The sequence below is a fragment of the Echiichthys vipera genome (genome assembly GCF_963691815.1).
Source record: "Echiichthys vipera genome assembly, chromosome: 15".
NCBI classification, from domain to species: domain Eukaryota; kingdom Metazoa; phylum Chordata; class Actinopteri; order Perciformes; family Trachinidae; genus Echiichthys; species Echiichthys vipera.
This window is the reverse complement of record NC_139840.1, coordinates 26,847,480-26,966,030: the sequence shown is the minus strand read 5'-3', so window position 1 is coordinate 26,966,030 and position 118,551 is coordinate 26,847,480. Positions and strand designations below refer to the sequence as shown.

Below are 118,551 nucleotides of genomic sequence, written 5' to 3'. Positions count from 1 at the left end.
TGATGAGTATGTTATCATAACTGAAAGATAAAAACTACTGAAATAAGACCATGTGGTTAAAAACAAATAAAATATTGCATGAGGGAGGAGGTACAGGTTCCCCCTACTGCCCTTCAGTCCTGCAAAGGCTGTACCTTTGAAGCCCACTGAAGGAGGTGGCCCCTGAAGTCAGTTTGTACCGCTCTTCAGCGCGTATTCATGTTTGATGACTGGATGGAGATGTGTGTGTCTGCGTGTGTCTGTATGGCTTGTTTTGCATGGCTGCTGAATGTATTGTGAAGGTAGTATAAGAGTGTCCTCTAGAGGCATTCTTAAGGCACTTCAATGAAATGACCAGATGCCTCTTTAGTACTATGTTATCTAATTATATTGAAATGCTATAATTTTATTAGATCAGCTGTGCATTAATTTGAATGCATGGTGACGCATTCAAATGCACATTTAATTGTGTGCACAATGGATTACTCACACAGTGAAGAGTGAGTGTGTAGTGATGGGACCAGTCACAATGTGAAACATGAATGAGAAACTGGGAGCTATGTTGTCGTTAACATCTCAGTGTATTAAAAAAAATGGGTGCCTTTTCATAAATAGACAATTTATGAGAAGGTGAAAAAAAACAGTACAATATAGCAAGATTTCTTTTTGTTTTTGTTCTGATTTTCTCTCGTTTATCTCTGTTTAGTGGATACGTTGATGTGCAAATCCTCAGGTTTTCAAGTTTTGCATACTTTTACAGCTTTATGTTCACTAATCAACTCGTCAGCCATCTAGTTTTCATGCAGCATACAGTCCTCAACCTCACTGTGCCACAATGTCATTTATTTCAGGGAAGACAACTTCTTGTGGAAAGCAGTGGCTTCAGTTATGCTCAGTAGTGACTTCAGCTTGGATCCATTTGGTGCGGCAGCAGTACTGTATACTGTATATTTTAGCACTGTACTAAATGGACAGTGACATTCAGTAGGTGTTGGTTAACCACAACAAAGAAAGTTGCCACACCACCATGTGTAAATGGTTACAATAGGTACATGTGACGACCACATTGACTTCTGTACAGTAGCTGTAAAGAGCAGTGTGAGATTAAAACAGGACTCCCTTTTTATAGATCATGTAAGTGCAAATGTTGGAGAGGGCTCATTTCTAATTGTATTCACATGTTTCTTGGAGCCAATATACCGAGCAGACCAGACCAGGCTGTCGATTAGATAAGGGTTCATTATTGAGCGCAGCGGGATCTCACTGGAAATTCCTTGTTATGATAATGGGGAATACTGTGAACACTGCAGTTGAGGTTGAGAAACATGCCCCCTTGTCAATTCACAAAACCATTGCAAATGACCAGGAATTAAGCTTCCAAAATGATTGCACATGGTCATGGCATACTTCATGCTAGCCCAGGCGTGCTCTGCTCAGATGACATTTGGTTCACCTCCATCCTTGGTGGAAGGAATGCTCTCTCCTCCAGAACAGGAACAGCTTGGCCTGCTTTGTTTTGATCCGGTGTGGCTCTGTGGTGACTGCTGCAGGTCTGGACCATATGAACACGGTTGTGGCTCTTCCATGCACAACTTCATACCATCGCAATCATCTGAACATTTTCACAAAATCTCCATGTCTTTTTGTTGTTGTTATCATTTGGGTTTTGTACAGTTAGAGAAACATGAAATCATACAGACCAGACCTGCTTCTAAGTCTCTCCTGCCTGCTCTCCTTCTTTTATTGTTTCTTTAATACCCCACTCTTCCATCCTCATCTACTTTTTTTGTTTAACTCTAGCCTGTGTGATGATTAGTCAGTTTCATTCTTTGTAAGTCAACATAATGATAGTGATTGATAGGGACTTTTGATTCAGTTACCAATATGCAAAACAAATAAATGTGTTCATGTGAACTTGTTTTTCGTGTGTTTTGTGTCTGTTTTCTGTGTGTGAGTGTGTTTGTGTGTGTGTGTGTGTGTGTGTCTGTGTGTGTGGTGCAGTGTCACTGCATGTCAGATGGTGGTCATTTATTCTTTACAAATGAGTTACATTTGCACTACTAAATTATATGCACAATGATATAAAACAAGATATGCCAATTTTTAATTCATACGTTATACTCCACTGCATTTATCTGACAGCTATACCTGTTAGTTACTTTTCAGGTTTAGATTTTACTAAGACAACAAATGATGAGTTTAGAAAATGACACATTGTTAAAGCTTAAACTACAACAACAGTAGGAAGAAGTTAATGATAGGACAACTATGACCTGCTGCACCACATTGACTTTGGATAGCTGGAAACTATTTATTTATTTTTACCATGAGGTCACTTGGGGGATCTGGACTCACTGGTTTCAGCTATGCATGGTAACGGAACTGTGGTGTCCAATCTACTCTATTAATATTAATTCAAGTATGTATAGGCTGTATATTAACAAAGGCTATATACCGGTAGCTTAAAGGTTGAATATGGAGACTGAGCAGAACACCTCCATCTAGTGCCTCAAGATCATAGTCGCAACAACAAAAAATAATTCCAGCAGTCGGGTTGCCAGGTTTGCCGAGTGTATCAAGTGAGGAGACCAGAGTCGGTTTGAGCCTGTTTGAACCCGTCCCCTCCAGCAAATAACACCATAACAACAAGGATTAGAGGAGTTTGACTGACAGTTACTGTTAGCTGTTAGCGTTAGCCGTTCCAGCTAAGTAAAGATGAAAGTGATGTTAGCGATCAAGGAGAACAGTAGCCATCTGGGCGTGCGTTTGAATGGCGTTTCTCTCCTTTCTCTCAGTCCATGGAGTGAATGCTTGGCCTATATTGATTCTGGTTTTTGCCCGTCTCCGCTCACTCAGCTGCTGGGACAAAGAACGCCCCCTTCACTGAGGCTCCGAAGCAGCTGCAGGATTGGCAAACTCCATTTCACCCAGTGCCAGCCTACAGTAGCTGCACCCAACAACAGACAACCCTGGCAACCAGCAACGCCCAACGCTATTGGCTGCTACCATAGAAACACAACAGGACAGAAAGTGACTGTCAAACCCGTTTTAAATATTAATCCTGACTAAATATATTTTTTATGGAAAAGAAATACTTTCATTCTGTACGCCTCAAAACGCCCTGTGGGTGTAATATTATTTTTTTGAAATATAGATTTTGATAAAGATTCTACACATTCAACCTTTAATGAAGAACTGTAAGATAATTACTACAGATCACACATTTGCGGTTTAACTAAGCTACATGAATGACAAGTCTATGTAGTTGAAATCTGATAAATGACGAGTGAGTGACGTCACATACACCACATTACGTTTTGCTCCAGCTCGAGAAGAGAGGGAGGGCCCGGTGTGTTTCATCGTGTATGGTTTCCAGTGGGATTATAGGCAACAGCGAGTTATTCACTGCCGGGTGTGTGCTCACAGAATTATGTCTACGGTCTATGGTGGTTTTCCCCATAGACATAAAGAGTAGACGCCTCATCGAACGTTGGGCCTATTGGCGCTGACGAGCGGTGGAGCCGCCATCTTGGCCCGGTCGCCCGCTCCACTCAGTGTAAGGACAGGACACGGTTCAGCGTATTTTAATATTCACAGTGGGATTAGCAGTAATAGAATATTCTGATATATGATATATGTGATGTATGATAGGTGTTTTGCAAACACTATAAATATAAACACAACAAGAGAAATCATTTATAGAGTATTAATAGGCTGTATTTCATACATGAATACATAAATCTCTCTCTCACTCACTCTCTCTCTTTCTCTCTCTCACACACACACACACACACACACACACACACACACACACACACACACACACACACACACACACACACACACACACACACACACACACACACACAACACACGCAAGCACACACACACACACACACACACACTCAGAGAAAATTAAAATACATATAAATCAAGAGTATCAATACAATTAGGTCAGAGAGAGAGATGACATTTTGGACACATCTAAATACAAGTCAAACAGACACACTTTCATTTAAAGCACTAAAAAAAAGCAAGAGCCGAACCCTATATGTTTATAAATATTTAGAAATGATCCATGCTCTGCCAGTCGCATAGTCGTGGTAGTGGAGAGGAGAGGGAGGGTCCACATTTGAGCGAGTGTGTGTGGTATAAAAATATATATAAAATTTTGTTAAATCGATCATTTTCACACTGTTTTGTTCTTGCCCAGTTACCAATTTGAGTGTAGCTCTAATTGGTAAAGAAAGTGATGTTGTAGGAGTACTTTGTATAGTATCTAAAATGACTGTGTCCTTTGTTTTTAGGCAAGGTCTAATTATGTGAATGTCTTCTTTATTACATATTTTAATTATGTAGTAATTGTATTTAATGTGCAAACAAAAACACGGGGCATAGTTCAGTAATATCCATTTTAAATTATACAAACCATTTAAGATTTTTCCTTAGTTAAATAAATGTATGATTTTTTCTTTTCATACTGTTTCAACTTCTGTGGTAAAACTGAACTAAAAAAGCCTGGACTCATCAGCTCTGGTTTACAAACATGTGACGTTCGTCCTGCTTTAAGTGGAGATGTGGAGAACCAAGTAAAAATGTATGGAACATTTTGTTCAGCTGTGAGAATATCGGGCACAGAGTGGAAATACATGTTCACGCTTGCCTCGTAAATCTCTAATTCATTCTTTATAATAAACCCCACATCATGTTGCTCCTGTTTGATGAAACAGTTTAACAGCAAAGGATATTGGTCAGATTCTGTCACTTCTCCTTTGATAGTCTAAACTTAAAAAAAAAAAGTGACATGACATGAAAAATTATCTCATAATTCATGTCAATGTCATGTTCAATATTTAAAAAAACAAAACTGAGAATATCTGAGGTGACCTGAGATTAACTGTCTCTGAAGTGTCTTCCTCTCATGAAACCACAGCACATCCTCCGCTGACCTACTGCTGGAAATGTGCAATCCATTTACACTAGACCACATGTACGACAACCCCTCTCCTCCCTGCTTCTCCTTTCATATCTACACAGGCACACACACACACACACACACACACACACACACAGGCTTGCACACACACATCTGGCCGGGGGTAAATTAACTAACATTCCCACAGAGGCTAATCTCCACGCCTCTACTGTGACAAGATAATAATAATAAAATAAGGGACAGCAGCTCCTCTGGCAGCTAAATATGTATCTACCTGCCACAGCCTGAGGGAGTCACTATAACATTCAAAAATGCATGGATTTATGTATAATTGTTTAAAATTGTACTGTACCGTACTGATTATGAATTGTAATATTGTAATATTAGATTAGAGCAGGAATACGCTGCACAGGGCTCTGGCATCTTGTTCCTTCTGCTGCTCAACTCAGAGGCTCAACGAGTCACTCATAGAACTGATCTGGGAGAAGGACCGATCCAAGATGGCGGCCGCATTTCTCGCGGCCCAACGTTCGATGCGGCATCTACTCTTTATATCTATGGTTTTCCCACCTCACATTACGTATCTTGAATGTAACCCTACATTTGCGGAAACAGGAAAACTCTCGCGATACACGCCGATCACCTTACCTCAACCATCTCGCGAGGCTTTCACAAAAATTGGGTTACCATGTAGACACAACCGTGATCTAGGATACCAAGCTCCCAGTACGTTAGCTGGGCGCGAGGGAAGCCAGCCAGCGTGCTGAAGGAGGACCGTGAAGAGCAGCACCGAGGCTTTACCGTTCCAGCCATCCAGAGGTAGGCGACCACACCAGCATTTACGGATCGCTGCCCCGCTGTCACGTCCAACCTCACACCGCAGACAGCACCGGTGTCCAGCGAGCATACATGTATGATAGGCAAGACGTTTTGGTTTTCTCCTCTAACGTTACATTTGGTGACTATCGTTTCTGTGTAAGCTAGGTTCCATGTTCACAGGATTTGGCAGTTCCATCGTGTCTCTGGTCATCTGAGCTGCTGCACAGTGACAGTGACAGCCACGTAGTGATGGCAGCAGTGCCCTGAAACAAGTCCAGCATTGCAGATCTGACTGAGGTCAAATGTGTCTTAAATATCTCAACCTAAAGATTGCATTAAAGAAAAAATGGTCCCTCACATGGTCCAGATGGGCACATTACCTGGAGCTCTATAGCCTGTTATACAAAGCAACGGGTTTTATGGGCTCTTCATATGTTTTGTTTATGTTTATCTGCAATTAAAGGAATACAGCTAATGATGGGTGGTGTGGCCATAATCTTCTATTCCAATATGTCATTTCATATCTTGATAACAATATGTATCCCAATATAGCGTGCATTCTATATTAAAGAACCACATGGTAAAGACTATTTTTGTATAGACTACTGCGTGAATTAAATATTTGACAAATGAAAAGTACTGAGTATTTTTTTCTTAATTTATGAAGAACTTAAGTGCAAAATAAACATCATGTGCTAAGAGTTATCCAGATTACTAAGGCTGAATATTGCTGTAACGCAGTTTGGCTGCTGCTTTCTCTGCAGTAGAAACCATATACTAGAATACTAGAGACAGTTAACTCATCACCCGGCTCCCTGAAATAACCCAAGAATCACGGATCTTTAGTGACCATTCACTCCAGTCAGTTGAATCCTGACAAATTTTCTGATATTAAATGAGAAATTGCATCAAACACAAACATCTTGAAATGTTTACAACCCAACAACATAGAACTCTATATATGCTGCTATAACTTGCAACAACGAGTTTATTTGTATCATCAAACGTTAACTGAGGAACTGAGTGAGCTACAGTCAAGCTGTTTCTCAATACCAAGTATTCCAAGTTCGGACTTGTGGGCTTAGTAGTTCAGATTTTGCAAGCTTGACTCAGGAGTCCACACTCCAGAGGACGGGAGGATGCAGTACGGCCGTTAATGTGAAATGCATTCTGGGATACCTGGCCGTCTGAAGTCCACACAAGTCACCTCGGATGCATCCTTGATAAAATGGGCGGAGCAAGTCACATTCGGGCATTTGGACCGTACTTGGCGAGATGGAAACTATTGAATTGGAACAGTTCTTGGGCTGCGACTGATGACGTTTCACAAGTCCGATCAGATCAGATCTGAAAAACTTTAATAATCCCAGAGGGGAATTGTTCAAAGTCCATGAGAACGCAAATACAGAGAAGGACGCAGATTGTGAAACGGCTTCGGTCTGAGATCACGGTTTAGGATACATCCAGGTTCATGCAGAATCATGGCGAATCATCCGGAAGGCGGTGAATCGGCCGATTGACGGACAGTCTGAGTCGCTTTTGCACCCGCACACATGTCCTCACGTTATTAGCCCACCAATCACATAACAGATTTATAGCAATATTTGACTACGCTTTGGGTAGAAGCAGGGCTGGGGACCGGTAGATGAAAGAATCTACCGTCCGAGGAAAGTTTTTTTACCAGCCAAATAATAAATTGCCTCTTTTTGTTGCTTATACATCTGTTTCAGTACTTTTTATTGAGATGACAGTACTATTTAGCAATGCATGCTTAGAAAAGTGGCCAAAGTGTTATTTAGTAATTTCAAAACATTGCAAATTGAAAAAACTCTAACAGTGCAAAACTTTAAAAAAGGAAACACTCATTAATGACTCATCAGAACTACAGATGGAACCAATCCGATCCAGTCTGCATCTCTAATCAGAACTCCTCATCACTGTCTTCAGCAAACACCCTCTCAGACACCCTTCTACCTCTTAATCTTAACACCATTCCAAAATACGGTTTCTGGGTCCAAACGCACTGTTGAAATAAAATAGATAACAATGGCCGAACATGTGCACATGAGGTAAAATGACAATTACGTTGTTATAGACAGTTATAAAATAGTAGATAATAATTAGGGGTGGAACGGTTCACAAACTCCACTGTTGGGTTCATATCACGGTTTTGTGGTCACGGTTTTCGGTCTGTTGTTTTTTTCTATTTGTTTTAGATTCTAAAAATACCATGTATCAGATCTGTAGCCTAATAATTAGATTATTTTATTAATCAGATATTCTTAAGGACATGTTAAGCAATCATGCAAAAACTGAAATAATGAGGCAGCTTGTTTAGGGATTACTGAAACAATCTTAAATGAAAGTGTAGTGAGATTTTGAAACAGTAGCAGAGACATTGCTGCATTTACGCGTTTATATATTTATTTGGCAAAAAGGTAAACAATTGTTTGCCTTCTAGGTAAGAATATAAACACTTTTACATTATCAAATCTTAGAAAAAATGAAGAAAATAGGTTTTCTTTCACTAAAATACGCACAAACAGCAAGCACTGAACTGACTGAAATAGGCTACATCAGGGTTATTCAATTCATTTGGAATTAAGGCCGGTTGACGAAAGTGATCCAAAAGTAGGGGCTGTAAAAATATGAGCATCACATTAATGGATATTGTAAAACAATGGGGTGACATAGGAGTGCATACAGTATATTGTCTTTATTTTATCAATGTTAATATTAGTCATAGGCCTCAAAGTGCAACAAGCTTGTCAAAAACAATCCTTGTTAAATGAACAAACCTGTTAACCAGAGGTTTTCACTCAATTTTTGAACTAAAGTTAAGTTTGAGTCATTCTTGGTTCAGAGGCGTAAAAGCCTTCAAAACATGCAGTGTTTTTGTCTTTGAAAAACTAAACCATGGGGACACTGCCCTTGCCATTCATAGAGCAGTTTCTCTCACCCTATTCTTCCTAAACTGCAAAGGAATTGATTAACAATGAGTTTTCATCCTCTGATCAAAGGCAGCACCACAGAGCCGCTTTCTCTGTCTATTCAGATAAAGTAACAAGATATGTAGAATATTGACTTACTGTAGATGCATTCAAATGTTTTTTGTCATTGACACTGTGTGTGTGTGTGTGTGTGTGTGTGTGTGTGTGTGTGTGTGTGTGTGTGTGTGTGTGTGTGTGTGTGTGTGTGTGAGTGTGTGTGTGTGAGTGTGTGTGTGAGTGTGTGTGTGTGTGAGTGTGTGTGTGTGTGTAAGCACGTGTGTGTGCGCGCGTGCTCGTGTGCGTGCATGTGTGTGTGTGTGTAGAATGCCATCTCTGTCTGAGCAGCTGCAGGAGGTACGGAGTCTGGCTGAAGTCTGTCTGTACTCTGGTGGCAGGGTGGTGGAGGTGCGGGTGGGGGTGATGACTATGGCTAATCTGCCTTTACCACCCTGCTCCAAATACTGCCACATCGCCGCAGAGACCATGGTAATAGAAAACAGCTTTGGCAGCAACAGGAAGGAGGTGAGAGACACAAGTGCACATACAATATCCCCACCTGCAAATACCTGTTTAATAATATATAACAAACAATACATCCAGAAAGAGACCAGGGTTGGGATCAGGATTGGGGGTTACATCTGGCTAACACTGTGACATTGGCAGCAATGCTGATCAATGTGCATTGTCTTGTTACAAAAATACATATTGTATCTGTTATGCTATAACTACCATCACTGACAACAGCATTGGTTTGTTGTGATAAGTTTATCTCTGTTACAGCTCTGCAGTAAGTCCTGAAAAAAAATCAACTCTTAATTTTCTGTTGAAGGCTTGGAAAAGGGAGACCAGTCAATTATAATGTACCTTTAATGATGATGACCTTATACAGTTAGTTTCACTAAACTAACTCCCAGCTTTGCAGTATACTAAAACGTCTGTGTCCCCGGACCACTGCAGCCATGGACCCTGATTAAAGACTGCAAATGCCAGACGTCTGATATGAGCAACTCTCTGCTGCTGACACACTGCTGACGGTGAAATCACAGAGCTTAGAAATGCAGAGAAATTCAGTGCCTCGTGACCCCAAATGTGTTGCACATTTAACCCTTATGCCTCCCTCGGCAAAAAAGGCCATTTTTCTTTTTTGTGATCATTTTGGCTGCATTACAGCTTGTTGCATAAATGATGGTAAGACTTTTATTTTTAGGCATATTTGTGAAATTCCATGTTTTTTACTCTGACATGTCTTTCCTACTCCTGTGATGCATTTTGCTCCCTTTGGTGCCCCATCGTGGCTGAAAACGTCAACGCACAAAAACACTGCTGTAAAATCATCATATATCCATATTTTTATCTGATTTTTTTTTCATAAATCTCTTAAACAACTTCAAACCTGCTCATAGCAACCAAACATTCTATCATTTCAGGATTCTAACTTTGTGAATGACACTTTATTATTTTAAATTTTAATAATATATATATATATATATATATATATGTCATGTTGATCAAGGGATTCAAGCAAGACAAATCTTAAAAAAATAGTGATGTATAGGGATTTATAGCAGTTTTTGTGCATGGACATTTTCAGCCACGAGGGGAACCAGCATTAGTAAATTTGAAGGAGGCAAGAGGGTTAAAGGAATAGTTTGACGTTCTGGGAAAGGATTTGCTTTCTTGCCAATAATTAGTTGAGAAGATAAAGGAAGGATAGACGAAAGAAAACAGGAATCATTTCATTTTACATTTACATTTGGATAATGTTCTACATTTGTCCGTCTATTCAGACCAATAGAAAAGCAACTCAATTGAAGTTAACAGCTCTACAGAGCCAAAACAACTGTGGGTTCATTTCAGATTAAATGCATTTTTCCCTTTCAGATTGATCTTCACACTATTTAACTTGTGGCTACATGTTCTGTTCTCTGTGTTTCTTCTTCAGACCCTTGCATCTCTCCAGCGCTTGTCAACAGCATTGAACATTCTGGAAAAGTATGGCTGTAATTTGACGAATCCCAACAGGCCTAAGTACTGGAGGACCGTGAAACACAACAACCCAGTGTTCAGGGCCACTGTTGATGCTATTCAGGTAACAAAAACAATATTATATAGCAGAGTATGGTCATTATTTTTTATTTTTCATTATTTTTCTCGTTCTGGATCTGAGCTCACACTGAGACGTGTTGCTACAGGCCTGTCCGCTTCAAAAACATCTTTGTGTGTCCGAAGATTTGATAACCGGAGTGATTTTGCACACCGTTGAGCCACATCCAGGCCTGGAATGTGTCTTACAGCGTTTTAAATTGGTTTCACTGGTTTCGTGTGGACGCAGATATTTCTTGAGTAAAGGCCATGTGGACAGAAATATTTTTTAAGAATAACAGGGAAAAAAAGGATGTTTTCGATCGTGTGGACTTCATGGCGGTACAAGTCTTCATGGCGTATTGATGGCATGGTAAGTCAGTCACTCATTGCCTCTAAGTCCAGAATAGTTTAGAAAGTAGTTAGAAGAGATATGAGCAGATTCAGATTCATTCTTTATTGTACTCCTTAGATGATATTTGCTTTCACAGTCTGTACACAATCAAACATTCATAAACAAGTGACACATAGGAACAAGGTATTACGACAACACAACACAACACATGTCTATCACAGTGTGCCCAGGCTGTCAAAGGCAGTAATGACTGAAGGCAGAGTAGTTGTCCGTTTTTGTAATCGAGTCTTTTACTGATTATTCCATCGATTAATCAAGTAAAAAAAAAAAGTAATTTTTTTCATTTTCTGTTATTATTCACGCATACTAACAAAAAATATACTATGTCTGGGGTAGGCCTATTTGGTGTGGTAACCTAACGGATGGGTGTGTGTCTGTTTGTGTTTACCATGCAACGGTTCAAACGATTCAAAGTGGTGCATAAAATTCTATGACACACGTATTTACCATTTAGCAGGTTAAAGAGGCAAAAAGAGTTATTTAGAAAATTAATTACAGATAGATATTATCATGTTGAGCAAGTCGCTCTCTTCCTGTTTACAGTAACAACAAACAACGAACAAAACTCACCTGACACATCTACCTTAAACAAAACTATAAAGACTGATCAGGGAGGTGACGTTCTGTTTAACATTGTAATGAAAAACTAAACATAGAGGCATTCAAAAGGACAGCTATGCATTCTCTTCCTGTTTTTAACATCTGTAGTCACTACGGCAACCACACGCGTTAAAATGAAACAGTGGCGCTCAGTAAAGTGGCGTTAACAACAGGCTGCTTTCGGCTCAGATGCTAAATCATCTGTTGTGGTAGAATAGTTCTAGTTAACAGTGGACACATTGCACCGTTTTGGCTTCTATTTAAAGTGTGAAATGATCCTATACCTTTTCCAGTAGTGGTGTGTATCTGCAAAAACGGTCCGTGTGAAACAATGACCCCTGCACCGAACAGGCCGCATAACGCACAAATCGGGTAACTCGAGTTACTCACGTAATTGTTTTTGCCCTAGGTGAAACATGGGTTGTGTGCTGTGATCTGTGCTCTGTGAGTGAGGAAAATGGTGGCGAGGGCTAGCAGATTGGGAGTGGGTTGGCCGATTACTTTGGAAGATATTTTTGCCATTTTTCAGGAGCTATTTGGGTGAGGGTGAGTATGGTGAGATAGCAGGTGGTGCAGGACCAGAGCATGTTCATTCCTCCATTTGGCACAGAGTAGTAATTGTTCAGTTGGTGTGCAGCCCTGAATATGTTACCTTGTCGTCCCCTAGACCTGCCCCGAACATGTCCCGGTCCTCTCCCAAAACTGAGCTGAAACCTGGTCCAATCTTGTCCTTACCCTGTCCCACTCTTATCCTAATCTGTCCTGATCTTGTCCCAAATGTGTCTTTATCCTGAAACGGAACTGCCACACTTTTCTCTCAATCCAGTCACTTTTACTCTCCATCCCAATGAATTATTTTTATTTCTAGGATGGCGAAGTCACGACCAGCTCTACTCTGCTTCTGATTAGCTACTGTAGTACTTGTTTCCTTCGTTGGTTGGGTTGATCAGACATAAGGAGTGAGACGTGTGAGGGTTACAGTAAGAACATCAAATTAAGCCAATCAGAGTAGGGCGGGCCATGCCTTTACCATCCTAGGAAAACAATTATACTTAAGTTCACATTTCCTCCTGTCTGTTCTTTACGCTCTCAGGGAGGACGAGCAGTACTCTGTCTCTATGGTTACTCCAATCAGCAGCCAGACGGGCTCAGCTTCCCTGATGATGTCACAGATCCTGATGTTGGCCGAGTTGCTGCAGTAACACTAGAAGTGATGAGTCTGAGGATGGAACTAGAAATGCTTATTAAGGTGTGTGTGTGTGTGTGTGTGTGTGTGTGTGTGTGTGTGTGTGTGTGTGTGTGTGTGTGTGTGTGTGTGTGTGTGTGTGTGTGTGTGTGTGTGTGTGTGTGTGTGTGTGTGTGTGTGTGTGTGTGTGTGTGTACTACAAAAACTGCACTGCATCAGCTGAACTGCATAAACGCAGCATCAGCTGTGCTATTCCACCCATGCACCGATGCACCGATCCAATCACACTGATACCTGGGCTGAGCGTATTGGCTGATACCAATCTGATGGTACTGTTGAAAGAATGAAGGGTAAACCTGTCCATGTGAGTGAAGGCATCAGGCTTGACATAAACATGTCATAATCCATGTAAAGTGCACTGCAAACACATATTTTAAAATGTAATATAAAACCCTAACCGCTGTTGCAAACATAAAAGAAGTGACTAGATCGCTGTAACTGTATTGCTGTGTATGATTTTGTTAAAAAACGATATGACTGTATTGGAATGCTGGATCAGCTGATTAGTCAATATGGGAGCCGATATCTGATCTGGGTATCGGATATCATCCGGTTAGTAATAACGAGGTCATTATTGTGGTAGGCATTGTAGGAGAATGTTTTAGAAGCTTTTATTGTGATTCTGTGGTCATAAGCTGCTTGATTCCAAAACACTGCTGTGGTATCCACATGTGTAAGCAAAGTGCATTGTACCTTTTGCTTGACATGAAATAAAAAGCTATTTTGTTTCATCCTAGGATGCTCATCCACACCCAGAGTTCTATGAGAGGATCATTCCTACATTAAGACACAAGGTATGCAAGTCCATCATCCTACAGTCATGTCTGTCATCTTTCATGTTTACTTTGGAGATCCACTGACTCTATCACTGACTAGCACAGGCAGAAAACTGCCTATGTGAAAAAACTGCTGCACTGAAACCAGGAAGGATTCTCCAGCTCATACCACAGATTTTTCTGACGTGTTGTCCCGTTCTTCAAGTCAGCTTCAACCCACTCCTCTCTCCTCTCAGGATGTGGGTCTCAACACTGACACCGTGGTCTGTCACTTCTCTTCCACTTCATGCCATTCAGACGGTCAGACCAAGTCTCTAGCCTTCCCCCTTCACCACCACTCTTCCAAGGAGAGCAGTCATGGCCAGCTCCTGTCCTCCAAACACCAAAGTCTCCGGTCCATTCAGGTCTTTTCCACATCCTCAAACAAACACCCAGGTGAGGAGAGAAAGCACTATTTTACTGTGTAGATTACTTGGTTAGCTATGTATTAGGCATGAGCACGATTAGTCGAATACCCACTCTCGTTGTTGACGTCGCTAACTGTTCGATATTCACGTTGCATAGGCTCAAATAGAGTTAGGTCCCCTATTCATGCTATGCAGGAAAAAACAGTTCCATTGTTTGAATCCATTCTCTCCACAGCGGTGAGGAGCTGCTGTTGCCTTTCCCTGCATGTTCCAAATCAGCCCTCAGTGTTGCCGCTCTGTCATGATACATTTTCTCCACCCTTGTTACCGTTGTTTGCCGTGTCGGTGGCTTGTACTCAGGTTCAATAAAAGAACCGGCTCGCTGAAGCCTTCGCCCTACACAAAAGTTAACAATGAAAGCAAAAAACAGGAGGTTAATTCGTGGCTGTAGAGTGTCCTCTCTCTCATCTTTGCACAGACGCGCTGTGAGAGATTGTGTTGCTCCTCTCCGCTCGCTCCCCGCAACGCTCCTGAAATCACTTTAAAAGCACAAAACAGAATCAATGCATATTTGGAAACACGAGCCCATCCAAGTGTTCAGCGGGAAGATGAGAGTCATAATAATCTCTCAGCTGAGGAGGATGAGGAAAAGAGAGAGAGCGTGAGGTGCTCCTGTCTGCAGGGGTCTCGATATGAGTCAACTGGACAGGAACCTGTCTTAAATTAATATTTGGACGTAAATATATAATTTTCATGACGCTCTTTAGTCAGAAAGTGACAGAATCATAACGTTGCTGTGAGCCACACAAGTAAAAAACAGAACAGACCTCACGTTTTTCTTTTTTTTCTAAGAGTACTCAAGTACTCGTTCGTCACGTATTTTGAGTATTCAAATATTGAAATTACTTAAAACGCCCATCCTTACCATGTATGTATTTTTGCTTGTTTATGTGTCAATTTCTAGACAGACACTGTTAATGATCACTAAGTTTTCACACAACACAGTTTAACCTTGCTACTTAAAGCCACAGGGCGGCTGTGGCTTGGTGGCAGAGTGGGTCGTCCTCTGTTCGAGAGATTGGTGGTTCCATCCCCATCTCCCCCCGGTCCACATGTCGAAGTGTCCTTGGGCAAGACACTGAACCCCGAATTGCTCCCCGTGCTGCGCATGGGTGTGTAAATGTGGTGTGAATGATTAGACCAGATTAGATGGTATGTAGATGTCCACTGCCATCAGTGTGAATGTCTGTGTGAATGGGTGAATGTGACAGACACTGTGAAGCGCCTTGAGTAGTCAGATGACTAGAAAGGCGCTATATAAGTACAAGTCCATTTACCATTTAAAATAAGTGGTTTTGTTTTAACACACCTAAACATCACGTCTATGCAATAAAAACATGTCTGATGTGTCATGCGTCTTACATTGTGTTTATGCACAGTGTTCTAGTAAAGTATCTTGATTTCGAGATAATATAATCTCCGAAATGCCACCGATTACGGTATGAAATAATGTGAGAGTATTTGGTAAAGTAAATAGTAACCTCTGTTTCAGAGAACTGTGCTATCTGTGGAATATTCCGTATCTCTGCCCACTGCCTCACCTGCCTCCAGGGGCTCTGCTCAGAATGTGACAGACTGTTCCACTCCTGCCCTGAGAGGGCAAACCACCGTCGAACAGCTGTGTCATCATCCTCATCATCGTCGTCATCGTCATCATCCCAAAACAGGAGCAGTCAAAGGTCAGGCTCTATGAGATGGGAATACAGTGATGCCCCTGGTCCACAGCCTCTTCTGGCTCTGATTACTTGTCAGTCAATATAAGAAATAACAGTTTGCACAAGGCTTGGGCGATATTACGAGATTATTGGTTGGCCACGATAACGATGTTCAATCATGCAGCCATATTCATTCTTCAGCAGTGCACCGCTGTGAGTCCATGGACAAGCCAACTGTCTGTGATTAGTTCAAGTATCTATAATAACTGCAGGGAGCTTTGAGCGTCTGTTATCTGTACTATAAGTCGGCTGAATAGGTGAAGTGAAGATAATGTTGTTAGCCTATCAGTTACAAACAGCCCTGGTAGTGAACGACATACTAAGGTACTGATGGATTTGTTTTTGTGTTGACCAGATAATATTTTGATCTTAAAACAGATGAGTGAAGCTGTTTCGCCCTCGTAGTTCTCCGTGAAGTTTGCTAGAAGTGATGTACATTAATGTAACTGCGGTGTGTTTTGTGTGGAGTGAGCAGAGCACCACACTGGACTTCATTAGCTAGCCGCTTTATGAGTAAAACCTAGGGTGCGTTTTACTCGCTGTAAACTATAAATTCACCAAGTCACCAAAGTTATAGGTTGTGGATAAAATGTAGTTCTGTGTTTTCCTCATTGCATAAATCAGTAAGGAGGGGGTGATATGAACTTCTATATGGTCAAAATACTACAAAATAATTACCCAGTCTGGGATCATTAAAGTAATTCTATTCTATTCTATTCTATTCTATTCTATTCTATGGTCCAACCCTAGTTCACTCCAGGATTCAACAACCTAAACTAGACCTTAAAGGCCTCCACAGATGCATATGACACTGGCTTGATGAGTCACTTTATGCCAACATAATTATGCAGTGTAATACATATAGGATTTCCAAACTATTTTAAATTGCTTTAAAGTTATGAAATCTATGGTCCATTAGTGAAAAACATGGTATGGACAACAGCAGACTAACTGCACATAACTCTTACGACAGACCTGGATGACTCTCAAATTGTGTTCATAATATAGAGAAAATTATAATTGATGAGATAATTGTTGCCTTAATCACTCAAACAAGCCATTTTTTCTTTATTGTTTATTTGGATCCCCCTTAGCTTCCCCAAAGTAGTCGCTAGTCTTTCTGGGGTTCACACAGGAAGCGACAACAACTAAAACAAACAGTAATACAATCAAACTATATCATTTAAACAACACAACTATATGAGTAAAACAAAAACAAGGTAGCTATAATCACAAAACAAAAACCTCCAGCAAAAACAAAACAAACAACAAAGAGCAAACAAAAAAACAACCAACGCAGCCTCATTAATAAACAGTGAAAAAGTGAAAACACACCACGGTAAATAAACAATAATAACTGATAGTAATCAACAAGCACAATTTCTATAGATGTAAAAGGGATTATTTAAGTTATGTTTGGGTAACGTTTTAAAAGAAAGTCTGCTTTTCGTGTGTCCGATGCTGACAGGGAGCTTATTCCAGAATACACCCTTTAAAGAACAGTTCTCATCATTAAACTTGTTCGTGGACTTGGCACCACCAGATGACCAGTACTCACTCGATGTGTGATATGTCCATGACAAAATCTGTGTAAACAAGCTCTTCACAAAGGACACATAAATGTAATTTATCCTCCACTGACAGCAATGATAATCGTTCATGCATCACACTCACATTAGCACGGAAAGGACAATGACAAACTAATCTGGCTGCTCTGTTCCGTGCAATTTGAAATTTTTTCAGATGTTTCTCAGCAGCATTGGACCAAATCACAGGACAGTTCTCCAGGTGTGATAAAACAAGTGAAAGGACAACATGACTCATTACAGAAGTTGGAACATATGCACAGCACTTCCTTGTCAATGCAATGCACCTAAGGACGAATCTGTTCATACGAGTGGTTCTTGCACTGTTCAGGCCCAATGTGTGTGAATGTATATTCAGTCTATACAAACACAGTATAACAGTCCCTTTTCCTGTTTCAGTTCTTCCACCTGGCGTTGCCTCCACTGTACCAAAGTGAACTCAGTCCAGGACGTGCTGTGTGAGGAGTGTGAGCGCCCTCGCTTGGAACTGATCAGCTCTAAAGCAGAAGAAGCTCAGCCTACCACCATCACTGGTCTGTGTGGTCTCTTTTTTTTCAAGTACAAGGAAAAAAGTATGACAGTTGTACAGTGCGTCTGCTTTAAGGTGGAAAAACACAGACAAGAACAGAAATATCCCAACATGCATCCCGCTATCCCTCCAAACAACCCACGGTCACAATAACCAACCAGGTAACCGAATAACATGTAACATTAGTAGATAGGTAAAGTAAAAAAGTTAGATAAAGAAAACGTAATTTAAAAAAAGAGAAAAACAACAAAGATAAATAAATAAATAAAAAAAGAGCAGCTGTTGTCGCTAGCACCAACGGCGCTAATGCGGGAGAGGCCTGAAATCCCCACAGAACTGAGGAGAAAGTACAGGGGATGTAAGGCTGGACGTAAACAACGGGAAAAGAAGAGGAGATATAAACCATCTCTACCTTCCATCACCATGGGGAACGTGAGGTCGCTGGCTAATAAGATGGACGAGCTGGCGGGTCTGGTGAAGACTCAGTGGATGTATCGTGTGAGCAGTGTGCTGTGTTTCACGGAGACGTGGCTCCACGAGGACATCCCGGACTCGAACGTAACTGTCGACGGCTTTCAGACTGTTCGGGCGGACAGGAGTCACCGTGAGAGTGGCAAGAGGAAAGGTGGGGGACTTGCTATTCTTATTAACAACAAGTGGTGTCATCCTGGACACATTACTGTAAAGGAGCGTGTGTGTAGCCCTGACATTGAGCTGCTTGCCGTGAGTCTTCGTCCTTACTACCTGCCGAGGGAGTTTTCACACGTGATCGTTCTGGTTGTTTACGTTCCTCCGACTGCAAACGCGCCGCGCGCGAGTGACGTCATCCACACCGTCGTCGCGGGCCTTCAGACACGGCACCCAGGCGCATTCGTTGCAATATCTGGGGACTTCAACCACATCACTCTGGCTGCAACTCTGCCCACTTTCAAGCAGTTTGTGGACTGTCCCACCAGGGAAAACAAGACACTGGACCTGCTGTATGCTAACGTTAAGGAGGCTTACAGCTCCACTGCCCTTCCTCCTCTTGGAAGATCAGACCACAACCTCATCCACCTGCAGCCCCTGTATAAGCTCCAAGTCCAGCGGCTTCCTGTGACCACCAGGACTGTGAGGAGATGGTCACAGGAGACTGACGAAGCTTTACAGGGTTGCTTTGAACTCACAGACTGGGATTTGCTCTGTAATTCACATGGGGAGGACCTTGATGATCTCACGGACTGCATAACAGGATACATCAATTTCTGTGTGGACAGCGTTGTTCCTACAGTGACTGTACGCTGTTTCCCTAATAACAAGCCGTGGGTCACCAGAGACATCAAGGTCCTGCTGAATGCGAAGAAGAGGGCCTTCAGAGAAGGGGACAGAGAGCAGATGAGGCAGGTCCAGAGGGAGCTTAAGGAGAGGATCCAACAGGGCAAACACACCTACAGGAGGAAGCTGGAGCACAAACTCCAGCAGAACAATTTAAAAGACGTGTGGAGCAGCATTAGGAGCATCACTGGCTACAAACCATCTGGTAGCCAGACAGTAGGAGGTGGTAGTGAACATGCCAATGAGCTGAATCTGTTCTTCAACAGATTTGATGAAAGGGCTCTGGACCACACCCCCCTACGGCTCCTCCACAACCATCCACCTCCAAACCTCCAACCCTGCTGGCACCTCCCCCTCAATTCCTTCCTGATTTTGCTCAACCTGTCCCCTCCCCCCCGCCATCACCTCTCTCCACCCCCACCAACACACACAGCAGACAGACCTTCACTGTCACTGCAGAGCAGGTGAGGAAGGAGCTGTGCAGACTCCGCCCAGGCAAGGCAGCAGGTCCCGACGGTGTCAGCCCGAGGGTCCTCAAAACATTCGTGATCCAGCTGTGTGGAGTCCTGCAGTACATCTATAACCTCAGCCTGAGTCTTGAGAAGGTCCCTGTGCTGTGGAAGACATCCTGCCTGGTACCAGTACCAAAGAAGGTGCGTCTCAGCACCTCCGAAGACTACAGACTGGTGGCGCTGACGTCGCACCTGATGAAGTCCCTGGAGAGGCTGGTCCTTTCACTTCTTCGGCCCCTGGTCAGCTCATCACTGGACCCTCTACAGTTTGCCTACCAGCCGAGACTAGGTGTGTAGGACGCTATCATCTTCCTGCTCAACCGTGCCTTCGCACACCTGGACAGACTGGGGACCACAGTGAGAATCTTGTTCATGGACTTCTCCAGTGCGTTTAATACAATCCAGCCTGCTCTGCTGGGACGTAAGCTGACGGCGATGCAGGTGGACCCTCCCCTGGTTTCCTGGATTACGGATTACTTGACGGGTCGACCACAGTATGTCAGACTGCAGGACGGAGTGTCTGACACTGTGGTCAGCAGCACTGGAGCTCCACAGGGTACTGTTCTTTCCCCATTTCTGTTCACCCTGTACACCTCAGACTTTCAGTTCCTCTCTGAGTCCTGCCACCAGCAGAAGTTTGCTGACGATTCTGCAATTGTTGGCTGTGTCAGTGAGGGGAAGGAGGAGGAATACAGGGGCGTTGTGGACTCCTTCGTCGACTGGTGTGCAGCTAATCACCTGATTCTAAACGCCACCAAGACTAAGGAGCTAGTGGTGGATTTCCGCAGGAGTAAATCTGCCCCCACACCCATCTCCATCAACGGTGTGACTGTGGATGTTGTCCAGGATTACAAATATCTTGGAGTATACCTGGATAACAAACTGGACTGGTCCAAGAACACTGAGGCTGTTTACAAGAAGGGCCAGAGTCGTCTCTATTTCCTGAGGAGGCTCCGGTCATTCAATGTTTGTAACACCATGCTGAGGATGTTCTATCAGTCGGTGGTAGCCAGTGCCATCTTCTTTGCTGTTGTGTGCTGGGGCAGCAGACTGAGGGCAGCAGACGCCAAGAGGATCGGTAAGATCGTCAGGAAGGCTGGCTCCGTCCTGGGGGTCAAACTGGACTCTTTGGTGGCGGTGTCTGAGAGGCGGATGCTGTCTAAACTGCACAGCATCCTGGACAACAACTCTCACCCTCTCCACCATCTGCTGACTTCCAGCAGAAGCACCTTCAGCCATAGACTTATTCTCATCCGGTGTAATACTGAACGCCGGAGGAATTCTTTTCTTCCGGTGGCCATCAAACTTTATAATTCATCTCCCCCTGGTCAGGTAAGGAACAGTGGAGCCACTGTATCCTGAAAATGTCACTTTGTCACTTTATACCATCACTGCACCACTTTATTCAGCTGTACTGTCACTTACTTCAGTAAGAAATGCTGCTATACTACACTGTCACTTTATACTTTATACCACCACTACATCACTTATTTTGTGGTACTGTAACTTACTGCTGCTACACTTTACACTGTCTCTTTATACCACCACTACTTCACTTTATTTATTTATTTAATGGTACTGTAACTATCTGCTGATACACTTACTGTGCTTTAGGACATGCTGCTACATTTCACTGTGGTTTACTGTAACTGACTTAAGTACGAAATGCTGCTACACTCCACTGTGCCATACGGTCACTTAGTTCTGTAGGAAATTATGCTACATTTTTAACATTTTTAACACTTATAACTTATCGCTCCGTCTCACTTATTTAGTTTGTACTTATTTCATTTCAATCTGCTGCTAAACTGAACAGTGCGTATTGTTGTATATTGTATATACCTACGCTTAACCACGATGTCTGTTGCACTCTGTCACACTTAGTTCATTGCTTGATTTATTTTTCGTTAGCTTTATTTTGATTTGATTTATGTTTATGCTTATTGTCACTCTGACCCTTTCCCACCTTTGTATTGAAACTGTTGCAAAATAATTTCCCTCGGGATAAATAAAGCTTCTTGAATCTTGAATCTTGAATCTACTGCTTCCTGAACTGGATCCAGATTTTAATGGCATTAACAACAACAGGATTAGGTGAGACCTTGTGGGCAGTTATGGGGAGCTGTGAGTAGGAGGAAAATGTTATCTCAGTGAGCCATGAGCCCAGAGCGGGCAGACGTCTGCGACTCCACCCGGAGCCAATATAAAAGTTTATTAATGTTGGAGGCCCATAAGTAGTTGCAAAAATTAGGGAGTGCTAGTCCCCCTTCAGGTTTAGGGAGTCAAAGAATTTGTTTTTTGATTCAGACAGGTTTATTTTACCAGATAAAGGTGTTAAGCTGTTGGTCTAGATTAGTAAAAAAACGATTTGTTAAGACAAATTGGGAGGTGTTGAAAAAGATACAGAAACTTTGATAAAATGACCATCTTAATGAGATTAACCTGGCCTGCAAGGGACAGGGGGAGGCCCGTCCATCTTAACAAGTCTGACTTGCATTTATCTAATAGCGGCTGGAAGTTCTTTTGAAAAAGGTCCCTGAAGGAGCTGGTGATAAACACGCCCAAATACTTAAACCCCTTGTAAGCTGTTTTAAAGGGGAATATGGATTGTGGGAGTGATCTCGCCAAGTTGTTGACAAAAAACAACTCACTCTTCTGTATATCCAACTTATACCCTGATAGGTGCCCAAACTGATCCAGAATCGATAAAACTGGGGGGAGGGAGGTTGTGGGGTTTGAAATAAATAAGAGAAGTTAATCGGCATATAATGAAAGTTTGTGGACCAGGCCAAAACGAACGATGCCTTCAAATTCATTCTGGTTTCTAAGCCAGATGGCTAACGGCTCGATGGCTATGTTGAACAACAAGGGTGAGAGCGGACAGCCCCGCCGGGTCCCACGTCTGTGAGGGAAATATGCTGAGCAGACACTGTTAGTGTTTACAGATGCAGAGGGGGTTACATACAGGAGCTTAACCCAAGAAATATATAAGAATCAAAGACAAATTTCTCCAATATGAAAAATAGAAAGCCCCACTCTACCTGGTCGAAGGCTTTCTCTGCATCCAGAGCCACTATGTCCTTGGAATTGTCCGACCCAGGTGAGAATGTGATGTTGAGCAGCCTTCTGGTGTTGAAGAATGGATGTCTCCCTAATATGAAGCCTGTCTGGTCCAGCGAAATTATTGATGACATCACACTTTGGAGGCGGAGGGTAAGAACCTTAGCAGGGATCTTGCAATCTACAGTGTCAGTAGGCGTGTCAATTAAAAGATAGAGCAACACAGCCTTCTTCTCCGGGGACGTGACCTTTATAAAGATATGTGTGAAGAAATCAAGTGAATGTAGAGCAGCTACAGTTTTAAGTTTGAGAAAAAATAAAGACCCTCTGGGGAGTCCCGATGGAGGTTAGCTCCAGAGACTCTGACCAGAGGACAAAATAAAAGTCTCTCCTCCTGTGATTTCTGACCAGGAACTGCCAACACTGAGCAACTGCAAGCTATTTTATTGAGTTTCCCTTTTAGTGAAATGCGCTGAATTAATCTGAGTTCCCTCTGATAAACAGTTAACTTCGTAGTGTGGGTCTCAAGCTTTTATTGTGAAAGGTAAGAAAGAAGAAGTGAAGCTATCGCCGCAGCTTTTGTCGAGGTTGAAGTAGTGAAACAGTTTTCCGTCTGCACACAGCAGACCTCTGTTGTTCTCTTACAATCCTCCGAAGTAAACCGCACAATGTGATTGGTTGATGAAAGGGAAATCATCCAACATTCAAAATAGGAACTTTCACATGGAATGAAATAACTCCACAATAATGCTGCTGCATTATGGCACATTCAGGTTATCTATGCACCCAAATAGTGCAACGCCCTCAGTTTCTGACATATCCTTGATTACAATAGTTCTTCACAAAACTGCCTGGTTCACTAGATGTAACCAAGGTTCTAATAATTCTGAACGGAACCGTACGAACTTAAGAGTACGCTCAAAACTTTCCTCTTTGATAAAGCTTAGAGCTAGGGCTTACGAGCCCCTAGCTATGTTGTTATTTTTAAGATGATTTTGTCAGGACAGATGTCTGTCCTCCGTGGAGCTGGGTCTGTCTGACGTTCCTGCCTTTTATGCGGAAGGTTTTCAACACCACCGTACTCTACGGGGGAATTGTTGGGTCTATATAAATCATAAATAAGTCATAGAGTGTGGTCTATACCTACTCTGTAAAGTGTCCTGAGATAACTATTGTTATGATTTGATACTATAAATAAAATTGAATTAAACCGGTTCAAGAACCTGATCAAGTTCAGGCTCCATGGGGCTTCATATCTTCACTCTCAAGGCTTTTACTGTGTACTTTCATTAACAGCAACTATGGGACTCGATGGGAATTTCTTTTTCTGCTCTGTTTTAACAGCCTGTATATTTTCATAAAGACGACACACATCACTATCCCTGGATACTAGGGCATTATTTAAGTACCTTATTATTTAAGTATTTTTACATTTGACCTTTAATCTCTGTGAAAGAAATTCTCTGGAGTCCTCAGTGTTTCTCAAATCATGTCTTTACTAAATACTGCATGCATAACAGGAGAGACGCTACCACAACCGCCGGGTCTCCAACCATCTCTGCCTGTCTCCAAGTCACTTCAACATTTATACAGTAACATCAAAGCTCCTTACAGACACAAGGACATCACAGTAACAAAAACACACTACCCAATGTTTATGACCCCATTGGATGTTATCAGTGTTTTACGACCCCCAAATGTCACCATTTGCAACCCATGTGACTCCTATCCATAATCCCCCCCAGCAGTCATTCACAGCTGGAATGTTATGTTAATCAACAGACAGGGATTTACATCATAGATAAATAAAGAGTTACAAAGAAGGTAGGAAAAACTCTGGTTAATTCTCACATCTCTTCAATCCTTTCATTGTCACTTGATGGTGGCCAAAAGCTTATTTACTTCTAAGGGAATCCAGAAATGCTCCATACTTTTAGCATGGTATATTCACATAAAGTAACATGAACTGACATGTTTTGATGTGTTCTTCTCAGAGTGGCAGTGTAAAAGCTGTACCATGGTGAATGCAGCCAGCAGTATTCTGTGTCAAGTATGTGAAAGACCTCGTTTGGCCACACGACCTCCAGTGACCCCATCACATCCACCCATCACCCCTCCCAGACCACCAGCACCAGTACTGGGCATGCCTGGTGACCCTGACAGCCAGGTCAGTTAACGGTTTGTGTATGATGCTTATCCAGCTTGGTTTTAGCCATACTAGCAGGATATGACACAGTGCTCCTCTGGGATTGAGTGACGTGTGACGCGTTTCACCCACTTGAAATGTGAGAATGGTTGGAATCATACCCTTTCTCCTGATTAGCCACTCAAATCTGTCATTGTGAACATGTTAGCAGGCTAATGTTGCCGTAGATGCTGATTGTTTGTTTTGACGTGTACTCAAGCAATAAACCAACGAAAACTTCCTTTGCGTTTGAAATAATAATCGTCATTTAATTTCTTAATGAAGCCACAAACACACTGGTTCACATGAAAAATTAACGGAAAAAACGCTCAAGCACAATCGAAAACTGTTTGCTCCTCCATATATCCTCCAACACCTGAGTAACCTCGAGCCTATGAATATTCTCATTTGTCCAGGTCATTGTTATCCTCAAAGCAATTTCAGTCAAAAGCAACTGGACTTGGTTGTTTGTCTAAGAAGACGTTTTAACTCTCATCCAAGAGGCTTCATCAGTTCATGTACGCATCTGACCAGACTGATAAGACCTTTTTTTTAATTTAATAACCCCTTTCCTAGAAAGAGCCTGCACATATGCCCTAGAGAAAAGGCAATTGCCATTGACGCAAACTGAAGGGACGCAATCTTTTGTGATCCCCAAAGACCTAAACGACCCCACAGTAGGGAGGCAGTTATCACAACTCTAATCCAGCCAGATCAGACAGGCTTCATAACCAGTTGAAACTCACCTGACAATATATGTAGACTTTTAACCACCACAGATCACATTAAGAATTGCCTATTTTACATTTTCTCTTAATTCGATGTCGTTTATGATCAAAACATTTATTTAAGGTCATTTTTGTTGGTAAGAAAACTATAATACTATAGTATAATGTATAATAATTATTATTAAAAGGTCCAAATAATGTTCTACAACAGAAACAGTCAAAGTTAAATCAAAAATCACTTTATGGTTTCAAGCACAACAAAATAAAGGAAGAATTTCAGTTTGTTTAATTCTGTTTTAGTTGTTTTTTGTAGGAGTGAATCATCTTCTCAAACTAAATAATATAGGATCTCTGATAAGTTTCAGTTTTGTTTTCCCCGTTAGGAGTGGAGCCTTTTCCCAAACAGATTAACAAACGATCTTTGAACAATTGAATCTCCAACGCTGTCAGAGTTTTCTGAGTTTTCTGAGAATTGGAAACACGTGACCATGTAGAGACAGAATTTACATGCTGTCGTGTAAATAAGATCAATAACATAAGGCTGTTTAGTTGTTTACTGAAAGGACAAAGTATAGAGCTGTTCTATAGGAAAGGGATCCTTAAATGTATTCTGTTGGGATCTGACGCTATTCAGAAAATACAATTACATAAAATTTACTTGCCGTTCAAGGGGGGCGGGGGGGCGCCGGTAATGTAATGGTAGGGGAAACGCTGGAATAACTTCTTTAATGTCACAGCACAGTATATCCTAACTAGCTTTTCTCCATGTGTTGGACATATATTAGAAATAATACACTAATAAAATCTGCTTATTTAAGGAAGCTGAAACATAATATCATAATGGAATCAGAAAGCTTTCTTTCCGAGAACAGGACTTTTTAAATCAATTTCTAACCTAGCCCTCAGAGTGAATGCGACACAGACTGATACTGTTCTCTGCAGCAACAGCCCAGAAAATGAATGTTCTCTTCACCCGATCTGTTTTCAAGGCTGCTACAGGATAAACACATCGATCCCTGAATAAAGCTTTCTGCTGACCAGCGTCTCCAAAGGTTCATTGAAGGACAAAGGTCTCTACACCGCCTTGGTGGTTTTTTTTCAAGTATCTGCTCATTTTAGATTACTTAAAGGTTGAATATGGGGAATGAGCAGCACACCGCCATCTAGTTTCCCAAGATCGTAGTCGCAACAACAAAAAATAATTCCAGCAGTCGGGTTGCCAAATTGGTCAGACCCTGCCCAGTAGCTACAGGAGACCGGAGTCTGTTTGAGCCTGTTTGAACCCATCCCCTCCAGCAAATCACACCATAAAAACAAGGATTAGAAGAGTTTGACTGACAGTTACTGTTAGCTGTTAGCGTTAGCCGTTCCAGCTAAGTAAAGATGAAAGTGATGTTAGCGATCAAGGAGAACAGTAGACATCTGGGCGTGCGTTTGAATGGCGTTTCTCTCCTTTCTCTCAGTCCATGGAGTGAATGCTCGGCCTATATTGACTCTGGTTTTTGCCCGTCTCCGCTCACTCAGTTGCTGGGACAAATAACGCCCCCTTCACTGAGGCTCCGAAGCAGCTGCAGGATCGGCAAACTCCATTTCACCAAGTGCCAGCCTACAGTAGCTGCACCTAACAACAGACAACCCTGGCAACCAGCAACGCCCAACGCTATTGGATGCTACCATGGCAACACAATAGGACAGAAACTCATTGTCAAACCCGTCAAAATAAAATTTTTAAATATTAATTCTGACTAAATTTATATTTAATACTTTCATTCTGTACCCCTCAAAACACCCAAGGGTGTATTTTTTTTTTTTTTAAATATAGCTTTAAAAAAAGATTCTACATATTCTGATCGTCTGCTGCCAAATCCTGGCGTAGACTTCTCCACTGCTCAAAGGAATCCCTGATATTGACCTCTCTTTGGTTCCTGTGGAGGTCACATTTCCTCTTCTGCGTTTTCCTCAGTCGACTTACATCTTCTCTAACCTTCTCCGTTGAGGCGAGCAGAGGCCGCTTGCTGGTATCGGTCTTTTCCTTCTCCATGGTAACAGAAGCTCCGGTAACTGAGCTGCTAAGCTAATCACTAGCTGCCTAGTAACTAGAGTTTACAGAGAGGGAGGGGGAGTGGGAGGGGACGAGGCGGGATGATGAGGAGCAGGGGAGACGGGGGATTGGATAGAGGGCATGAGCCAATGGGAGCATCCCGAACCGGGTGACTCGCTTTCGTCAATTTATATCCAGGCCTACCACTAATAGACTGAATGGATTTTTTTTTTTTTTTGCTGTTAATATTGTGTAGATCAGACTACAGGACCATAATCGCCGTATAAACAATGTTAATAATAATTACCACTATTCCAAATGAGAGACCATAGCTTTAAGCCACATCACCATGTAGAAAGTTCCTGTTGGTAGAATACCACTATAGGTCTAACATGACTATGCTGTGACAGTAAAGCCGTTTGAAGTGTTTAAAAGAGAGTGTGGGGTTTGGAGGTTTCTTTTGGCTTTGGCACATACTGGATTTATCTCCAGGATATTTCCTAGGAAATGATCAACATGTTTTGGGGCCTAAAATAATGTGTTTCCATCTGTGTCTCTCAGCCAACTCAACCCATCTTAAAGTCTAAATTCAATAATAGTTTGGGATTAGGTGTTCTCATTTTTTATTACATTGAATTATCTCATAAATGAAAATAAAAAACATGATAAATAGGTATGGAAGAAGATCTGCGTCATCGGGTTTTGAAATTAAAAAGCTAGGTAAGCCCGACCCCCCCGCCTCACAGCCATGCAGGACAGCCAATCATAAGGTGTGTGTGCCGTGACATCTGCCTCGAGCAGAAGACTGTCGGTGTTCCTACTCATCAGTGGGACGGGAGAAGCGAGCCGCTTCGGGGGGAGGAGGAAAACACACCGCCACCTTCAACTGCAGTCGCAGACCCCTAAGTGACTAAGTGCTCCTGACAGGAGCAGGTCTGCTTCTCCGGTCCGTGCTTATGAGTAGAGCGCCAAAGCCGACAGCAGCCACAGACGCTCGCACATCCTTGTGTTGGACCCCTACTGTGGTTTCCCTGTTGTTTCTCTGACAGCAGAAGCTGTGCTCAGCCTCTCTCGTCACATTCACAAACATCTTACCGATGATTTTCAAGCCACATCTCACATCTACTGTGGCGGATATTTAAGAGAAAATAAAGAGTAAAACATTCAGATACATCATTCACATGCATAAATATTCAGTGCTAGAAATTCAATGGCTTTTTAATTTCAAAATCACACACAGATTTACTCCCATTTTTCTTACATTTTTCATAATATAACTTTGACTTTGACTGGCAAAGCAGCATATACTTCCTAGCTTCCAAGCTGAGAAGGCTTGAATAATTCAAACCTTCGGAATGTGGCAGTGTGCAGTCAACACAAAAACATTTGCAGATAAAGTTTTGACTTTTGTATAGTTAGTGACTGTCTGTATCTGTGTCTCTCTGTGTCTCTCTCCCCAGTGGGTGTGTCAGTTCTGTACGTACCTGAACTACTCGCCTGCTACAGTGTGTGAGATGTGTGACCTGGCTCGTCCCGCACCCCTCCCTGTGAAGCTCCGCCCTCCCTCTCCTGTCAGACGGGTCCCCGCCCTGCCAATCAAACCCAAAGAGCCTGCCCCTGAAGACCTGGATTCCTTAAGGCAGAGGCTGATGAAGGAGGAGGGCCTGAAGCTTATTCAACTGATTAGAGCAAGTCACCTCCATCACCTGCCATTGTCCTTGGTTCTCGCCTACATTTAGTGTCTGTATTCTACCGTATCTTTTCTTTGGTGTGCCAGGATGGGGAGAAGAAAGGAGTGAGTCCAGAGGAGGTGTACACAAGCATGAGGGTAGCAGGGGACACCAGCATCCTGCCATGCAAGTGGTTAAAGACAGAGCTTCCTCTGCTGTTAGACCAGATCAAGATGTTGGTGGCAGCATCTTCCCTTCAGTCTGTTTCTGTAACAGAGCGCACGGTTAGTATGCTTCTGTCAGTACTATTTTGGTCTGTTACATCCTGACAAATCACATCTTACGCCGTAAACACACCACGCAGTGACAAATTGCAGCTCGCCACAATAATTACATATTTCTGCGGCCGAGAAGTGTGTTCATGTGTTTCGAGCGGGAAGACATTCTTTGTAAACATAGGTCAACATGTATCAGGTGTCACAGGACTCTGTTATTGATTGGCTGCGGGCATTATCTCGCATTTGCTGCTGAAAGTTAAAACTAGTATCCCCAACTTTTAGTTTGGCCGTACTTCAGCACAGAGGCTGTTTGGTGTGTTTACGGCAGGAAGAAGAGCTGTTTCTAAAATCTGTCCTGAGTGTTCTGATCACATTTGGAGGTAGTCTGAGCCGTAGGTGGCCACATTTATTTAGTACTGTGTACACTAATACATCCTGGGCTACATTGAAGGAAACGCCAACTCAGCTGTAAGCAAACTACATACTCATTCACTGCCTTTGTCCAACACGTCTAAACTACAGGTAGCACTGTGTATTTTGGCCATTATAATCTTTTCAAACATAACTATTTTGAAATTAAGGATTGAAAGTCAATCCTGTGATTTGGATATTAATATCAGACTTTCAGCAATGTGTCAGTGTATGTTTCCCTGCTCGTATCTACGGCTCTTAAACCTTTTATATATGAAGCAGCAAAATCATTAAATGTTGGGTCTTCATTAACTTAACACAAGGGTATAATACAGCAGAGAGCTGAACACTGACACTTTTGAAATGTCTCTCCACAAGTAGACATCTGTATTTTTAGGTTCATGAAATACACTTGAAATTCAGAAACGTATTACACACATAACAAACTTTAGGCAGTGCTTTTTCAATAGTCGTTTCATGTTTGTGTAATAATGATTTACGTTAGAGTAACAACTGAAATTCAAACGCAACACAATAACAAAAGCGAGTTTTCATTCATACGTATGCTGCTGCAGGTGTGAACAGACATACTGAGAGCTGTTCAGTTGTGATCTGATTACTCAGCACAGATGTTGATACCAGCTGCGAACCCAGCCTTTATGTTCCTCTGACTGTCAGCAGTGGGTTTTTTTGTTAGTGATCGACATTCATCTAACACAGAGCAGGTCATGTGAAGCTCCTGCTGAGGATGCTGGGAAAGAGGTGGACCCCGCAGAAACAGAAAGTGTGGTCCGGTTGTCCAGAGTAGAGGCCAAGCAGGCCTGGCTGACAGCAGGGGGGGACACTGAGAGAGCTGCCAGGCAAGCTCTGAGAGACCGGCTCGCCAAGGTAAGAAATACTGTATGTCTCCATAATGTTTAGAGATGCACAATAACATTCCTCCTTTTGTCTAGAGATGTTATTATTTTTTTCCTTCACCCCACCCTCTCAGGTAAAGGAGCTGTGTGTGCTGGGCTTCAGCGATGAGGCTCGCTGTCATGAGGTTTTGAGGCAGAGTGGTGGTGAGGTGAGAGGGGCCCTGGCCCTGCTGCAGCGACCCCTTCTGGAGCCCTTCCACAAGCACATTTGGAGTGACAAGCCCGAGCCTCCTGTGGATATCCATTACCCTGACAAACAGGTAAGACGAGGCTGCTGCTTTGCCTGTTTTACCAACACACACACAGACAGACAGACAACAGTGCTAACCACCACACCACCATACCCCCTTGCTAAGCTAGCAATGGTTGATAATATTTTATTTATTAATACATGTCAGCTACATTTACATGATATTGCATAGTGATGCAACATTCTTATTTGTATATTTCTGTCCTTTGTCTTCAGTTTCACACTTCCCTGATTCAACTTCCAAAAATGTGTTTTTCTGTCTGTATAGCTGAGTTTATGTCAATGGGGGCAACACATAGTGAGGACAGAACAAGGGTTGTGTGGAGGTGTGTGTCTTTATTTGGGCTTTAAATAAACCTGTTTTATAGGCACACAAGTCCCAATTCACATGAATTATTGGGTTTGCATATAGGAAAAATATTGTCCAGTGCGGTACTTAATAATGTCACAGGGTGTCACTGTAGAGCTATGCTTCTATGAAAGTAGATCAAACTATAAAACAAGGAATCTGAGTGAGTGAGTGAGTGAGTGAGTGAGTGAGTGAGTGAGTGAGTGAGTGAGTGAGTGAGTGAGTGAGTGAGTGAGTGAGTGAGTGAGTGAGTGAGTGAGTGTGTCTGTCTGTCTGTCTGTCTGTCTGTCTGTCTGTAATTTACATGTCTCGAGAACCGTCCACCCTATCTGTTTCATACTTGGCAGTTTTATTGTTGGGGACCCAGAGGAATGCAGTGTCACATTTAGTGCAATATAAGCAGATAGTTCAAAAACAGCAGGTTATACAATTAGTCCTGTAACTTTTAAACCTTAAATCACCAGAACAAAATTTTGTTGTGTCTAAATCTGTTTTCCCCTGCTAAACTTACAACATTTGTTCCATCATCACCAGATTTGGTACAGAACATGTCTGGACAAAGAGCTTGATTTTTCTGATTGTTGATGTTGCATACAGTTTTGCTATATCTGGCCCTCAAAGCAACTTCATGATAATATGTAAATGTTGTGTTCTCATATTAAATGTTCTGCAGCCCCACTTGGCCATAAATCCATGAATGCAGCTTTAAATAGTACACTTGAAGAGCATCACAATAAGCTGGAGTAGCTGGTAGGACATATGGAGTCTGACCTTGTTGTGTTCTTCTATATAATTCCTTTTTTTCTCTTCCAGCGCATATGTCGGAGGTTACTTGCAGTGTACGATCTTCCCAGCTGGGGTCGCTGTGAGCTGGCACTTTCCTTGCTTCTGGAGCACAGCGCCACCTACTCACTGGAAGATGTAGTGCAGGCTGTGCGAGAGTCCCACGACAGAGAGTTTATCAAGAGAGTGCTGGCTAAAGAGTGTCCCATTTGCCTCTCTGTATTCCCCCACAGCAAGGTACTGAGACGCTGAATGTTTATGTTTTGCAGCGTTGAAGTGCACCTAAAGTCATGTCCTACTTTCTGCTCCTCTCTTCTCTCGCAGATGCAGTCCCTGACGTCGTGTCAGTGTTCGGTGTGTTGTGGTTGTTTCCAGCAGCACTTCACCATTGCTGTAAGGGACAAGCACATAAGAGACATGGTGTGTCCAGTCTGCTGGGAGCCTGACATCAATGACCCTGAACATCTCAACAGCTACTTCTCCACCCTGGACATCCAGGTAGGACGTGGTGAAAAGTGCCAGTACTTCGTTACAGGACTTAAAGGCTCAGTAAGCAGCTTATTTTTGTCAGTATTAGGCAAAAACATCCATAACAACCTTTGGGGCACTGGCGATTGCTCCAAGACTGCAAGGGAATCTCAGCTTCCCCTGAAATGTCACCAAAAAAAAAAGTATTGTCCCAGTGTCCCAGACTGAGATAACCCTGATGACATCACTATGACATAATCAGGGTCCTTTTCTCAGACTTGACAAAGTTCCTCCAGAGACACAGAAGACATTATACAGCTGTCTTCACAGACTGAGCAGTGCTAACCTTGCTGAGTAAACAGATCTGCTTTTGTCTTATCCTGTCTCAGCTCATCTATTACAAATAACATTTACTGTAAATGTCTATGCTGACTGGGTTCTGACTACCTTTCTTGATTTCTCTGTTGTATTATTGTATCATGTGCGTCAGCTGCGAGAGTGTCTGGAGCCAGAAGTCTATGAGCTGTTCCATAAGAAGCTGACAGAGCAGGCTCTGATCAAGGACCCCAAGTTCCTCTGGTGCTGTCATGTGAGTACAAAAATAATAGTAAACAAATTATTACATTTCTATTTTCATGGCAGCACAGTGACCAACACAGGCAGCGCTCAAACAGTTTGATATACCTACCAGTGCAGTGCCTCCTCAAAGCTTCCTGTTCAGGGCAGGCCCGTTGCTCGGCCTCCAGTGTTGCTGCTTGCAGCTTTCTGGAGAAATGCTAATCCAAACAACTACAAACAACTTCACACTGGACACTGTGCTTCCACACTGGCCATAGTTGTCATTTGCCAACAGCTAGCTGTTTGGGACCAGGCTATATCAATGAACAAAAAGGTTCGTTCTGAAAGTGACATTACTGATGCTTGAAATGTTTGAGTTTGCTACAATGAAACATCATCAAGGGCGGCTGTGGATCAGTGTGAGAGTGGGTCGTCCTCCTTTCGAGAGATCAGCGGCTCGATCCCCCGGTCCACATGTCTTTGGGCAAGACACTGAACCCTGAATTGCTCCGCGTGCTGCACATGGGTGTGTAAATGTGGTGTGAATGATTAGATTAGATGGTATGTTGATGTCCACTGCCATCAGTGTGCATGTCTGTGTGAATGGGTGAATGTGACAAGTAGTGTGAAAGTGCCTTGAGTAGTCAGAAGACTAGAAAGGCGCTATAGAAGTACAAGTCCATTTACCATTTACCTTCATTTGTTCTTGAATGTACTGTTGTGGAAATTCCAATTGCCTTAAGAAATTAGCAAATAAATCAATTTGTATACAACAGAGTCAACAGCTCAACTCCTCAGCACCCGCCAAGTATAAAGTCGATCAGATGACCTGTTGGACAGACAGAGACTCCTTCCATTTTAGTGACATTATTCTTTTTAATGTAACATCTCCAACCAGTAGATGCATTTTATTCTCGAAAGTCATAACTATAAACACTGCTGTACAATATTGTAAGGATAGGATGTGACAACTTTTAATAGAACCCAGGTACATTCAATGACACTGGACATGTTTACATGTGTACAATCAGTTTAGTAAAGGGGTTTTATTTATATCATAATGATTAGCTTTAATGATTAAGTGTTTAACCAATATAGAATCTATTCTATTGTCTTTAAATCCCTACAAACAAATACAGGGAACAATTATCCAGGCCCCAGAGAATGTTAACATTACTTAAAATAAAGTTATCAATCTCATTTCATATGTTTAAGTTTCCTTTCTGGATAATTAAATGTAGCTAAGGCGCCTTTGGCCAGTGCAGCGGACATCTCTAAAGCAGCGAGTGCCGCTGAGACCGCACACGCGACAGGGGCACTGAGCGACGCCAAAGCAGCGGGTGGGGAAGGGAGTGCTTGAAAGTTTTGGGCCTGTTTTGGGGGACTGAGGGCTTTCAAGCAAAGAACTGGGAGGGAGTAAAGGAAAAAGTATGCGCTCGGTTTTCTAAGTGGAAATGGTTGCTGCCGCAGCTGTCCTATGAGGGAAGAGTTCTGGTTACCAATAACTTGGTTGCCTGGACTCTTTGGTGTGGACTTTTTGCATTGACGCCACCTCAAGGCCTGATGAAGGTGGCCATTTGATGAGAACAACTTTTGTGGATAACAAAAGAGCCCACTGCAACATCTCCTCTCTCATGCTGGTCACCGGAGTGTTGGGAGAGGTTCGTTCCGACCTGCCACGGTCCCTGAGGGCTTTTGTTGAGGATGGCACCCTGTGTGACCAGTGGACACCAACACCAGTGCCCCCTCTTTGGCCATCTTACCAGCTGTGGGGGACTGGCAGGAACGAAGAGGCCAGCTGCTTTCTTTTAAAAATCCTCGCCTCAACAAGTTCCTTGATGCAGGGAAGACAGAAATCTATCAACTCCTTGTGAAGCTGCTGAACTTTGTCTCCTTGGAAGGAGTAAAGGAGTTGACATGGACTGAGTTCTTTGGTCCAGACTCTTCCCCAAAAGGGATATTGTGGATATTTTCTGGTCGGGTCGGCATTGGGTCCGGGCAGCAGTCCTTTACTTGCCTGTAGCTGAGGGTGGACAGGCACTTGTAAATATCCAGGCGAAGATTGCTGCTTTTAGACTGCAGAAAGCAAAAAAATAACTTCTTTATGCCTGTGGCCCAGGCTGAATGGATACAGCCAAGATTCTGCTAAGGCGAGCTGGCAGGTTGGGCTACGACAAACAGCTGTTTCTTCTGCAGCTCAGCAAGGTGGACCTGACCGCTCTGACACCTTTTTACTCCTCAGTCTTGCAGGCTTGGCAGGTGGTAAAGACTGCAAGTTCCTTGGATGGAGTTCCAGAAATGTGGGTTTTTGAGGAACCGCTGTTTTACAACCACCGCCTAAGATCACAAATGCTGGACTCTGCCAGCCTGCAGAACAGTCTGAGGGAGGCTGGTCTTACAAAGGTGGGCTATTTGATGCGAACATCAAAGCTGAGTCACTGGAACATTTGTTTCTTGAATGTCCACGTCTCTCAGCCTTGTTTCAGCTTTTGAATAGTTGGTTTGAGGGTTTGGGGTAAGTTTTCTTTTGGTTTATTTATTTAAAGTCCTAAGTACACTGTTCAGAAAAAGGCTGTGCACCTCCTGTTAAACTTTTTGTCCGGTGCTGCAATTTGGCCATCTGGCTGTGTGGAGCAGGTGCCTGTTCTGGCAGGATTGGTGAAAGCCAGACTGAGGGTGGAACACACCTGTTATACAATGATGGACGATGTGCAGGCCTTCAGCCATATATGGGATGTTGGGGAGGTGCTGTGCTCTGTGAGGAGGGATGGGGAGCTGATCATCTGTTTAGTGATGGTTTACTGACTGTGATGGTTGTATTTGTTTAGTTTGAGGTGAAAATCATCTGGTGTATCCCTAAAATACTGCAATAAAGGGATTTTGAAAACCAAAAACCTCTCCTCTCCTCTCCTCAGTGTTCATATGGGTTCATCTACGATGGAGATCAGCTCAAAGTCACCTGTTTTCAGTGCCGCAACAGTTTCTGTGCTCAGTGTAAGAAGCCTGTAAGTATTACGTGTCCCTCTCTGTTGTTCATTTTCCTATATTTATATTTTGTACCTGCTGTGTTCCATCTCTCACAAATCATTTGGTGTTTGCCCTTTTTGTTGTCTTTTCTTCTCCCCTTGCTCATTAAAGTTCCATCAGACACAATGTATTAAATGTTACAAAAAAAGAAAATATAAATGTCAGGGACACGCCAGAAGGCTTAGACCTTACACTCAATCTTTCTGATTCAAGCTGCCAGCGTTCTGTAGCATGTTCAGCAGTTGAAGGAGTGTACACTAAGGATATGGTAATATGTTAGAAAGGTTATTTAGAAAAGCCACAGTCAGAGTTGTATAAGACCGTGTTTGGTGAAGCTTTCTTCTACAGATTTATAAACTCAGTCAGGATCAACACTCAGATGCCAGTTTATGTTTTTATGCCAGTCCACCTACCTGGAGCTGCACTGTCTATACAGAGATGTGTTTTGTTATTTAGCCTAAAGTCATAGATCTAAATGGGTTGTCCGGACGATGGGCGGGTCTTGGTATTGGCCCCACTTCTCATTTTGCAGCTAAACAGTACACTAAAATGTGTTTCTGAAATGAATGTGAGATAAAACATAAAATACAGTAAAATAATCTTGATTCATATTTGAGTTCATGAAGAGTTATTGACACTGTGTCAGAGACTCCTCTGCTCTGATTGGTTGTTTTCCTTTGGGTTTGGTGGAATCTTGCAGATGCCATTAGGAGCAGCACACATTATCCCTTTCCACAAATTATTTTAGACAAATTATCCCTCTTATTGTGCTAGTTTCTGCTTTAAATTATTTGGCGAGCTACTTCTCATTTTGGTTTATTATTTTAGATTATCAATGCATTTTAATTAGTCCATTATACTAATGATTATTAAAAAAATGTATTTATGCTACCCCTGTTTGCTAACAAGATGTTATCGGGGGCACTTACCCACTGGAATTTGTGACTAAATCTAATGCAATGTTTTTTGCTTCACATAACCCGCAGATTTACATCAAATACATCCCAACCTGTCTGTGTGCACTCAACTGATTACTCACTCATTTGCTTTCAGGGCTTTAGATTCACTCTTTCAGTCTGTCCCTCGATCTGAACTCATCTTAGTTATGTTAATAAGAGATTACAAAAGTCAGAGTCTAATGTTTTTTTTTTTCCTTCTATACAATTGTATCTTAGTGAATGTAACATTAAAGCCATGTGTCTGTGTATGTTCAGCACCTTTATCATCATGGACAGCACTGTATATAGAAGAGAGTAACACATGAGGCCACGCCCCCATTCCGGTGAAAACAAACTGCTGGCTTTGACTGGCGGTAAACACAAATCCCACCTTAATCTATTTTACGTTAACCGGCCTGGAAACATCCTTCAATGACTAACATTAGTCAGGCAGACAGATATATTACATCGTTGCAGAGCGATGATCGGTTTATGTAAAACATCAAAGAGGTGGTGAATGTTTGTCCAGTTGAGTGGAGGAGAAGTGGGTAAAGGAGCCACTCAGTGTCCAGAGGTGACATCCCCACACATTTATTCTACCTCACTGAATCAGCAGGTAATGCAGAACTATGACAACCATCCCTTTCTCTGTCCTTAACATTCTGTGGTTTTAGTTTAGCTCTGTGAAAGAAAACAAACAGCCAAGGCTTTGTCCACCTGAGGTTAAATGATCTCTCTCTCTCTGACACACACACACTCACACTCACACTGCATCTTTTTGAAAGCATTCTAACAATAAACATGGAAATATTACTTGTATTTCCTCAAATGTGATCAAATGTATTTTTATAAACTGAGGACTCACTCCTGTTTTTCATATTAGCGCACTGAGGTCTTCTTCTTCTTCTATGTTTTCACAGGCAAGGGGGCGTGGCCTTTTACGTGATGGAGGGTTGTTTTTTTATAGTCCTGAATAGTTTGTTGGTATAGTGATACATCTAAAGAAAACAGTTCCCTTTAGTTCCTTTTCAGACCATTTAAAGCGTTGTTTTTTGCAGAAAAAGAACAGGTGGTCATCATTGGAATTGGAACATGAAGTGCAGTTCCCCAGCACATGGAATATTTCTGTTTTGTCCCGGCAGTGGGAGTCTCAGCATGCAGGTCTGTCCTGTGAACAGTACCAGTCATGGAAGAGAGAGAACGATCCAGAGTATCAGAGACAGGGCCTGGCTGGATACCTCAGAGACAACGGCATCAGTAAGAACACACACACACACACACACACACACACACACACACACACACACACACACACACACACACACAAACACACATTTCTACAGTTTACAGTATTATTTTCTAGCAGCAGAAGTTGTCGAAGGTAACATGTTGCACTAATAATAGATTTTTGTGATCTATGGCTCCGTTCACCCTGCAGTTCTAAATGACCTGAATCGGATTTCTCCGCTCATATGTGACCCATGTGTGACTTGCTCTGTGAACAGTGTGAACAGCACAAGTCCCATTCAATCTGACATTTTGAATCAGAATTCAGACACTTTTAAATGTGCTACTGAATCAGATACATATCAGACTTTTTTGAATGCAACCTCAATCTGAACAGCCAGGTAGCATTTAATGTGACTTTGACGTTATTCTGACCCTCGCTGCACTGTTTTGGAAATGAATTACAAATAAAGTTGATTGAAAAAAAAGTGTGCTACAGGAGGACAGCAGTGAAGCAGGCGGCCAGTGGCTCACACACTGTTTTTTAGCATTAATCCATAAAGTCCTACTATACCGGCGATTGTTTCCATGTTGGCTTCCGTTACACCGTTGTGGTGTGATGTCATCAATGATCAACTCAGGTTCACTTGAGGAGCGTGAGCTTTTCACACAGCAATCTGTAGACAGGCCACATTTAAGGACGTAATGTGAACAGACAAACAAAAAAACGGATTTGTGCATAAGACCTGCAGAGTGAACGGAGCCTAAGTTATATAAAACAAACCAACATGTAAGCAGCTTGCTGGGCCCACTTCTAATACAACATAACTACAACAACTGGTAACCTCTCTATGAAACCCTAATATTTTCTCTTCTAAAATACTGTGAAATAGAAGTTGGTGGGTTATACTTCTGTCATTCTTATGAATCAGGGATTTTTTGGCTTCACTCTCACTTTTGTACTCATCTATTCATATAAAATTATGAATTGATGACATTCATAGTTCAAGGTCAAAGTTCAGCTTCCCTGTGATATCATAATGTGTCATAACTTCAGGAACAGAAGAGGAAACATTTGGTCAGATACTGAATTGGTGACAATAATCTTCAAACTTTGAAGATTGTTTGGATCTGAAGATTTGTGTGAAGAATCAACATTTCACCAAAAATACACTTAATAACTTTTATTAAATTATTTACATTATGTCTGCAGTTTGGGTGTAAACTAGGAATACAACCACAAGGTGGAATTTCTGAATGAAGTTTTAGATTATCATTTTGAATGAAAGGCAGGTGGTGTTCTGGTGAAAAGTAATGGAGCTTGTCTTCAGTCTGACCTTCACTGGAGTCCCAGGGGTGAAATACCTGCTTATTCTTACACTAGATGTGAAGAATTGTTCCTGTGTGTACTGACACTGCCTCCCTCCTCTCTGTTTTCCCTCTTCCTCTTCCTCACTCTTCACATCCTGACTGTCACTCATCCACTCCTGCTTCCCTCTAGCCTGTCCTAACTGTCGCTTTCAGTATGCGCTGTCTAAAGGAGGCTGTATGCATTTCTGCTGCTCACAGTGTCGTTACCAGTTCTGCAGTGGCTGCAACAACCCCTTCCACACTGTAAGTCATCCTAGTCAACATAGTAATGGAGACAGCTGTTTTTTTATTAGACACAAATCGCTGGTTTTTTACTAAACAGTAGGGATTAACCGATATGGATTTTATAGGGCAGATTCTATTTATTTTTTTTCATCAGACTTAGCCGATGACCGGTACAGACCGCCAATTTTCTCGAGACGATTTTTGCTCCCTCAATTTACAGTCTTAATTTTAAAAAGAGGAATGTATATTGAACTTAAAAAAGGCGTCTCCAGCAACTCAGAGCTGCCTGTGGACGCCCGTCTGTAAATAATGCAGGGTAAAACTATCGGCTAACGCAGCAGCCTGCATCGGCCGATACCAAAAAAACGCAACTATCGGCTGATGTATCGGTCTCTCACTACTAAACAGTAAATATTATTACACTTTAAATGGGGTGTTTTCAGGCATCAGTTATTAGTGTGCGCTAATAATCTGCAGTAAATCACCCAGTGTAGAGGAAGTAGTCCATTTTTAATTTTATTTGATCAACAGCTTGTTGGAGGGATTACCATGAAGTATCAAATAAAATTCAGTCTTCAAGTAATGTTGAACTCTCAAATAACAGTCAAATTAACTCCAAAAGATAAAACCATAGTACTGATGGACTGATGTGCTGATGGAATTAGCGCTGTGGAAATGTACATAAAAAAGAAGGTAAATGTGGAAGAAGTGTCGACTTTGCAGTATAAAACAGGAGCAGATCAGAGACTCTGATAAAAATATACTTAGGAGAAATGAGGGCCTGACTCTTAAATAAAGGCCTTTTTGCAGTTTGCACTGCTGCAAATACCTGATGGGGACACCCTCAGAGTCTGTGAGCCACTTAGCCCACTAGTTGTTGCACTTGAGCTGTTCTATAGGGCCCTGAGCATGACAGTAATGCAGATCTGTAGGAGGTAATATATTTACCGTGGTTAGCTTCTTAGGCTGAAGTAGTAGCATGCAAGGGTGCCAGAGGATTACCAAACTGATTACAGTTCAGTTGGAGGGTCTCTTCAAAATGTCATGGGAACCCCGCAAATCGTCGAGATATTTCCGTTTAGACCAAAGTAGCAGACAGACTAACAGGCCAGCATCTCTAGAAGCACACAGCTAACGTTGCTAAAACTCCAACCTATTCAATGATTTTGCAAGCTAAATCAAGTTGTTGTATTCCAGAGTGGCTGTCCAAAATCTGTAGACCAGGACAAATCTCTCTACTCATCAGTCATTTAGAAGCTAAATAACTGATCGTTGAAAAGATTTGTCTGAGCCTTTCAGTGGCAAAAACTTTAGGTGACATATATTGTGGGTGTCCTGTTTGATTAAACTGCAGCCTGGTTCAGTTGTTACCGTCACTTACACAGAAATACATTGGGAAATAGGGTCCAAGTTGAAAGTACTAAAATTCTCTCTAGTATTCCCCTAGTAATTGAATGTTCTTATCTGTTGTTTTACTTGTTTTAAAAATAGCACTTAAAATGTACACAAATACATTAAGTTCTTAAAGTTCAGGTCTCAAAGAAAAGTGACGTGCTGGTATAAATAATTCCAGCTTCATTCTGATGTTGATGCCTCCGCACCAGTAAAGCCGTGGCTGGAGGATGTTTTCGGGTTGTCTGCCCCGTACATATCGTAAAAACTTGATACCTCAGGAATATTCTTCAACTTTGGCACAAATGCCCACTGTGAAAAGAATAATAATTCCTACGTTAATTCTGACAACATTTCACACAAATGTTTAACAGGATAAAATGTTGGTGACACGTTCTATCCAAAAGGTCAAAGGTGACATCATAATGTTTCATAACTCAGGAACAGAAGGGGAGGTGTCTGGTCAGACACTGAACTGCTGTCGGGTTAAAGACGCGTGTGAAACATCCATGTTACACCAAAAAAAAACCTTACAGCTTTTACTAAATTCCTTCAGTCTTCACTACACACAGTGCTGTGAAAAAGTATTTTTTCCCCTTACAGATTTCTTCTGTTCTTGCTTTTTTGTCACACTGGCATGCTTCAGATCATGAAACACATCTATGTATATATGCAATTCCTTTTTCACGTAGGGCCAGGTTGGTTTGATAGCTTTTTTCCCTTAATAATCATCATTTAAAAAACTGCATGTTGTATTTACTCAGGTTATATTTGTTTGATATTAAAATGTGTTTGATGATCTGAAGCATGTCAGTGTGACAAAAAAGCAAGAACAGAAGAAATCTGTAAGGGGAAAAAATACCTTTTCACAGCACTGTATATGATGTCAATCTGTATGTCAACTGCAACTGACTGGTTAATGGAGGTATACAACCACAGTGCACTTTTTATAGTTTTCTTTTCAAACTATGTTTATATTGTCGGAGTACACTTCTCTGAACTCTCTAAACATTAGTTCTTAAGTGTTTTAAGTGCTTAAGTGTGTTTGGTGTCTCCAGTGTTAGAATGAAATACTTCAAACTATTTTTTTGTTGTGAACATATCTTAAGGTTACCATAGAGTAGATTAACATTTGACAAACCTGAACAAGCGTCTCTTCTACTTCTGTCTTTCTATTAGACCTGTGCAGTGGACGAGTGCAGTGTGTCTGGATTACATGCCCATCATCCCAGAGACTGCCTCTTTTATCTGAGGGACTGGGAACCTTCCAGACTGCAGGCTTTACTGCAGGTACACACACACACACACACACACAAGAGTTCCGCCTCCACCCCAGTATAATGGATGAGATTGGAATTTAGTTTTGTGTTGTTCACAGAAAATGTTAAACTTTGCAGACCTCAGTATGAACTTCCTACTGAAAAAGTCAACTCGAGATCAAAATTAGAGAACAAATCATCATAAGTACTTGATTTTATATCTGCATTTTATTTCTCCAGTGTAGTTCAAATTAATTCTCTTTTTAAGATGCTTAAAAATTGAGTCTTAACAAATGTCTTCCAGTGGCAAAACTACGGTGGCCCTGAGGTGGAAAACACAACAACGCTGGAAAAAACATTTTAGAAATGCTGTTATAGTTACTATATTTATTTTACCACTTAATGCCTAGTAGGGTTATCAAAACAATCGATACCCGGAAAACATAATCAATACTAAAAATTGGTATTGGAATAGATACTAACTTATCTTAGGCATATCTTAGGCATCAACAGTGCAGCCGCCGCCTCCTCCAGTTGATGCGTAACGTCACTCAGCAGCTCTGCAGACAAAACAAGACAGAAGCTCCAGCTCCTGTCTCTGAGCTCATGAACACTGGTTTATCATGTTAACAACACTCAGCTGAATGAACACAGGTAGAGCTGCTGCTGGAGGACCCTTGAGACCAGTTGTAGTAGAAAAAGCAAAAGTACCGTTTGGACACATTAGCATACGAGGCTAACGACCAGGGAAAGGCTAAGGATGTAAACAAGTAGCACAACAAAGTCTCTTAAAGACCCATACTCCAGTATTTGAGTCAGTAAAGTTTCTGTTTTAACAACATTGAAGTATTAAACAGTTCAGTTGTTATCACTAAGCTAGAGACTAGCAATAAACAATAAAAAATAACTATATTTTATGTATCAATCAAGTATTAATTCGTTGTTCTGTAATTTTGATCTCCAGTGTATATAAAAATGGCAAAAGCATTTTACACCCGGGTGCAAATATAACTGTATGCTTTTTGTATTATTAAAAGTGGATGCTATTCGTACCCTGGTCTATATAGCAATGTGTGCTATTTTCATTCTGGTGTACTTAATAAGGCTAAGGCAAAGTCTATTTTCATCGTCATTTTTTTTTTTGCCTTACCCTAAACATGTAGCTTTGTTGCCTAAACCTAACCGATCTGTGAAAATATTAAGTCCTTAAAAATGTTTAATTATATCACAGGCTGGAACCATCATCTCCTAGGTGAGAGTCAGATGCTTAAACCACAGTTAGGTAACACATTACTACACGTTTTTGCTCTTTGACGAGATGAATCAATCTAATCAACAACAAAATATATTGATGGGCTATAATAAATAAATAATATAATAAAATATTATGATTCGTGGTGTTTATTTGTCTTAAAAACACAAAACCACCAAACCGCTGGTCCCGACCACCTGGTGACTGGTCCAGCACCACCGGGCGGCGGGTACCGACCACTTGGCGTCTGGCCTAACTGGTCCGTACCACTGGTCTGTGGACAGACTGGACAGACCAATGAATTGGCTCCAACCTCTTTTCCTGTTCTTTGTGACTCACAGAATAATGGAGTGGCCTTCAACACTGAACCACCTCCTGGAACACAGACAGGTAGGTTTCCTTTGCTTCAGCTGGCTCGACTAGGCTTACAACTCTGAATATAACCTCCGCAGGAGCAGGTTAGGTGTGCGGTATAAGTTGCCATGCCAATCTAGTCAGGTTAAAAGAGAGCCATCTTTGTGACATTGAAAACTCTGGCTTAAGTAATGGGTTACCTCACTAACCACTCAGGGCGCACTCACACTGTCCATCCGTACCGTGCCCAAACAGGTTTCACGGCCAAAGCCTAGTTCGTTTGACCAGTGTGAGAGCAACCGTACCGCGTCTGGAAAGGGGCGCGCTTGCCGTCCACGGCCCGTTTGGGAGAGTTGGGCTTTTGTAAAGCACGTTTGTACATGTACGAGCACAAGCGTGCACACGTGTACGAGCACGAGGCCTAAGGCGGTTCTGACGTCATTTTATATGCGCCTGTTGGGACATAGAAAAAAGAAGGAGGGACCATGCGCAGACATTTAAAACAATGGCGGTGAAAGGTTCACGTTGGTGTGGTGCGGAGGTGGAGTGTTTACTGCAGATTTGGCCGATGAAAATATTCAAAAACAGTCGACAAGACGCACAAAAACTCTGAGGTCTACGGAAAGATTTGTAAACAAAGCGACACATCGCGATGATGTCAATCAATGCGTGTGACCCCCTCTTTGTTTCTCATTTTTTATTTTTCTTCATCCTTCATTTTTCAGGTCTGTGTGGAGTGATAGAGCAGAAGGATGAGGGAGGGCAGCAGCCAGATTCAGCTTGTGGAGCTCAGACCCAACCTGGACATGCTGGACTCTGCGAGTATGATGGCTTTATTGAGAATAATTTGCTTTTATCTCCAGCCGAGGCCTGTTATATGTGATACAGTGTATGTAAGTGCCTAGGCACAGCACACTTTGCGGCCCTGGCCCGGTTGAGAAAGGCGGGCTTCGGCACGGCACAATTGCACATGTACAAGCACAAGCACGAGCATAGAAAGTGTATATATACGTGTGTTAGCAAAAAGCAATTGTTCCTTGGCCCATATCTTTTGAAGCAGTGTGAGTGCAGGCTGGGCTCGGCCAGTGGGGGAGGAGGGAGGGAGAGGGGGGGGGGCAGTCGTGGCTAAGCACTGATCAACCAGGCCAAGCTTGAGCACACCCTGTGTCTCCACAGGCTTCAATCATGCAGAGCTCAACCCAGGAATCCATACAAAGAAGGGACAAAATGAAAAAAGCCAGCCTATGAAGGCCAAAAAGAGGGTTACTGTAATATTCAAATAAATAAAATGCACTTCTAAATGTAAATAAATGCAGCAAAGAGAAAAGCTTTGCTCTCTGCGCTGACGATAAAAATAACTTACACTTGGAATATCTGGCTCTCTTGCACAAAAGCAGTAATATCTATAGCAAGAGTTTAGCATGCAGCCACCTCAAGACGGTTCGGCAGAAAGAGAGAGGAAAAAAAACAACACAATGTCACGTACACCCTGACAGTGTCTCCCTGGTTACGCTACAGAGAGGCCTATGTTCCCAACAGCACGCTTAGTTTTGGTTTACACTCGTCTCACAGTGAACAGCATGAGGCTGCCGAGCTTAACAGTGAAAAAGTAATGTCAACTAAGCTAACACTGCTTAGCTAGCTCACGTTAGACCTCTGTCAAGGCTGCCGTGGTCACACACAGTAAAGAAACTCACTGTGGTGTTATTGTGAAATATAACACAAGTTGCTCTAACTAGGGCAACCTAATGTCCACAATGTAAACGTCAAGTAGCTGAGTTAATCAGTGATGGAGGTAAATAATCACAAGCTCTCTTCATGAGCTAAAGGTTTGTGCAGTTTGCATTTTGTTTTTTTCCAAAGTTGAAGTTTCCCACTGCTGTTGGAGCAGCAGAGAATTGCACAGCTTCTTCCCAACTTCCTAGACATCGTTGTCAAAAGTAATGCTGCATAAAAAGAACAGGTAAAAGTAGAAAATGTACACTAATGACAGCTCCCATTCAAGCGCACACACACTGGAGGAGACGCCACCACAGCAATGACTTCGCCGGATTCGTCTATAAACTGTATTTCCCCAAAAAGTCAGGAGGCAGCACTAAAAAACAGCTAAAGAATCTCAAAGCCCAAGGCAGTTGTCGTGTTCACACCCAGCTCCAGCAGTATGTAACTAGAAAATATACTTGCACCCATCTGTGGGTATGTTGGTCTTAAAATTAGGTGTGGTCAGGCGCAGTGTTGGCACATTGCTATCTTGAGGCAGCAGAGAGCGATTGTTCCACTGACCAGCAAAAACTTGGTCTAAAGTTAATAGAGCAGGAACAGGTGCCTTATTCAGATGTAATAGTGATCCTTTCCTTAGTAGAAAACCACTGGATCCTCCAATTTCCCAAATCTGCCTTTTAAATCGCTATCCACAACTTCTCCATTAACATCCACCACTCTGTGGTTCAGACTGCTAGAAACCTGGTGTGACATTGGAGGACCAGCTATCCTCCGCTGCCAACATCATTACGATGACCCACTGCTGCAGAATAATCCTGGACAGTGGCCAACAGCCAGACATTGCTAACACTTGTAGCTCGGGGCGAACCGCTGAACCATTCAAAACGTCTTTTTTAACCACTAATAGTGCTGAAAATAACACCAAACCTCTGCAGTAGCATGAGAAGAGTCCCTACACATAAAACAAAGCACCAATAACATAGTTAGGGAACCCAAAGTTTAACAAAAAAAGACTGTTTTACAATGCTACAAGTCTCAGCAGCCAGCTACATTCTCATTGGGAGGTGTACTTTGTCCCGCCTTAACAGGTGAAACAAAGCTAACAGGAGACTCAGGAAGCTGTCAATCAATTACAGTAGACACACCCACAGTCCTGAGAAGAGGTCTAATCAACTAGTTAACTGAAAACACCTGTGTGGGTGTTCAGGGGCTTTAAAACACATTCCATTCAAGCTGGACAGAAACAAAGTAAACCTGTCACCAAGCCTGTCTGTTTTTCCATTGTTGCAACAATCGCCAACTCTGGTTTGGTCGAATGAAATCCTTAATTGTCAGAGTAAGATGTGAAAAGATAAAGATGTTATGTAATCTCCTCAAAGCCACTAGACTCCATTGACAACAACAGTAATTTTTGTAAAAAAAAAAAAAAAAACACACCTCATTCAAACTGACAAAATAACAGTCCAAATCTGCTGGTAGTCTTTCCACTGTTTCAACAATCACCAACTCTGGTCTGGTCAAAATAAATCCGAAACCCACAGAGATGTGCAAAATATGCCAGACATAGCTCCACAGGGCTGTGTCAGAGTATGGTCATCATTCTGGGATAGGGGAGAAACGTTTGTATTTCTTTAAACCAATCATAATCATAATAATCATCTGTGACTAGTTATTTTTAAAATAAAATCTAAAATTAATATATAAACAACACTGAAGGGAAGTTATAAACAAACAATTGGCAGATTAAGCACCAAAGTTACGAGTTACCTTGGCAGTAAAACCAATCACTACATGCCACAGGGCGCTGAACAATGATGAAGACACAGAAACAAACATTCTACTGAAGGAAACAAAACTACTTCAAACTAAGGTGGATCACATTGAACGATAGTTCAACAGCAAGGTGGAGAGCATGCATGGATCACTGGAAGAAAAAACGAAAATAGAAATAAAGGAAAGAATTGACTTGGAGATCGGCATTATTACATTGCGACTGCTTGAAGAAAAGATAATGGTCAGCCTTAAACACTCAAACACATTTGATCTGGACATGTCAATTGTTGTAATGGGCCTGCCTTATACTGATGGCAAAGAAAGAAAGAAACTACTACTGGAACTGGTCCGGGATGTGTTCCCATACCAAAAATCATTTGTGTTTTGAGGCTGCGAGCAAGAGGTCCAGGCCCAGGAGTGATGAATGCTGAATTCCGTAAGGTGGAGGATAAGGATGCTGTGCTAAGATTCAAACAGAAGTTGTAGGGCAACGACTGGTTCAAAAAAGTGTACATACTGATACCCATACTGATCGAATCGCTCAACTTTAAGACAATCCTTCAAGAGATGCCAGCGGTTGTTAAGGATTTTGACATCTCCGGGAGCGGTCGTCTGATAAAGCAGACCCACACACAAGCAGACCCACTTCTGCTGAAGGTGGGAGACGCTGAGGAGGATTTGCCCAACTCATTAGCATAGTCTATCCTTTTGATTTATCCCTAGCACACTGGAATGGTAATAGCTGGACTAGTTTGAACTGTAAATGAAAAATTGTATTACTGCAAACGCAGATATAATTTCATTAAAGGAAACACATCTATCACATGATGACCAGATTGATTTCCCAGGATGCGCATGTTTTGTTAACAACAGAAAGGCCCATGTAAGAGCCGGAAAAGCTTCAGGAGGATGGCATCCTGGTAAAAAAACAATCTGTTGGAACATTTTAGAATAAATGTGATGGATGAAAGCATGGACAATATAATTGGAGTGCATAGAGAGTTGCAGTTTAGTTTAGTAATCTTCTGTTATTTACCAAAAGAAGGACACAGATTCAGTTAAGTCCCTCAAAAAGGCCGGCCGTCCACGTAAAACAAGTGCACGGGAGGACAGGATTATGAGAAGACTCTCAGTGGGGAATCAGTTCAACACTACAGCTGGAGTTGGTCTCCAGTTCGGTGCTGAACAGGAAAAGGATCTGTCTCTGCACAGTGTCTCATTGTTTAAGACAATTTGGAGTGAAAGCCCACTCTGCAGTGACCAAACCTCTCATCAGCAGAAAGAATGAAAACACTAGACTTGCCTGTTGATCTGCTTTGTGATCATGCTAACATGATGTTTTCCACGTATCCAGGAAGCATTACCGAGAGTACCTGGTCAGCCTGATCAACAGCCATTCCATCGACCCCGCCCCACTCTACAGCTCCAACGAGCTGCTGCTGGCCTGCAGGAGGTACAAGGTGGACGACACCCGCAGAGACGGAGAGGACTGCTTCACTTACTACAGCAGACTGCTTGAGGTGAGTGTGTGTGCATATGTTTGTTAAAAAAAAGTGGCAATTTTTAGCCATGCCATCATCATGGCTCAACGGTTGGTAATGTGGGTCTGTCGGTCCACCATGGTGGTCCACACATAAATATCTGAACAACCTGATCCCAAGATTTTGGCCACCGGTACCATCTGGGGGAATAATTCCAATCGGGATTTTTGTCAAGGTACACACGCCTAGTGCCAGAAAAGATGTGATAACATTACTCTTTCATTTCTGTCTGGATAGTTAAAATTAGCATCCCTACAAATTGTATTTGTTGTTTTTAGTTTTTAACACAGTGACTATGGATTACATAAGATGTATTGCCTAGCATTGCTAAAGTAGTTCATTTTAGATGCAATAAGATAAAGTTACAACCAAACAGAGCGACTAAACGTTGCAGCAGGCAGTGCGTTCACATGCACATCAGTAACCCAAAAATGGTCTTTCCCTGGTTAAGGGAATAATCAGATTATTGAAGTGCCCCTAGTATAGATAAGAGGGGGTAGAATGGTTAAATGACTTAATAACTCCGGTACAGAAGCCGGTCGAAATAAGGCTTTATTTTCCTGTTCCCCTTTGTCAAAATCACAAGCGAAGGGAAAATGGCCGACTTCTGGACAGAATAACGTCAGAAACAGGTCTTCTTGGTAGTGATGTCAGTTGCTATAGCGAAGTCCTCCCTCGGTTTAAAGGTAACGCTTTATATTGTTGTTTTTTTCACGTTGTTCTTGGCCAGGCACTCTCATTGTATGCCACCACAGGCTAGTACTGCAGCACTCGCCTGTTTGTGTTGTGTCCGATGACCAGGAAGCACATTCGCCCATTCACTCCCATACATGCAGGAAAGAGATAACCTCTAAAAAAAAATTCTGGATACCAATCGAAAGGCTCATATAATTATTTTCTAAAAAAAATTATGGAAAATGGAGTTTTGGGCAGGATTAGGAGGGTACGCGGATAAAGAAAACCCGTACTGAAACACCTCCAGCAGCTTAGGTCCTGTCTCCGTAGAGCCCAGTGCACGGCTCGGGCAGCAGCACAACTCTTCTGCTCAAACTTTTTGTGCATTGTGTCCGAGATTTTTCGTGTTGCTTCAGACTTGACGCTCAGGCATGTACTCAGGAACGCAAAGATTTCTACATCCGGTAAGTCCTCCGTGTTCACAAGAAGGAAAAAATGGCGGCTTAGGGGAGCCTGCACCACTGAGCAGCTTTGCATAGGAATGAATGGGTGCCATTTTTGGGTCTGCTGTCCGTTCTATGTCCATGTTTTCGGCACCGTTGCTTCCTGTTTTTTTTTTCTGAAAAGTATGCCCTTAACCCAAATATAATCAGTTTTTTAAACTGCATGTAAACGCACTGACTGAGTGACACAAGTTGAGGCGGGGCTTGGTCTGAAAATTACGGCCGGGTCACAAACTTTGTCGAATTATAGCTACAGGAAATAGACAGGAAATAGACAACACAGTTACAGAATTCATTTTTGATCAATTGCCACTTTGACACTTTGAATCAAGTATCGTGATCCCGGTGCACTCGCCTTCTCGAACATAGCACAGCAATATATACCAAAGAACACTCACATCACATTATTCCCCTTAGATGGTAACTGTTGTGGCTCACGGAGAATGAAGAAGATGGATCCTAAAGACTGGAGATCTTCTGACTTTTCCTCTAGCGTCACCATGAGGTCCACATGTCTGAACAGATATTCTTATTACCCTCAGGACGAATTGTACGCACTTTGGTGATCATTTTAAGACTAACTCTACTGTACATGTTCAAATGGTGGAATTCATTGCAGGGGTTCTCAAAGTCGGACACTGTAAGCCCCACAATGGATATACACACAGCTATTATTTTGACATTACTTTGATACTAAAGAAAAGTTAAAAATATGATTATTCTCAGGCATGTTCCAAAGTTAATCACGATAATCGCTTGCTTTCATCATATCTTGTTCTTACATGGTAATATATTGTTCTGACCAGATAAAACAATACCATATTTGTGGATTTTAAGACCTAACACTTTTAATTAATAGGCTCTATACATTTTGTGTAATCTACGATATTTCATTTTGATACGGTGACACTGACATTCCTTTATTGTCTTTCTGCAGAAACTGATGGATGAAGTACCGCTTGGTGACAAGGTGCCTCGCAAGAAATAATGAATCACTTCCTGTTTCCTGCAGCGGTCACGTTGACCTTTCAACTTAACACTCAGCTAAAAAAGACAAGATGGCAACAGTTTCCTTTAGGCTTTGGAGTGTCTGGAGTGCCATCTTTATAAAGACATACTTCTTGACTTCTTTGAAAGTGAAGCCAAAACATGTGGATCGCCCCCTGGTTGCTGGCTGCAGTATAGATCCCGAACCCCGCCCCTCCCATGTTAGCAGATGGGACATGGAAACTAAAAGATTAATTTTTCTGCCATTTTAGCTAGTTCTGATCACGCTGATTCATTTTTCTGATGAGTGTGGTTTGAATTACAGGGTGAAGAGGTTTAATCTAACTTTAAATACACGACAAAATGTGATAGAAATGGTACTCCTCACCATCTCAAGCCTTTGTCAACACAGCCTGACTTTGTGAGTCATCTATCTTCCTAGTCCAACATCAGTGATTCTGATAACTGGCAGTGCATCAGGAATCTGGTTATTATTTGGCTCAGTCAACTCTAGTTTACTACTCCAGCTTTGAGTACATTTACTTTAGTTGTGTTTTCATTTAAGTAAAATGTGGCTGCTGGGAATGTTTCGGGGCATGCCCTTTCAAAAGTCCTCTCACTCGGCGTGTCTCCATTACAAAAAAAGGACCCCAGAGGGGTTTACGAGACTCCAAAGGTGACATATCACTCTGAATGGGTTTTGATTGTGAGACACGCCAAGTGTAAACAAGGAAGACGCTGAGATGGAAGGAGCAGAGCTTTCTCATCGCTGTACTAACTACGAGTTCTACCTACGTCACATCCCGCTTAGAGTTATATCCAATCAGCAACCAGGCTTTTTTTCCGGGGAGATAAAAGTAATTGCTCTTCAGCAGGGCCAACAAAAGCCTGGTCAAACGGCCTTTAGAGGGTCCTCCATAGACTGTAAAAAAAATGGATGTAGCATCTCCGTTGAGGTCTTTTCTCTCAACTTGATCCAATTGTACTCACCTCTGGGAGTCGCCATCTTGTCAGACTTTCACTCCTCCTCATTTCCTCTTACCAAATAAGGGCATTGATGTGACATTTGGGGGAAGGAGATTAGGCCGCCTAGCTGACGTTTACAGAATTAGCCAAATTAGCACCACCGCCCAGGAGCTAGGCTAACAACACATATTACTAGATACAGTAAATGGGTTTATTATTCAGTGTTGAGATTTTTTCCTGAACCAGGAGGGAATAGGCGTCTTTTTTATAATTTTACAGGACAGGATTTTTTAAAGGGTAGAGACTGACACGGCACTCCGTCTCCAACAGAGATTACACTGGCTCTAGGAGTAAAGTGTAGGTAGCCATCATTTATGAGCTATGATTTAAACTGATATTTTACACAGTCCCATGCTCATAGACTGTAAAACACCAACCCCCACGGCCCGAATCCTCCAAGTGCTCCAGATTAGCAGTAAGTGTAGGTGTCATAGATGCAGGATGTACTTCATGGTGCAGGTGCGGCTATTAATTAGCATAACAGTGCTAACGTTAACACTCTGTGGTCCTAAATCCTCTGTTTGAATAGAATAGAATTACTTTAATGATCCCAGACTGGGAAATTATTTACAGTTGATCGAGGAGCAAACCATCTTCGTTTGCTTCTTGGTGGTAACACCACCACACGAATGAATGCAGTCCAGGTTGAGATGATGGAGTTAGCATGTTAATCCTGACAACTAGCCTCCCATGAGAAGTGTGGGCCAGTGGCTAACTGTCACTCAAGAGGCGGTACCCCTAATTATTCATAAACTTTAACCTACTTATTGATTTTTTAACTAGTTTAATTATGCTGTAAAAACATCCTATGCTGTAAAACGGCTTATTTAACATGAGGGTCAATGAGAAATTGCTTTATTGTGCAAACTACTCTCAGTGGACACAGTGGAGGGCCTCGCATTCAAATTAGGGCGTTTCGGCGAGAGAGCCCCGCCTTATACCAGGTGTTCAACTGTATATCAAAACAAAATTAATGAGGCAGACTGAACAAGATGGAACTCCAGGAATTATGCAACTGCAGGCAAAATACTGACGGAATAATCACACAGCTAGAATAAATCAAGGAGAAATACTAAACACATGTAGAAAACATATGCTGCTATTAAGGCTAACAATGATTTTGAGGGTTGTTGATTTTTACATAATGGAAAAGTTTTTGCAACTAAATGAATACACTTCCAAACTGCTACAAGTTAGCAGCTAAACATAAAGATGAATAAGACAATTCATTTAAAGTCTTAATCTGTAAGATTTGAAATATCTCATTTCTAGCGTCCTCTGTGTCAGTAAGATGTAACTGCAGGTGAGCGTGTTCTTTCAGAGCCTCCATCTTGTCACGTTCATGGTCACTATGTGTGTTGACTATACTACTACTATTTTTTTGCTCCTTAGTATACTTTATTGAAACACATTCACCTCTCTTCTTCCAGTCAGTCCCCTTTATGTTCCCCTCTTAAATACATACGCGCATGTTCCTATTACACTTCTGCCTTTACTACAAGCCTGACTGTTGGAAGTTCACGATTTCTGATTACAAGTAAACGCAGCTTAACCATTAGTAGCGATCTCCGCCAGTTTGTCAGAGCTGTAAACTGATCACCATCTGGTGATGAGTTGGGTCAGAGGTTGAGGGAACATTCTGGACGGAACGGGTAAGCCCAAATGGGTAGTGCGGGTGAACTGGGAGTGTCTGGAGGAGGCCCCTGTTCAAAAGACCTTCAACTCACTGAGCGTTTCTGGCATCCCTGTGGAGGTTGGGGGAATTGAACCGGAGTGGGCAATGTTCAAAGCTATGTTGCTGAAGCTGCAGAGGTGAGCTGTGGCCTCAAGGTCACCGTGTTGGACACCGGTGGTCAGGGAAGCTGTCCGACTGAAGGAGTCCTTCCGGAATATGTTATCCCGGAAGACTCTGGAGGCAATTGCAAGGTATCGACAGGCCCAAAGGGCTGCAGCCTCTGCAGTGTCAGAGGCAAAACAGCGGGTGTGGGAAAAGTTCAGAGAAGGCATGGAGAAGGGCAGCACCAAAGTGCTTCTGGGAAACCATTCAGCACCTCAGGAGGGGGAAATGGGGAACCCTCCAAGTTGTTTACAGTAAGGACCGAACTCTATTGACCTCAACTGATGAGGTAATCAGGTGGTGAAAGGAGCACTTTGAGAAACTCCTTAATCCGACTAATACGCCATACGCCCTCTTTTGTAGAGGCAGAGCTGGAGGCTGATAGGGGATCATTGTCAATATCTCTGGCGGAAGTCACTGAGGTAGTCAAACAACTCCACAGTGGCAAAGCCGCAGGGATTGATGAGATTCGTCCAGAAGTGCTGAAAGCTTTGGGTTGGGAGGGACTGTCTTGGTTGACACGTCTCTTCAACATTGTGTGGAAGTCTGGGACACACGCCCAGGGAGTCGCAGACCGGGGTGGTGGTTCCCCTATTTAAAAAGGGGGACCAGAGGGTGTGTGCCAATTACAGGGGTATCACACTACTCAGCCTCCCTGGTAAAGTCTACTCCAAGGTGCTGGAAAGGAGGGTTTGTCCTATAGTCGAACCTCAGATTGAAGAGGCACAATGTGGATTCCTTCCTGGATGTAGAACAACGGACTAGCTCTTCACTCTCGCAAGGATCCTGGAGGGGGCCTGGGAGTGTGCCCATTCAGTCTACATGTGCTTTGTGGATCTGGAGAAGGCATATGACCGGGTCCCCCAGGAGATACTGTGGGAGGTGCTACGGGAGTATGGGGTGAGGGGATCACTTCTGAGGTCCATCCAATCCCTGTACACTCAAAGCGAGAGCTGTGTCCAGATCCTCGGCAGTAAGTCGGATTCGTTCCCGGTGGGGGTTGGCCTCCGCCAGGGGTGCGCTTTGTCACCAATCCTGTTTGTGATTTTCATGGACAGGATATCGAGGCGTAGTCGTGGTGGGGAAGGGCTGCAGTTCGGTGGGCTGAGGATCTCATCTCTGCTTTTTGCAGATGATGTGGTCCTGATTGTATGATGAAGCAAAATGTCTCTGTTGCTCGTTATTACTTGTAACTTTATTGTAAACCCAGCATATTTGTCCCTGTCAGGATCATCTAGACAGTGATCTGATTGGTCAATAGTTGGGCTGTTGGCAGGTTTTGATCTGTTCCATTGACCTGGATCTTCACTTGAGCAGTTAGTCATGCAGCATAGGTTGCTATGGGGATTTCCCCCAGTTATACATGAACCAGCTTTGTGATTCTAGAAAGCATGTGTTAAGCCCAAAGATAGTTGGCTAACCCACTGAACTCACTCCATGATACAGGGCCAAGGTCTCAAAGAACATTGTCATACCATGAAATCCTGTATTTACTACATATTTTGTCTTGTGTTTTATTTGTGTGTAAAATTAAATAGTATAATTGTGCATGTTTAAAACTGACATGAGTATTGTATTGTTATCAGCATAGATATATTATCAGTATTTCCTGAAGATTTATCTTGCATTCATTGTTGCCGATGGGGTACTGCAGACAAACCCTTGCAAGGCAGAGTCTCTCAATTAAACGTGTTTTATTGGGTGCTGTAAATGTGATTACTATACAGCAGTATGTCCAACCAGGTGATCTGGAACTCATGTTGATCAGGTTTTTCATTTGCTGATAATGTAAAAACTACTGTGTTTATTATCTGCTTTGTTTCATGAGTGTAAAGTGTAAATCCCAGCCAGAGTGCATGCTGTGGTCTGTACTCAAAATAAATGGTTATAATGAATATGATCACCATTATAGATCTTTCAGACTGTTTGACTTGAGTCTGACACATCATTGTTGAGGTTATAATTTGTGGTGTTCCTTATCAATCAAATTTTGTAAAATCACCATTAGACATGGTCTCAATGCACTTTACAATTAAAAGAACACATAAATGACAAACTGCAATAATACGGTTAAACAACATATAAATAGTAATAGTAAAACAATAAAAAAACACAAAACATGAAAGAAGTTATACGGTTTATGTTTAATTGTCCTGTGTTGTTGAGTTTTAATAACAATGACTAAATATTCAAAAGTCAAGAAATCTCCAAAAGTGCATTAAGTGCAGGAGAATAAGTTATCCTTATGTGACGAGTAGGGAATGTTCAATACACAAACAGTTTTTCAAGTTATTGAAAGCTTTCTCACTTTCGTCAGTCCACCCAACCCTTACGTCATCCCTCGGGACTAACACCAATGGGCTGCACCACTCACTGCAGAAAGGCTTGATGATCCTGGTAGCAAGCATCCCCTCCACTCCCTGCTTCAACTCAAGACTATGGAAGGACACGTGGACACCATGGTGATGCGGTGCTTTCGGGGTATGACACATGCGCTTGGAGCTGGAGCTGTCCTGTTCTCTTTGTATGATAGTGCGCCACCTATTGAGCATCAGATTTTACTGCGCATGTGTCATACCCCCAAAGCACCGCCATCTTTGATTGGTGATTTTAGCTTCCTTGTGCTGGTCTTGCTTCAACTCCGGAACAAGTCTTTCTGGAATGCAGCAGTTGGTATCCCTAATTGGCTGCTGTTCAGGGGAATGCAGACGGATCTGATGTTGAATAAGGTATGCCTGACCTGGTGAATAGTGAACTGAATAGTTATTTTGCCATGTTTGCCTTCAGCTCCTGAAGCTCTTCCACATCAACCACTGTGCATCAACCAGTGCAGTGCGTCAACCATATAGTTGAAGACTGTTCTGGTAGCAGTGTGGTGTGATTTTGCCACCTACAAAACACGCTCTGTCTCATCAGGACCTTAAGCCCCCCTCCAAAAAAGCCCAGTCTGCTCTGATTGGTCAGCCTTTCTGGGTCTTTCGCATCTTTGCTCCAGACCGTCATTCCCAGGGCTTAAAATACGACTGTATTGTCACGGCCAATATCATGTTATACAGAGCCTTGTTTGCTGAATGAAACACTGGGCTTTCAATGGTAAACCCGTTTTTTGAAGCTCAGAGCAAATGCTCCAGGATTAAGGCTGACAAAGTCCATGTAGCGATGTGGTTGGTGATGTGGAGGAGTCAAACAAACACATGACTTTCAACCAGGAGACTGTGGTTCATGTCCTGTCCATGTGCCGTGTGTCTTTGTAAATGCTTTCATTTTAACCCCACGCACAATCTTTTTCAAACCCTAACCAAGTGGTTCTGTTTTACTAAATTTAAACATACTTTGTTTGCAGTTATAACATTAACCATGTGTTCCCCATGTATACAACAGTGACCGTGGTTGAGTGTTACCCCTTTACGAGCAGGGCTATCCAATGCATTGACAAGTGATGTCAAAGTGTTCTGAAAACGGCAGTATGTGACAGGTTGGATATAGCTACTGCTAATAAGGACATAATGTTAGCTAAGTAACATTATTTAAAGTCCCCAAAAATGTGTTTTCCTTCTGTTTGTTTCCTCTAAAATCTCTCACACTGACTACTTGTATCTGTCTAGTTTGTCACTAGAGGTGTTTTCACGTTCCTCTCCTGAACAAGGAGATGTCTGTGCACTTCTCTGAGATCTGACATTCAAACGTATTAAGGCAGCTTTAGTTGGAACGTCACTAGTAAATGAACCAATCGCAGTCTGATACATGAAACACTATGTGACGTGGGAACACCTTCAACACAACAAAGAAACCTCCGGCTCAGAGCGGACTGTCAGTACAGAGAGAAAACACACTGTCGTCATGGCTGTCAGCATCTGATAGTTACAAGCTAACAACACCTGCCATACCGCAAGTCAGCGATCCGCCGAAGAGTCTCCCCTGCCCTGCTGACTCTTGTCTGAAGCTCAAACATGTAGGCCGATGGCTGATTTTCTCCAATATGTTTAGTCATCTTGATGAGTTGTTCGCTTAGTTCAGTTTAAACCTCCGAGCCTCTTCATAAACATCCGGTGGAAGCTACAAGTAGTTACTGAATATCTCAACCTAACGGAGCCCATGCGGGCATGGGCAAGAGCAGCGGGACAGGGTCAGATCCAGAATTCCTCAATAGGGAGAAACAGTAAATGTGCTTTCCAGCTCCGTATCTGAGGTGGGTTTTTTTTAACTTTCTATGTGGGAAATCCATATTAAACAAAATGTTAAGCCTATCAGAGTAGTTTTAAAATACTTTAACACGGGTCTGGAGTAGAATATATCAGCTCTGTAAGACATAAACATACACTCTGCTTTATATTTGTCTCTACAGGTACATCTGTGAGACCAACAGAGCCCAGTGAAGAAGAAAGCATTTACTGTGAAGAGATGCAGAGCTAACATAGTAGCATGTAGCTACATGTAGCAGTGTATAGAACACAGAAGGTAACTGAGGCTGTGCTGGTGGAAACTATGATATGAAACATAAGAAGATGTGAGACAGTAGCCAGGAAATTATTTCTGGTCTAACACTATTACAATGACACCTAATAAATGTACAAAAGCAATCCAAGTAAGTATTAGTGCAGCAAGTGATGCTGGATTGCTGTTGAATGTCCAACCTTTTCCCCCATTGCAGCTCTACGTCACTGTGACACCAAATTCCATTCTTATTGCATGATTTATCTTTCAGTGCTAGGGGTTCTGTAGCAATCAAAAGCTCATATTCAAAAACATAAATCCATACATTTTAGTTTCTACTTCAAACTGCAGGAAGAACCATACACCACAGACAGCATTCCATCCATGTTTCTAATAATTGATACATGAGGCTCTTCATGTGGACTCACCCATACCCTGATGCGAATGACAGAGACTGACAGAGGAAAGCTTTAAGCTGTGATTCGTTTCCCCTTTCCTCATGTACAGAGCACAGCTGTGAATAGTAACAGAGAGCTCAGGGCATCGTTGCATCACCCTTTCTGCTGTGAAGCATTCAGTAGTGTTGGCTAATCTTGTGTAATATAATAGGTTTAGTATAGGACCATTTTGATTTGTTATACCACCATTTAACACACAGACACACACACACACACAAATAACCTCGAGCAACTCTGAAACTGAAGACACTAAATATATGTTACTGGGATAAACAGCAAACAACAAAGTATTTCAGAAAAAGTGCTCCAGTATAGGTGGTCTGTTATGAATATGTGGAGATGGGGCTGTGCTGCTGATGCCCTGCCTGAATTATTATTCCTGTTCTGCCTTGTCTGCAGGTATTCTAGCATGCAGGGGCAATCAGATACGTTATTAGATAAAGGCGATTCATCTGACAGCCTGAAAGATGAACTATGGTATTTCCAAAACATCTTTATTCAGACCACTCATTCAAAAACTTTATTTATAAACAATACAGAGCAACACATTTCACTCATGACCAAAACAAGCAAACAAAGTCCATCCATCCAATGTCCCTATCGGGGTCGTGGGGGCTGGAGCCGATCCCAGCTGAGTATTTTTTAATATTTCCAAGCCCTACTGGACCTCAGAGATACAGTACACTTCCATGACTTCCAGTTAAGCATGGAGACAAATCAGGAGGTCAGGAGCAAAGTGGCTCCCAAACATCGTCATTTCATAAGTTACAGCTTATGCTCTTGATCAACCTATTTGAGAAAAAGGCATATAGTACATCACTACACTTCATAATGGCAGGAAAAACTAGAAAGAACAAGAAAAGGCTAACTACAGCACCAGCTAGCAACGTAGCTAATACATCTGCTGTCCAACTATGGAGGTCATCTCATCGCATCTTCAACCGCTTATCCGGGGTCGGGTCGCGGGGGCAGCAGCTTTAGCAGGGGACCCCAAACCCTTTCCCGGGCCACATTAACCAGCTCTAACTGGGGGATCCCGAGGCGTTCCCAGGCCAGTGTGGAGATATAATCTCTCCACCTAGTCCTGCTAGTCCTGGGTCTTCCCCGAGGCCTCCTCCCAGCTGGACGTGCCTGGAACACCTCCCTAGGGAGGCGCCCAGGGGGCATCCTTACTAGGTGCCCGAACCATCTCAACTGGCTCCTTTCAACGCAAAGGAGCAGCGGCTCTACTCTGAGTTCCTCAAGGATGGCTGAATTTCTCACCCTATCTCTAAGGGAGACTCCAGCCACCCTCCTGAGAAAACCCATTTCGTCCGCTTATACCCGCGTCCTCGTTCTTTTGGTCATGGCCCAGCTTTCATGACCATAGGTGAGGGTAAGAAAGAAGATTGACCGGTGGATCGAGAGCTTTGCCTTCCAGCTCAGCTCTCTTTTCGTCACAACGGTGCGGTAGAGTGACTGCAACACCGCTCCCGCTGCTCCGATTCTCCGGCCAAACTCACGCTCCATCGTCCCCTCACTTGTGAACATGATCCCGAGGTACTTGAACTCCTTCACTCGGGGTAAGGACTCATTCTCTACCTGGAGTAAGCAATCCACCGGTTTCCTGCTGAGAGCCATGGCCTCAGATTTAGAGGTGCTGATCCTCATCCTAGCCGTTTCACCGGCTGAGAACCGATCCAGTGAGTGCTGAAGGTCACTGACCGACGATGCCATCAAGACCACATCATCTGCAAAAAGCAGAGACGAGATCCTCAGCCCACCGAACTGCAACCCCTCCCCACCACAACTACGCCTCAAAATCCTGTCCATGAAAATCACGAACAGGATTGGTGACAAAGCGCACCCCTGGCGGAGGCCAACCCCCACCAGGAACGAATACGACTTACTGCCGAGGATCCGGACACAGCTCTCGCTTTGGGTGTACAGAGATTGGATGGCCCACAGAAGTGACCCCCTCACCCCATACTCCCGCAGCACCTCCCAAAGTATCTCCCGAGGGACCCGGTCATATGCCTTCTCCAGATCCACAAAGCACATGTAGACTGGATAGGCATACTCCCAGGCCCCCTCCAGGATCCTTGCAAGAGTGAAGAGCTGGTCCGTTGTTCCACATCCAGGACGGAATCCGCATTGTTCCTCTTCAATCTGAGGTTCGATTATAGGACGAACCCTCCTTTCCAGCACCTTGGAGTAGACTTTACCAGGGAGGCTGAGTAGTGCGATACCCCTGAAATCCACAAACACCCTCTGGTCCCCCTTTTTAAACAGAGGAACCACCACCCCAGTATGTTACTCCCTTGGCACTGTCCCAGACTTCCATGCAATGTTGAGACGTGTCAACCAAGACAGCCCCTCCAAACCCAAAGCTTTCAGCATTTCTGGACGAATGTCATCAATCCCTGGGGCTTTGCCACTGTGGAGTTGTTTGACTACCTCAGTGACTTCCGCCAGGGATATTGATTGAATGATTCCCCATCAGCCTCCAGCTCTGCCTCTACAAAAGAGGGCATGTAAGTCAGATTAAGGAGTTCCTCAAAGTGCTCCTTCCACCGCCCGACTACCTCATCAGCCGAGGTCACCAGCATCCCGTCCTTACTGTAAACAGCTTGGACAATTCCCTGTTTCCCCCTCCTGAGATGTCGAATGGTTTTCCAGAAGCACCTTGGTGCTGCCCGAAAGTCCTTCTCCATGACTTCTCCGAACTGCTCCCACACCCGCTGCTTTGCCTCTGACACAGCAGACGCTTCAGCCCTTCTGGCCTGTCGGTACCTTGCAACTGCCTCCGGAGTCCTCTGGGATAATATATCCCGGAAGGCCTCCTTCTTCAGTCGGACAGCTTCCCTGACCACCAGTATCCACCATGGTGTTCGAGGGTTATCGCCCCTTGAGGCACCTAAGACCTTGAGGCCACAGCTCACCGCTGCAGCTTCAGCAATGGAAGCTTTGAACATTGCCCACTCGGGTTCAATGCCCCCAACCTCCACAGGGATGCCAGAAAAGCTCCGCTGGAGGTGTGAGTTGAAGATCTCTCGGGCAGGGGCCTCCTCCAGACGTTCCCAATTCACCCGCACTACTCGTTTGGGCTTACCCGGTCTGTCTAGAATCTTCCCCCCGTCCTCTGACCCAACTCATCACCAGATGGTGATCAGTTGACAGCTCTGCCCCTCTCTTCACTTGAGTGTCCAAAACATACGGCCTCAGATCAGATGATTCGATCACAAAATCTCCCAGCAGAACTATGGAGTCCCCTACTGGAGCCCCATGCAGGACTCCATTCAGGGTCTCCAAGAAGGCCGAATACTCTGAACTGCTGTTCGGTGCATATGCACAAACAGCCGTCAGGGTTTTCCCCCTTACCACCCGTAGGCGTAAGGAGGCGACCCTTTCGTCCACCAGGGTGAACTCCAACACCGCGGCGCTCAGCCGGGGGTTTGTGAGTATCCCCACACTCGCCCGGCACCTCACACCCTGGGCAACTCCAGAGAAGAATAGGGTCCAACCCCTATCCAGGAGTACGGTTCCAGAACCGAGACTGTGTGTGGAGGTAAGCCCCACCAGATCTAACTGGTAGCGCTCCACCTCCCGCACAAGCTCCGGCTCCTTCCCCGACAGAGAGGTGACATTCCACGTCCCCAGAGCCAGCTTCTGCTGCCCGTGTCTGGTCTGTCGAGGCCCCTCACCTTCACTGCCACCCGTGCAGCAGCGCACCCGTCCCAAGTGGTTCCTCCTGCGAGTGGTAGGCACACAGGATGGAGAGGAGGCAGGTGCCACGTTGCTTTTTTCGGGGTGTGCCCGGCCGGGCTCCGTGGCAAACCCAGCCACCAGGCGCTCGCCGGCGAGCTCCCAGCGGGCTTCCTCCAGGCAGGGTCTCTCTTCCTCTTCCTCGTTTGTCCATTGAGTCTTTGTGAACAATTCTTAGTCCGGCCCCTCGCCTGAGACCACTCTGCCATCGGAGACCCTACCAGGAGCACTAGGCTCCAGACAACACAGCCCTCAGGTTCACAGGGACACACAGACCTCTCCACCACGATAAGGTGATGGTTCCCGGAGAGGAACTATGGAGGTGCATTCCTCAAAGCTTCCGACAGACCTGGAAAATCTCTGCTCTGTTTTTCTCACCGACCTCAAATGAGCAGAACAAGGAGCAATTCAGGGTTCACCGTCTTGGCCAAGGACACTTCGACATGCGAACCGGAAGGTCAGGGGATCGAAATCACAGCTGCACCTTCATCACCTTCATCACTCCCTATTCAAAAGAGACGTCACCCCGTCCGTGTGAGTTCAGGGCGGTTTCCCTCAGGTTGGGGTTGGGGAGGTGGAGGTAAGGGTGCTTGATAATGAAAGAGTTCAATCAGAGACGCTCTCTGGGTACAGATTTTAATCTGTATTTGTGGTTATTCCAAGGAGGGTGAGGACTTGCCATCTTTAAAGTTGTTGGGTCTATGTAAATCATAAATAAGTCATAGAGTGTGGTCTAAACCTACTCTGTAAAATGTCCTGAGATAACTTTTGTTATGATTTGGCTCTATACATAAAATTTAATTGAATTCAAAGTGCTTGCTCCAGTTTTCATCATACTGCTCTTGTTTGTTATCTTGATGTGCTGTATTGTCCCGTTTCAAGATTCTCTCTGTGATCAGTGAGGGGCGAGCAAACGGCTAGGCTAGGATATCCAATCTCACTTTTCTCAGTTAAAATGATGATTATAGCCCTATGACACTAGTGAAGACAGTGTTGGACTTTAAACAGTTTAAGAGAAACATATATTCACACGTGTATTTTAAAATGTTATTCTAAAACATATTTTCAAATGTTAAAGAGCAATAACCATATTGATATCATGCATTTTAACCTGTTTATGGTCTATTTTTCCAGTATCAAAATACAAGTTTATCCAAAGTAGAAAGAGGAGGGAATGATCCAAGAATTCAGAACACTAATGTGTGAACTCTGGCTGTGTAAGTTGCTTTGTCGTCGACTGTGGGAAAGGAGGAATCGAGTCGACTGCTGAGGAGTTGCTTTCAGAATTCTATACAGATAACTACTTGTGTTTTCTAAATATGTAACCATGACAACGGTTTCTTTTTCACCTGACTGTTAAAAGACTTGGTTCATGAAGACTGACTTCAGAACATGCTGGCAAACACTGATTGGAAGTGTACTGTCTGTTCTCTTCTTGTGCAAGAATAAATGTCACTTTATTAGACTTTAGTATTCGATTGACAGCCATGTGTAGTGGGTTGTGTTATTTAGTAGGCAGACACACACTCCTGGATGGTTTCAACAATGTTTATTCCTGCATTATGGAGAAGAAATCACCACAGATGTCCACATGTTTTCTCATAAACGCCCTGTGCTCTTTCTGGGACAATCACGGACGAAAGAAGGCGTTATGCACAAAAGCATAAACACAAATAAATCAAATACAATTTCTAATAAAATAAATAAAAATTATATTAACTTATATTAGCAGAAACATTCACAAATGTTCACAGGTTTTCGCATATATGCTCTCTGTGCTCTGTAATCCCGGGAGAGAAAATCACTACGTCTCCTGTTAACAACCAGCCTCAACAGTGCACTCTAGCGCGACAAGCTACGTAGCAGTCTTGCATCACACACAGGCTGCGACAACTTCTCCACTTATTAGCGAATTTATGCATGAAATTAAATAACACAATAGTTCTACAAGAGGATCAGCACCTCTAAATCTGAGGCCATGGCTCTCAGCAGGAAACCGGTGGATTGCTCACTCCAGGTAGGGAATGAGCCCTTACCCCAAGTGAAGGAGTTCAAGTACCTCGGGATCAAGTTCACGAGTGAGGGGACAATGGAGCGTGAGTTTGGCCGGAGAATCGGAGCAGCGGGGGCGGTGTTGCAACCATTCTACCGCACCGTTGTGACGAAAAGAGAGCTGAGCTGGAAGGCAGAGCTCTCGATCTACCGGTCAATCTTCGTTCCTACCCTCACCTGTGGTCATGAAAGCTGGGTCATGACCGAAAGAGCGAGGTCGCGGGTACAAGCGGCCGAAATGGGTTTTCTCAGTAGGGTGGCTGGAGTCTCCCTTAGAGATAGGGTGAGAAGTTCAGCCATCCATGCGGAACTCGGAGTAGAGCCGCTGCTCCTTTGCGTCGAAAGGAGCCAGTTGAGGTGGTTCGGGCATCTAGTAAGGATGTCCCCTGGGCGCCTCCCTAGGGAGGTGTTCCAGGCACGTCCAGCTGGGAGGAGGCCTCGGGGAAGACCCAGGACCAGGTGGAGAGATTAGATCTCCACACTGGCCTGGAAACGCCTCGGGATCCCCCAGTTAGAGCTGGTTAATGTGGCCCGGGAAAGGGAAGTTTGGGGTCCCCTGCTGAAGCTGCTGCCCCTGCGACCCGACCCCGGATAAGAGGCTGAAGATGAGATGAGATGAGATGAGATGAACAGTTCTACAAGTTAACACTGTGACTGACCCAGCTTTAAAATTATCTTTTATTAAGCAACCTACATTCACTTTTAGAACAAAAAATGAAAATACGAAGAGCAGCAGAACTACGTACCTTTCTGGGACAATTACGGACGAAAGAGGAAGTTGCAACCCAACAGAACCCAGTGAGTGCAGGTTTAGAAAATAAAACATTGCTTTACTTCCGGTAATAATCTGACATTTTCCCTGGTATACACTACTGTTCAAAACATTAACATGAACATTTTACAATAACACAATTTCCTCTCATAGTAATAAAACTCAACGGAATAAAAAACATGACATCACAAAACGCTCCCCTCAAAATAAAAGTCTGTGTTTCACTGCCTTGTTCATAATATGGCGCAACAACATCACCCCACTACACATGGACCTGCATGTCTGAGGTACACTTCAGACTCATTTCATAGAGTGTTCAATCAGTGAAGGATCCAGTCAAACCCTCCATTTTTACTCCCCTTGAAAACTTGAAGGCCTATCTTATGTTCCTACAGGAAACCCATTTAGAAACAGCAGATGAGATCAGACGACACAGACCTTGGATCAGTCAGGTGAATCATTGACTGTTTACCTTTCTTATTTATTTGTCTTAAACAGCCAACAGAGCATCACTGTTTGATGAACTGTTATATTAGTAAATCATCATTTTAACTGTTATATTAGTAAATCATCATTTTATGAACTGTTATATTAGTAAATCATCATTTTACTGAACTGTTATATTAGTAAATCATCATTTTAACTGTTATATTAGTAAATCATCATTTACTGAACTGTTATATTAGTAAATCATCATTTTACTGAACTGTTATATTAGTAAATCATCATTTTAACTGTTATATTAGTAAATCATCATTTTACTGAACTGTTATATTAGTAAATCATCATTTTACTGAACTGTTATATTAGTAAATCATCATTTTAACTGTTATATTAGTAAATCATCATTTTAACTGTTATATTAGTAAATCATCATTTTAACTGTTATATTAGTAAATCATCATTTTACTGAACTGTTATATTAGTAAATCATCATTTTAACTGTTATATTAGTAAATCATCATTTTACTGAGCTGTTATATTAGTAAATCATCATTTAACTGTTATATTAGTAAATCATCATTTAACTGTTATATTAGTAAATCATCATATTAACTGTTATATATTAGTAAATCATCATTTTAACTGTTATATTAGTAAAGCATCATTTTACTGAACTGTTATATTAGTAAATCATCAATTTAACTGTTATATTAGTAAATCATCATTTTACTGAACTGTTATATTAGTAAATCATCATTTAACTGTTATATTAGTAAATCATCATTTAACTGTTATATTAGTAAATCATCATTTTACTGAACTGTTATATTAGTAAATCATCATTTAACTGTTATATTAGTAAATCATCATTTAACTGTTATATTAGTAAATCATCATATTAACTGTTATATATTAGTAAATCATCATTTTAACTGTTATATTAGTAAAGCATCATTTTACTGAACTGTTATATTAGTAAATCATCATTTTAACTGTTATATTAGTAAATCATCATTTTAACTGTTATATTAGTAAAGCATCATTTTACTGAACTGTTATATTAGTAAATCATCAATTTAACTGTTATATTAGTAAATCATCATTTTACTGAACTGTTATATTAGTAAATCATCATTTTAACTGTTATATTAGTAAATCATCATTTTAACTGTTATATTAGTAAAGCATCATTTTACTGAACTGTTATATTAGTAAATCGTTTTACTGAACTGTTATATTATTAAATCATCATTTTAACTGTTATATTAGTAAATCATCATTTAACTGTTATATTAGTAAATCATCATTTTAACTGTTATATTAGTAAATCATCATTTTACTGAACTGTTATATTAGTAAATCATCATTTTAACGGTTATATTAGTGAATCATCATTTTAACTGTTATATTAGTAAATCATCATTTTAACTGTTATATTAGTAAATCATCATTTTAACTGTTATATTAGTAAATCATCATTTTAACTGTTATATTAGTAAATCATCATTTAACTGTTATATTAGTAAATCATCATTTTAACTGTTATATTAGTAAATCATCATTTTAACTGTTATATATTAGTAAATCATCATTTAAACTGTTATATTAGTGAATCATCATTTTAACTGTTATATTAGTAAAGCATCATTTTACTGAACTGTTATATTAGTAAATCGTTTTACTGAACTGTTATATTAGTAAATCATCATTTTAACTGTTATATTAGTAAATCATCATTTTAACGGTTATATTAGTGAATCATCATTTTAACTGTTATATATTAGTAAATCATCATTTAACTGTTATATTAGTAAATCATCATTTTAACTGTTATATTAGTAAATCATCATTTTAACGGTTATATTAGTGAATCATCATTTTAACTGTTATATATTAGTAAATCATCATTTTACCGAACTGTTATATTAGTAAATCATCATTTTAACTGTTATATTAGTAAATCATCATTTAACTGTTATATTAGTAAATCATCATTTTAACTGTTATATTAGTAAATCATCAATTTAACTGTTATATTAGTAAATCATCATTTTAACTGTTATATTAATAAATCATCATTTACTGAACTGTTATATTAGTAAATCATCATTTTAACTGTTATATTAGTAAATCATCATTTTAACTGTTATATTAGTAAATCATCATTTTAACTGTTATATTAGTAAATCATCATTTTAACTGTTATATTAGTAAATTATCATTTTAACTGTTATATTAGTAAATCATCATTTTAAGGGTCTTCATGTAAAGTCTCCTCAGCCCCAGTTCTTCTCTCCATCTCCCTTTTCTCCGATTGTGGGGGACTACTTTATGCATGATTCACTGATGTGGATGAATATGAAAATATGAAGCCTTTTTTTAAAGCCTGCTGATCGTCAGTGTCTGTGTAAGAAACTCCCCGTTCATTTGTGATGTAGTGGAGGAGAGCAGAGATGGATGTGGAGTCAGAAAAAGATTTGTTTAATTTTAATAATTTAGGGTCTTTTTAATGGGGGGGGGGGGGGGGGGCAATACCACACTGCATCACTCCCAAAGAGACTATTATTTTATTGACAGCTCTAATTGACTCTCCCATACAGTTGGATGTTTCCTTTAGCACAAAACGGAATAACCTCTGGAAACATGTTACTTTGTGACTCACTAATACACCCGACAAAATGTGTCATTTGGGAGACATTTAAAGCTGTTGTGTGAGGCAAAATAATCTCTTATCTTCTCACTAGAATAGCCACCAGAAAAATATCTTACCAACTCTGTTCTCATGCTGAATATACTGTACGCTCAGGACCCTTCTCGAAATCTGTATAAAGAGACATTACATCTACAGTCTGGATTTGAAGTGTGATCCACCAAAATGGTAAAACACTTGCTTTTGCACTACCACGCTTTATCATTATATGGAGAGAAGAGTAGTTGGTTACTGGCACAGCGGTTAAAGGGCCACACAGCTTCTCGGTTGATATCTCTGATTAGGAATGGGTCACAAAGATGTAAAAAATGGCTTTTTACACCTCCCTTTATAAATTTGAACCTCCCTCTGACAGAAGCGGTACAGAGAATTTTCTTAGTGATTCAGAGCCCCCCACTACTGACCCGGGGTTGGCCAGGGAACTGGGCAGGCCTTTGCAAATAGGCGAGATTAAAGAGGCTATTAAACCCATGCAACGAGGTGAGGAGCCACCCCAGATGGCTACGGGGCAGAGTTTTATTAGACGCTTTGTGACAAACCTGTACCAATTCTATTAAATATGTTTAATGTGTCATTGAAGAATGGATCTCCGCCCCATACACTCCCTCGAGTAGCCATTTCACTACTACTTAAACAGTAAATGGACCCCACAGAATGAGGGTCATATCATCCAATTTCATTGCTTAATACAGAAAGTAAAGTCAGGGCTGAGGTGAAAGCCGGACGCTTCAAAGCGATCCCATCATTTCCTATTGGCTTCATCAGGGGTAAGCACTCATTTTCGCAGGACTCTTAGATATTATCAATACTTCTAGCTTCTGAGGTCATTGTCTCCTTGGATGCAGAGAAAGCATTCAACCGTATAGAGAGGGAGTGTATCTCATTTCATGGATAAGGCTGCTCTATTCCTCCCCCTTAGCCTGCATCACTACCAACTCCATACACTCCCCATCCTTTCCTCTATCTCAGAGAACACACCAGGGGTTCCCACTCTCCCTGCTACTTCTGGCCATAGCAATTGATCCACTCTCTATAGCACTGAAGGCCTCATTGTCATTGTCAAGGTGTCACATAATATAGTGTTGTGTGTAGGGTATCTCTCTATGGTGATCGTTCGCTCTATATTACAAACGTGGTCTCTCCCATTTCCAATCCTTTTCAGGTTACAAACACAAAAGTTTTTTTCCCAAATCAAAAAGAAATCTTGGTAATCAAGATTACCTGCGCACTACACTCCATTTTTTAGGCCAACTTTGTAGACAACATGAAATCAGACTTTCAGCATTGGAGCGATCTACCGCTTTGCATTCTCATTGTCAGCCATTAAGATGAACATCATGTCTGTGTGTTTTTCAGTGCCTTCCTCTATTTCTTTCCAAGTCTTATTTCCGCGCACTGGATCAGACAATCACCACATTTTCTTTTTCCTGACCATCGACTTACCCAAAAGGAAGAGGGAAGATGTAGGGACATGTCCCTACACCGTGCTTCATTCCATAGGTCCTGAAATAAACCTTGAAGTAAGAGAAAACCTGCTTGTTTGATCGCATATCAATTAATGTAGGAAATAACTGTGAATGAACATTTCTGATCTGATGATATACTAAGTGTGAACTAATCACATAAAGTCACAGTTACTGCAACAGAAATCCATGACACATTCTGCATTCATTCTTTCAGCATTATTCATGTATGATTTGTTCCCTTACCATAGAGTGTTACAGGCTTTTAACCGTTTCTTCCATAATACCATAAGGAGTTGATCTGGGGTCACTAATCCCAGGATTTGGTTGTAGAAACGTGTTATTAAGCAACAATAAGAGAAGGTTGGAAATAGACAGCCCATTAGAATGAACTCATTTCCCATTAAAACTACTTGTCTTTCACTGAAAGAGTTTCATGTAATGTTTAATTATAACTCCATGGTTCTAACACAGTTCCACACACTCAGTAGTTTGTTTTTAGTATTCAGGTGAGAAATGAATAGAAAAGATAAAAGTAATGACAGTGGACCTTCTATCAACAAACTGAAGTGTACCTATAAAATACTGTTGTAGACAAGATGTGTGAGATTTTGTTAGACAAATTAAGTGCTGTGTTTCACAGTATGAAATAGATCTGCAACTAAAAATTATTTTCATTGTCAATTAATCCGTCAGTTATTTTCTTGAATAATGGATTAGTAGTTTGGTCGATAGAATGTGATAAAATGGTAAAATGTGGATCGATGTTTCCCAAGCCACAAGATGACGTCTTCAAAAGTCTAATTATGCTGCTATAGACCCAGTCTGTAATCCTGTTCCTGATCCTCTGAGATTAATAATGTATATAACAACTATAATAATTATTACTACTTTTATTTCAGATGGGGGAAGTGTTGGGTCTCTGTAAATCATAAATAAGTCATAGAGTGTGGTCTTTACCTACTCTATATGTAAAGTGCCCTGAGATAACTTTTGTTATGATTTGGCACTATAAATAAAATTGAATTGAATTGAAATAGTTTAAATAGTTCTCAAAGAGATTTAGTTCCCTGAGTCAGGGAGGAGGAAAGAAACTAGAACATATTCACATTTAAGAAGCTGATATTAGAGAAATATCAGTTATTAAAATAACTGGCTATTCATTTAATCAGACAACTTGCAGCTCTATTATAACCTGATGTGGGGATGGCTGTGAATGTTTTGAGCGCTTGATGAAAAACAGCATGAAGTTCAAGCTTCAGCAGCAGCTGAGTAACAGTAACTGTCCATGGTGCTGGGAACCAGCCTGGAGCCCACTCTGCAGTCTTTTCTGTCCCCACTCACACGACAGGCTGCACGCTCACAGGCACACAGAGGCACAGGGGTTGGACTTTGGCGGGAGGACTCTTTACTTTGCGCTGTAACGGAGCTCAAACTGTACTGTAGAGAGAGAGAGAGAGAGAGAGAGAGAGAGAGAGAGAGAGAGAGAGAGAGAGAGAGAGAGAGAGAGAGAGAGAGAGAGGGAGAGAGAGAGAGGGGGAGAGAGAGAGAGAGAGAGAGAGAGAGAGAGAGAGAGAGAGAGAGAGAGGGGTGGGTGATGTCATAGTTTTAGTCTGTGCCATAGAAGAAGCAGATGGATGCAGCCTCCCTCCTTCTCCTTCGCTCCACTTTCCATCTCCATCCCCAAACATCAGCCTCAACATCCGGACTCTTCGAGGACAAAGAGCGGCGGACCGCAGCAGCAGAACCCGTCCGGGTAAGGCTGTCTGCAGGCGGAGGACACAAAGCGGAAAAAGCCCTCCGTCGGCTGGGTGTGAGCGGATCATCAACCGAAGAAGTCCAATGAAGACGTGACATGGACCCAAATATCCGAGCTAGCACCGGGTCAGTCCACCTTTTTGTCTGTATTCTGTATTATGAGGAGCAGGCGGCAGTGTAGAGGAGCGGGTTCTGCCCAGAGAGGAGGAGGAGGGGAGACACTCAGAAGGGTGTCGACGGGCCGAGGCAGGGGCGAGGAGAGGAGCAGAGGAGGGGGGGAACGAATTTAAAAGAATAGAGTAATATTACAAGCTTCCGATAATGGCGGCGAAGTCGGACGGGGTCCTGAAGATGAAGAAGAGCGACGTGGCCTTCACCCCGCTTCAGAACTCGGAAAACTCCGGCTCGGTGCAGGGGCTCCACCCGGGCGCCCAGCCCGACTCTGCGGTCACCGGGGACGGGGACTTTGCCAACGGGGAGTCGCGGTGCTGCGGCGGGGGAGGCTCAAACTCGACGTGCCTTCGCCTGGGCAGGGAGCAGCAGAAATACACGGTGTGGGACTGCCTGTGGATCGTAGCCGCGCTGGCCGTGTATCTGGCCGATGTGGGCACCGACGTGTGGCTGTCGGTCGACTACTACCTCCGCCGCGACTACTGGTGGTTCGGCCTGACGCTCTTCTTCGTGGTGCTGGGCTCCTTCTCGGTCCAGCTCTTTAGCTTTAGGTGGTTCGTCCACGACTTCGGCACAGACGACGGAGCGGAATCCGCCGCCGATTGTTCCCACCTGGACGGAAATAAGCTGCTGAGCGGCTCGGCCTCACACGGCGACGTTACGGCTCAGCACCACCCGGCCACGCCGCAGAGACAGGCGTCGACCGCCAGCAAGAACACCACCACCAACAGCACCGCCAGCACCGCGGTGGGCAGCAGGAGCAGGAAACGCTCGGCCTACTTCTCCTTCTGCGTGTGGTTCGGCCAGTCCGTCATCCACATCCTCCAGCTGGGCCAGATATGGAGGTAGGACGGAGGCCTTGGGATGGGTAACAATGATAGTGTGTGTGTGTGTGTGTGTGTGTTTGAATACATGAATGAAACCAGGGTGCTCTGACATCAGTTAACACTGACTGATGCCAACTGTACCGTAAAGCGTGGTTACCATCTTCAGCCTGCTCCCCTGTGCAGGGCCAAGGCTTCCAGGTCACGTAGCTTCTACATCTCTATGACACAATGGAACATCTTTTATTAGAAACACGTGGAGCCTGTCACTCACACCTGGTGTCTTTGAAAACTGCTGCTGAGGCTGTGGACAGGCTACTTCACCCTTTAGGTGCCACTGGAAAGAACTTCAGCTCCTGGATGGAGTCATGAATGTCATCCCATGGTCTTTTTCTACGCATGCACTCATCAAATAAGTCATTGAGACAGTTGTTTTTTCGTTTATCATTATTAACGGAGAAATCCGGTGGAGTGGCTAAGAGCCGGACGTGGCTAACAGTGATTAGCTCAGGGCATGATGAAGGCATTCAAATGTCTTTTTTAACCACTAATACTGCTGAAAATAACATCAAACCTCTGCAGCAGCATGATAAGAGTCCATACACAGAAAACAAAGTAGCAACCGCCAGAGTTTATTAAAGAGTGTTTTAAAGACTTACCTACTGGCCCCTGTACCAGCTCCTCTCATAGTAAAGTCCATTCAAGTGGATTACCAAAGTCAATCCCAAAGGAAGGAGCCCATTGGTGCTTTGTTTTGTGTGTAGGGACTCTTCTCATGCTGCTGCAGAGGTTTGCTGTTATTTTCAGCAGTATTAGTACTGCCCCGAGCTAATCACTGTTAGCCACGTCCGACTGTTAGCGACTTCTCCGTTGATAGTTGTTACACAAAAAAAAAACTGTCTCGATGGAATATTTGATGAGTGTCTCAAACGACCATGGGATGATTTTACGTCAGAATTACACTTTAAAGTAATAAGTGCATGATACAATATTTTTTTACAAGATATTATTGGATTGTTAAACAGGATCCTTAATGTGTAAGCAGCATTAGATTGAGATAATTCAATCTATTGTTAGGTGATTTAATCTATAACAGAGCATCATGTTTTATAAGATTAGCATGTGCTCTGTCCGATACATACACTGTGAGACGGTAATGTGGTGAGTTAACTAGGTTCACTGCTAAAGGTTGGCTACTTTGAAAACTTTGCCTGACAATGTGGACTGTGAACACTTACTGAAATATTCAAAAATAGTTCAATATTCGCTCCACTAATATGATCAAACTTAGAAATGAAAGCCTGTCAGACAGTACAATAGTGTTGGCAGTGTGGGCTTGTGCATGCAGAGGGTTGTCTGTGATGCTGCAAATGATCTGTACATGTGTTGGAAGACCTGGTATTGCTTATTTATGTGTATTTCCTTGCACATATGTTAACTATTAAAAGGTACGATTTTAATAGTTTCTGCTAGAGATGCAGAGATGTTTTGTGGTCTGAGCGTATCGGCCGATACCTGATACTGATCCGATCCTACTGTTGAATAAATGAAGCGTAAACCTGTCTGTGTGAGTGAAGGCATCAGGCTGGACATAAACATTTAGCCTTAAAAAGGTAACAAATTAACACAGATATAAATTTACTTAATATTATTTAATAACCAATGACAAAGTGTCCATTAGCAGCAAAGAGAAACAAATAACACTTCCATGTAAAGTGCACTGCAAACATATATTTTAAAATGTAATATAAAATATAGCAGCTGCCTGAAACCCAACAAACAATGGCTTAGTTGACTTGCTGATATTAATAAGAAAAGAAATGACTGGATCAGCCTCATTCATCCGATATCCCAGCCAGCTAATTAGTCAATATCAGAGCTGATATCTGATCTGGGTATGAGATCGGTGCATCTCTAGTTTCTGCAAATGTTTATTGCATCTTTTATGATGATTTAAAGGTGCGATGTGTGGTTCTTGGCCACATGCTCCAAGAAACTAGGGGACAGCATTTCACCTTATTCAAGCCCTATGATACTGATACTGTGTACAATTAGATGCAATAAACCTGCAACGACCTTAAAAAAGAGTAATTGAGATTCTGCCTGATGGAGAGTCTAGCTCCATCCCGACAGAAATGACCAACAGTCGACAGGGAGGAGGCACAGGCGGTTGGTTAACTAGCGGTTAACCTTGACGATACTGTGATAATTCTGATAACATTATCATTTTGGTCGCTGTAATCATATGACATTTTTTTTAACCGTTTTATCTCCTATTGGGAATTACCAAGTCCTTTCCTACCTACTGGAAACAGCAAAAGACGCGTTATAAGGATTGTGTTTTGTACACTTTTTTGAGCATGTTAATTAGGGCTGCTCAAGTAATTGCAGTTGTATCTAAATCACAATATGGACTATGTGTGTGTAATCTGCATACCGCAAGAGCCATTCATCCAGCCTACTTCATACCTGGCACATGTATTGCTGGGCACCGGTAGATGCTAGTTAATAACCACTAGACGTGTTGATAGCATCACTACTACACAGGCAACACTATGCCATTCAACAGCTTCAAAAGAAAGCGAGAATGTAGTATAGCAACAATTTTTAACACGGGAAAAGGCCTGTAAATATGATATAAAACAATAACTACACACAATCAAATCTGTTCTGGCATCAGGTGTTACAGCAGTGTTTACATTTTATATAAACTGCTAAATGTAGCTAGCTACATGCTATTATGGAAGGGAAAGCTCTTTCCTGGTTGCAGATGTTGTTATTTTCCCCCCATTTTCGGATAACACTTGTTCCATTGTGTGGTTTTAGGTCTTTACTGGTCATTTTTGACAGTAGAAACTGCTGGCGTAATTTTACTCCACGGTTATTGCACTGCTAAGGAAAGAAGTAATCTTTTCTGTCAATGTTGTTCATTTTTTCCCTACTTCAAATGTTACTCCTGCTGGAAAACCCCAGAGCAATTTCAGTTAAAAAGACATTTCTGTTTTTGCAAATGATCGAGTAATTCATTAATCGATAGTTGTTTCATCTTATGGATCGATGATCGATTAATTGATAAGCAGCAATTCTTCTAAGAAGCTGAATTTCCCTCTGAATACGTATAATATAACTATATAGATCTTTCTAATGGAATTTCATTACTAGGCAACAGCCTTGGTCCTTGTTAACTTCCTGTCAGCTGATGTCGTTCACATTCACTGCAACAGGAATCAAACTTGGACACATTTAGAATGTTTATGTTTACAACTTTGATAAGGTCTAAACGTAACCTATCTTCCTTATGTTATAAAGAAAAAATGCAAATCATATTCCTTTATCACTCACTTGAGGGCAGGAAACACCATTTTGGAAGCATATCAAACATGTTCTGAATAGAAAATATCAAAATATTACACAGGCTACTTAACATGAAAATAAATGGGGCATTCTCTCATCTGCGACATTGGAAACATTAATAACAGCAGCATTAAAAAATCATTCCTGAATAGAAGAATACTATGCCTCAGTGAGAACGTATGCCTCAGTGACATGCTCTCTGTGAGTAGGACTGCTGACATTACCTGCCAGTCCGGTTCAATGTAGTGGCATGGAACTGTGATGATGCTTTCTGTAGTCAAGGAAGTCCAACAGTCTGTTGTGAGGGCCACATTTGCGGTTGCAAGTTGTGTTTTCACCTCGGCCTTCTTCCTCACGTTGCTTGCTTCCACACGGGTGGTTCTGGTTGTTCTAGAGGGATATTGTACCCTGGCTCCGTGTACTTTATTACCTCTCAAAGTCCCTGTCCATCAACAACATTTATGGGCAGCATGTCTGTAGTAACCCTGTTACATACCCGCGGGGTAATGCCCTCTGCTCTCGTGGAGTCACATACCCTTCGTCCCAGTGCTGTGGTCATTGTAGGCTGACAACCACTCGCTGCTTGTAGCATGCATGTGACATATTTAGGTGGTAATTCAACAAAGTTGTGGAGCAGCTGTTCTTTAAAATACTTCCACATATTGTGCATTTGCCATCTTTGTCGTCATCAACCAACTTAAAGTGGCCCTATAGTGCGCTCCGTTTTGCCCTCTTCATCCTGTCAGTGTACCGCTTCACTTGTGTTCCCACGTGTGCGTCAAGTACGCCTGGTGTCAAGCACGCCCTCACGTGGACTGGCGGGGAATTACAGGTTCAAAACGCAATTAACTGCAATGAATTTATTTTAATCAAGTAATTTCTTATCGACAATTAATCAATAATCGATTAATTGTTTGCATCCCTAGTTCAATTGTGTAATTTTTTGGTTTCAGTAAAAAAAATTGTAAAAGGCTGCGCAGTAGTGTTTACATCAACATCTCTAGCGGGTACTAACTAGCATCTATCCTGGGGACCTAGAAGGGCCCTGGAAAGTGCGTCAGGTTTTGAAGCCAATTGAAACGGTGAAAGTACAACTTCTGTTTTGGTCATGTTATTCCATGGGGCCCAAAAAGACTTTTTATCATTGACTTACGTAAAGAGACGTTGGTATATCTGTGGATACATTTTTTTGAGCCTCACAACCCCCCGCAAAATGATCTGTTGATATGTTAATATCAGAATTTTCTTAATTTGGTCCAATAGCCTTTAGCAAGTCTAGAAGAGCTGCATGATTAAATCATTTAATCCCCATTCAAGTTAGCGGAGAGCTAAACGGCTTGGCCTTGCTCGGCTGGGAAAAGCCTGTAGTGTCCCTGCTCTATGGGCCCAACAGTGCAGAAGTGTGACAGAAGCAGTGCTGATCATCCAGGTATTTATACACGCAGAAATATATTTTTTTCTCATAAGGTCCTGTTCTCATTGCTAATACATGCATTATAATGATTTTTGTACAAGTGCTTATAAATGTCTTATAATCTAAAAATAAACATGTTTATGTTGCTATTATCATAACTTAAATATCACTACACAATAAGACTTATTTACACATACTGATGTTAATAAGTATCTTATAAGGCATGTCTAGCTCCACTGGTCCAGTCCAGCAGATGACAAAAAAGAGCAGTAAATAGTAAGATAGCATGGTAGCCTGCGGCTGTTGACACTTTATTTCACTTCTATTGCATATTAGCATTGGTGTAAGTATCACAGAAGCAGTAGGCGTTTAAAGGTATTATATGAAACATTTTCATAATTAAATGACTAAAAACATCAATACCTATGTTATTTCTTTAGTTGTGTACTTACATTATCTCAAATGTTTCCATCAATGCAAACCCAGAGACTTTTGTAATTTCATTCAACAACACAGAGCGTGTTGGTTCTTTCATCACCTGTCAGTGTCGTCATATAGCCCTTAACCCCTCTTGTTGCTCTAACCTTGGCATAACTAACACTCTGGAGAGTTGAGCCTTCAGGGTCTCAGTCTGAAAGCCAGAGGGGAAACAGGAAACACAGCTGATATGTTGTGTGAGTGATTATAAATCATAATGTCACAGAATTGAACTCAGTAAAAGAAAAACTTGTTTTTTACTGCCATAGCTTTGTTTTTGCATTAACTGCATACTACTTTGCAACATGGTGACATTAATCCAGTAGAGACCTCATTTATTGATTTGATATTTCATCCAGTTTACTTTTAGCCTATCCATGATAGGCTAAATGCTAATGCTTGATGGCTAAACCGTACAGCTGTTACAACAGCGATCAACACGCTCATTAATTTATTTTCAGCTGCAGCGCTAACAATTCTAACAGAAAGTTGTTGATCCAGAGTGGAGGGGACATGGTCTAGGATCGGATCCTAGAACCTGGGTCTTGTGTCTGTATTTGAGGTGCTACCCATGGCTAAATAAAGCTGTCTGGTCTGTCTCCAGAGCTGCTCTCTGCCTGACTTTATATACACTCTATGGGCCTAATTTATCAATCTTGCGTGGAAACGGGTGCAGATCTGAGCGCATAATTGGTCGTAGGAAAGGACCCACGTGTGATTTATGAAACATTCGTATCGGACCAATCTCAGCGTACGAATGAGTGGGCCTTGATAAATGCGGCGGCTGTATTTGATCGTCATTAACATGTTACGCCGTTAAATATTCCTGGTTCGGAGGCCTCGCCCACTGAGGTCAAACACGGAGAGAAGGAACGCAGGTTAGAAAATAAACTTTTCCGACACACAGATCGGCATCCTGACATCCGAGATGGAGCAAAATAAGGACGTGCTTTTTGGCAGTCTTAAGAGTGGAATAAAAGGGGCCCATAAAAACGCTGTATGGAAAAGAATAACGGAGGGAGTCAAACCGAAGCAGCGCTCCACTGTGACCCGAGTGCACACTGTTGGACAGGTGTGCCGTTTTCAGCACCCCTGCCGTGAAATGCACCCCCTCGCATTATTGCTGATATTCAAAAGATCCATTTAATTAATTTTATAATTATGGCTGCAGTTTATTTCCACAGAACATAAAAAGGGGTTGTTTTGTGTCCGCTATTATCCAAGTTTGTGATTTTAAACTCTTTAAAATAGTTTAAAGACTGTAAGTAACCAATGATCTGACCGTTGCGGGTTAGCTGTATATAAATTACTCCTTTAGGTCGAAACAACAGCCTTGTGATCCATAATATCACCTATAATGCGAGGGGTGCATTTCATGGCAGGTGGTGCCGGCACTACTGGTGGGTCATTAGGTATTCCGTAAGAGGATACCTTTGTCACCTAGAAGAACCATACCAAGATGTTAATCATCTGATACCTTGTTTGATTTAATGCAATTTATCGAGGGTAGCCACCAACCGAGGAGATGACTTTGGCTCTGCAGTGCGTCTTGCTGCAGCCGCGCGCCAACACTTCCATTCATTAATTCATTGTCGGGGTCGCGGGGGGCTGGAGCCGAGCTGTTTTGATATTTAAAATAATTGCGTGCGTTCCCCCCTGGCCACCTGGCCACCACGTTTAAAAGCGATAGCTTGGCATCACAAATCACCTGTACATTTATCGAGTGGTAGTTTTGGCGATTGATGAATGCGTAATCATTCATGGATGGTGCCTTCAGACGCACATGAGTACAATAAATCGCTCCAACCACAATTTTTATTTATTTTTTATTCGTTTTAAGAATCCGTTTTGATCTCTTCTTAATATGTGACTGCTTATGCTTAATGACTGCTGAGGTTTGTTCATTATTTTCAGCAAGATTTTGCTGTGCTAGACCGCAAATACACAGGCTCAAATGTGCGTACACGACCTCAGACCAGACGTGAGATTTGATCGTAGCTCACGCTCACGTCCAAATTGATAAATGCCGACGTTTGCCAGGAAATGGTCTTACGCACGTTTTTCTGCCGTACGTTCGTTTGATAAATGAGGCCCTATGGGAGCAATGTTACAACAAAACCCTTTCCCCTGGTGCTGAAAAAATCCTAGAGAAGACACTGACTTGTGAAATATTGGAAACGCTAGTTCGTTAATGTAGCAAAACACAGTCTTGAGTGGATAATATCAAACTATTTCACCCTGACTTTCAGGGCTGATCTGCTAAATTGACTGACACCAACCCACCGTTTTTTTCAGCTAACGTTAAGAAGCAGCTAATGCCAGATCAATGCAGCTAGCTGGCTGCTGGCTAACGTTAGCAGGCTTGCTTGCCCGTTAACTTGTCAGCCACCAACACAAACAAAATCGGATTGTGTGGGAAACACTGCTGCTATTTCATAAGAATGGCATGAATAAACATTACTAAACATAACGTGAATATAATTTCAGGACATCGTCCATTTTTTTCAGTCACATCAGATTTTCACTGCAGTGGTGGTTGACAATCGAGACTACAGCTCATTTTTGATAGAGATCACCACCAACATACATTTATCTTAAAATGTTTACATTTTCAGTTAGTTTTGTTTTCTGCTGGGTTTTTGATTTTAAAAAATCCCTTTATTGCACTATTTCAGGGATACACTAGATGATTTTTACCTCATCACTTTAGCAGAAGAAAAGACAAAATTAAAAACTGCTTGGTGAGAAGTGACAGATGAAGTAAGTAGCCAAGCTGAGCTGTTGGATGGAGTGTGTTTGTCTCTTGACTAGGGCTTCCCCCAAATAGACAACCAAGCACTGGTTGACCAAAAAAAAACACCAGCCGACCAAAAAACATTAGTCTATTGGTCACAGGAAAAAACATTTGGATTTGTGCCTTGTCTAAATTAAGTGAAAATCTGTGATTGATGGCTGGCCTACAAGGCTGGAGGGCTTTTAATTTGAAGGACCAGATACAGGAAGTCCTAGTCTTTCATATGGGACCACTTTGAAAAGAACAAGGATGACCCCAAGAAGGTCACATGCAAACTTTGCAAGAAGTTTGTCGTCCACGATGAACATGACCTACCACCTTAAACATTTAAGTAACGTTAGACAAACATGACCTACCACCTTAAACATGTAAGTAACGTTAGACAAACATGACCTACCACCTTAAACATGTAAGTAACGTTAGACAAACATGACCTACCACCTTAAACATGTAAGTAACGTTAGACGAACATGACCTACCACCTTAAAACATGTAAGTAACGTTAGACGAACCTGACCTTACACCTTAAACATGTAAGTAACGTTAGACAAACATGACCTTCCACCTTAAACATGTAAGTAACGTTAGACAAACATGACCTACCACCTTAAATATGTAAGTAACGTTAGACGAACATGACCTACCACCTTAAAACATGTAAGTAACGTTAGACGAACCTGACCTTCCACCTTAAACATGTAAGTAACGTTAGACAAACATGACCTACCACCTTAAACATGTAAGTAATGTTAGACGAACATGACCTACCACCTTAAACATGTAAGTAACGTTAGACAAACATGACCTACCACCTTAACATGTAAGTAGCGTTAGACGAACCCGGGGGTATATGCATCGATTAGTCGACTATAATCTCTCTAAATGACGACCATTGGTCGACCAAGAAAATCTTAGTTCGGGGGCAGTAGTAGATGGAGTCAAAGCTTAGTGCACCAAGCTACAACAACACTGCTAATTTATAAGCAGAAGCCACTATCCAGGAAATTACTCAGCCGTGGTAGCCTACTGGTTCTCACTGTGAGTCCTCCAACTGACATGTGGTTTGACTGACCCTCCTCTCTTCTACTCACTGTCAGAGCGATGCCAATCTTGGAACCCATCAGTCTGATGGCAGATAAGCCTCTGGGGACATGGCTAATATTTCGACCTTTCTGGAACAGCCAGCAAATATCCGGGCCAAGATCTTTTTCCGAGCAGCAGTTATTGTTTATGGTCCGATTATCAACCTGAGACATGAGAATGGAGTTTGAGTTGAGGGGCGGTTTCTCTATGAACAGATATCTGCATATGGCTGATGATAAATAATAACTAAAAGCTAATGGAAAGCTAAATTGTTATCGACAATAGCCTGCCGGTGTGTTCCGTTTCCATGGTCCTCCAAACAGACTGTTTACCTGCATGTAACCAAAGCATGCTCAAATGTGATTGGTAAATACTTCTGGACTACAAACAGAAACTAGAGCACTTCTGCTACCCAAATCTGTCACAATGCCTACAGAATCTGCTTTCACATGCAGAATAATAGGGTAGTGCAGAATAACACTGACTTGATTATGATAGTAAATCATAAGCTTGTTCAAACCTATATTTAGGTTTATTATATTCCTCCTTATGTGTTAAAAATTACATCAAACCAGTAAACCATTTAATGTCCTCACTAAGAAGAAAGCGATGGAAACATGCTTTCTGTTTGCATTTCGTAATCAATAAATAAATATATATTATATATATATATATATATATATATACACCAATAATAACAACCATTATTCTTGTAACAGAAGGCCTTTACCAAACGGTTGATGTTTGTCTCTGATATATGTAAAACAGAAATGAAAAATACAAACCATGTACTGTTATGATGCTCTAATACAGGGATTTCCAAACTTTTTCAGCTCAAAGGCAAAGTCACAATTGTTACTCCTGTGTTCCAATGTATCTACAATGACCAGATGTCTCCCATATCAATATGTAAGTGACTAAACAGTAACAGAGTGACAGATAAGACAGGAACAGTAGCAGTGTAAGATAGTGCCATAGTGCCACAAACACGTAACACGTGAGCCCCGCAGTTTCTTTAACACCAGGCTACAAGTTCACATAATCACAGTGTCGCACCTGAAGGACCTGAAGCGTCCGTTTGTGACGCGCTGGGAGAGATGGTCTCTGCTGTCTGTCTGCCGCTCCAGAGCCCAGTGACAGCAGAAATTTATTAAACCCAAAATAATTTTCATGTCAGCTCTATGGGAAGAAGTTAACAGTGATTCACTGATTTATTGACTTTGTTTCTCCGCCCAGAGCAGCGAGACTGATCTGATCAGTCAATGTAGACATGGTTCATATGTTTAAAACAGACTGATCTGATCAGTCAGTGTAGATACGGTTGATATGTTTAAAACAAATAAACAGACTGATCTGATCAGTCAGTGTAGATAAGGTTCATATGTTTAAAACACATATACAGACTAATCTGATTAGTCAATGTAGATACGGTTCATATGTTTAAAACACATATACAGACTGATCTGATCAGTCAGTGTAGATACGGTTCATATGTTTAAAACACACATACAGACTGATCTGATCAGTCAGTGTAGATATGGTTCATATGTTTAAAACACATACAGACTGATCTGGTCAGTCAATGTAGATACAGTTCATATGTTTAAATACATAAACAAACGGATCTGATCAGTCAAAGTAGATACAGTTTAAAACACAGGAGGAGAAAACTCAGGTGTGAGTTGATCTACTTAATAAAATGTAAACGTATCTGTTCTGTTAGATCCATCGTCACACCGCGCCTTATCTCGCTCTCTCTCTTTCGCCAGTTGCCAAATTTCTGCTCATGTTGTATCATCCATCCTGAGATTGAGATCATTATTCAACACCTGCCGCAGATAGTCTGTATTAATATTACTGGCAAGATTAAGTTCAGCATACCCCTGACCACGGACTGATTTCTTGCCTTTGTTGAGAAGCAGGCGCTCGATACTCTGATGCTCAAAGACATGGGTGTTTTGATCCTGAATGAAGCTACGTACTTGGAAAAGTCAGAAGCAATTATGCGGGGGTAGGTTATATTTCTTTCCAATTTCTGTAAATTGGAGCATCACTCCTTTATGAAATAAATGCCCTAGGGTTAAGACGCCTCTATCTCTCCAAATGTTAAATCCGCCATCTGCTGGCTAGGACAAAATCAATGTTACGGTGTATAGGAGCAGAGTCGTTTTAACTACAATATTATTAACCGAGCTGCTCTTAATTTTCTAAGTGTTTCTAGATCTAATCAAACCGATTCTGGGTCACCATTAATCCAATCAGCTATGTAGCGAAGCTGTGCAGCTAGCTGATAAAGTCTAACATTAGGGACAGCCAAGCCGCCTTTCTCCACAGACATCTGTAGCTTAGCCATCTTTAATCATGGCTTCTTTTTGTTCCAAATAAATTTACCAAAACAGCTCACCACCCTCTTAATAGATTTATTATCTAGAATAGGGACCATTTGAAGATGATAAAGAAGTCTCTGCAAGATATTCATTTTGTGCAAGGAAATCCTCCCCAGTAGAGACAATGGTGGAGAAATCCACCTGTATAGATCATCCATAATGCGTTTTAGAAGAGGCTCAAAATTGGCCTTGTACAGTGCTTCTAGTGACAGAGTAATTGAAATCCCCAGGTAAGTGAAACCTTCGGGTGACTATTTAAATGGGGATGGAGCAGGGCGATGAGGGTTACCTGGAGGCATAACCTCAGAACTCACTAAATTGATTTATTATTTCCATAACTGCTGGTACAGATGTCTGTGGGTTAGTTACAAAAAAATAAAAAATCTTCAGTGTATAAGGTTATTTTATGATCTTTTCCACCAGCAGAGATTCCAGTAATATCTGGGCTATTCCTTATAGCTTCCGTGGGAGGTTCTATAACTATGGCGAACAGAAGCTGCCTGGGGAAAGTAAGAAGAAGTCGGCCCATTAATACGAACTGCTGCAAGTGGTCTGTTATATAAAAGTCTAACCCAGCTGCAGAATGTTTCTCCCAGCCCAAAGGTGTCAAGAGCAGAAAAAAGAAATGGCCATTCCACTCTGTCAAAGGTCTTTTCTGCGTATAGTCTTATCCCCATGCTGGGGAGTTTCTGCTGATGCGAGAGTTGAACTACTTTTAAAAGCCTTCTCATATTATAACAAGAGCTCCTGGCAACAACAGATCCTGACTGATCGACATTAATAATATTAGGAAGTACCTTCTCAAGGCGCCGTGCTAATATTTTAGAAAGTATTTTGAAACCAACATTTAATAAGCTTATGGGACGATACAAAGATCATTCATCAGCTGGTTTCCCTTTTTTAAGTATAAGACTGATATTAGCTTCAGTGAGGGACTCCCCTTACAAACCAGTCATTTAGCATCTCGAGAAACAGGTCTATACGTACGACAAATTTTTTATAGAATTCACAGCTCCCCCAGGCCGTTAGGGCCTGGGGCATTTCCTGACTGTTGCCTCCAAAGCCTTGTCGTGTTCTTTATCAAGGAAAGCCAGAATACTTCTTAAAGTTTAAGCCTGGGAATATTATCATTTGTCCAGGTCATCGTTATCCTCAAAGCAATTTCAGTCAAAAGCAACTGGACTTGGTTATTTGTCTAGGAAGACGTTTCACCTCTCATCCAAGAGGCTTCATGAGTTCATGTACGCATCTGACCAGGCTTGGACTGGTCCAACTAACTGGTGTGGAGATCCCGGTATTTAACCTCTCACAAGGCCGATGATGTCACTGGAACCCTTTGTGCTCCAAAGTGCCAACGACCGTCATTAGAGTAGCAGTCGTTGGTGGGAAGTTGGTTTCGACTTCGTTAGTGCTCTATTGGGTCTTGACGACAGTCGTTGGAGTCACAGGAGGCCATTCCTGGGAAGGGATGAAAGGGCAGCATTGTAAATTGGAGATGTGTGGTGTCTCAGACCTCCTCCTCTGTTTAGCAATGGTTTCTCTACTTTTACATAGATGGCTTCTTTTACTCCTCTTTCAAACCATTTGTCCTCTCTGTCCAGGATGTGGACATTGTTGTCATCAAAGGAGTGGGCTTTCTCCTTGAGATGTAAGTGGACAGCAGAGTCCAGGCCTGAGGAGTTAGCTCTCCTGTGTTGGGCCATGCGTTTATGCAGTGGTTGTTTTGTTTCCCCAATGTAGAGATCTTTCCATTCCCTGTTGAATTGGACAGCATAAACCAGATTGCTTTTGTGGGTGTGTGGTGTTCTGTCCTTGGGATGTACTAGTCTCTGTCTGAGTTTGTTACTGGGTTTGAAATACACAGGGATGCTGTGTTTGTTGAAGACCCTCCTGAGTTTTTCTGATACCCCAGCCACATACGGAAACTTAAAGTTTAAAAAGTTCATTATAAAAACAACAGCAAAGAACCTTCAGCCTGGCCAGGGACTCTCTCCTGGTCAGAAGCTGGAGACATCCTAGTTTTCAGCAAAGCATTTATAGTGCAATAAAGTCATTGAGTGTTTGTGATTAGTTTAGAATGTTTCTGATGCAGTTCCTGGTTCCATAATTCCCAGGCTGGCTCTCATTCGTTCACGTGTTGAATCCTCTGCCCCCTGGTCACACAGTTCCTCCAATGAAGCACCAGCTCCTGTAGAAAGAACACTCCCTACTCTTTAGCATACAGCGTTCTGAGTGGCTGACCCCCCTAATTTTACTTCACCTAGTTTTAAACTGGAGCTTATCTGCGAAATCCTTTAATTATGGTATCTGTGTTAAGTTGATAATAATGTGAACACAGCCGAGTGTGAAACGGCTGGGATGAGGATCAGCACCTCTAAATCTGAGGCCATGGCTCTCAGCAGGAAACCGGTGTATTGCTTACTCCAGGTAGGGAATGAGTCCTTACCCCAAGTGAAGGAGTTCAAGTACCTCGGGATCTTGTTCACGAGTGAGACACAGGATTCAAGTTTAAAGGGCAATTTCTTGTTGATTAGAATACACACACCTCTACTGTTTGAGGTGTGGGATGAAAAAAAAGTCTTGCCGGCCCAATCTCGTTTCAGTTTGAGATGTTTCTGATCCTCAAGGTGTGTTTCTGACAGCAACGCAATCTCAACACCTTTCTCTTTAAGGGAGGTAAGACATTTTTTCCTCTTAACTGGGTGATGAATACCCCGTACATTCCAAGTACAGAGTTTGATACAAGGAATACTCATAACTAAATCATCAAATCAAATCAAATCAACCTTTATTTATATGGCGCTTTTCATACAGAAAAGTATCGCAAAGTGCCTCACAGAGATGTACAGAAAAAGAGAATCATCAAATAAAATCAGGAGAAGAAAGTTAAAAGAACCGAACCCTCCCACAGTCATGCACAGAGACATACACAAATGTATATACGTTTATTCACACATTCACATAAACACACACAGCCATGCAGGCACACAGATACACAGACTCACACCTACACCAACGCTAGCTGTCACTACAGAGACATGGCCGGGCAGCGAGACCTGAGGTACTGAGGAGTCTAGAGGAAGCTACCTTTTGGGGGGCCAACCACACCGGGAGAGATCCCAGTCCAAGGTCACAGGGAGCACCGCCACAGAGACCACCCCAGCCCGAGCAGACAGGAGCCTCCGCACCAAGGTGCAGAGCCCTCTAGCCGCCCGGGCCGGAACCGCCCATGGGACAGCACCCCCCGCGGCCAGATCAGAGACAACTCCCAAACTGGCAGGGCATAAGACATGAGGACATAAAAGTAAATAAAAGCATGAAGGCTAAAACACAGAGATTAAAACAGTAAAAAAGGATAAAAAGTGCTCTGATTAGCACTGCCTAAAAGAAATCAATTAACTAAAAGCCTGGTTAAAAAGATGGGTCTTAAGCCTCTTTTTATAACCTCAGCATTCTCCGCGACCCTGAGGCTCTCCGGCAGGCTGTTCCACAGTCGGGGCCCATAATAACTGAAAGCCGCCTCCCCGTGCTTTTTTGAACTAACCTGTGGTATGGTTAAAAGGCCGGTGCCGGAGGACCTCAGGGTTCGTGTCGGCCGATAAGGTAAAAGTAAATCGGATAGGTAAGAGGGCCCAAGACCGTTAAGACACTTAAAAACTAGTAGAAGAACTTTAAAATCAACCCTGAAACGCACGGGGAGCCAATGCAGCGACTTTAAAACTGGTGTTATGGGCTCCCGCCCTCTGGTCCTTGTCAGCACTCGTGCAGCTGAGTTTTGTAATGATTGTAGATTCGAAGTGCTCTTTTTGGGAAGGCCAGAGAGCAGGGCATTACAGTAGTCTATACGACAAGAGATAAAAGCATGCATCAGCACCTCCGTGCTGGCCTGAGAGAGAAACGGGCGGACTCTGGCTATGTTCTTAAGATGGTAAAAACCTATTTTTGTTATATTTTTGATGTGTGGAATAAAACTGAGCTCAGAGTCAAAAATCACACCCAGATTTTTTACAGATTGTGATAGTTTAAATTTCTGTAACTTTGGTAAAAGTTTCTCTTTCTGGCCCTCAGGACCAATGAGTAAAATCTGTTTTGTCCTGGTTGAGCTGTAGGAAATTTCCTGCCATCCATGTCTTGATATCTAAAATGCAGTTAAAAAGGACATCAATAGGTCCTGTGTCATCGGGAGACACGGCGATATACAGTTGCATATCGTCAGCATAAGTATGAAAGCTGATGCCGTGCCTCCTGATGACGTCCCCAAGGGGAAGCATGTGAAGATTAAAAAGAGTTGGACCTAAAATTGACCCTTGGGGAACACCACACTTTATTTTGTGGGTTTCTGAGGAACATGTATCCATACTTACAAAGAAGTGTCTATCTGTGAGGTAAGAAATGAACCAGTTAAGAACAGTACCAGAGAGGCCGACCAGGTTCTTCAGTCTATCTAATAAAATGTGATGGTCTACTGTATCGAAGGCGGCGGTTAGATCCAGTAGTACCAAGACTGTGAGTTCATTGTTATCCAAGTTGCACCTGATGTCGTTTAAAATCTTTAAAAGGGCTGTCTCTGTACTGTGGTTCGCCCTGACACTTCTCAAAAATGTTGTTTGCAATCAAAAAGTCATTTACTTGATTGAAAACAAGTTTTTCCAAAATTTTACTTAAAAACGGAAAGTTGGATACAGGCCGATAATTATTAAAGATGTTGGGATCTAAATTGCTCATCTTCAGAAGGGGCTTCACCACCGCCGTTTTAAAGGAGGCGGGGAAGACCCCCGTCTGAAGAGAGTAATTCATCATGTATAAAAGCTGATCCTCAAAGAATCCACAAAGTGTTTTGAAAAACGGTGTGGGAATCGGATCTAATAGGCAGGTTGTGGGAGAGGACTCGACCAAGTGTCCCCGCATCAACCAGGGCAAAACTCTCCAGTGTTTCCTCGGGTAAAATCAATGATCCAGGTGTGTCAACATTGGAAATCTGTTGTGGTAAAAGACTCGATCTGATGTCATTGATTTTATTTCTGAAGTGGTCTGCAAAGTCCTCACAAAGGGCGTCAGTTGGTGTTTTGGAGGATCTATTAAAATTTTTGTTTGTTAAAAGGTCAATTGTGGAGAAGAGGAATTTATGGTTGTTTTTATGTTCGTTGATTAGTTTATGGAAATGGGAGATTCTTGACTGTTTGATTGCGTTATTGTATGTTTTGAGATGTTCACGTAAAATTTCATAGTGAACTGTCAGTTTTGTTTTTCTCCATCTCCTCTCAGCACTCCTGCAGTCTCTCTTTAGTTTTTTAGTTTCTGCATTTCTCCACGGGGGTGTCGGTCTTGTCATATTTCTTTTTATTGAGAGTGGCGCCACCAAGTCTAGCGTTGATTTTATTTTATGGTTAAAATTGTCAACAATAAAATCACATGGTGCTGGTGCTCACATGTTGCTGGTGCTCTGTAAAATCTGGATAAAATTTGCAGCCACTTCAGAAGTTAGGTAGCGTTTCCTCACTGTTCTCACTGGGGCCTCCTGCTGGTTAAAACTGGTGATTGTAAAAAACACACAAAAATGGTCAGACACAGCCAGGTCCACAACAGAGGGCGCACCAATGGACAGGCCATAGGTTATGACCAGGTCCAAGGTGCGCCCCCTGCTGTGGGTCAGCTGCGTGATATGTTGATTAAAATCAAGGCAATGGAGAAGGTTTAAAAATTCTCTCGACATAGGATCTGAGGAATTATCTATGTGTAAATTAAAATCACCGGTTATCAGTATTCTGTTATAAATGCTATGTGTTATTGACAGTAGCTCTGAGAATTCACTGTCATACAGAGGATAGGGGGGGCTGCTAAAAACAAAGGCATGATACTCAAATGATAAATATTTGTTAATAAAGACTTCATTTGACAACATGGTGTCTTTGGTGATTGACGCAGTTCCGCCTCCTTTTTGTCCCCCTCTAGTAGAAAATAAAAAGTTAAAATCTGGCGGGGAAGCCTCAGTGAGAACAACAGGTGCATCAGTGCCAAGCCATGTCTCTGTAAGGAGAATGCTGTCTAGGTTGTTATCTAAAATTACATTTTTAATAATAAAGGATTTGTTTAAAAGAGAGCGCACGTTCAGCACAGCTATTTTAATGTCTGTGTTGAAGGTGCGCTCGTCATGTCTTTCTAACGGAACGTTAAAAACACAACGTGGTCTAAAAACAGTCCTGGGTGTAATTTGTCTGTGTGAGATTCTGGTTTTGATGGTGTGAATGTTCTGTGCCTCAGGTGAAACTGAACAGGGGGCGTGTGTAGTGTAGGAGGGGGAGGGTGAAGGTGAGTGAGGGGCAGAGGGGGCGTGTGTAGTGTAGGAGGGGGAGGGTGAAGTTGAGTGTGGAGCAGAGGGTCCGTGTGCACGTGTATCAGCAGTGAGTCAGTGGGTCATTTGTCCAGATTGTACAGCGTACTGTAAATTAGCCGAAAGGCTAATTACAGTACGCTGAAGACTAAATGAAATAGTCTCTAGCATAACTCAAGTTGTTGCTAATACTCACTGTCATACATACGAATAAGTTAATCAGACTGAGCACATTGTAGTCTTGTGACAAAACAGTGACAAAACTTAAAATAAAACTACAAACACCAACACTAGGTCCTTCAGTGACCATACCAAGACCTGTAAACATAACAGCAAACAGAGAGTGTGCCCTCCTTTAGGGTGAAAGACCCTTTGCCTAACCTTAAATGCAAGCATACTCCTAATAGGCCGGCACAGTTGATTAAAATCAAAGTAATATCTGACGGCGTGGTAAAGTAAAATCAAACAAAAGTCCCCATGTTAACAGCCACGAATAACTACTTTCATTCTCTAATATCTGTAGGTTATTCAACAAGAAATTACAACTGTATCCATATGATGCTTAAAATATGTGATGTAGAACGTGTTAGGTTAATTGATGACTCTACAATTGTGGGCGGCTGTAGCTTGGTGGCAGAGTGGGTCGTCCTCTGTTTGAGAGATTGGTGGTTCGATCCCCATCTCCCCCCGGTCCACATGTCGAATTGTCCTTGGGCAAGACACTGAACCCGGAATTGCTCCCTGTGCTGCGCATGGGTGTGTAAATTACCATTTACAATTGCCCGTAGGTTTGAGTGTGAAGTGTCTCTGTTTGTCTCTATGTGCCCTGTGATAGACTCACGCCCGATGTCAGCAGGGGTCGGCTCCAACCTGAAACCTTGCAATTATTGCGCGGGGAAACCTGGACGTCTCTAGACCCTGGAGCCTGTGTGCTCTCTCCAACTTGATGTGTCCCGACTTGGTGTCGAGCTGCAGGAATCTCGGTTATCCACGTCTCCATAAACGTCGTTGTATTGTTTCCCTCGGCAGGCCTATGATCCGTAGGTTTTTGCGTTGGCTCCTGATTTTGTAGTTTTGGAGATGCTCCGTCAACTCGTTAGCCGTCTTTTCCAGAGCTAGCAGGTGCTTTTCAGTATCAGCCAAAGCTTTTTTCACCACTAGGATCCTCTGCTCAGCTTCGCTGACCCGTTCGGTAACTTCTTTCAAGCTCAGAGATATGTTGGCTTTGATCTCAAGTGCCATCTTATCCAACTTTTCATCCGTCATCTGAGCGATATTTGTCGTCATTGTTTCCAGAGCTTGAGTCAGTCCCGGATCTGCTTCCCGGCTAGTGGATGGGGGGCTAGCGGCACTTGCTAACTTAGCATCCTCAAGATGAGGAGAAGGCGCCTGTGCGTCTTTCTTTTTAGTAGTGTTTTTTGGGGGCATTTTTGCTCCACAGTTGATCCAGGGACATCACCCAGAATAAAATCCGCTTAGTTTTGAGTTCTATTTCCATCAGAAATACATAATTAAAACAGGATAATTTGCCATAGCTCCAACAAAACGTGGCTACCCAAGTGCTTGAATCAACGGAACCCTCACAATTGCGTCTTTTATGTTTGTATGTCCTAAACTTTGGGTAATGTGCTGCTGCTGTGTCAACCCAGAACACGTTGTAAAGGAGATTTGTTTCCTGGTAAATAAAAAAATTCCAAGCGTTGCAATGGACAGGTCCATGTGGAGTCTAACTTCATCTCGGCAGAGATTACCAATTCAGTGTAGGTGGCAATGTGGTGTCAGAGCGTCAGGTTAGACGATTTGGATTGCTAGCTTCACGGTTAAGTTGGGGATGTTTTCCTTCAGCCAGGTTTTTTTTTTTGCAGTGTGTCCCAAATCCAATGTAGCCTTTGATTACTTCTCACCATCTCATGGACAATGTGAGATGATGACCCCTAGTTTTTAAAGCATTGGTCCAGTGTCATTACACATTTATTGCAATGCATTGGCTTTTTTATTTTAAAGTAGACAACAGCCTGAACACCTCAGCCCGGGGTTCCCCAACCCAAATATTAAATAAGTCCTCAATATGGACCAGTGTTAGGAGAGTCAGAAAGTACTGAGAAACAGGCAATCGCATTGCTGTCTTTTAGTATCTGTAAAAAAAAAAAAGTTTAGATGGTCCATCTGGTTCATCATCTGAGGGAGCACTGGTACTTGTACTCTACCAATAGTTCCATGCACAATGCATAGACAAATGGTTCAGGGCCTTAAATATCCTATTATGCAGATGGGATTTATGATAAAAAATTACAATAACTGCTTGATAAACCACAGGTCAGAATCCATCCTGGCCGCTGCAGCATTCATTTTAACAATCCCATGAATAGATGCACATGCACAGATCATTTTATGCACTGCATATTACTACACAACTGGATAAAAGTGTACTTAACCATGTTGTTGTAACCGGGCTTCTCTCAGGGGAGACAAACGTCCCTGCTCTCAGGTATTATATCTTTAAGGAAGAATGGAAGTGTTAATAGTTTATTCATCAATTATCAACATGCAGTGACTGAACAGAAGAGAAACCTAAATCAAATCAATCTTTGGTCTGACACCCTTTGCCTTCAGAACAGCATCAACTCTTCCAGGTTCACTCACACAGTTTTTGAAGGAACTCTGCTGAAAGGTTGTTCCAAACATCTTGGAGAACTAACCCCAGATCTTCTGCGGATGTAGGCTTCCTCAAATCCTTCTGTCTCTTCATGTGATCCCAGACAGACTGGATGATGTTGAGGTCAGGGCTCTGGTGGGCCACACCATCACTTCATCAGGACTTCTTCTTCTTCTTTACGCTGAAGATAGTTCTTAAAGACATTGGCTGTGTGTTTGGGGTCATTGTCCTGCTGCAGAATACATTTGGGGCCAATCACACGCCTCCCTGATGGTACTGCATGATGAATAAGTATCTGCCTGTATTTCTCAGCATTGAGCATTGAAATTGATGAGTATTAGCATCTATTTGTTATAATTGGTTGATCATACACCTGACTATAATCCTACAAGTGTATCTATAAGAATTGATGCTGGTTTGAAGGCAAAGGGTTGTAACAAATTGATTTGATTTAGATTTTTCTTTTGTTCGCTTACTTTGCATTTTGTAAATTGATTTATATTTTTGAAAGTGTTCTTAGGTTACAGCATTTATCATTTAATAACATTGGCTGTTTGTTCAGGCTTGTTGTCCTGCTGCAGAATACACTTGAGGCCAATGGATGATGGATAAGTATGTGCCTGTATTTTCTCAGCATTGAGGACACCATTAATCCCGACCAATTCTCCAACTCCATTTGCAGAAAATGCAGCCCCAAACTTGCATGAACCTCCACCGGTACCCAACTCACCTGCGTTACATCTTACCGCCAAAGAGGCAGCTATAAACGACGTATACCAAATCCAAAAATTGTAAGGTATTTTAAATAATAAAATCCCATTAAAATGTTTTTATTATGTTTAAGTTATAATGTATGCAATATAGTATAGGTTCAATTAGAAATTCTATCAAATCTTAGATTTGAAGAATCGTGACACCCCTCCGAATGACCAGAATTTTCTTTTTTTACGCAGTCTCAAATGGGACACCTTCAGTTAAAGTGTGAATGTAGCCTGATTAGCAGGTTAACAAGTCTGATCTGTATCTGTAGACTTAGAAAGACCAGTACTAAACACACACGCATGCACGCACACGCGCTCGCACACACACACACACACACACACACACACACACACACATATACACACAAACACAGAGTGACAAATGCCCATCTGTTCATTTACAGGCTGCTCTCAGCCCAGATATAATTTAGAAATTCTTTATTGATAGAGCTTGATTTCCCGGCCCATTAGCTTGCTGCTAAATGACTGCAGTGTGGTGGTGATATTTTAGAGATAGAGGGAGAGAGACAATGGGAATGAATGAGGGAGACTGATAGAGAGAGAGAGAGAGAGAGAGAGAGACATTTAAATGTAGGCCACAGACAGATTGAATAGTAATAATGAATTAATTTCATTAAATGAGCTCTTGCCTCAGGTCTGCAGAGGTACAATTGGAGTTGGTTTGCCTGGAGTGGTATGTGTGCTGCTCAAGCATTGTCCATGTTGCAATCAAGTCTCTTCTAATGAAACTGCATGGTAAAACGATAGTTTAGAGGCCCGTGCATGCACAGTTCGAGTATGTATACCAACAATGTCACTTGTGACCTCTGGATGACCCGAGAGAGGCTATATCTTCCGGTGTCATCAGAGGTTCTGTTCCTACAGAATCTGCTCAAATCACAAGGATTCCAAGTGACAGAGCGCTCTGGCGGTCATTCAGGATTTATAGAACCGTAGTTACATTCGTAACTATCTTTCTATTTTATCGCTGCTGACAACCAGAGGTGCGGCTTAAAGCACTGAATGACTCTTACAAGCAAAGTCATCAATACTGAAAATCCACTTCATTGAGGAGGATCAGGAGACCCTGGAAGGAGGACAACCCCCAGTGGAAGGGGACAGTCACTCGTCCCATATGCGTGGTGAATGATATCCACAACTCAGTGGGAAAGATGCTGCTTGGATAGATCGCAACCTTTATTTGAGCCACCTTAGCAAAGGAACAGTTGTTATAGCTGCTGAATGACAGTGGTAGCTGCAACATAGGCTCATGGCTTGTAGGGGGCACAACATTTCTGGCCTGTCTTCACCCTCGCCTGGAGAGGATTAAAACTGTGTGAGCCGCAGAGGTTGATTAAGGTGCGAATGTGACAACACTTTTTGGCAAAAAAGCCGTATTCAACCATAGCCAAGTGACACCTAAGCCATCTCAGGATGGAGGCACCACTTTCCTGGATAAGGCTTGAAATGGGAGAGGAAGTCTGCCACATGGTTCTGGTCTCCCGATAAATACATTGCCCGCAGGCCAGCCAGACTGGGGGCCGCCCATGACAGGAGGTCTTGGGACACCTGCAGCTGTCGTGCACATTTGGTGCCACCCTGGTGTTTGATATGGATAGATTTAATTGTATGGCAAAAAGTGCTTGAGAGCCAGGTGCACCACATGTTCCGCTCATTCTCACACAGACCAACATCCTTGAACCATCCTGCTCTGCCACACTGCACCCCAGCTTGAGAGGGAGGTGTCTGTGGTGACAACCTCGTCTGGATGGAGGGATGGCCCTGGATATGTAAACACTGTCCCTCCACGGATCCAGGGCGAGGAGGCACTGCCTTGAAACCCTGAGCTGCCAGTGTCTATGACAGAAAGCTTAATGGGACAACTCTTGATACCAATGTTAGCTTGCCCAAGAGATGCAGGAACATGATGTGGTAGGGCAGCCACCTGCCTATTTGGAAGAGGGTAATGAAGTGGACAATATATACTCATGGATATTGTGTCTAAGGCCACACTTATGAAGGTTGTGTTCTCAGACGGGTTTAGGCAACTTCTTTACAAGTTTACCTTTAGACCCAGCTTGGCTACATGGGAGAGAAGACTCCCTGGGTGACAGGTTGCAGTAGTGAGAATGTGTAAAGGTAACACTTTCAGATACCTTTTGAGTCCCTTCAGGTCCAAAATCGGACGGAATCCAACAGCCTTTTTGTGACTAGGAAATCTGTTGAGTAGAAGCCTCTGGGGTGCGATGGAGGATCTACAGCAGGGCTATTCAATTGATGGAAAGGGAATATTTACTGGCCCTTTGAGTAGAAGCCTGTGTGAAAAAGTAATTCATAGACATGGTGGTCGATGTTGGCTGCTGTCCTCTCCGTATCTATCTTAGCATCCTTCTCATCGTGTCAAATACCAGGCCACAACGCTCTGCGCGCTCCCACTACACTTTTCTTCGTGGGTTTCTGAATTCTTTTGGCAATAGCTTGTCAAGCTCCGCTCTGTTGTTGTAATCGTTTCTGTCTGGTTAAATCCGTGGTTAAATCACCACCACAATGTCTCTTGCGTACGTCATCGGCAGAGGTTGCATAAATTGCACTCTTTGAAAATGACAATAAATAGGTACAATTAACTTTTGTAGTAAGAAGTAGAACCAGTATACCGGGAGAGAGAAGCACAGAAACTGCTTTCACCATAGGGGTTGAAATCTGCTGTACAAAGTCAGTTTCATCTTAAAAGCCACTAACTTCATGTAAAGTAAAGCAAACAACTCAACACTGAGACAGAGGAGCACAAACGCTGCTGTCACCATCAGGGATGTAAGCGCTGTACCAATTTTCAACATAACAGCCACTAAATTAATGTAAAGTAAGCCAGTAACTTAATACCAGGAGAGTGTGCTGGCGTCACTGTCAGGGCTGAAAAGTTAGTAGATTAGATTAAATATGGAATTGTATCATTATGATATCATATTGTTGTGAATACACATACTAATTTAAATTCCTCAAAAAATCTTAATTTCTTTTAGTTTATGTTTTGCACTAAAGTTCTTAATAAAGTCACCAGTAGTATACAATAATAGGATTCGCCATGTGGTTATTTCATACCTATATATCATATAGATTTTGGCCATATCGTCCAACCCATACTGAATTCTCCCGCTGTTTTTAGAAGTCAGGTTGTTCATCTCTTTGAGCTGTTCAGCCCCGTTAGCCCAGCATCTCCACATAGCTAGCAATAAGCCACACAATGGTGAAATGTATGCCTGATCTGAAGGGTTTTCACTTTGTCTCTTACTGTGCATCTCTGATGAGGAGCAGCGCACAGCTGATTTTTCTAAACGTCTTGAACAATGTTGTGTCTGTAGGTCTGAAGGGGATACTACCATACCAGCTGCAGGTTTTTCTTCATGTTTCGTGACTATATTCTCATTAATTATGACTGTATTCTTGCAATATTACATTTTTTTTCTTAAATGATTATAACTTCTCAGAAAACGTGTGGGATGTGTTTTTGAAGAAAGATTTGAGCATGAGCAGAAATCTTTCTGAAACACACACATTAAAGACCAGGGGATTATAAATTAATTCAAATGAAAGAATGTATCATTAACTTGAACAGGTGTCACAGGTGTTACTTCTCCAAACAAAAGATACATATAAGGAATGAAGAGTAAATCATGCTGTGTTGACTCAGCAGGGAAAAGTTGCCCTACAGGAGAATGAGCATTTGACAGCTATACAGAATTCCTGAGAGCCTCATACCCCAAAGGCCTTGCCTGAGCCGGGAGAAAAGTTCAGTGTGTTGTTCCTTTCTCCTTCTTAATGAAGTTACATGTTATGTTTTATCCTGACTGGTTAATGTTGAAGCATGATATTTTCCCTCCATTTCCTCCAGGTATTTTCATACCATCTACCTGGGCATTCGCAGCCGTCAGAGTGCTGAGACAGAGCGCTGGCGTTACTACTGGATGATGGTCTATGAGTTTGCAGATGTGAGCATGCTGCACCTCCTTGCCACCTTTCTGGAGAGTGCTCCACAGCTCGTGTTGCAGCTGTGCATCATTATACAGACACACAAGCTCCAGGCTGTGCAAGGTAACACACTCACTCATAAGCACACAAACAGAAACACACAAACGGCTATCTATATTTCGGATCCCAACCCTTAACTCCCTTAAAAGCCTAACTGGTATACTTTTAACATTTTGTTTTACCTTTTTTATTATATTTTATTCCTATAATTCCTCTAGTATGCTACTATACTGAAGGAGTTTCATATTATTGACCCTGTGTCTGTGAACCACGAGCTATGAAGACCGCCTATGTTTTAACCTAAACCAAATCTTAACCTTCAATTTGTCCTTTGAAGCAGCCAAGTCAGCCAAGCCCAGCTCAAAACAACTATGGAGAGTGGACTGTAGCTGGAGAGGCTTTACCAAGGTGCCCTCGAGCAATGCACCAAAACCCCAACTGCTCAGGGCACCATCCCATGACGGATTAATAGCCTTCCTCTTAACTGCCATACAGCTCTTTACCTTATAACTAATTCAATTCAATTCAATTTACAGTGCCAAATCAAAACAAAAGTTATCTCAGGACACTTGCCAGAGTGGGTAAAGACCACACTCTATGAGTTATTTATGATTTACATAGACCCAACAATTCCCCCGTAGAGTACGGTGGCAACAAAAAACCTTCCCTATAACAGGCAGGAACGTCAGACAGACCCAGCTCTGTGGAGGACGGACATCTGTCTGCACCGGTTGGGGAGGAAGAAAAGGAGAGAGAAAGAGAGAAAAGACAGACAGATGGAAAGAGAGAGTGATAAAGACAAACACAAAGACAGACACACTTCCAGAGATGCAAGCAACCACAAAGTAACAATAACTATAATAATATCTATAGTAATGTGAATATGACTTATATGTTATGCCGCTTAATACAGCAGAACAGCAAGAAACAGGCACGGCTAGAGTGACAGAACATGGCAATGACAATAACAATTGTAGTGGTAAATATGAAGTTGAATTAGTAACATGAATTGATGAGACATGACAGATATGACAGACAGGATAAAACCTCAGAGTATCAGGAACAGTATTATCCCCCGGCAGACTAGGCCTATAGCAGCCTCATTAGGCATGACAAAATTGTTGTTGTAAAAAAAATAAAATAATGAAAAGGAAACATTTCCAAAGCCTTTGGTTACAGCAGGGCAGTAAGTGGGCTATGGTCTGTGCACAGGATGAAGTGTCTTCCCCAAAGGTTAGTGTGCCAACGCTCAGCTGACCGCACACAAGGCTTGTAGCAATCAGATCTTTGTGGTGAGGAAAAGCCTCCTGAGCAGCATCAGTACATTTAAATTCTGCATTTTTCCTCAGCAGACCACAAAGGGGTTCCACCACAGAGGTGTAGCAGGGAATGAACTTTGAACACCACCCTGTGAGGCCTAGGAGGGACTGTAGGGCTGTGGGGTGGGACAGATGCCTGAAGCAGAGACAACGTGGCCCAAAAACAAAAGTTCATTTCGGCACTTCTCCACATTTAGTCTCAGTTCTTTGTTGTTCAGTAGGTGCAGTACAGCTTTGAGTCGTGTCTCAAGCAGCATAGGAGTATCAGCATACACAATAATATCATCTAAGTAACACTGTACAACATCCAAATTTGCCAGAATTTGTGACCTCCTCTGGAATGCACTTGGGGCTGATGCAAGAACGAAGGGGACCTTAGTGAACCGAAAAAGTCCATCATGAGTGATAGAACCAGTACAACTACATTCATTTCGCACACCTTATGCAATTTGCACAGTGAATACAGGATGAAAGCAGTGAAAAAACTACAAGGCTACATAATTCTTAAGGCCTTTACATACAGGGGCACGATGAAAACAACACTAAAATGCAAAATACTCACCTACAAATGTCTCGAATCGGAACTAAAGTTTAGAGATACAGTTAAGTGGTGAATATATCAAGTGAATGTCCAGTGTGTGAATGCTGCAGATCCTCAAGACCAGCTCAGTGGAGTGACAGGGCTTAGCTCCACACTGATTATTTACTTTGGCCCTAGAGACTCTCCTCTACTCCCTCATCTACAACTGCACGCCTATAAATACAGTACATCTGTCTCCTCAGATTCTGGTGAACTGCTACTGCTGCACCATCAAGAGCACCCCCACCAACTGCATTACAGTATGTTATGGCATATGCTGTCTCTGATCCGAAAAAAAACTGCAAAGTGGTGAAAACTACCCATTGCATTACTGGTTCTCCACTTCCAGCCATCGAGGCTGTCAAATGTCTGCAGAGGGAGCACAGCATTGTCAGGAACACCTTTCACTTCAGCAAAGTATGTTTGTCCATTCCAGGACCAACAGGCTCAGCTTTTACCCCTCAGCTGTCACCTGATCTCCGCACCTTTACTGTTCACTCCACATCCTATTTCAGTGTTTCCCACAGAGCAGGTAGCAATGTGTGGTGCAGGGCCGTACGGAGACCTTTTGAGGGACAGGGGCTCTGAACTCTCCCCTGTACAGACTCTGACAACAGATATGTTAACTGCTTTTATCTGGATCATAATATGCAAACATACATAACTATATGTCCGTGGCTCATTTTCTCATTGACTTCTATACAATCTGAATTTTTTTGGCTAACTGCAAATGTCTTCTCTGCTCCCACCATCAGCAGCTCCAACTGTCTGCTCTGAGTTCATCCTCCGTGTCTCTTCACCTGCACACACATGCACGCACGCACGCACGCACGCACACACACACGCGCACACGCCGCAGCTTACTGAGCTATTCCTGAAATGTCGCTGCCAGCCTGTGTCACTGCCAGCCTGTGTCACTGCCAGCCTGTGTCACTGACAGCGCGTAGGACAGGAAATGAGTGGATGAAGATACACAGCTTCTTTCACTTCCAAAGGACAAAACAGAGTTAGAACCTCTGATAAAAGAGACCGGAGCGACCTGCTGCGCTCACCGCCATCTTAACACAGCTGTCAACAAACAAAGTCAAAAGTAGATAGCGCGATGCTGTTCATTTTCCATCTCAACCTATTTTGTATCGTCACACATTCTTATCGATTTTAACTGTCTCAAGATGTATCGTTACAACCCTAGCTCAGATTTTAACACCAACCAGAAGTTTGAGCGAAACTGTGCGCACACACACTGCAGACCGTCAGCACACAGGCAGGCTGCAGTGAGGTGCGCGTCTCTCTCTCTCTCTCTCTGTGTAAACGAGAATGACAGGGAGAAAGAGTTTTCTGCGAAAATGAATAAACACAACATTTCAAAAGCGCGTTAAAAAAAGTGTCATTGTTGACTGTCCGGCGCAGCGCCACACATTGGTCTGTGTATGGGAAACACTGTATTTATTCTCTGTTCTCATATTTTATTCTCCATGTCATTCTGTAGATTGTTCTTCACTTCACTTCTTTATGGTTGTTTACTTATATAATAGTTACATTAGCAAGTTAGCTATTTAGCTGGTCGACTTTTGCCAGAATGAGAGCTGTTAGCAGAACTGGAGATGTATGGCTAGCTAGTTAGCTACTTCCACCATGCTTTCCTGCTACACTGGTTACAGAAACTGAGCCGAACAAAGCTAAATTATTCCGTAATTGATTCTGCATATATACTGCTGTTTGTATTTGAAATGCTTCTTTCTGTTGTCTCAGTACCTCTGTATCCTGTGCAATGACGATAAAGTTGAAACAAATCTCAAATATTCTGCATTAGCCTGTGTAATGTAGACGCACAGAGATGTGAAATGTATTGTTTTTTCCAAATTGTGTGTTTCTGTACTGATCCCATGATGTATCCTTGTGTCTCTGTGTGCCTTACTGTTGTAGGTATGACAGCTGCAGCATCCCTTGTCTCTCTTGCCTGGGCCCTTGCTTCCTATCAGAAGGCCTTGAGAGAGTCCCGGGATGACAAGAAGCCCATAAGCTACCTGGCTGTCATCATCCAGTTCTGTTGGCACTTCTTCACGATCGCTGCGAGGGTCATCACCTTCGCCCTGTTTGCGTCAGTGTTCCAACTCTACTTTGGCATCTTCATTGTGCTGCACTGGTGTATCATGACCTTCTGGATTGTCCACTGTGAGACAGACTTCTGTATCAGCAAGTGGGAGGAGATTGTGTTTGACATGGTGGTGGGCATAATCTACATATTTTCCTGGTTCAACGTCAAGGAGGGACGGACAAGGTGAGGACACAGAACTCAATTCAGTGTGATGTAGACCTGAAGACGTTTCAGTAACTTGTTTTTTTGAATATTCATTCATCTTCAACCGGTTGTCACTATGGGGTGGGGGGGCTGGAGCCAATGCCAGCTGACATTGGGCGTGAGGCGGGGTCCACCCTGGACAGGACACCAGTCTATCACAGGGCACATAGAGACAAACAGAGACCGTTTTCACCCTCACATTTAAATATTAAAATCTTTTATTTTTTAAAAATAAGTGTAACCCTCTTACCACTCGTGTATTAAGAAACCCACCTTATGCTCTAAAGTGAAGCCTCAACCCTTATTCAATATCTTGTGGTAAAAGAAACATCTCAAATAGTAATAACTGTCTAGGGTAATATATGATTCTCACTGTCATCAATAACTGTTCAGAGGCTATAGGGGAAACACTCAGACCTGTAAACTCTGACGCCATGCAGAATGCAATACTTCAAAGGAAAAAAAAGATGAACCATCAAGAAACGAACAAATATATAGAAACCCGGGTGCACTCTTAGTTTTGTTGGCGCGCTTTAGTTGGAGCTCATGATGGGAACCTTTGATGACGGTACCTCTGTGTGTCGGTGAAGACAGCAGGACATGGCTGCAGCTGATGAATGCACCCTCGTAACGATAGCACCCGTATCTGCCCGCAGCAGCTCGCAGCGCCGAAGCTCCGTCTCCCACGGCAGCAGCGAAGCAGTCTCCGTCGGCGACACTCTTTTAGACGACCCGGCGAAGCTCCTCCCGTCCGCGCAGGCGGTGTCCGCTTTCAACAATGACCGTGCCGTTAGCCTAGCTCCTGCTAGCTAACTTAGCCGAACTTGCTTCGTGTCACCCAAACACACACGCCGCACTAAAGAGTCCAACTCACACACTTAGCGCGTTGTCCGACAACAGTTATCGGCCCGATGTTGAAACGGATAGAACCACGACACAGACAGTCCAATATTGAACTGCTCACGCCATTACACGTTGCTCCTGCTCCTCCTTCTTCATCTTCTCATTTTTTCTCAGAGAAAACTCCGAAAAAAAGTAGAAAGTAGTCCATAAGATTTCCATCTAGATAGTTGTCTGTTTAGTTCCTATCTATCAAAGAGTGAGTTAAAACAATGGTGTCTGAGCGGTGCAGTAACATTTCATTACTGTTGACTCACAATGGACGATCAACAGACAGAGAAAAGACTGTTTAACTGCCAACTGATGGATGTTTTTGGCTTGATGGCGACACTAAGCAGGGGATCACCAAAAAGCATCATCCTCTGACAACATACAGTACTGTGCAGAAGTTTTAGACAGGTGTGAAAAAATGCTGTAAACTAAGAACACTTTCAAAAATATAAATCATTTTACAAAATGCAAAGTGAGCGAACAAAAGAGAAAAATCTAAATCAAATCAATTTGTTACGACCCTTTGCCTTCAAACCAGCATCAATTCTTATAGATACACTTATTATAGTCAGGTGTATGATCAACCAATTATAACAAATAGATGCTAATACTCATCAATTTCAATGCTCAATGCTGAGAAATACAGGCAGATACTTATCCATCATGCAGTACCATCAGGGAGGCGTGTGATTGGCCCCAAATGTATTCCACAGCAGGACAATGACCCCAAACAAACAGCCAATGTTATTAAGAACTATCTTCAGCGTAAAGAAGAAGAAGAAGTCCTGATGAAGTGATGGTGTGGCCCACCAGAGCCCTGACCTCAACATCATCCAGTCTGTCCGGGATCACATGAAGAGACAGAAAGATTTGAGGAAGCCTACATCCACAGAAGATCTGGGGTTAGTTCTCCAAGATGTTTGGAACAACCTTTGAGCAGAGTTCCTTCAAAAACTGTGTGAGTGAACCTAGAAGAATTGATGCTGTTCTGAAGGCAAAGGGTGGTCACACCAAATATTGATTTGATTTACAGTTCTCTTCTGTTCAGTCACCACATGTTGATAATTGATGAAAATAAACTATTAACACTTCCATTTTTGAAAGCATTCTTAGTTTACAGCCTTTTTTCCACACCTGCCTTAAAAGTTCGCACAGTACTTTACAATTGGAGAGCAGTTGGGGGGGTAGCGTTGCTGGTAGGATGAACCAACTGACCTGATCTGGTAAAGCCATCCTCACATCCCACTGTCAAAACACAATACAAGCACTTCCAACCACACACTATCATGCTAATACTGGAGAGCTGCATCATGCTTTGATGACTGATTTAGTTTCACTCTATCTGATTCATGTATTTCCATCATGTCTTTGTGTAGGTGTCGGCTTTTCATCTATTACCTGGTGATTCTGGTGGAGAATGCTGCTCTCAGTGCGTTGTGGTATCTCTACCGGTCGCCTCACACAACCGACGCCTTTGCAGTGCCAGCACTCTGCGTCATCTTCAGCAGTTTCCTCACTGGTGTGGTTTTTATGCTCATGTACTATGCCTTTTTCCATCCCAATGGGCCACGCTTTGGGCGCTCACCGAGTGGCCAGGGCCTCGACCTTGACCCCACTGCTCAGTTCTCCACACTACCATCTGAAGGTGCCACCAACTCACTACGTTCCAACCGAGGTGCCACCACAACCCTGGAGCGGGACATGGGGAAATATTCTGAGCGGGACGGCTGCATGCCAGTTTTTCAGGTTCGACCCACAGTGCCATCCACACCATCGTCTCGCGCTCCACGCCTTGATGAGACCGTCATCAAGATTGACCTTTGTAGGAACCGCTACCCAGCCTGGGAGCGGCATGTCCTCGACCGCAGTATACGAAAGGCAATCCTGGCCATAGACAGCTCGCTGACTCCTCCACGGCTGCAGTACAAAGATGACGCTCTGGTGCAGGAGCGGTTGGAATATGAGACCACATTATAGTTCAGCCCTGCTGTCAGAACCCATAGGGTGTTACAGCCGTCAGAGGATTATCCTGCTATCACAGCAACAGGGACTGTGGCAATAAGAATTTGTTACTACAACAATCTCACTTTCCATCTCTCATTCCCTCTTTTCTTTATCTATTCGTAGGCATTAGCACCTTCCCAGGAGCATTCAGCCCCTGGGGGTGAAGCAGTTGGAGCAATTTGGTGTGCAGATAAGTGGACAGATAAGTGCAGATGATGTCACCGGATGTGTTTGGGTTCTTTGTATGGTTGTTATTTTTACTTCCACTCATCAGGGAAATCCCATCTGGTATGAACTAGATGCAAATCAGCAGAGTGCTTCAACACTCACATCGTACAAGAAGATGATGCACTGTTGGGTTAAGGTTGGAAAAATTAAGGATGAAATACGTCCATCCAGACAATTCTTAAGTTACCGGAAATTCCACTTTAACATAAATGACACTTGAATAACACAGAAATTCCTCTAATGTGATGAGGGAAGGAAAGGATCCTTCATTCAGCATCAGTAGAAACTTCAAACTGGCATATTTGTCTAATGTGTTGGTGACCTACTGTTTGGAAGTTCTGATGATGTGATTCCATCAATATCAACGTGATAACACTCCTCACTCCTGTTCTCTTAGTGCCAAAAAGGTTCCTTGGAAATGTCGCCTAGGTTCTGAGAAGTTGGAAGACCATTTTTCGGATTCAGACTAAATGATATCAGCTCGACTATAGCCCTTGGAATGTCCTCTAGATTAAGCCCGATTACAGCCCAACTGAGCAGACATGAGGAGGCGGCTGGGATTGGAAACGATAATGACCATTGGATTCAACAATCGATCATTTTATCCCGTGTACTGTGTCATCGTTGACCAATCTCAAACGCCTCACAGCGTCCCGATAGAAAGGTTAGCATGTCACTTTTTTTTTTTTTTTGCCTTCCACGTCATGCTCTCTCACATTCATGACTTTGATTGAAAGGAGCACAGATCACTCTTTCAAAGATGTAAACATGGTGATGCGAAAGAGGAATGATGTAGGTGGAACTGTGAAACAGAGAAAAGCTCACAATCATGTTTTTCTTTTGTGTTTTAGGCTTTATCAAACATAAGACAGCCAGCCTCATATGCACCGCCATTGTTTATTTACATTCTTGTTCCTAGCCCCTCCCTCCCAATGACGGCAAATTCCGATGATGTCTCTCGGCCAAGTCACAGCAAGAATTTATGACTCTATAATCTAACAAAGTGACCGTCGTAACAGAGAAAAATATTGTGTAGTCTGAACCCGGCATCTTGGATAATTATGGTCTACATTTGAAGAATGTCAGACAGGAAGTGAACTACATGAAGATAGTGGTCAAAGTAGCATCTTTACTAAATTGTGTTTTGTTTGGATAAAAGCATCAAAACCGGCAGGAAGGAAGGATAGGGAGCGAGAAAGGAGCTGGACAGACACAACCTAACTGTCATTGTCCCCCAAGGAACACAATGCCAAGAAAAAATCTTCCTGGCAGCTCAACTCAACTATTTGCAGCCCAGATTCATAAACCTGGCCTTGCAGTGATTTTGATCTTTGCTCATCTGTGGAGGTGATGTGGTTGAGAAAGCTAAAGAAATGAGCAAAGCACCAGACAAAGCAATGAAAAGGAGATGACAGGACAAGGTGATGCAGGAATGGAAATGAGTCAAGGATGGACAAGAAGAGGAGAAGCAGACAAGCAGCCATGTCAACCAAACCACCAGGATGTACAGAACTCGAATACAACATGCAGCATTTTTTACGTTGAAGATTATGTAGAGGGTACTGAAGTCATTGTGTTTTTTGTGGAGTGTGTATGAGTTGACAATAGGCACATTTTGATTTTAAGTCTGCTTGTTATTTGGAAAACACATGTCACCTTGTGGGGAACATTTTCCCAGCAGCTTTTAACATTCTTACACCGAGCCGCACAAGTTAGCATGGTGCTGGTAGTGTCCACTGGCTTTAATGAGAAATGCTAACAAAGGGATGTTCTGGTTAACTGAAGTGCTACTATAAAAGCTTAAAATGACCACTGTCTTACCACATATCATGGTCTGGGAAGGGTTACTGATGAAATCCAGACATTTTCAGTGAGGGACGAAAAAAAAAACATGGTTTATTCCAACAGATCTAGATCCCTTTCGCTAAACTCAACCCAAGAAAGAAACAAGGGGAAAGTGCTAAATTTGGAGAAAATGGTGGTGGAGAGACTATGGCAGCACAGGTGGTAAATACCTTCCCTGGAAGGGAGAGTATTTAATGAGAGTGAGGTGGACTTGAGCTAAGCTGTGGCTCTGACTGAAAACTTTTGGCAGTAGATCACAAAATTATGTCCATCCTGTCATCCAGTGAGTTCATATTTTCAACATTCTTCCCATAATGTTCGTAAAGTTTATGAACACCTGTGCGACTGAAATGTCCAGGTTCCAGCAGATAAAGATGAGGAACGTGGTATGGATGTCCTGGATCAGGATAATGAGGAAACAAGACTAAAGTCCTAAAGACCCGCTGTGGCCCCCACAGACAGACGAGGACTTGTCATGAGGTGTTTTAGGTCGTAAACAACATACTGACAGTTACACTGAAAATGTTCAATTTGCCCTGATGGTGGCATACTTTCTGATGGTTCAAATTTTTGGACTGAATGGTGCATTAAAGCCAGGGTCGGGGGTTGCCAAAGTGATCTTCCCGGGCCTATGACTAACCATACCAGGAGTTCTAAAGTTACAGACTGTATAATAGAGACGGACGTAGCTAATGTGGTGTCACCCATTAATGTGTAGGATACGTTTTGAAGTCTCAAGTTTGGCATTTTGGCCCGATGGCATCTTGTTTTTTTGAAACTGCAGGTGCTAAGCCAATGTCATTTCAATAGTCCTAAGCTAAATGTTGAAGAGGCAAACTGAGTTATCAAGTGGACTATTTCCAGCGAGTGACAGTGCTGGTTGAAAAATAGTCTGGTGAGACAACACCCAAAAGCAAGTTCATCACTATTTTAATGTACACAGTGCTGTGGCTATGAATTACTAAACCTCTATAAAGTTGCTAGCATGGTTCCTTGTCAATCACAAGGTAGCCACACCTCAAATGGCACCTATTTGACTCTAAATGGGACCATAGTTTAGTAAATGAACACAATGCTGAGATTAAGACCATAAACTCTTTAAAAAAAATGTTTACTGAGGTAATAAATCAAGTGAGAAGTCAGCTCAATGCAGGTTTAAAGCACTTCTGCATTGGCTTCACTTTTCAGATTTGGAATGTTCGTCCATCTTTATTATACAGTCTATGATCAAAGTGTTGGACTGATGAAAAGACTGACTGTCCGCGTCTCTGGCCCCACTGATACCAGGCCAATACCGCTCAGTTTGTCACAGTGTCTTTTAACATACTTTGCATGTATGAAAACCCAAACCCTTGAACGTCCCCCGTGATCTGAATAGCAGTGCAAAGAGACAGCTAGAGACTGCAGACAATGGAGAGCTGGGAAGCCAGAGGCAATGACGTCATCATATATTGTAGATAAGCTGTCAGTCAAATCCACCATGTTCAGGAATTTCAACTCTTTCACTTAGAGAGTCAAGGCAGTGCTATTAGATGGTAACGGTGTGTCTTTTAAAATGTAAAATGTCTGCACAAAAGAAAGGGTTGTCCAGGGTGTCTTTATTGATTTACGTCACAAGTTCAATGCCTTTTTTTTCTAAAGATGGCAAGAGGAGAGAAAAGCACAAAAGAGTCAGTGGGATAATCATGGCATGAGACTGTAAACCTTTTCTTTCACTTCACTAGACGAGTCCCAGCCATACGAAGTCTGAATTCTGTTGCAAGGCATTACAGTTAATGTCCAATACTCCAGTAAATTGATCATCTTATTCCTTGGTTACAAATACATAGCACAAAAGAGAATTCATGAGTAGCCCAATATATACAGACCCCAGAGAGAACCAGATGGATGTCTTCAATCAGAGACACACTTTCAACTAAAGACAGCAGTCTTACATCAAAATATGTAAAAGCTATTTGGTCCACATCAAGACATGTATTAGTTTCACAATAATGGCTCTAAAGTTGTAAAATATATAGGTTTTTCTTTTCTTTCTTTTGGCCTGGGTCCATGTAAGGTGCCAAGCGTCTTTCCATGAAAAGAAAAGAACATGGTAGACCTTTGTTTTATTGCCAGTGGAAAATGTGGTATTTTAAAATATTAAATGAAATGCATTTTAATGACATTAAGAGCCCTAGATAACTCAACTATATGATGAGTTATTGGTAATGCCATTAGAAAGGGTTTGGTACAAGGACGCTTTTGAAATAGTAGTGATTTTTTTCTTTGCTGAACTTACTCACATTTTGGGGAGCTTGGGATGATCAAGGAATGAATGCAACTATGTGGGCGCTAGGTGCCAAGAAATGTGCTGACACAATACAAAGACAATGATTCAAACAACATGGAAGCTCCATGGGTTTAGCAGCGTCAGTAGTAATGACCATAGAACCTGAAAAAAGTTGCATTCCAACTATGGTCTAGTGAGACCTGAAACCTGATCATATACATTCACTGGATGAAGATTTCTCACTAGAAAAGTTATCAAAATGCATTTTAATGCAGAAGCGATCTTTAAATCTTGAATTTCCCACTGACAGTAAACCAAATGTTCGCCATTTTCTTTTGCTTTCACAGAAGGAAACTTATCAGTCAGGTGGACGGAAAAGAATAGGCCTCAATAATGCAGATATCTGTCCCTGTGGACCAATGTAGCTGTTACACATTGTGAGTTGTAAAGGACCATACCAGCGGTTTTGTATGTGTTTGCCATGTCACATTTACTTTACATGACAGCCAGTCAATTTTCAAACAGTGCTCCAAAAGGCCATTCTTTTCATACAATTTCAATATGGCATAAAACTTGCTTTAATTTACATCAAGTGAGCATCATCTTTATTATTACTGTCAAAGTCATTGTTGTACGCAGGGCTTTAAGGCAACTTTTCATCACCAGCCAACATGGAGAGAACTTTAAAGTTAGCAGCCAATCAGATTTCCACCAGCCAATTTTTCCCCAGGAAAAGTGCCACTGAACACATTTAGGCATCCATGTTTCTTTAAAAAGATATTTGCGTTGATGGCAGATATACATTTAATTGACCACATTATACCAATACCAAAAACAAGTGCTAAGTGCCGTCACATGCTATCTGGGTACATCTCATGCTGCTCATTAAAACAGTAAGCATGACAACTGTACGGATAAGAAAATTCTGCAAATCAGCATATTCCCCTTTATGTTCATATGTGGGCAGTATGTTAGATCAGCCCGTGGGGGACTGGGCACGGGAACTGGAGGGTCCTTTATCCGAGTCCCTATGTAATCCTTACAGTACATTCTGTTTGTTTCTGGGTCAAATACGAGACACTCACGACCCGACAGCCATTGAGAATGAAATGTTCTCATTTTCTTCTTTTCCCCTCCTCGCGTCTGCAGCCTTCCTCTTTTGCTCTTCTGTTTTTTGAACTCCCCAAAAAGTATCTCAACATGTTTGTTTTTTCCCTCACTAACCTTAACTTTACTCCTTAATTTAGCATCTGTTTTCTTTAGTTTTGAGCTGTTACGTTCATCTTCTGTTTCAGTGGAGCTCACTCCTAATCATACCATGGCTAGTAACTTAAACCAAAGTTGATTTTTACCTGCATTTGGCGGGTGTCAATTTGAAGCCCTGGTTCTAAGATATGCAAGTCTGCACTTTTCAAATCCATCTGCACGTAAAGTTGCCTTTTCATACCGTGCAGAAATGAGGGAAACCAGTGGAACTGTAGAAAAAATACATAAATAATCTACCAATGTACAGCCTGCATCTGAAATGGTTGTAAAAAAAAAGTGTAGTATAAATAATGTGTGAGTAGAGCTCAGATTTGCAAACACGGTGGTATGGTTCTTGAATGTTTGGTAAGGTTTTTATTGGTTAAGGTCATCCTATTTCATCATTTTTTTAAGCGTCTAACTGCTAATCTCCACCAGATGCAGATCGGGTCCGGCTCTGCTCCGGAACGATAGGTTTCAATTAAAGTCAGTGTGTGTTTCCACTGACTCTGGCTCCACTGCTCCATCACAGCTCCATCACTGCTCCATCACAGCTCCAGTGATCCGGACTCCTCTGGAGCAGATACTAGGTTTTCTATTTTCGCCGGATGTGTGGGACAGGAGGTGGAGCACTGGAACAAAATCGAACATCCGGGTTCATTTCAAAATAAAATACACCGTGTTACAATATTGTACTTAACCATAGTAGTAGTATCACAACCATCTCCACAAAAAAGGGAGATCAGTTGTTTCCCTTCTATACGGAAGCCCTAAAGGGTCATACTTGCATACATTTTATTTCCTCCGTTTTCCTCCTGATAACGAGATCATTTTCCTCCGTTTTTTCTCCTGATAACGAGATCATTTTCCTCCGTTTTTCTCCTGATAACGAGATCATTTTCCTCCGTTTTTCTCCTGATAACAAGACAATTCATTTGAGATCTGGAGAAAACGAAACGATAGTGTAGTTAAATGATTGCAGGAAACATCTTTCAGTGTAACATTGTCAAAGGAGCAGGAGAAATCGAGAACAGAGATCGATCAGCATCCTATATCTCATCAATCAAGGCCTGACACATGAAACAGCTTCATGCCTTTTATTACAGATACTGTTCACATCAGTGTGCGTCATCTAAGAAGACGTCAGTAAGGCTTCAGCTTTATCAGACGAGTGAGTGAGCCTGATGTCCTCATTAACTACAGTTTTAACAAACTTAATTTTCAACAACAACATAAACACCAGTACAGGGAGGAGTTTTACAATATACAGATCACAGTTTAATTTCACAACAGTAAATAACCAACTGAAATCATCTGTCAGTGTTGTCTAGTCTTTACGAGGCATCACATGTCAGGTGGGATGGAAATCTCAGGCCTATCACCTGTTTTTTATTATCTATCCAATTCATTATCTCATTATTAGGAAATAAAATGTATGTATGTATTTATGACCCTTAAGGGCTTCCGTACTCATCTGGATGAAAGCAAACTGTTGTGGGTTTTGTGTTTAATGGAAAGTACATCCTCTTATATCACGCGTGAATTTGTGAGATCTGGTGGGTCCTCATGAGTGCAGCTGGTCATCCTAGCAGCAGCGGAGCACAGGTGCAGCTGGTGGGTACTGATGGATGGTGGAGCACAGAGCAGACACACGCACAGACGCTCTGCAACAAACCCGCATCTGGTGGAAATCCACAGTTACCCTTTCAGTTTCTATATTTGTATAAGGCACAAGTCACATAACCACTTACTGTTTAGGCTTATTCATATTTCTTATCCATTGTTGCCAAACTGTGTGTATGAATGTGTGTTGTCATCAGTGTGTGGTGTGTCACTGCACTAAGCAGTTTACAGAGAACATTTTTTTAATGGTTGCTTCAGTGTATTTACCAAATTGTTTTTTTTTTCTCTTTTTTTGCCTTTTGTTTACTTGTGAGATTTAGGTTTATTAACAAACGTTGCAGTGTGTCCACCGGAGTCCTCATGTGATGTCACTTGGGTCAGTGACATTTGGGGCTGTGTGAGTGTGGACTTAAAGAGAGGTCAGCCTTCTTCTCTGCATGGCTGGAGGCTAGAGGCCACATGTTACATTAGCTGCTACTAACATTACACACCTGAATTTCCTCGACAAGTTGCATACATGGCAATGTAGACATCAGGTTTTTGTAACTGTCCCAGTAGAAAAAACACAGGTTTCAGGATGACAGTACTGTAAGAGCATGGCACACTGTGTACGAGGCTGCACTACGGCACTACAGGAGCTCCAATTCTAACGGTTCAGGAAGTGATCAAACCAAACACACAGTGAAAATGATCTGTTCCATTTCATTCATACTTCATTTTGACATGAACACACGTATTTCAGCACAGTGTTTCCATTTGAGCTGAGTGTGGGAGTCTTTCTCTTTTCCTCTCCTCACGCTCAGTTGCTCTGATCAACAGAGGGAAGTTGGAGGACAGTCACTAACTTGTTGTTCTGCTACCAATGTTAGCTGCTCTGTTTCAACAGTGCAGGTTTTAAAGACGTGCATTCAGGCTGACATTAACTGTGGTGTTCGGGGCAATTAACAGTAATTAATTTTGTCGGAATGGTGTTATAACCGAGCCGTCTGGAGCGTGTAGAGGTCTGTGTGCTTTAACTGTAGCAGACTACAATATGTGGAGCTAAACTCTAGCATCCGGGACAGCCCTATGCTGCAGATGACAGAGTCCAAGAACTCAAAGCACAGTGGAAAGTGTCTTAGGTATCACACAGGATATACTTTATGGAACTACAGCAGAAAGCAGATCTTTCTTCTCTATTCTTGGTCTAATTTACCAGCAGAAGTCCTTAGTGTTGATCTGTCGGCACTCGTGTTGTGAAAAAGTCTTTGAAAAGTCCATGCAATAAATGTGCCATCATCTTGTCTAATCTGACAAGGTCCCACTTGACCTGTTTGTTTGCCGGGCAGTTGCTAAAATGATCAAAACAGTGAGTGGACAGAATTGTCATGGACTTTTTAAAAAGTATGACCGAAGGTTGGAAAGCACATTTCTTCTCTGCAGCCTACTGTGTGTAAATGCAGCCTTAGATCATTTGTAAGGGATGTCTTAACTACTTATAGAGGATTTTTTTTGCAGTGTCTCCCAAATCCAATGTAGCCTTTGTTTACTTCTCACCATCTCATAAACAAGCATATATACGGTATTCATATACTGCATATATGAGGTGTACTGATATTTACTGAACATAAAGCTACCTCAGTTTGTTTCATGGACAGAATACCCTCCACCTTCTCAGCAACAGTACATTTGGTCTGTGGCCACAAATGCCCTCAGCTCCCTGCTGTTGTAAGGAAAATCCTATTCAGTGTAGTCCAGAGCACAAAGCTGACATAATGATAATGAATTGAATACCAATGGACTGTTCATTCTCAAACAGTTGAATTTGGATTTTGTACTGGTTTTCCAGGTGGCCATGAAAAAGACTATTTCCATCTTATTAAATGGGTGTAACTCATTCTTTGTTGTTTCGGCAGTCACTTTTAAACAATAGAAACTGGATTTCTGCATTTGATTTTGTCAAACATTATGCACAATGCCAGCACTGGGCTGAACTGGATTGAAAAGAGTCCTTTAAACAGGAGGGGTTCGGTCGGCTCTGAGATTTGTTTAATCTCACCGTCAAAGCAAAAAATGAGGTGCTGTCAAACAGAAGAAGTTCAACAGGTGCTCTAACGTCTGATTGGTGGATGGTATCCTGCTCACTGCAGGAAGTGTATCATAAACAGGACATGGTGCATCAACAGACCCCCTCCCTCACTCTGGTCATAACTCTCAAAAGCTGCTGTCTATGTTTTGTTTGCCTTAAAGAGAATATATTTCTATTTTCGTCTTTATTTCAACCTCATCACCCAGGACATAGTTTAAGGCTGTACTGAAAGCACAGCTTGATTTTCTGGTGTGTGTGTGTGTGTGTGTGTCAACAGCAGTTACTGTGCTTATACTAGGACTAAGCCCTTGTCAGACAGCAGCATTTCTCAGATGAAAAGCTTTGTGTCCAGCTGAAGGAAACACAGCTGACTGCTGGTTCTCTTTGGTGTGAACCAGAAATAAGAAAGAAAGAAATGAGCAATGTAGAGGATCGCAACACTCAAAAAACATTTCCCTTCGCATTCCCTTTGTTTCTACAGCCACTGTAGGAAACTTTCTGTTTCTCCTTCTCTGCCTCCGCCTGTTTTTTTTTACTATGAGCCAAATCTGAAGTCTATGAATAAGACAGGCACAGTAAAGGTTATTCACAAATACCTAAAGGTCTCAATTAATTGTTCTTGGGTCTTGTACTGAAATTGTGAGTTACATTAGCAAAATGACAAACACCAGGGATATAATACAAACATCAGGGATATAATAATACATTCATAGTATGATATCATAACTATCATGCATAGAACCATGTTGAAGACAGTTAATATTCAATAGCCACTGATGTAAAAGAGAAGAGAGGAAAAAGAAAATCCTCACCTCGAGACGTGCGCCACATCATACACATCTGGAGGGCGCATGCCTTCAGTGAGGGATCATGTCCTTACTGCTGCACTTCCATTGGGCAGTTTGGGTTCCCATACAGAAGGGAGTGAGATTCAGGAGGTATGATATGGACCAAAGCTGCTCTCATCACAGCATCTGATCTCCTTCCAATATTCAATCAGTCAACATTGGTTTCTCTTTACCCTGACCTTAGGCAGATCAGAAAAGCAGTCATTTTTGTAACGGTCATATGTGTCATTTTAAAAAAAGGCTCTGAACAACACCTACTTTGTCTTTAAGCATCTTGGCCCCCCAGACTGTCTCTGTTCACCAGCTCTAATGGGTCAAAGCTCTGCTGTAGAGGTCTGGATTAGGGACAGACCGATACATCGGGCGGCCGATATCATCGGACAATATTTTAGTTTTTTTTGGTATCGGCCGATGCAGGCTGCCGCGTTCACTGATAGTTTTTTACAGACGGGCATCCACAGGCAGCTCCTTGTTGATGGAGACGCCTTTTTTAAGTTCAACAAATCGTAACATTTGTTATCATCATTGTGTCATTTTTATGACGTAAATTGAGGGAGCAAAAGTAGCGTCGGCTCCAAATATCGGCTCAAGAAATCAGCAGTCGGTCATCGGATAGGGCTGATGAAAAAAAAGAAGAATTACTTTATTAATCCGGCCACAGGAAATTTTTTCACTCTATTATTAATTATGTTACACACACACAGGCCCGAAATACACACACATGCACAAACAGGACCTCTATACATGAAATTAATGGAGAGATCACAAATCAGCATCGGCCCTAAAACAAATCCATATCAGTCCCCCCTAGTCTGGATATACCAGCCAAACACAATATTGAAGTTGACTTTTTAACTCTTAGCTCAGTGTGTAACTGGAGAAAAAGAACTATTTAGTTTGGATGGTTAGAACAAGACCTATGGAGCAGCACCAGTTCCAGATGAGATCATTCAGCTTTAGTACAAGCACAGTAACCAGCAGGTGAGTAATGACAGGATTCCAGTCACACTTGTATAATCATTCTGTACAGATGTCTGTTTAGAGAGATGGTTGAACACGGAGACCACAGGTAGTCAACTGATCAACTTAAAAGCTTATCTGTAAATAAATGTATGCAACGTGTACACGCTAAAAAAGAACATTCCTCTCTTTTTGAGTTCCGACTGTGAAGGGTGTCTTTAGAGGTTTGAGGCCACCGTGGTGGCTGTAACTATGACGATATACTACAGAGGAAAAAAAGATAAATGTGGTGTATGTGTTGTATTTAAAAAAAGATACAAATGTTTAAGACAAAAAAAATGGTCTTTTCAGTAAGTTGCATTGTGTGATGAAAGTCTGAAGTGCTAAAAAAAAAATCTTTCAATGGGGAAAAAGTACATTTTATTGTAAAAATAAATCAAGTGAGACACATGATCAAAATTACATTTTTGTACATATGGGATTTTTGTAAATTTTTATTTGAACCTAATGCAACACAAACTACCAAAATTCATGTAATAAAGTACACTGTGGTAATTTTTCTGGCCTCTATTTGTTCTGTGTTGTTGTATTCTGTGATTAGAATGATTATTGTTGTGCATATTTATTTGTTGCGAAGATTGAAATACACTTAGGAGCAAAACTTCAAGCTAGTTTGCATTACGCAAAAGGAAAAGGGTTTTAAACAGGCGTCCAAATGACATTGTATTGTTGTTACCGGTGTTGTGTCAAACTCTGTACCCCTGTAGATTTGTGTTTTCTCCTTCCCCTAAGCCTCATTTCCACTTAGCTGTCACTTCAACTGTGTGCATAACTTGAAACTCATGCAAAAATCGAACTTTTGCGGCCGATTTCAGACAGACTGTATAGTATTTTATGCTAATTTCCTGTGGAATTAGTGAGCTAACAGGTTTCATTCGATTCAGTTGACTGACTATGTTAATAGTCAAATCGTGTAATTGTATAATTAAAAGGAAACTAGTTCAACTGTTTTAAAACCTTGTGAATTTGAGAAATGGTGAGCACAGAGTACTAAACCACCTAAATTAAAATTGAATAAAAGTGGGAGCTCTTTATGTTACAAACTAGTTTGGTCTAGGTCTTTAAAACTATTGCTCTTATCACTAGTCCGCGACAGGAGTGAGCTGAAATTGAAAACAAGGAAAACATTGCTTTCAAACACCAGAGAGAGTATGTTGAGGTAGGTTTGCCTACCAGGTTGGTAGCTTAGCCGCATGGCTTGTTCCACCAACAAGGCCCTGTCAGCACTAGCTGCAGCTCTTGTGAGTGGCAAGCTCCATCATGTTACTTCAGTTCAGTTTAGGTTGTTGTTGTTGGATGGATCCCTAAATACAGTTGTGGTGGAAATTTAATGAACACTTCCCTGGTGAGAAATAAATATATAAGTCGACTGAGTATTAAAACGATTTAGTAAGGAACAGGTGCAGTCAACAATTATACAGGC

The 118,551-nt window shown here is 42.2% G+C and overlaps 2 protein-coding genes across 2 annotated transcripts; both read left to right on the top strand.

The window, feature by feature from the left end:
• Window positions 1–9,048: 9,048 nt before the first annotated feature.
• rnf31 (ring finger protein 31) lies at window positions 9,049–51,989 on the top strand (the record flags this gene model as incomplete). The annotated part of the gene is made up of 23 exons (XM_083928020.1): window positions 9,049–9,246; window positions 10,667–10,813; window positions 12,915–13,070; window positions 13,805–13,861; window positions 14,080–14,278; window positions 15,803–15,989; window positions 18,011–18,144; window positions 25,021–25,193; window positions 29,441–29,668; window positions 29,758–29,919; window positions 31,060–31,227; window positions 31,331–31,516; window positions 32,669–32,875; window positions 32,963–33,136; window positions 33,597–33,695; window positions 36,580–36,669; window positions 38,772–38,886; window positions 40,358–40,470; window positions 43,024–43,134; window positions 44,697–44,745; window positions 45,435–45,531; window positions 49,559–49,724; window positions 51,861–51,989. The coding sequence occupies 23 exons, from the start codon at window positions 9,049–9,051 to the stop codon at window positions 51,909–51,911; spliced, it is 3,267 nt and encodes a 1,088-aa protein (XP_083784146.1). The 3' UTR covers window positions 51,912–51,989.
• Window positions 51,990–72,929: 20,940 nt separating this feature from the next.
• xkr4 (XK related 4) lies at window positions 72,930–105,955 on the top strand (the record flags this gene model as incomplete). Its single annotated transcript, XM_083928481.1, has 4 exons — window positions 72,930–73,624; window positions 98,750–98,949; window positions 102,712–103,066; window positions 105,355–105,955. The coding sequence occupies 4 exons, from the start codon at window positions 72,930–72,932 to the stop codon at window positions 105,953–105,955; spliced, it is 1,851 nt and encodes a 616-aa protein (XP_083784607.1).
• Between the last annotated feature and the right edge of the window lie 12,596 nt (window positions 105,956–118,551).